Below are 144179 nucleotides of genomic sequence, written 5' to 3'. Positions count from 1 at the left end.
CTGACAAAGCTTATCAATAGTTTTATAGCTTTCACTAAATACTGACAAAGCTTATCAATAGTTTTATAGCTTTCACTAAATACTGACAAAGCTTATCAATAGTTTTATAGCTTTCACTAAATACTGACAAAGCTTATCAATAGTTTTATAGCTTTCACTAAATACTGACAAAGCTTATCAATAGTTTTATAGCTTTCACTAAATACTGACAAAGCTTATCAATAGTTTTATAGCTTTCACTAAATACTGACAAAGCTTATCAATAGTTTTATAGCTTTCACTAAATACTGACAAAACTTATCAATAGTTTTATAGCTTTCACTAAATACTGACAAAGCTTATGTATAGTTTTATAGCTTTCACTAAATACTGACAAAGCTTATCAATAGTTTTATAGCTTTCACTAAATACTGACAAAGCTTATGTATAGTTTTATAGCTTTCACTAAATACTGACAAAGCTTATCAATAGTTTTATAGCTTTCACTAAATACTGACAAAGCTTATCAATAGTTTTATAGCTTTCACTAAATACTGACAAAGCTTATCAATAGTTTTATAGCTTTCACTAAATACTGACAAAGCTTATCAATAGTTTTATAGCTTTCACTAAATACTGACAAAGCTTATCAATAGTTTTGTAGCTTTCACTAAATACTGACAAAGCTTATCAATAGTTTTATAGCTTTCACTAAATACTGACAAAGCTTATCAATAGTTTTATAGCTTTCACTAAATACTGACAAAGCTTATCAATAGTTTTATAGCTTTCACTAAATACTGACAAAGCTTATCAATAGTTTTATAGCTTTCACTAAATACTGACAAAGCTTATCAATAGTTTTATAGCTTTCACTAAATACTGACAAAGCTTATGTATAGTTTTATAGCTTTCACTAAATACTGACAAAGCTTATCAATAGTTTTATAGCTTTCACTAAATACTGACAAAGCTTATGTATAGTTTTATAGCTTTCACTAAATACTTACAAAGCTTATCAATAGTTTTATAGCTTTCACTAAATACTGACAAAGCTTATCAATAGTTTTATAGCTTTCACTAAATACTGACAAAGCTTATCAATAGTTTTATAGCTTTCACTAAATACTGACAAAGCTTATCAATAGTTTTGTAGCTTTCACTAAATACTGACAAAGCTTATCAATAGTTTTGTAGCTTTCACTAAATACTGACAAAGCTTATCAATAGTTTTAAAGTTATATACACTAAAACGTTCTACGAGTTTGAAAAAGGAAGTTTTTTTTAGTGATAAGGTTTGATATATATTTCACGTAAAACAAAAAATGCTGGGCATATCAAAACGAAATTAATTTCGTCTTCTATTTCCTGAAACATTTGCGTTCGATTCTAGGTAAATTTTTGTACCTTCCATTTTCATAGTAATGACTTTTCCTTGTGTGATAATCGCTTTACAAAATTTCTCTGTAAACCAAATGTATCAATTATTTCTTTATATAAGATACATATCGATGAAATTTCAAAAGCACTAAAACAACTTTGTATAAATGCATCGGTGAGTCGCTGTTCCACAAGGAAAGAAAAATGATTAACATTACCAACATTCATACTGCCCATAGTCCTCTGCGTCTCCGCACACAGAGTTTGTGTGAAAATGACCCCTGGCGGAAGTTTGTACCAACATTTTGCTGTTCCCAAAAATTTCCAAGACCCAAGCAATAAAATTCTTTTCTAACTGCATTCAACCAGTTTGTGCAGTTTTCCTTTTGAGTATTATATTCAAATACAATTGTTCATAACATGTTTTTGATATACAATTATTTGTATCAAGGAAGTTACATCTGCCAAATTCAAAATAAACATACATAGCTTTCTTAGAGATACTAAATCTTTAGAAGACACGAGTCCGCAACATTTTTTGTGTTTGCAATTGGGGTAAAACAATATTCTATATCTAAAAAATCTCTACGTAATTTGCACAATGCTTTACATTCCAGAATATAGTGAAATTCATCTTCAATTTGGTTACATTTGCATAATGTACAAAACCGTTCATTCTTTTTCAATATTACTCCATCTGCCCACTTCAACAGCAAGGTGATGGTTTGTAGTTCTAAATCTAACAAAGATTTTTTGTAACTTTATTGGTAATAATGTCAAATATTCCTCACATTTCAAAGAAGGTGTTGCACGTCCCATGTTAATTTCCGTAGAGGTGTTGCATGAAAGATCGATAAAATTAAGTTGTTCAAATATATGATAAAACCAATTGGAAATTATGTGTTGATTCAAACCTTTTTGAAAATAGGTTTTAAAGACGTGTGTTAACAAAAATTAGCCAAAATAATTCAAGTTTAAATCAAGCTATAAGCGATTTACATGTATATGAATTTTAGCGTTAAAATGGAGGGGTATCCCCGAATTTCAGAAAAACTGCCTCCGTGAAACAAAATAAATTTAGCATGAATATATACTTCGAGTTTTCCACACAAAAAAAATGTCGCTTTGAAATTTTGTTTCACGGAGGTATTTTTTTTTTTTTTTTTTTGGTTGTAAAATTTAAAAAATCGAAATGACTTCACTGATATTATTTTCAACTTCACCTGTACGTTAATTTTCATTAGAAATGTTTGGTCTACTGCGTGGTTCAGCGGGTAAGGTCGTAGAATTTAATATGTAAAGATGTGTTATTTTTTTAAAACGACCGGGTTCGAATCCCTAACGAACACATTTTTTTTTTCATATTACGTGTTCCATCTAGATTCAAATACACTTCTAGTTTTTATAAATGTTTCAGGTCAAATCTCTGGTTATTACAATGTGCCGAGTTTGAAATAAGCTTCCAACCTGGACATCGTTTAGTTTGTGAATGGGATTCGCTGTAAACACGCCGAATACAGCATGCAGTACCTGTGTTTTAATAGTCAAGGTTGCTTACGAGAACTTTTTCTGAGTGAAAGTTGTTGAGAAAGGCATGATATGGTGTCTTTCACGAAAACCCGTTGTGAGCTTTGCAATTAAGGCCAAATAAGGTAAATAACCGTTAAACAGTTTTAGTGCATAAGATGCTATGTATTCCAGTAGCATATTGCTATGGTGAATTAATTTTTCATGTGCATGTACATATAATTTTGTTGAACTTTATTAATGTGTATTAAACTTGCCATATTTTGTTTGTGGCCAGAGTCATGTACAGTTGCTAACTGTTGGCTGTAGAAATTGATACAGAGAATACAAGAGCTTTTAGACTGTAGTCGTATAGAATATTTAATATTTGATACACTCGTAACATGTAACCTACATGTATACATTGTTTCTGATACTCAGAAAAAAAACCCACAATTTAATGTTCATGATTTCAAAACTTATGGTTACACTCCATGTATAATATATTGACATAAAAAATATTAGGCTTGCCCTTAGTACTGGGGGATCCTACAGGTATTTTAATGGCAAATACGCAATAAGAGTATAAATACGAATGAAGGTCAGTCTACGTCACGAGTGCTAGCGCCGATCCGCGAACTCCGATTAGGGAAAATCCCCGCTTCGGTGCAACACCCTCTTTGTTTTAAAAATTCTTTTGTATTCGAACCCGCGATCTACAGTTCAGCTGTCGACGTTCTAACCTACTTAACTACTCAGCTAGGCGATGCTATTTGAAACGAATAGACAAATATTTCTCATATCTATATTTTCATTCATGTTTTAAAAGGAAGTCAGCCATTATGACGATGTAGAGTAACTCCTTAAACAATACTCAACCAACAGGGTATAGGGAGGATGTGAAACTTAAAACGAATATGCAAAATTAGCTAGAAGCTAATTAATTAAAGGATGAACTTTACAAGCATCGAGAGAATCTCTTTATTTCGAAACAGGTTAGGGCAGCTTTAAATTAGGCAACAAAAAAAGAAAAGAAAAAAACAGCATGAATAAAAACAATGTATAAAGCGGACCAGAATTTGACTTCAAACTATCATAAAGACATATTTCCTACTGAAATTACAACACAAGAGACATTCTAATTTGCATTTACCTTAATGTAAATCTATAAAAACAAATCGTGTGTACCAACTTTTGTACATGTAAATGATCATACAAAACTTCGACACAATTTAAACAAATATTTATTCCATTGTAACATCATCGATAGTCCTCTATGTACTTGTGGAAAAAGTGAAGATCGAGTCCTTAAAAAAAAAACCAACAACTATTGTCAGTTCTAATTGAATACTTTTGTCTATTAAATTCGTAGAAAGAATTATATGTTAAGATGTGATTAATTAGTGACTTTATAGTAAAACCAAACTGTCGGTAAATGATAGATGTGCGCATCTACAAAGCTTTTTCATACATGTATCATTTCTCGTAATGAACAGAATATATGTTCCGCTTTTCAGAAATTCATATCTTTATTCTTTTATTGAGCAAGTTCAACTAACATGTAAGGTGTTCGATTTTGTGCACAAATAATGGAGACGATTAACCTGCTTATAGAAAGTCAGCGTGATTAATTCTACACAATGAGTGTTGTAAAATCTTACTTACATTTCTAGTTGAATATTAGTGAACTAAGTATTATGGAAAAGTATTTTACAGATATCAATCGAATCCCCTTCATCTATCTATTCAGCAATTTACAACTAAAGTGTTCCCAATTTTTTTTTTTTTACACACGAGATCCATGTGCTCCATCTGACAATCAGCTGATGCTTGTTGATTGAGAAGTTTGTCACGGCCTTATAGGGGAAAACAAACGGAAATTCTACAGCATGCGGTGTGATTTTTCGAACTTCTTTATTACAAATTTTCTCCAAAACACACACAAACAAAATTATCTATTGTAGTTATTTAATTCAGTTCACAAGTGAAAGTTTGGGAAAGTTCCCAGTTGTTTCCACACTAAAATAAAAAAAAAAATGTACGGTCGCACTCACGAACAAAGTTCTTGCAATTATTAAGTGGAAAATGATTGTGGTGATTCACGCTACTTTCACTTCAATTACTGCGATTTGATGCTAGCACAAAGCAAATTGTCACCGTTATCAACGTTGACCAATTGATTTCATTTTGATTTTAACCATCCACGCAACTTACATAAAATTATCATAATATTATAACTAGTGGTTCTTTATCTTTTGCTGGAGGAAACTCCTCGCTTTGCGTAATGCATACAATATCAGACACCGAAATTCACGAAGTAAAGGGATAATCATTTAAAAAATATGTCATATAGACTTGATCCGATGGGCTTGGTAAGTTGGAGTATATGTTCAAACATCGTCCTTGATACCCCCAATGAAATCAACAGACCAACAAACAAATCATAAGACTAACGGCAATTTATATCAATGTGATTTACTCCACAAATTACCAATGATTTAAAAATCTAAAATAGTAAAGTTGAAACAAGAAATCACCCCATTCAAACAATTTACAATTCGTCGTGGAAAATAGATCTTTATATTTTAGATAAGTATTTTGCAAGAAAAAGTGTACTTTGCATTATATCCATTAAATGGAATTTTATACTCCGTGGGATGCCGTGAAAACGCACCGGGCCATTATCAAGTGGACAAGTCGTCTTCTACGGAGGGCATTCAGATTCAAGCCGCAATTTCAAAGGCGCCAACTATTGATTACAATAATAAACCAGTATTTCGGGATTATCTTCGCGTAAATAGCAAAACGTATTGAAAACACTTTTCAAAAACTTTTACAATCATACACATATGATTTTGATAATAAAAACAAATCCATTTTTATGATTTTTCGCCTGCAAAATTCTGCCTCTAGGGTCACCGTGTACATGTATATACAGTAACGGCCACTGTGGCGATAACATAAGATTGTGGCTATAAATAGATTGGTCCACGTTTTCAAATTTGATTTCGACATTATTTATACATACATGTATAGGTGTTGCACGTCTCATGTTAATTTTCCTAAAGGTGTTGCATGAAAGATCGATAAAATTAAGTTCTTCAAATATATGATAAAACCAATTGGAACTTATGTCTTGATTTGAACATTTGTGAAAATAAGTTTAAAATACGTGTATTGACAAACATTAGCCAAAATACTTCGAGTTTAAATCAAGCAATAAGCGATTTATATGATTTTTAGCGTTAAAATGGAGGGGTATCCCCGAATTTTAGAAAAACTGCCTCCTTGAAACGAAATAAATTTAGCATGAATATCTTCTTCGAGATAAACCGTCGCTTTTGAAATTTTGTTTCAGGGAAGCATTTTTATGGAAAATTAAAAAATGGAAACGACTTCACTGATGTCATCTTTCACTTTCACCTGTACGTTAATTTTCCACAGAAATGTATGTTTCAGTGAGTAAGGTCGTCGAATTTATTATGTATAAATTTAGATGTGTTCCTTAAAACGACCGGGTTCGAATCCCTCACGAACACATTTTTTTTCATATTATGTGTTCCATCTAAATTGTTTTCTTAATTGAAACACACTTCTAGTTTTTATAAATGTTTCAGGTTAAATCTCTGTTTATTACAACGTGCCGAGTTTGAAATAAGCTTCCAACCTGGGCACTGTTTATAGTTTGTGAATGGGATTCGCTGTAAACATGCCGAATACAACACGCAATACCTGTGTTTTAATAGTTTGATAATTGGCGGGGTTTCACTATCTTAAGATTGTCATAAGAGAGATCGTAAGAGTGTCTTATTTTCAGTTTTAACAACATTTATTCAGGTATATAGTCAGACTTTTACACAACCCTTACAACCCAACCTGACCAGGGGGTACAGGGTTATAAGAATTCCAACTCTTTCGCTCACACATTCACACGGACAGACATTCATACTAAACAAAGGCTAGAAGTAAAGAAAATAGGGAAAAAAAATGACAATGTACTCTGGCTGAGTTCATAAATATAATACTGTAATAATTAACAATCAGATATATGATGTAATACCAAGGTTGTTATAAAAAAAAAATACTACTTTAAACACACTATTGATTGAATATACATTTACCTCTCCTCTTACGAGAAAAAGAAAAATTATAACAAATGTATATAATACTAAAAAAGAAGCATTTAGGATATTTTTGTTTTAATATAGTTTACATTATACTTGAGCTAATGTTTCAAATAATTTCCATTTCTTTTCAAACTGATCTGTACAATTATGTTTACTTGCAATTTGTATTTCCACTCTGTATACATTAGTCCAAGTGGCTTTAAATTTACTCAATGACAAACAATCTCCTGTACATTTATAATGTTTCAAATGGTAATTTACAAAGTTTACCATTTTAATTTTCGAACATCCAAGGATAAAAGTTTTATTATCAGTTATAATATTAAATGAAAAGGTTTCTGTAAACCAACATTGCACATTTCGTTAAGAAATACTGACTTTTTCACAATCATACATAATGTGTTCCAATGATTCTCTCTCCTCTAAACAAAAAGTACATAAATCATTGTCTGATTTGCCCAATCATTTTCTAAAAAGTGTTTGTAGTTAAAATTCTCTGATTTACTCGATATTGTAGCCATTGTAATTCACCACCTTTTGCGTTCATAAAAACATCCTTATGAATTCCTCTCCATTCTTCACTAGATATTTCAAATTGTTTATCCCATTGTTTTTGTCCAGTTGGTTTTTCTTTGCTAGAATTCAACATTTTGTAAATTTTTCTAATATTGGTTTTATTATCTAGTAAAGGTCAAATGTGTAAGGGAATAGTTGGTTCTTGTTCTTTAATCAGATGATCAATGTTAAAATCTTTCATCATTTTTGTCTTAAGATCTGACTTATGACAATCGTAAGATACGGCAGAACCGTTTCACAAAACTATCTTAACTTCAAGAAATCTTAAGATAGATCTGAGGACGCTGTTACATGTACTTGTATACTCGTTACATTGTAAAATATCGTGTTTAATGTTACATGTAAATGAAAGATTAAAGTATTCAAAAATATAAATAGGAAGTTGAAATATTGCGATTTTAGGCATTTGTAATTATCTAATATATTTATAAAATCTGATACATTGTACTTCTTTTTTTTAAATCATGTGACCTACACTTTATTTCGTATTTCAAAAGTTACCTTCGATTTGTGTACTATTTGACTTAAGAAATTGTGATAAAAAAATAAACATTGAATGATATTTTTGTAGAAAGACTATATCAAAGTCTGATATATTTTTTATTTTCTCTCTCCCTTTGCTTTGTGGTCAGAGTTATGTACAGTTGCCAACTGTTGGTGTTAGAAAATAATACATACGAGTATAAGAGCTGTTAGACTGTAGTAGTATAGAATATTAGATAATTGAAACACTCGTAACGTGTAACCGTTTGATACTCAGAAGAAGAAAAAGACAATTTAATTTTCACGATTTCAAAAATTATATTTAGACTACGTCATGTATAATGTATTGACACATAAACAATATTAGGCTTGCCCTTAGTACTGGGGAATGCAAGGTGAAGATAACGAACAGTGACCAATCTCATAACTCCTACAAGCAATACAAAATAGATAGTTGGGCAAACACGGACCCCTGGACACACCAGAGGTGGGATCAGGTGCCTAGGAGGAGTAAGCATCCCCTGTTGACCGGTCACACCCGCCGTGAGCCCCATATCCCGATCAGGCAAACGGAGTTATCCGCAGTCAAAATCAGTGTGCCAAGAACGGCTTAACAATCGGTATGAAACACGTCAGACAGCATTTGACCCAAATGCGAGGTCGTATTGACGAACTAGATCGTTATAACGACCATAGAATCCTACAGGTATTGAAATAGCAAATACGCAATAAGAGTAAAAATAAGGACGAAGGTCCGTTCTACGTCACGAGTATGGCACCAACTTTTGTATTGGCTGCGCCTGTCAATAGGAAGCCAATGTAAAGAAATCAGCACTGGAGTTATGTGATCACTTCTCTTGGTACGAGTGATGATTCGTGCTGCCATATTCTGTATCCGCTGCAGTTCTGCCAAGTCGGTTGTGTTAATACCGAAAAGAAGAGCATTGGCGTAGTCGAACCGAGATGTCACGAGGGCACATACTAGGGTCTTGCACCCATCTTCTGTTATGAGCGACCGTATTCGTCCCATGTTACGTAGTTGATGATAGCAAGCACGAGACACAGATGAGATTTGGTTTTTAATGCAAAGTGTCTTATCAAACCATACACCTAGAATCTTCAAAAACGGTGTCTCATTGATAATAGTAGGTCAGGTATAAACCATTCCGGGTCATAGGATGACCACTATATTAGGTCAGATATAAAACACTCTGGGCCATAGGATGACCACTGTACTGGAATAAACCATTCCGAGTCATAGGATGACCACTGTACTAGAAACAGATATAAACTATTCCGGGTCATAGGATGACCACTGTATTAGGTAAGATATAAAACACTCTGGGTCATAGGATGACCACTGTACTGGAATAAACCATTCCGAGTCATAGGATGACCACTGTACTGGAAACAGATATAAACTATTCCGGGTCATAGGATGACCACTGTATTAGGTAAGATATAAAACATTCCGGGTCATAGGATGACCACTGTACTAGAAACAGATATAAACCATTCCAGGTCATAGGATGACCACTGCATTAGGTCAGATATAAAACACTCTGGGTCATAGGATGACCACTGTACTAGAAACAGATATAAACCATTCCGGGTCATAGCATGATCTATGTACTAGAAACATATATAAACCATTCCGGGTCATATCATGATCTCTATACTAGAAAGAGATATAAAACATTCCGGGTCATAGCATGATCTCTATACTACACTGAGTGGCCAAAAGTATTGCAACAAACATGGCTGACGTCATCACAATGTAAATAACAGCTGCATGGAAAAAACCAACTTTCAATGAAATAAACATTATTTATTTACCATTTTTTTCTAGTATTTTGTTGCAAAGTCTTTCTGAATAATAACTTATCGTAGTTTTGAAGATATTGAAGCATGGAAGCTACGGATATATGTTTGAGAGAGGCCATTCCAAATTTTTGTCACTGCAGCCATTAGGTCATCCCGGTTTTTAATATCATCAAACTCACGGGACAGTTTGATTTTGATACAACGCCAGACATTTTCAATGACATTAAGGTCCGGGGACTGTGCAGGCCAGTTGAATTTTGTAATACCGTTTTCTTGTTTCCAAGTATTGGTCTGTCTAGAGGAGTGAGGGTGGAATTATCGTCTTGGAAAATAAATTGCTGATTCCAAAAACTTTGACAACAACAGGCCATAAGTGATTATCCAGTAATTCAATATACTTTGCTGAGTTTAGATTTCTATCAACAGGTGCACGAACACCTATACCATAATAGGTAATACACCCCTAAAACATACAACTTACTCTCACGGGCGTTTTGCGTTGGTTCAGACGGTAAGGTTTCCTCTTCTCGGACGATTTTCTCCACAAACTTACAGAGCTATTTTGTCCAATGACTACCTGTGTTTCGTCTAAGAAAATAACTTTCTACCACTGTTCAGGTTTCCAATGTCTTTTCCTCTGCACCACAAAATTCGGCGTTGTTTGTTGACTTTAGCGATTGTAAGCGTTTTCTGAATTTTGCCCCTCCTGTATCCTTCCTGGTGTAACTTACGACGAACAGTTCTCATGGACACATTTGTACCTTCATTCCTATTAAAAGTTGATGTAATGTCTTGAAGAAATTGTCTTCTATTAGTTTTCAGAATGCGATAAAGTTTCTGATCACCCCTCTCATCTATCACTCGGGGCCTTCCACTCCGGGGATCGTTTTTAACACTTTCTTTTAGACGGAATTTTTTCAAAACTCGTCAAACAGTGCTTCAATGGATTCCCAATGATTCACTAATTTTGTTGTCATTAAATCCCTTTGAATTTAGAATTACAATCCTTTCTTTTACGTCCTTTGACAATTCTCTCTCATTCTTCGACATTGTTTTCATTCGATACCTTACCGGAAATCGTTTGCTACTTTGAATTACAAACGGTTCCCCATATAATTCGTACCCTAGTTAATTCGCATACCTGACATCACGACCCTAACTTACTTTGGTACACGTCAGCAATAAAAATATAATTTGAAGCGAGTAAAATTGTGATGACGTCAACCATGTTTGTTGCAATACTTTTGGCCACTCAGTGTAGAAACAGATATAAAACATTCCGGGTCATAAGATAACATCATATCATTTAATGCTGATTCAATATCACTTAGATCGATAAACTTTGTTCCTTTGAACTTTCCTTTTGACCTTGAGAAAAGCCAAAGTCTTTCGGCGTTAAGAGGTATAGCGCTTTTGTGGACGAAAATCTAAAGTTATATAACTGGTTTCCAATAATAGACTGTCGTGTTATTTTTAAATATAAGGCCAACGTTTTTAATGTTTCGTTAACGAAGTTAAATAACTGTTGCAGTTTAGCATTACTGACATTCATATGAGTCGTTATTTAATCAATAAACTATTTTCTATGTGGAATGATGAACTGTACAATATTTTCATAGATGCATTCATATCACACAACAACCCTTTTACATATGGCATTACTTAGCTCACTGTCATTTTCTGACATGGCTGCAGCACCTTTAATAGATTTCATCAGTTCATTTGCCTTTGGTTGATAATTCGAGTGTTTAGCTTTGCCTAAATATCATATGACAGTTGCTATATAATGTACATGAGTTTTTATATTCGCTTTTGAGAAAACAAACTGTATAACAGTTATTTTCCTCCCTTTACCCATTTTTACTTATTATATGCTGTGCATTTGTGCCCCTTTTCTTGTAGTATTTGTTTAGCTTTTCGTCAGCCACATTACAGTTTGAAAATCCTGTGTACACAGACGGGTTAGCGTAAACAAACGAAACTACAGTGATCTCAGAATAAATTCCTTTTTTCTAAGTTGTAACTTGCAAATATTGGAAGTTATGATGAAAATGACTAATATTTGTTAAAATATATGTATCACATTCATAATACCCCCCCCCCCCCAAAAAAAAACGACCCAAAAATAATAAAAGCAGGAAAAAAATATTAATAAAAAAAATTATTGGGAAAATATTGAACTTGTACTCAGAATGTATTCTACCGAGCACCTAAACCACTAGACCACCCAGGCATATATAAACCACTAGGCCACCCAGGCACAAACTCCCCGTTGAGGCCTCATTACGTCATCTACGAATATACCATTCTCTACCCAGAGTTCCGTGCGCTCCTCGCACTACACCTCTGTTAACGGCTTTTTATAGAAATCTTGTAAAAGTTTCTATAATCCAACATTTATGTTTTGGACTAAATATTTAGTCATATTATGATATGTTTTTGGTGCAATTAAATTGATGCTTACTGTAAATTGTTTAAAATCGCCGTTTTCTGATCATAGATTTGGAACTACTTCGTAATATACGTATGAATGTAGGACATACACGTGGTGGAGATTTAAATGTAAACATGGAATCAAAAGTAAGAAAGGCTGTAAAAATACGACAAAACTTGTAAAATAAGAGACAAACAGCTAAATGGTAAATAGGTACTTATTAAAGTGTCAGTGGGCTATGAAAGGAGCCTGATGTATCACCTGTTGCCCGAACTTTTAAAGGGAAAGGAAATCGAGAATGGTTGTTTATATCATGTGATTATATTGCCTCGTGATTCCAAGCGTTGACAGAGGTGTATGTGAAGCTTGCGTAACGCGCCCTCTGGTGAGATAATGCGAATAAACCTCTCCTATGTGACGCAGTACAATATACAGATTTGAATATTGTGAGTCCGCGATTATCACGCAGGCAAATAACACTAAAGAAGTAGTTCGTAGTTAAAAGTTTGAAGATATTGACATTAAGAGCAGTAATATAAAAGTATGGATTTTATTTTAAGCATAAAATGATCAAACGATCCTTAAAAAGTAGGGAGACTCTGTTCCAATTATTGTGTAAAGTAATAAACTTGATGTTTACGTTCTTGTTTAGAAAGTTGTTTACGTTTGACGTTATGTTTTTTCGTCATTCTACAGTGACGTCACACAGTATACGCGGCCTAAAAAATCGCTATCCTATAATGCCTAACTGGAAGAGTTTGGTTTGTAAGTAAACGAACTCTGGCGGAAGTTTGCACCCAGGCATATAAGTTTAGATTTCACGTTTGACAGGCTATTAAATCTCAAGGTAACTTTGTTATCCGGTGTCATTCTGGCCGGGTTTCACAACGTGCAAACGTCATATAAAATGGCGGGAGGGCGGGTTTACCGGTTGGCAGGGGGAAGGCCGGATGTCCCTGTAATAGGGTACTTATTTTGTGTAATCAACTCCTCTCACACCTCTTACTTGACATTCCGCAAACTTTGTACAGTTGTTATAGATACATTGAAGATGTGCATGTGCCCTTTTGAAAGTGATCAGACATTTTTTTTTTTTAAATTGCATGTATTTGATATCGTATCAGTTTATTGACCAAGAACCTTACAGTTCATAGGTATAAAGTATATACAACAGCAAATTACGCAATGAAATAATAATAGTAAAGGAGCAGTCAGTACCTATTTTTATTGTCTTACGTTTGACGACATGCCGGAGTCGAGTGGCGAAGCAAGCGCCTGAACCACCACGCTATCAGGACCGAGGATTTGTGACACTAGGGACAGAACTGATGATTGTTTGATTGTACAATGTATATTGTTTAACGTCCCTCTCGAGAATTCTTCACTCATATGGTGACCATTGTCGGTGAAGGGCTGCTAAATTTAGGCCTAAGCTCGGCGCTTACGGTCTTTAAGCAGGGAAGGTTTTTTTTAACCGCGCTACACCTGCTGTGGCACGGATCCTCGGATTTTGCGGTCTCGTCCGAAGGACCGCCCCATTTACGAGGCATTTAGTCGCCTCTTACGATATGCAGGGGGTATTGAGGACTTATTCTAACCGGGTCTTCACAGGAGGAATCGATGCATGGAGAAACATATTAGCCATATATTCTCCTGAAGAAGATGTCCATATACATGCAGTACAAGACGTAGTATGCATATTAATGCAATGAAACTCACGATTTATTACATATAAATCATACACAAAAACAATATCAACTCTAATACAGGGTGGCCTTTGAATAAATTATTTTTTCAGCACTTGAACCTTGTAACCACAATGTCTGCATGCCTAATGAAAAACAATAACGGCATTAATCAGAATGATTTGAACATATAGAATCTGCCTAAATTAGCTTTTTTTTTTATTCATAATGAAAATATCAAACGAGAACGGTCATTTTCATCATCTAAACATGACGTCTAATTGACTATGGCATGTTATGCATTTCAATCTAAAAGACACATTCTGTTTGCGATGAGAGTAAAACTGTTTTGAACACAAGTCAACACGTTTCAGCATTCTAGTCGGAAATCAGGGGTCATCTTGACTACTGAGAAGATGGGCAATCACAGTTCATCGTTGTAAAAGTACCACCATGGCAATGCAAGGTGACTGGAGAGTACTGCCGACGTGGAGAAGTGCACTCACGTGACAGCATAACCAAGCAGTGACTCCCATAGCTTCTTCCACATTCACCAACCGGGGACCAATCTGACCATATCCCTGGCACTGCAAAATATACCACTGAAATCATGCTATTGTAACACTGAATTCTGAAATTTAGGATATTTTTATTGAGTACGGAATTTGTGTAGATTAAGTTCTAAAATCATTATGATAATGCAAACTATTTTATCAATATCCTTTGATACTCTATTTCTAAAATAATTAATGATCACTTGAATCAATCTGTGGCAAAATAACCCATGGCAGAAACAAAATAGTACTATCTCTTTAAAGATCAGCACGTGCACGTCACAATATTTCTTTAGAGATAAACACGTGTGCACGCTACAATCTCTTTAGAGATAAACACGTGTGCACGCTGCAATCTCTTTAGAGATAAACACGTGTGCACGCTACAATCTCTTTAGAGATAAACACGTGTGCACGTTATGATCTCTTTAGAGATAAACACGTGTGCACGCTACAATCTCTTTAGAGATAAACACATGTAGACGCTACAATCTCTTTAGAGATAAACACATGTAGACGCTACAATCTCTTTAGAGATAAACACATGTGCACGTTACGATCTCTTTAGAGACAAACACGTGTACACGCTACAATCTCTTTAGAGACACGCACATGCCATGATATATCTCCATTTAGATGAACACGTGGACGCCATGGTATCCTCATTTAGATGAACACGTCCGCACCACAATGAAATTACATATATTTACAAGGATGATTTGCATATTTTCAAATTAATTTATGCTACGATAAACTTAAATCAACCAATACTAATTTTAACTCTAGGTCATTAAATCTGAAAGACTTATTGTAATGTACACAGTATTGCTTATTTATTGTTGTTCTATGATAAGTGAATACAGTAGGATATTTGCAAATGCAATAAAGCTGGAATTAATAGTACATGTACATACAAATTAAACAGTGGCATGTATTTTCATGAATGTTAAAGACTGTAAACATTGCTCAATGTGAATTTCAATTTGCTATTGTTTTCTCATTGAAAGTACCAAATAACGCAACACCAACGTGTACATGAATTAGTCTATCATAAGTATGACGTGTTAGGTATTAGTCTTGCCATACCGTCATTGTCTATTATATCGATGATTTTTGTTTGAACATGAGAAATGAGTCCGTGGGATATTTTCTTTAGCGTAAGTATGTGTCGCTCTGTGCCCTCCATCTCCGCGTCATCTTTCGGACGGGCATGCATTAAAGCTGAACCTGTTTCGTTTGGCTGGAACACAACTTTTACTGGTGCGAATTCCCAATCCATGAAGAAATCTGAAACAATCATAATACATGAACTTTTACTGGTGCGAATTATAAATCCATGAAGAAATCCATCGTAGGAAACTCACGGTCGGTCGCACTCCTTTTACCCCCCCCCCCCCCCCCCCCCCCCCCCCCCCCCCCCCCCCCCGTGGGACAAAACGCCGATATTTTGTTGGAAGTTGTGTCTCGGCTTCTATATGCAATTGGTCGCTTTACTATTCCTTATTGCGATATTCAACTAATGAAAACGCACCTTATTTCTAGTGTTGGGGAGCATTGAAAAACATACTTTCGAAGAGAATATTTTGACTACGTTAAAGTTGGACAAGTTACAAAGCTTTCAGCAAGATGCTTTATCTGCATTATTGAAGCGGAGGGTGTATTTGTGTCTATAAAAATGGGTAGGAAAAGTCTACGTACAGGTCAACATGTTCATCACTCGTAGTCTCACCACTTCTATCCATCATACGGGAACAATGTGTTTTTAACGGACTTGGCATTTCATCGGTTTAAAGACTTATAAATATGTTAAACTTACTTGTGTATTAAGTTACTGTCGTAATTTGTTCCAGTTGTGTTGTCGGCACATTTTCAGCCAGTAATTATGACCTTTACATACCTCTCTGATGTCTACGATAATAACAAAATGCCATGTGAACGGGATTGTAAGACTATATTTTAATTTAAATTTGCATCTAAATTCTAAATTGTACCATGCATGATTGATTTTATTCACGTGCTATATAGCAGTGATGATAATAAACACACCAGTGGCGGATCCAGGTTTTCCGAAAGGGTGGGGGGGGCATGTGAAAGTGAAATATTAGCCAAAAGTAATCAGCCATTTTGAGTGCCAAATCTGGAGTTTTCATCTATATATCTTTGATGGTGGGCCACAACAATACAACGACACCTTCATGGACGCCGCCATTACTGCTGACACTTTGCATTCTGGGAATATTTACGGCGATTCCCATTAGTTCTCGATAGGTCACGTAAAGATCATGGATTTTAATGAGTTACTAGTATTCGAAAATATCGGCGTTGTGTCCTATGGGAAGTAAAAGGAGTGCGACCGACCGTGAGTTTCCGACGATGGAAGAAATCTGAAACATTCACAATGTAAAACTTATACGGTACCAATTTTGATGCACCAGATGCGCATTTCGACAAATAATGTCATTAATACATCAGATACGGTTACCGTGCTGGCACATTCACATTGGTGGTAAATGACACATTCACGTTGGCGGTAAATGAAATGCTTTTGTAACACACTAAATGTCTCCAACTGTGATCAAGTTCAATATTGTGATAAAATTGACCTTCATCTTAACAATCATATCAATTTAGTCTACTATATATATGAAATGTTTCAAAGTTTTGACCAATGGTAAAGATGCGAAGACAGAGAAAGACAGTTAGCCATAGAGAGACATATAGACAAAAATGGATTTTAATAAATATAATAGTGTTTAGAATATCTGAATTCATGTGCGTATTAATCACAACTGCAGCGCATTTGAGAGGAAATGGCTCTCGTTACAATTTGTTAGAGATATCAAAGACAAAAACATTGGGAATGTAAACATATTCAGATGAATTTGCATCATATGACGTCACCGTAACACCTTGACGAAAATCAGTTTGACACAAACTGTCATTTACACGGATTTCTAGGTGTAGCATAGCTGATAATAAAATCCACAACATAGCCGATATTAGACTGAATAACTTAACTTTTAACGCAAGTTCTAAAAAGTAGCACTGCATGGTGCCATGCATCAAGGCAATTCTAGGCAAATTTAAACAAGGAGAGAGGGTCTATGCTTTTGGAGGAAACTGTATAAATGTACGAGGCGATTCATCACATCCTATCAATATTAATGTTTAGCAATATATTCAGAAAAGACTTGCGAACGGCTATTTAAATTATCAAATTACTCAGAAAAAAAAATCATTTTATTTCAGAGACACTAAAGGTACATACCACCGTCAAAATCCGGAATATAGTACTCAGTGCGGTACTTCGTTTTCTTGTGGTTAATTCTGAATTTGACAGGGCGTCCCATTTCTCCAATTCGTCGTCCTTTTCCTGATAAAAAATATATATTCAAAGTCATAAACACGGAAGAACACAAACGCCTTTCTGAAATGATAGACGAGCACATCATTGTCCACTACTGTATAGAATTACTGAAATATTTTATTTGCATCTAAAATTTTAGATAGGCTATTTGATTTTCCGTCGAATTTTCATTAATAAAATGTAGACTCATGTGTTTTTCTTTTTCCTTGAAGTGCATAAATATAACAATGATACATTTTCGAAAATTTGTGATGAAGGTTTGAAATATTGCTAATGATTTACCTATTAAACAAAAAAAGTAAAATTGATTTTTAAAAATTCAATCACTTTGGGAATACATGTCATACGTTTTGGTGTAAATCTAAGAAATGAATATTAACCATTTTCAAAATATCACTAGGTTATGAAGTTATGAAAAGCCTTCACCGTACATTTCATCACATACCACCCCACATAATAGCCCTGCAGTGAACTTCTGAAATGGACACACGCACTGTCTCTCTCTGTGTGTGTATGTGCATTTGAGTCAAGCAGACATCGTCCATAATGACGACGCGGTGAGCCTTAAACATAAAATCTTGTTTTAAGATTTTTATCATTCCTTGACCGAGAAAATCTGTTGTCATCATTTTGAAAGAGTTATGACGTCAGTGTAACTTAGGCCTAGCTAATCGTGTTGATGCAAATTTCTTACTGCAACAATAATGAACCAATCTTCCTTTCTATGTTGCTAAGAAAGGTTCACTACACCCTGATTGTCAGGTTTATTTGGGCGAGGTTCCTTCTTCAAACCGGTGTCTAGAGTACTGACGTTTGTCCTTACAAAAAACGTCATTGGAAATTTGATATTTTGCTTAGTACGTTCCTATAACAAAGGAATTGTACACATTTGGATCATGAATGAATAATTTAATTCTTCTTGTATCCTTGTCTCTGATTGGTCAAATTCCAATTGAGGGACACAGGTTATTTTTGTATAACCTGGTTTGGTCAGCTGGTTTGGTATGGGGACACACCCCCTTGACAACCAGATGTCGGAACTATTTTTTTCTCTCTCTCTAAACTTCTATGGAATAGAAAGTCAACGTGCACAATAAGATACTTCGGTTTGATACACATGTTGTTTTCTCGTTGTCAATATTAGCATCTCGGCCTACTTGTACGCAAATCACTTTTGTTAAACATCTTTCTCTGTATGTATGGTCGAATAATACTATTGATAGATTAAAACAAATATATTATATTCGAATTAATGATTTTCCAAGTAAGTATTACCCTGTTCATTTTGAAATACATTTCTCACTGGGGAAAAGAAGGGGGTGCGGTGTTTCATTCCTTGATCCGTCTTTCAACAAAGCAAGCAAAAATTCATACGTCACATTTTATCACATGACGTCAGACATATTGACATGTGGATGCTATTTGTTACTTGCTTACATATTTTCTTGTGTCGGATTTACTATTAGCGATAACATTGCATACAAGGGTAAGTTTTCATTTAGTAGAAGTTTTCACAGAGTTGAAAGCCGCAAATTATTGCATTTTCTGATATTTGAAGATTTATTTTGGGTAGGCCTAAACAATGCAATTTCCCGTATTTTCTCAATCTGTCGGAGATGAGCGACTTCAAAGTCGATCTCCATCTCTAAAGGGCAGCGAAATACTCATTACATGGATAGTCTACACATATTTTCTATCATGGTAAACTTCACTTTCGATACAATATTTTGATAAATGGCTAGGCTCCGCAGAACTAAGATTAAAGATGGCGATCTTTGGCTTCGTAGCTGGATCTAGACGCTTCGTGTCGCTGTTGCTTAGTAAATCATTGCGCGGCTTGGTTGACTTGTATTTTTCCGAGTGTATATACATTTTGATAAACGAAGGTTAGCATCTTTATCTCTTGCATTAAATTATTAGGAATGACTTTAATTCTGGGGCAAGGTATACGAGTATAAGCTGGTTTGGGTCAGTTTACGCTTTTTTATAATCCGCTTCGCGGATTATAAAGCGTAAAATGACCCAAACCAGCTTATACTCGTATAACTTGCCCCAGAATTAAAGGCATTCCTTAAATAACGTTCAATTTTGATGTCACTTATGGTATGGATAAGCGTTAAATGAAACACATAACGTTAGCACTCCTTTCTAATATTTTGACACCCTGACACAAATAACATACTTAATCTATAAACCTGTTAGAATAAGATATTTATGAAGTGTTGCAGGTGTCCCTGCATGGAACAGTATAGAATATGACTAGTGTAATTGTTGCCCTTCATGCTTATTCCAATCGATTTAGGATATTCATTAATGGCAAACTTCCATCTTTTGGTCACTTCTAACGCGTGTCCATTTTTGTGGTAAGCATTTACTGTCATGTAGAGTTGGATCACGTGGCATTTTCGTACACTTTATAATCTAGCATGCGCAAGAGGAAGGATGTATGGTAAGCTAGCTTCCTTTCTCTCCAAGGTATGCCAACTTTATAATGACCGTCCTCGCTGATTATAATTGTAGATTCCTTAACTGAAAGTGCTCTTGTTCTGGCCTTCAATTCGACATTTAGATGTATCGACGACGTTTTATTTATTAACAATAATTGTATCCATGTGTCGATTCGATATATCCCTGTGAACTCGAATAAAAGACACCATAGAGTCGTCCACTTCTGCTTTATACTTTGATATTTCATTGAAAGTAGATAATGACGGCAAATTGACAACTCAACTTTATGATAAACAGGATGATTTCAGCTTCTCCATCGTCAACTTCCTATATTTATGTAGCAATATTCTATTATCACCTGCATATAGTGTTTATATCTCTCAATAGATTCGATACGCTAGAGCTTGTTTTTCATATCGTCAGTTTTTAAATCGAGGCAAGCTACTGACAAACAAGTCGATGGTACAGGGGTTTCAACAGTCTTGTTTAAAGTCAACATTTCGCAAATTCTATGGTCGTTATAACGATCTAATTTGTCAATATATCCCATCAATGGGTCAAATGCTGTCTGACGTGTTTCATACCGATTGTTAGACCGTTCTTGGTACACTGATTTTGACTACTGATAACTCTGATCGGGATATGGGGCTCAAGACGTGTGTGACCGATCGGCAGGGGATGCTTACTTCTTCTAGGCACCTGATCCTACCTCTGGTATATCCAGGAGTCCGTGTTTGCCCAACTATCTATTTTGTTTTGCTTATAGGAGTTATGAGATCACTGTTTGTTATCTTATCTTCACCTTTCGTATATCCTCAACAGACATGCAAGCTTTACGCCTCGATATTGTATCATCCAAATCAAGTGTTTCTAACTGTTGTGAAGGATCACTTCATCGAAATTCTCAAAGTCTGTATGAGTTGAGTTCGCACTTGAGTCAATGCGCACTGATTCACGAACTATCTATCCCATTTGAGTGCGGATTGCGAATGGCTGGTAGGCATAGACGACATATATTTCGAGCGGAATGTGTGCGATGGGGTCGTCTGCGCCAATCAACAGCATGACGTCATCTGTCTCGGCTTCTGAAGACTGCCAGGTAGGGTCAGCATCCTTGCGGATGAGTGTGCAGACATTGGTAAAAAAAAACATTTGCAGCTGTATCACATGGTCACAGTTCAAAGGTTTCGGTACGTTGTGGGCGATATTTCGTGTATTACTGGCTTTCTTGTTATATCAAGGATATCTAGAAGACTTTCATGCCAGAGTCTTGTCATCGACGAGTGATGCATTCGTTTACAAAGACCTACCGTCTTTCCTTACAACAGTAACGGGAATTTTGTCCAAACAATTATTCTTAACGATATTTCGTAGCTACGCATTGTACATCTCATTGTTCAGCTGTTAAATGATTTTCATCATTTACAACTTACTTGTGCAAAAGTACAGAGTGTTTAAGATAACAATCTGAAGTTGTATGTCGTATTTGTTTTCGATGTGTGAACATGTTGTTTTCACGAACATGATGAAGACCAAACTTAAAAGAGGTGATTGTTGTTTCTTAATCTGAAAACCTTGGCAAATCAGAGAACCGCGGTTCTCTACCAGACTCTATAATAATTAAATGTGCAACATCTTACCACTTACATCCCAGAATAGTAGGTAATCTTCTAACAATGCCTGTTATGCTATCGGAGTTGTCTATATGCAAGATGAAGATAACGAACAGTGATCAATCTCATAACTCCTATAAACAATACAAAATAGATAGTTGGGCAAACACGGACCCCTGGACACACCAGAAGTGGGTTCAGCTGCCTAAGAGGAGTAAACATCCCCTGTCGACTGGTCACACCCACCGTGAGCCCTATATCCTGATCAGGTAAACGGAGTTATCCGCAGTCAAAATCAGTGTGCCAAGACCGGCTTAACAATCGGTATGAAACTTTTCTTGCCACACTCTCAACTATTTTAGCCTCTTTAGCTTCAACACTTTGTTCGAATATTTCTTGTTTTATTTCTAGATCTTGTGTGTGTTCGTTTTTTTTTATTAAGTAATTAACAGTTTCCTTAATTAATTAACAGCGATTACCCTCCCCCAATTTTTGAGTTTTGAAGTTTAGACCGTGACGATGAAACATATAACAGATTCACGAAAGTTGCTACCTACAGAACTGTCAACTTCTGTATTTCAGACTCCGTTTGGAAAATATTTCCCGTAATTCATTATATTTCTGAAAATTCTCATAACTTGTCGGCTATTTATCATATAGCTAATACACGTGTTCTACATTGTTGTATAATATCAGAAATTCTATGGTCGTTATAATGATGTAATTTGCGATTACAAGGTATCACTGCGTCGAATGCTGTCTGATGTGTTTTATACTAATTGTTGGTCCATTCTTTGGCACACTGATTTTAACTACGGATTGCTCCGTTTATCTGACCAAGAGGGGTCTTACGGCGAGTGTGACCGGTCAACAGGGGATGGTCACTTCTCTTAGGCACCTGATTTCACCTATGTTATGTCCGGGTGGCCATTGTTTGCCTCTCTCGTAATTTTGTATTTTCTACAGGATTTATTATGTTGATCACGGTTTGTTTGCTTTATGTTTTCACCACATCTTTGTTCATTTTCTCAGGAGGACCAACATTTTCGCTAGCCAAGGGTTCACGATCCGCGCTGCTTCTCTACCACCCTTGGCTGCGTTAGCACGAATTTCGTAGCTTTGAGTGGCGTCCTCTAGCGGATGGAGAAAACAATTCTATTTGGATTGCATCATGTTCAACCAATGAAAATGCGTGTTTCAACTACACTTTGTGTGTTGTTAAAAAAAAATTTGCTTCGCCTAGTGATTTAATCGATGTTATATACAAATTATTAAAATAAATAAACTTTTTCTCACAGGCAAAGCCTCATGGTACAGTCTACACACCGTCATGTTGTATGGAGACTCTATGAAAATTGTATTAAATGGAAGCATTTTGAAGACAATGAATTCGTCTTGCACGTGGTGTAACATAACATGCTATCTGATTAGATGTAGGGGACTTGGCCTACATCCAATCATATGCAGGAAAATCGTGCTAACTCAGCCAAGGGTTGTAGAGAAGCGGGACGGACCGTAAAGCCTTGACTAGCGAAGATGCAGGACCAAGTAGGCGAGTCTATTGTTTTAGATCAGTGAAGCTTGTAATTTTTTTTCACCAACGCCATATTATCCACAGATTTTGAGAATTGTAACTACATACTGTACATGTACTATCCTAAATGCATATCGAAATGATCGACAGTATGCTTCTATTTATAATGATTAACAGAAAACATCCATAATTACGTTACGAAAAGTACGACGATTCTCGGAGAGATTTACATTTTTGTAGATACAATTTACGAACAATGTACGTATGGTATAGAATTGTACCAAATTTAAAATTACACTGTTTTAGAAACTTTCATATAAATAATAGATAAAAGATCTTAACATACATGTATACTCTATAAACTTGTAATTACAATTACTCATCTAAACAATTAGCGAACAGTATTAAAATCTTTGTAATTCCTATCATTAAATAATCTACTATATCAATTGATCTTGCATATTTTTTCACGTTTTCAAACGTTGACCAGCTGAGAAAAGCAAGGGTGAAACAGTTCATCACGTGACTTACTATTACCCGATCACGTGACGAACTGTTTCCCAGTCATGTGATGTACTGTTTCCCGGTCACGTGCGAAATTATTACCCAATTAGCAGATTAGGTAATAAAAGAATAGAGAAACAGTCAAAACTATTGCCCCTAGGTAGTGGCGAAGACCCGTGTAACTTGTCCTCGGCCTACTGCCTCTAATCCAGCCATGCCTGATGCTCAGTCAAAAATAAGTTTTCTTCTGCCATTACGGTTATTTATTTAGTTTGCTGTTTTGATGGAAGTTGAAGCTGTTATTGATAGACGAATCGTGTTTGGGGTAATCAGGATAATTCTAGATATACGTACAATATTACACATGTACCCTCTTACTCTGTCCAGTGTAAGACGTGGAATTATGTACAATGTTCATTTGTACATGTATCTGTGAACTTATGAGATTTTATTTTTAAAATATTGGAGATCTGTTGTAGTTTGCATATTGCAAAATATATTCCATTTTATGATTGGTGTTATAGCTATATGTAGATTTGTACATGTAATGATTTCAGCAGAAATATTTACCATCATTATCAATGACCGTGAATCTCATTCTCAGGAGGCTTTCTCCGGTATGGGCGTGAAATGCAGTTAGAATATATTTCTTCACTCCCTCCACTTTTTCATCTTCAGGGGCGTAAACTTCAAGTCCAGAGTCTGTTTCTTCAAACTTTATGTCTTGTGTGTCTGTCAAAAAAGAACCACGTGACCTTAAAATATACATTACTATAACTGAACAAATTGTTGAGTGTGGCGGAAACCATCAATCAATCAGTTCAATTTTGTTTACAATGCACACGGAAAGAGTTCTGAGAGTGTCATTTTTACGGAAACAGTTCTGAGAATGTCATTTTTCCTGATAAATGCTGGCAATAGCTATAAATATTTATACTGTTGACTAAACAATTTTTGTATCTTCGTATTTTGATATAAAAACAGAGGTTCCCGTAACATGTTGGAAGTTGTTTTTCCGATTGCCGGAAAAGCCCGAGAATATGCGACTGTATTTTAAGAAATTTCGACAGAAATAAAAGTAGAATATAAATATTATATATCGATTCCGTTTTTTTGATTGAAATCAAATGAACTACAAAGCTTTTTTCGTGAGTGTGCGCTTTGATGGCTAACACCTGTCAAAACTTAAATAAAGGAAATTTAAAATCCAGTTCTACATGTATATGTATATACCTGTTTCCCGTTGAGAACTTATATGACGAAGTTATCACATAAACTACTCACTGCTTGGGTTAAAAGACCATTTTAAATCTGGATCCGATCTGTTTTTGGAAACACTGACTTGGACACTTCTTCCACCCTCAGTTACGTACTCAAACACTCTACTGACCCCTACAAAACCAATATAAACATTACGTATCATGGTACCATTGATAAGTGCATCTACAGTGTGCACTACCTATGGTTGTAGCAATAATGATGGTTTATTATAGTTTCAATAGTTCTAGGAAAATAAATAAAATGTGAAAACCATCACAATGTAAAGGGATTAAAATATCTGGAATGAATTGCTGTATATGAAGGTTTATAATATCTGCATTGTATTGTTGTGTGTGAAGGTTTAGAGTGTATAGGTTGTATTGTTATGTGTGAAGGTTTAAAGTGTGTAGATTGTATTGTTATGTGTGACGATTTAGAGTGTGTAAATTGTATTGTTATGTGTGAAGGTTTAGAGTGTGTAGATTGTATTGTTATGTGTGACGATTTAGAGTGTGTAGGTTGTATTGTTGTGTGTCAAGGTTTAAAGTGTGTAGGTTGTATTGTTGTGTGTGAAGGTTTAAAGTGTGTAGATTGTATTGTTGTGTGTGAAAGTTTAGAGTGTGTAGATTGTATTGTTGTGTGTGAAGATTTAGAGTGTGTAGGTTGTATTGTTGTGTGTGAAGGTTTAGAGTATCTAGGTTGTATTGTTATGTGTGACGATTTAGAGTGTGTAGGTTGTATTGTTGTGTGTGAAGGTTTAGAGTGTGTAGATTGTATTGTTATGTGTGACGATTTAGAGTGTGTAGATTGTATTGTTATGTGTGAAGGTTTAGAGTGTGTAGGTTGTATTGTTGTGTGTGAAGGTTTAGAGTATGTAGGTTGTATTGTTGTGGTTGAAGATTTAGAGTATCTAGGTTGTATTGTTATGTGTGAAGGTTTAGAGTGTGTATGATGTATTGTTGTGTGTGAAGGTTTAGAGTGTGTATATTGAATTGTTATGTGTGAAGGTTTAGAGTGTGTAGGTTGTAGTGTTATGTGTGAAAGTTTAGAGTGTGTAGATTGTATTGTTGTGTGTGAAGATTTAGAGTGTGTAGGTTGTATTGTTGTGTGTGAAGGTTTAGAGTATCTAGGTTGTATTGTTATGTGTGACGATTTAGAGTGTGTAGGTTGTATTGTTGTGTGTGAAGGTTTAGAGTGTGTAGATTGTATTGTTATGTGTGACGATTTAGAGTGTGTAGATTGTATTGTTATGTGTGAAGGTTTAGAGTGTGTAGGTTGTATTGTTGTGTGTGAAGGTTTAGAGTATGTAGGTTGTATTGTTGTGGTTGAAGATTTAGAGTATCTAGGTTGTATTGTTATGTGTGAAGGTTTAGAGTGTGTATGATGTATTGTTGTGTGTGAAGGTTTAGAGTGTGTATATTGAATTGTTGTGTGTGAAGGTTTAGAGTGTGTAGGTTGTATTGTTGTGTGTGAAGGTTTAGAGTGTGTAGGTTGTATTATTGTGTGTGAAGGTTTAGAGTGAGTAGGTTGTATTGTTGTGTGTGAAGGTTTAGAGTGTGTAGATTGTATTGTTGTGTGTGAAGGTTTAGAGTGTGTATATTGAATTCTTGTGTGTGAAGGTTTAGAGTGTGTAGGTTGTATTGTTGTGTGTGAAGGTTTAGAGTGTGTAGATTGTATTGTTGTGTGTGAAGGTTTAGAGTGTGTAGGTAGTATTGTTATGTGTGAAGGTTTAGAGTGTGTAGATTGTATTGTTCTGCGTGAAGGTTTAGAGTGAGTAGGTTGTATTGTTGTGTGTGAAGGTTTAGAGTGTGTATATTGAATTGTTATGTGTGAAGGTTTAGAGTGTGTAGATTGTATTGTTCTGCGTGAAGGTTTAGAGTGTGTAGATTGTATTGTTGTGTGTGAAGGTTTAGAGTGTGTAGGTTGTATTGTTGTGTGTGAAGGTTTAGAGTGTGTAGATTATATTGTTGTGTGTGAAGTTTTAGAGTGTGTAGGTTGTATTGTTGTGTGTGAAGGTTTAGAGTGTGTAGGTTGTATTGTTGTGTGTGAAGGTCTAGAGTGTGTATATTGAATTGTTGTGTGTGAAGGTTTAGAGTGTGTAGGTTGTATTGTTGTGTGTGAAGGTTTAGAGTGTGTAGATTGTATTGTTATGTGTGAAGGTTTAGAGTGTGTATATTGTATTGTTGTGTGTGTGAAGATTTAGAGTGTGTAGGTTGTATTGTTGTGTGTGAAGGTTTAGAGTGTGTAGATTGTATTGCTGTGTGTGAAGGTTTAGAGTGTGTATATTGTATTGTTGTGTGTGAAGGTTTAGAGTGTGTATATTGTATTGTTGTGTTTGAAGGTTTAGAGTGTGTAGATTGTATTGTTATGTGTGAAGGTTTAGACTGAGTAGATTGTATTGTTGTGTGTGAAGGTTTAGAGTGTGTAGGTTGTATTGTTGTGTGTGAAGGTTTAGAGTGTGTAGATTGTATTGTTATGTGTGAAGGTTTAGAGTGTGTAGATTGTATTGTTATGTGTGAAGGTTTAGAGTGTGTATGATGTATTGGTGTGTGTGAAGGTTTAGAGTGTGTAGGTTGTATTGTTATGTGTGAAGGTTTAGAGTGTGTAGATTGTATTGTTGTGTGTGAAGGTTTAGAGTGTGTATGATGTATTGTTGTGTGTGAAGGTTTAGAGTGTGTATGATGTATTGGTGTGTGTGAAGGTTTAGATTGTGTATGATGTATTGGTGTGTGTGAAGATTTAGAGTGTGTAGATTGTATTGTTATGTGTGAAGGTTTAGAGTGTGTATGATGTATTGTTATGTGTGAAGGTTTAGAGTGTGTAGATTGTATTGTTGTGTGTGAAGGTTTAGAGTGTGTATATTGAATTGTTGTGTGTGAAGATTTAGAGTGTGTAGGTTGAATTGTTGTGTGTGAAGGTTTAGAGTGTGTAGGTTGTATTGTTGTGTGTGAAGGTTTAGAGTGTGTATATTGAATTGTTGTGTGTGAAGATTTAGAGTGTGTAGGTTGAATTGTTGTGTGTGGAGGTTTAAAGTGTGTAGATTGTATTGTTGTGTATGAAGGTTTAGAGTGTGTAGATTGTATTGTTGTGTGTGAAGATTTAGAGTGTGTAGGTTGTATTGTTGTGTGTGAAGGTTTAGAGTTTGTAGGTTGTATTGTTGTGTGTGAAGGTTTAGAGTGTGTAGGTTGTATTGTTGTGTGTGAAGGTTTAGAGTGTGTAGGTTGTATTGTTATGTGTGAAGGTTTAGAGTGTGTAGGTTGTATTGTTGTGTGTGAAGGTTTAGAGTGTGTAGATTGTATTGTTGTGTGTGAAGGTTTAGAGTGTGTAGGTTGTATTGTTGTGTGTGAAGGTTTAGAGTGTGTAGATTGTATTGTTGTGTGTGAAGGTTTAGAGTGTGTAGGTTGTATTGTTGTGTGTGAAGGTTTAGAGTGTGTAGATTGTATTGTTGTGTGTGAAGGTTTAGAGTGTGTAGGTAGTATTGTTGTGTGTGAAGGTTTAGAGTGTGTAGATTGTATTGTTGTGTGTGAAGGTTTACAGTGTGTATATTGTATTGTTATGTGTGAAGGTTTAGAGTGTGTATGATGTATTGTTGTGTGTGAAGGTTTAGAGTGTGTATGATGTATTGTTGTGTGTGAAGGTTTAGAGTGTGTAGGTTGTATTGTTGTGTGTGAAGGTTTAGAGTGTGTAGATTGTATTGTTGTGTGTGAAGGTTTAGAGTGTGTATATTGTATTGTTATGTGTGAAGGTTTAGAGTGTGTAGATTGTATTGTTATGTGTGAAGGTTTAGAGTGTGTAGGTTGTATTGTTGTGTGTGAAGGTTTAGAGTGTGTAGGTTGTATTGTTGTGTGTGAAGGTTTAGAGTGTGTATGATGTATTGTTGTGTGTGAAGGTTTAGAGTGTGTATGATGTATTGTTGTGTGTGAAGGTTTAGAGTGTGTATGATGTATTGTTGTGTGTGAAGGTTTAGAGTGTGTAGGTTGTATTGTTGTGTGTGAAGGTTTAGAGTGTGTAGGTTGTATTGTTATGTGTGAAGGTTTAGAGTGTGTATGATGTATTGTTGTGTGTGAAGGTTTAGAGTGTGTAGATTGTATTGTTGTGTGTGAAGGTTTAGAGTGTGTAGGTTGTATTGTTATGTGTGAAGGTTTAGAGTGTGTATGATGTATTGTTATGTGTGAAGGTTTAAAGTGTGTAGATTGTATTGTTTTGTGTGAAGGTTTAAAGAGTGTAGATTGTATTGTTGTGTGTGAAGGTTTAGAGTGTGTAGGTTGTATTGTTATGTGTGAAGGTTTAGAGTGTGTAGGTTGTAATGTTGTGTGTGAAGGTTTAGAGTGTGTATGATGTATTGTTGTGTGTGAAGGTTTAGAGTGTGTATGATGTATTGTTGTGTGTGAAGGTTTAGAGTGTGTATGATGTATTGTTGTGTGTGAAGGTTTAGAGTGTGTAGGTTGTATTGTTATGTGTGAAGGTTTAGAGTGTGTATGATGTATTGTTATGTGTGAAGGTTTAGAGTGTGTAGATTGTATTGTTATGTGTGAAGGTTTAGAGTGTGTAGATTGTATTGTTATGTGTGAAGGTTTAGAGTGTATAGGTTGTATTGTTGTGTGTGAACGTTTAGAGTGTGTAGGTTGTATTGTTGTGTGTGAAGGTTTAGAGTGTGTATATTGTATTGTTGTGTGTGAAGATTTAGAGTGTGTATATTGTATTGTTGTGTGTGAAGGTTTAGAGTATGTAGGTTGTATTGTTCTGCGTGAAGGTTTAGAGTGTGTAGGTTGTATTGTTGTGTGTGAAGGTTTAGAGTGTGTAGATTGTATTGTTGTGTGTGAAGGTTTAGAGTGTGTAGATTGTATTGTTGTGTGTGAAGGTTTAGAGTGTGTATATTGTATTGTTATGTGTGAAGGTTTAGAGTGTGAATATTGTATTGTTGTGTGTGAAGGTTTAGAGTGTGTAGATTGTATTGTTATGTGTGAAGGTTTAGAGTGTGTAGATTGTATTGTTGTGTGTGAAGGTTTAGAGTGTGTAGGTTGTATTGTTGTGTGTGAAGGTTTAGAGTGTGTAGATTGTATTGTTGTGTGTGAAGGTTTAGAGTGTGTAGATTGTATTGTTATGTGTGGAAGTTTAGAGTGTGTAGGTTGTATTCTTATGTGTGGAGGTTTAGAGTGTGTAGATTGTATTGTTATGTGTGGAGGTTTAGAGTGTGTAGATTGTATTGTTGTGTGTGAAGGTTTAGAGTGTGTAGATTGTATTGTTATGTGTGGAGGTTTAGAGTGTGTAGGTTGTATTGTTGTGTGTGAAGGTTTAGAGTGTGTAGATTGTATTGTTATGTGTGGAGGTTTAGAGTGTGTAGGTTGTATTGTTATGTGTGAAGGTTTAGAGTGTGTATGATGTATTGTTATGTGTGAAGGTTTAGAGTGTGTAGATTGTATTGTTGTGTGTGAAGGTTTAGAGTGTGTAGATTGTATTGTTATGTGTGAAGGTTTAGAGTGTGTAGGTTGTATTGTTATGTGTGAAGGTTTAGAGTGTGTATGATGTATTGTTGTGTGTGAAGGTTTAGAGTGTGTAGATTGTATTGTTGTGTGTGAAGGTTTAGAGTGTGTAGGTTGTATTGTTATGTGTGAAGGTTTAGAGTGTGTATGATGTATTGTTATGTGTGAAGGTTTAGAGTGTGTAGATTGTATTGTTTTGTGTGAAGGTTTAAAGTGTGTAGATTGTATTGTTGTGTGTGAAGGTTTAGAGTGTGTATGATGTATTGTTATGTGTGAAGGTTTAGAGTGTGTATATTGAATTGTTGTTTGTGAAGGTTTAGAGTGTGTAGGTTGTATTCTTGTGTGTGAAGGTTTAAAGTGTGTAGGTTGTATTGTTATGTGTGAAGGTTTAGAGTGTGAATATTGAATTGTTGTGTGTGAAAATTTAGAGTGTGTATATTGAATTTTTATGTGTGAAGGTTTAGAGTGTGTATATTGAATTCTTATGTGTGAAGGTTTAGAGTGTGTATATTGTATTGTTATGTGTGAAGGTTTAGAGTGTGTATATTGAATTGTTGTGTGTGAAGGTTTAGAGTGTGTAGGTTGTATTCTTGTGTGTGAAGGTTTAAAGTGTGTAGGTTGTATTGTTATGTGTGAAGGTTTAGAGTGTGTATAATGTATTGTTATGTGTGAAGGTTTAGAGTGTGTAGATTGTATTGTTATGTGTGAAGGTTTAGAGTGTGTATATTGTATTGTTATGTGTGAAGGTTTAGAGTGTGTAGATTGTATTGTTATGTGTGAAGGTTTAGAGTGTGTATGTTGTATTGTTGTGTGTGAAGGTTTAGAGTGTGTATGATGTATTGTTGTGTGTGAAGGTTTAGAGTGTGTATGATGTATTGTTGTGTGTGAAGGTTTAGAGTGTGTATGATGTATTGTTGTCTGTGAAGGTTTAGAGTGTGTAGGTTGTATTGTTGTGTGTGAAGGTTTAGAGTGTGTAGATTGTATTGTTGTGTGTGAAGGTTTAGAGTGTGTATATTGTATTGTTATGTGTGAAGGTTTAGAGTGTGTAGATTGTATTGTTATGTGTGAAGGTTTAGAGTGTGTAGGTTGTATTGTTGTGTGTGAAGGTTTAGAGTGTGTATGATGTATTGTTGTGTGTGAAGGTTTAGAGTGTGTATGATGTATTGTTGTGTGTGAAGGTTTAGAGTGTGTATGATGTATTGTTGTGTGTGAAGGTTTAGAGTGTGTAGGTTGTATTGTTGTGTGTGAAGGTTTAGAGTGTGTAGGTTGTATTGTTATGTGTGAAGGTTTAGAGTGTGTATGATGTATTGTTGTGTGTGAAGGTTTAGAGTGTGTAGATTGTATTGTTGTGTGTGAAGGTTTAGAGTGTGTAGGTTGTATTGTTATGTGTGAAGGTTTAGAGTGTGTATGATGTATTGTTATGTGTGAAGGTTTAGAGTGTGTAGATTGAATTGTTATGTGTGAAGGTTTAAAGTGTGTAGATTGTATTGTTGTGTGTGAAGGTTTAGAGTGTGTAGGTTGTATTGTTGTGTGTGAAGGTTTAGAGTGTGTATATTGAATTGTTGTGTGTGAAAATTTAGAGTGTGTATATTGAATTTTTATGTGTGAAGGTTTAGAGTGTGTATATTGAATTCTTATGTGTGAAGGTTTAGAGTGTGTATATTGTATTGTTATGTGTGAAGGTTTAGAGTGTGTATATTGAATTGTTGTGTGTGAAGGTTTAGAGTGTGTAGGTTGTATTCTTGTGTGTGAAGGTTTAAAGTGTGTAGGTTATATTGTTATGTGTGAAGGTTTAGAGTGTGTATAATGTATTGTTATGTGTGAAGGTTTAGAGTGTGTAGATTGTATTGTTATGTGTGAAGGTTTAGAGTGTGTATATTGTATTGTTATGTGTGAAGGTTTAGAGTGTGTAGATTGTATTGTTATGTGTGAAGGTTTAGAGTGTGTATGTTGTATTGTTGTGTGTGAAGGTTTAGAGTGTGTATGATGTATTGTTGTGTGTGAAGGTTTAGAGTGTGTATGATGTATTGTTGTGTGTGAAGGTTTAGAGTGTGTAGGTTGTATTGTTGTGTGTGAAGGTTTAGAGTGTGTATATTGAATTGTTATGTGTGAAGGTTTAGAGTGTGTAGATTGTATTGTTCTGCGTGAAGGTTTAGAGTGTGTAGATTGTATTGTTGTGTGTGAAGGTTTACAGTGTGTAGGTTGTATTGTTGTGTGTGAAGGTTTAGAGTGTGTAGATTATATTGTTGTGTGTGAAGTTTTAGAGTGTGTAGGTTGTATTGTTGTGTGTGAAGATTTAGAGTGTGTAGGTTGTATTGTTGTGTGTGAAGGTTTAGAGTGTGTATATTGAATTGTTGTGTATGAAGGTTTAGAGTGTGTAGGTTGTATTGTTGTGTGTGAAGGTTTAGAGTGTGTAGATTGTATTGTTGTGTGTGTGAAGATTTAGAGTGTGTAGGTTGTATTGTTGTGTGTGAAGGTTTAGAGTGTGTAGATTTTGTTGTTGTGTGTGAAGGTTTAGAGTGTGTAGGTTGTATTGTTATGTGTGAAGGTTTAGAGTGTGTATATTGTATTGTTGTGTGTGAAGGTTTAGAGTGTGTATATTGTATTGTTGTGTGTGAAGGTTTAGAGTGTGTAGATTGTATTGTTATGTGTGAAGGTTTAGACTGAGTAGATTGTATTGTTGTGTGTGAAGGTTTAGAGTGTGTAGGTTGTATTGTTGTGTGTGAAGGTTTAGAGTGTGTAGATTGTAATGTTATGTGTGAAGGTTTAAAGTGTGTAGATTGTATTTTTATGTGTGAAGGTTTAGAGTGTGTATGATGTATTGGTGTGTGTGAAGGTTTAGAGTGTGTAGGTTGTATTGTTATGTGTGAAGGTTTAGAGTGTGTAGATTGTATTGTTGTGTGTGAAGGTTTAGAGTGTGTATGATGTATTGTTGTGTGTGAAGGTTTAGAGTGTGTATGATGTATTGGTGTGTGTGAAGGTTTAGAGTGTGTATGATGGATTGGTGTGTGTGAAGATTTAGAGTGTGTAGATTGTATTGTTATGTGTGAAGGTTTAGAGTGTGTATGATGTATTGTTATGTGTGAAGGTTTAGAGTGTGTAGATTGTATTGTTGTGTGTGAAGGTTTAGAGTGTGTATATTGAATTGTTGTGTGTGAAGATTTAGAGTGTGTAGGTTGAATTGTTGTGTGTGAAGGTTTAGAGTGTGTAGGTTGTATTGTTGTGTGTGAAGGTTTAGAGTGTGTATATTGAATTGTTGTGTGTGAAGATTTAGAGTGTGTAGGTTGAATTGTTGTGTGTGGAGGTTTAAAGTGTGTAGATTGTATTGTTGTGTGTGAAGGTTTAGAGTGTGTAGATTGTATTGTTGTGTGTGAAGATTTAGAGTGTGTAGGTTGTATTGTTGTGTGTGAAGGTTTAGAGTGTGTAGGTTGTATTGTTGTGTGTGAAGGTTTAGAGTGTGTAGGTTGTATTGTTGTGTGTGAAGGTTTAGAGTGTGTAGGTTGTATTGTTATGTGTGAAGATTTAGAGTGTGTAGGTTGTATTGTTGTGTGTGAAGGTTTAGAGTGTGTAGATTGTATTGTTGTGTGTGAAGGTTTAGAGTGTGTAGGTTGTATTGTTGTGTGTGAAGGTTTAGAGTGTGTAGATTGTATTGTTGTGTGTGAAGGTTTAGAGTGTGTAGGTTGTATTGTTGTGTTTGAAGGTTTAGAGTGTGTAGATTGTATTGTTGTGTGTGAAGGTTTAGAGTGTGTAGGTAGTATTGTTGTGTGTGAAGGTTTAGAGTGTGTAGATTGTATTGTTATGTGTGAAGGTTTAGAGTGTGGAGGTTGTATTGTTGTGTGTGAAGGTTTAGAGTTTGTATGATGTATTGTTGTGTGTGAAGGTTTAGAGTGTGTATGATGTATTGTTGTGTGTGAAGGTTTAGAGTGTGTATGATGTATTGTTGTGTGTGAAGGTTTAGAGTATGTAGGTTTTATTGTTGTGTGTGAAGGTTTAGAGTGTGTAGGTTGTATTGTTATGTGTGAAGGTTTAGAGTGTGTATGATGTATTGTTGTGTGTGAAGGTTTAGAGTGTGTAGATTGTATTGTTGTGTGTGAAGGTTTAGAGTGTGTAGGTTGTATTGTTATGTGTGAAGGTTTAGAGTGTGTATGATGTATTGTTATGTGTGAAGGTTTAGAGTGTGTAGATTGAATTGTTATGTGTGAAGGTTTAAAGTGTGTAGATTGTATTGTTGTGTGTGAAGGTTTAGAGTGTGTAGGTTGTATTGTTGTGTGTGAAGGTTTAGAGTGTGTAGGTTGTATTGTTGTGTGTGAAGGTCTAGAGTGTGTATATTGAATTGTTGTGTGTGAAGGTTTAGAGTGTGTAGGTTGTATTGTTGTGTGTGAAGGTTTAGAGTGTGTAGATTGTATTGTTGTGTGTGTGAAGATTTAAAGTGTGTAGGTTGTATTGTTGTGTGTGAAGGTTTAGAGTGTGTAGATTGTATTGTTGTGTGTGAAGGTTTAGAGTGTGTAGGTTGTATTGTTATGTGTGAAGGTTTAGAGTGTGTATATTGTATTGTTGTGTGTGAAGGTTTAGAGTGTGTATATTGTATTGTTGTGTGTGAAGGTTTAGAGTGTGTAGATTGTATTGTTATGTGTGAAGGTTTAGACTGAGTAGATTGTATTGTTGTGTGTGAAGGTTTAGAGTGTGTAGGTTGTATTGTTGTGTGTGAAGGTTTAGAGTGTGTAGGTTGTATTGTTGTGTGTGAAGGTTTAGAGTGTGTATGATGTATTGTTGTGTGTGAAGGTTTAGAGTGTGTATGATGTATTGTTGTGTGTGAAGGTTTAGAGTGTGTAGGTTGTATTGTTGTGTGTGAAGGTTTAGAGTGTGTAGGTTGTATTGTTATGTGTGAAGGTTTAGAGTGTGTATGATGTATTGTTGTGTGTGAAGGTTTAGAGTGTGTAGATTGTATTGTGTGTGAAGGTTTAGAGTGTGTAGGTTGTATTGTTATGTGTGAAGGTTTAGAGTGTGTATGATGTATTGTTATGTGTGAAGGTTTAGAGTGTGTAGATTGAATTGTTATGTGTGAAGGTTTAAAGTGTGTAGATTGTATTGTTGTGTGTGAAGGTTTAGAGTGTGTAGGTTGTATTGTTATGTGTGAAGGTTTAGAGTGTGTATATTGAATTGTTGTGTGTGAAGATTTAGAGTGTGTAGGTTGAATTGTTGTGTGTGGAGGTTTAAAGTGTGCAGATTGTATTGTTGTGTGTGAAGGTTTAGAGTGTGTAGATTGTATTGTTGTGTGTGAAGATTTAGAGTGTGTAGGTTGTATTGTTGTGTGTGAAGGTTTAGAGTGTGTAGGTTGTATTGTTGTGTGTGAAGGTTTAGAGTGTGTAGGTTGTATTGTTGTGTGTGAAGGTTTAGAGTGTGTAGGTTGTATTGTTATGTGTGAAGATTTAGAGTGTGTAGGTTGTATTGTTGTGTGTGAAGGTTTAGAGTGTGTAGATTGTATTGTTGTGTGTGAAGGTTTAGAGTGTGTAGGTTGTATTGTTGTGTGTGAAGGTTTAGAGTGTGTAGATTGTATTGTTGTGTGTGAAGGTTTAGAGTGTGTAGGTTGTATTGTTGTGTGTGAAGGTATAGAGTGTGTAGATTGTATTGCTGTGTGTGAAGGTTTAGAGTGTGTAGGTAGTATTGTTGTGTGTGAAGGTTTAGAGTGTGTAGATTGTATTGTTATGTGTGAAGGTTTAGAGTGTGTAGGTTGTATTGTTGTGTGTGAAGGTTTAGAGTGTGTATGATCTATTGTTGTGTGTGAAGGTTTAGAGTGTGTATGATGTATTGTTGTGTGTGAAGGTTTAGAGTGTGTATGATGTATTGTTGTGTGTGAAGGTTTAGGGTGTGTAGGTTTTATTGTTGTGTGTGAAGGTTTAGAGTGTGTAGGTTGTATTGTTATGTGTGAAGGTTTAGAGTGTGTATGATGTATTGTTGTGTGTGAAGGTTTAGAGTGTGTAGATTGTATTGTTGTGTGTGAAGGTTTAGAGTGTGTAGGTTGTATTGTTATGTGTGAAGGTTTAGAGTGTGTATGATGTATTGTTATGTGTGAAGGTTTAGAGTGTGTAGATTGAATTGTTATGTGTGAAGGTTTAAAGTGTGTAGATTGTATTGTTGTGTGTGAAGGTTTAGAGTGTGTAGGTTGTATTGTTGTGTGTGAAGGTTTAGAGTGTGTAGGTTGTATTGTTGTGTGTGAAGGTTTAGAGTGTGTAGGTTGTATTGTTATGTGTGAAGATTTAGAGTGTGTAGGTTGTATTGTTGTGTGTGAAGGTTTAGAGTGTGTAGATTGTATTGTTGTGTGTGAAGGTTTAGAGTGTGTAGGTTGTATTGTTGTGTGTGAAGGTTTAGAGTGTGTAGATTGTATTGTTGTGTGTGAAGGTTTAGAGTGTGTAGGTTGTATTGTTGTGTGTGAAGGTTTAGAGTGTGTAGATTGTATTGCTGTGTGTGAAGGTTTAGAGTGTGTAGGTAGTATTGTTGTGTGTGAAGGTTTAGAGTGTGTAGATTGTATTGTTATGTGTGAAGGTTTAGAGTGTGTAGGTTGTATTGTTGTGTGTGAAGGTTTAGAGTGTGTATGATCTATTGTTGTGTGTGAAGGTTTAGAGTGTGTATGATGTATTGTTGTGTGTGAAGGTTTAGAGTGTGTATGATGTATTGTTGTGTGTGAAGGTTTAGAGTGTGTAGGTTTTATTGTTGTGTGTGAAGGTTTAGAGTGTGTAGGTTGTATTGTTATGTGTGAAGGTTTAGAGTGTGTATGATGTATTGTTGTGTGTGAAGGTTTAGAGTGTGTAGATTGTATTGTTGTGTGTGAAGGTTTAGAGTGTGTAGGTTGTATTGTTATGTGTGAAGGTTTAGAGTGTGTATGATGTATTGTTATGTGTGAAGGTTTAGAGTGTGTAGATTGAATTGTTATGTGTGAAGGTTTAAAGTGTGTAGATTGTATTGTTGTGTGTGAAGGTTTAGAGTGTGTAGGTTGTATTGTTATGTGTGAAGGTTTAGAGTGTGTAGGTTGTATTGTTGTGTGTGAAGGTCTAGAGTGTGTATATTGAATTGTTGTGTGTGAAGGTTTAGAGTGTGTAGGTTGTATTGTTGTGTGTGAAGGTTTAGAGTGTGTAGATTGTATTGTTGTGTGTGTGAAGATTTAGAGTGTGTAGGTTGTATTGTTGTGTGTGAAGGTTTAGAGTGTGTAGATTGTATTGTTGTGTGTGAAAGTTTAGAGTGTGTAGGTTGTATTGTTATGTGTGAAGGTTTAGAGTGTGTATATTGTATTGTTGTGTGTGAAGGTTTAGAGTGTGTATATTGTATTGTTGTGTGTGAAGGTTAAGAGTGTGTAGATTGTATTGTTATGTGTGAAGGTTTAGACTGAGTAGATTGTATTGTTGTGTGTGAAGGTTTAGAGTGTGTAGGTTGTATTGTTGTGTGTGAAGGTTTAGAGTGTGTAGATTGTAATCTTATGTGTGAAGGTTTAGAGTGTGTAGATTGTATTGTTATGTGTGAAGGTTTAGAGTGTGTATGATGTATTGGTGTGTGTGAAGGTTTAGAGTGTGTAGGTTGTATTGTTATGTGTGAAGGTTTAGAGTGTGTAGATTGTATTGTTGTGTGTGAAGGTTTAGAGTGTGTATGATGTATTGTTGTGTGTGAAGGTTTAGAGTGTGTATGATGTATTGGTGTGTGTGAAGGTTTAGAGTGTGTATGATGTATTGGTGTGTGTGAAGATTTAGAGTGTGTAGATTGTATTGTTATGTGTGAAGGTTTAGAGTGTGTATGATGTATTGTTATGTGTGAAGGTTTAGAGTGTGTAGATTGTATTGTTGTGTGTGAAGGTTTAGAGTGTGTATATTGAATTGTTGTGTGTGAAGATTTAGAGTGTGTAGGTTGAATTGTTGTGTGTGAAGGTTTAGAGTGTGTAGGTTGTATTGTTGTGTGTGAAGGTTTAGAGTGTGTATATTGAATTGTTGTGTGTGAAGATTTAGAGTATGTAGGTTGAATTGTTGTGTGTGGAGGTTTAAAGTGTGTAGATTGTATTGTTCTGTGTGAAGGTTTAGAGTGTGTAGATTGTATTGTTGTGTGTGAAGATTTAGAGTGTGTAGGTTGTATTGTTGTGTGTGAAGGTTTAGAGTGTGTAGGTTGTATTGTTGTGTGTGAAGGTTTAGAGTGTGTAGGTTGTATTGTTGTGTGTGAAGGTTTAGAGTGTGTAGGTTGTATTGTTATGTGTGAAGATTTAGAGTGTGTAGGTTGTATTGTTGTGTGTGAAGGTTTAGAGTGTGTAGATTGTATTGTTGTGTGTGAAGGTTTAGAGTGTGTAGGTTGTATTGTTGTGTGTGAAGGTTTAGAGTGTGTAGATTGTATTGTTGTGTGTGAAGGTTTAGAGTGTGTAGGTTGAATTGTTGTGTGTGAAGGTTTAGAGTGTGTAGATTGTATTGTTGTGTGTGAAGGTTTAGAGTGTGTAGGTAGTATTGTTGTGTGTGACGGTTTAGAGTGTGTATATTGTATTGTTGTGTGTGAAGGTTTAGAGTGTGTAGGTTGTATTGTTGTGTGTGAAGGTTTAGAGTGTGTAGATTGTTTTGTTGTGTGTGAAGGTTTAGAGTGTGTATGATGTATTTTTATGTGTGAAGGTTTAGAGTGTGTAGATTGTATTGTTGTGTGTGAAGGTTTAGAGTGTGTAGATTGTATTGTTTTGTGTGAAGGTTTAGAGTGTGTATATTGTATTGTTGTGTGTGGAGGTTTAGAGTGTGTATATTGTATTGTTGTGTGTGAAGGTTTAGAGTGTGTATATTGTATTGTTGTGTGTGAAGGTTTAGAGTGTGTAGGTTGTATTGTTGTGTGTGAAGGTTTAGAGTGTGTAGATTGTATTGTTGTGTGTGAAGGTTTAGAGTGTGTATGATGTATTGTTATGTGTGAAGGTTTAGAGTGTGTAGATTGTATTGTTGTGTGTGAAGGTTTAGAGTGTGTAGATTGTATTGTTTTGTGTGAAGGTTTAGAGTGTGTATGATGTATTGTTGTGTGTGAAGGTTTAGAGTGTGTAGATTGTATTGTTGTGTGTGAAGGTTTAGAGTGTGTATGAGGTATTGTTGTGTGTGAAAGTTTAGAGTGTGTAGATTGTATTGTTGTGTGTGAAGGTTTAGAGTGTGTAGGTTGTATTGTTGTGTGTGAAGGTTTAGAGTGTGTATATTGAATTGTTATGTGTGAAGGTTTAGAGTGTGTAGATTGTATTGTTCTGCGTGAAGGTTTAGAGTGTGTAGATTGTATTGTTGTGTGTGAAGGTTTACAGTGTGTAGGTTGTATTGTTGTGTGTGAAGGTTTAGAGTGTGTAGATTATATTGTTGTGTGTGAAGTTTTAGAGTGTGTAGGTTGTATTGTTGTGTGTGAAGATTTAGAGTGTGTAGGTTGTATTGTTGTGTGTGAAGGTTTAGAGTGTGTATATTGAATTGTTGTGTATGAAGGTTTAGAGTGTGTAGGTTGTATTGTTGTGTGTGAAGGTTTAGAGTGTGTAGATTGTATTGTTGTGTGTGTGAAGATTTAGAGTCTGTAGGTTGTATTGTTGTGTGTGAAGGTTTAGAGTGTGTAGATTGTATTGTTGTGTGTGAAGGTTTAGAGTGTGTAGGTTGTATTGTTATGTGTGAAGGTTTAGAGTGTGTATATTGTATTGTTGTGTGTGAAGGTTTAGAGTGTGTAGGTTGAATTGTTGTGTGTGAAGGTTTAGAGTGTGTAGATTGTATTGTTGTGTGTGAAGGTTTAGAGTGTGTAGGTAGTATTGTTGTGTGTGAAGGTTTAGAGTGTGTATATTGTATTGTTGTGTGTGAAGGTTTAGAGTGTGTAGGTTGTATTGTTGTGTGTGAAGGTTTAGAGTGTGTAGATTGTATTGTTGTGTGTGAAGGTTTAGAGTGTGTATGATGTATTTTTATGTGTGAAGGTTTAGAGTGTGTAGATTGTATTGTTGTGTGTGAAGGTTTAGAGTGTGTAGATTGTATTGTTTTGTGTGAAGGTTTAGAGTGTGTATATTGTATTGTTGTGTGTGGAGGTTTAGAGTGTGTATATTGTATTGTTGTGTGTGAAGGTTTAGAGTGTGTATATTGTATTGTTGTGTGTGAAGGTTTAGAGTGTGTAGGTTGTATTGTTGTGTGTGAAGGTTTAGAGTGTGTAGATTGTATTGTTGTGTGTGAAGGTTTAGAGTGTGTATGATGTATTGTTATGTGTGAAGGTTTAGAGTGTGTAGATTGTATTGTTGTGTGTGAAGGTTTAGAGTGTGTAGATTGTATTGTTTTGTGTGAAGGTTTAGAGTGTGTATGATGTATTGTTGTGTGTGAAGGTTTAGAGTGTGTAGATTGTATTGTTGTGTGTGAAGGTTTAGAGTGTGTATGAGGTATTGTTGTGTGTGAAGGTTTAGAGTGTGTAGATTGTATTGTTGTGTGTGAAGGTTTAGAGTGTGTAGGTTGTATTGTTGTGTGTGAAGGTTTAGAGTGTGTATATTGAATTGTTATGTGTGAAGGTTTAGAGTGTGTAGATTGTATTGTTCTGCGTGAAGGTTTAGAGTGTGTAGATTGTATTGTTGTGTGTGAAGGTTTACAGTGTGTAGGTTGTATTGTTGTGTGTGAAGGTTTAGAGTGTGTAGATTATATTGTTGTGTGTGAAGTTTTAGAGTGTGTAGGTTGTATTGTTGTGTGTGAAGATTTAGAGTGTGTAGGTTGTATTGTTGTGTGTGAAGGTTTAGAGTGTGTATATTGAATTGTTGTGTATGAAGGTTTAGAGTGTGTAGGTTGTATTGTTGTGTGTGAAGGTTTAGAGTGTGTAGATTGTATTGTTGTGTGTGTGAAGATTTAGAGTCTGTAGGTTGTATTGTTGTGTGTGAAGGTTTAGAGTGTGTAGATTGTATTGTTGTGTGTGAAGGTTTAGAGTGTGTAGGTTGTATTGTTATGTGTGAAGGTTTAGAGTGTGTATATTGTATTGTTGTGTGTGATGGTTTAGAGTGTGTATATTGTATTGTTGTGTGTGAAGGTTTAGAGTGTGTAGATTGTATTGTTATGTGTGAAGGTTTAGACTGAGTAGATTGTATTGTTGTGTGTGAAGGTTTAAAGTGTGTAGGTTGTATTGTTGTGTGTGAAGGTTTAGAGTGTGTAGATTGTATTGTTATGTGTGACGATTTAGAGTGTGTAGATTGTATTGTTATGTGTGAAGGTTTAGAGTGTGTATGATGTATTGGTGTGTGTGAAGGTTTAGAGTGTGTAGGTTGTATTGTTATGTGTGAAGGTTTAGAGTGTGTAGATTGTATTGTTGTGTGTGAAGGTTTAGAGTGTGTATGATGTATTGTTATGTGTGAAGGTTTAGAGTGTGTATGATGTATTGGTGTGTGTGAAGGTTTAGAGTGTGTATGATGTATTGGTGTGTGTGAAGATTTAGAGTGTGTAGATTGTATTGTTATGTGTGAAGGTTTAGAGTGTGTATGATGTATTGTTATGTGTGAAGGTTTAGAGTGTGTAGATTGTATTGTTGTGTGTGAAGGTTTAGAGTGTGTATATTGAATTGTTGTGTGTGAAGATTTAGAGTGTGTAGGTTGAATTGTTGTGTGTGAAGGTTTAGAGTGTGTAGGTTGTATTGTTGTGTGTGAAGGTTTAGAGTGTGTATATTGAATTGTTGTGTGTGAAGATTTAGAGTGTGTAGGTTGAATTGTTGTGTGTGGAGGTATAGAGTGTGTAGATTGTATTGTTGTGTGTGAAGGTTTAGAGTGTGTAAATTGTATTGTTGTGTGTGAAGATTTAGAGTGTGTAGGTTGTATTGTTGTGTGTGAAGGTTTAGAGTGTGTAGGTTGTATTGTTGTGTGTGAAGGTTTAGAGTGTGTAGGTTGTATTGTTGTGTGTGAAGGTTTAGAGAGTGTAGGTTGTATTGTTATGTGTGAAGGTTTAGAGTGTGTAGGTTGTATTGTTGTGTGTGAAGGTTTAGAGTGTGTAGATTGTATTGTTGTGTGTGAAGGTTTAGAGTGTGTAGGATGTATTGTTGTGTGTGAAGGTTTAGAGTGTGTAGATTTTATTGTTGTGTGTGAAGGTTTAGAGTGTGTAGGTTGTATTGTTGTGTGTGAAGATTTTAGAGTGTGTAGATTGTATTGTTGTGTGTGAAGGTTTAGAGTGTGTAGGTAGTATTGTTGTGTGTGAAGGTTTAGAGTGTGTAGATTGTATTGTTGTGTGTGAAGGTTTAAAGTGTGTATATTGTATTGTTATGTGTGAAGGTTTAGAGTGTGTAGATTGTATTGTTATGTGTGAAGGTTTAGAGTGTGTTGGTTGTATTGTTGTGTGTGAAGGTTTAGAGTGTGTATGATGTATTGTTGTGTGTGATGGTTTAGAGTGTGTATGATGTATTGTTGTGTGTGAAGGTTTAGAGTGTGTATGATGTATTGTTGTGTGTGAAGATTTAGAGTGTGTAGATTGTATTGTTGTGTGTGAAGGTTTAGAGTGTGTATGATGTATTGTTGTGTGTGAAGGTTTAGAGTGTGTATGATGTATTGTTGTGTGTGAAGATTTAGAGTGTGTAGATTGTATTGTTGTGTGTGAAGGTTTAGAGTGTGTAGGTTGTATTGTTGTGTGTGAAGATTTAGAGTGTGTAAGTTGTATTGTTGTGTGTGAAGGTTTAGAGTGTGTAGATTGTATTGTTGTGTGTGAAGGTTTAGAGTGTGTATGATGTATTGTTGTGTGTGAAGGTTTAGAGTGTGTAGGTTGTATTCTTGTGTGTGAAGGTTTGGAGTGTGTATATTTAATTGTTCTGTGTGAAAGTTTAGAGTGTGTATATTGAATTTTAATGTGTGAAGGTTTAGAGTGTGTATATTGAATTGTTATGTGTGAAGGTTTAGAGTGTGTATATTGTATTGTTATGTGTGAAGGTTTAGAGTGTGTAGATTGTATTGTTGTGTGTGAAGGTTTAGAGTGTGTAGGTTGTATTCTTGTGTGTGAAGGTTTAAAGTGTGTAGGTTGTATTGTTATGTGTGAAGGTTTAGATTATGTATATTGTATTGTTATGTGTGACGATTTAGAGTGTGTAGGTTGTATTGTTATGTGTGAAGGTTTAGAGTATCTAGGTTGTATTGTTATATGTGACGATTTAGAGTGTGTAGGTTGTATTGTTATGTGTGAAGGTTTAGAGTGTGTAGATTGTATTGTTGTGTGTGAAGGTTTAGAGTGTGTAGGTTGTATTGTTGTGTGTGAAGGTTTAGAGTGTGTAGGTTGTATTGTTGTGTGTGAAGGTTTAGAGTGTGTAGATTGTATTGTTATGTGTGACGATTTAGAGTGTGTAGATTGTATTGTTATGTGTGAATGTTTAGAATGTGTAGGTTGTATTGTTGTGTGTGAAGGTTTAGAGTATGTAGGTTGTATTGTTGTGGTTGAAGATTTAGAGTATCTAGGTTGTATTGTTATGTGTGAAGGTTTAGAGTGTGTATGATGTATTGTTGTGTGTGAAGGTTTAGAGTGTGTAGGTTGTATTGTTGTGTGTGAAGGTTTAGAGTGAGTAGGTTGTATTGTTGTGTGTGAAGGTTTAGAGTGTGTAGATTGTATTGTTGTGTGTGAAGGTTTAGAGTGTGTATATTGAATTCTTGTGTGTGAAGGTTTAGAGTGTGTAGGTTGTATTGTTGTGTGTGAAGGTTTAGAGTGTGTATATTGTATTGTTGTGTGTGAAGGTTTAGAGTGTGTAGATTGTATTGTTGTGTGTGAAGATTTAGAGTATCTAGGTTGTATTGTTATGTGTGAAGGTTTAGAGTGTGTATATTGTATTGTTGTGTGTGAAGGTTTAGAGTGTGTAGGTTGTATTGTTGTGTGTGTAGGTTTAGAGTGAGTAGGTTGTATTGTTGTGTGTGAAGGTTTAGAGTGTGTAGATTGTATTGTTGTGTGTGAAGGTTTAGAGTGTGTATATTGAATTCTTGTGTGTGAAGGTTTAGAGTGTGTATATTGAATTGTTATGTGTGAAGGTTTAGAGTGTGTAGATTGTATTGTTCTGCGTGAAGGTTTAGAGTGTGTAGATTGTATTGTTGTGTGTGAAGGTTTAGAGTGTGTACGTTGTATTGTTGTGTGTGAAGGTTTAGAGTGTGTAGATTATATTGTTGTGTGTGAAGTTTTAAAGTGTGTAGGTTGTATTGTTTTGTGTGAAGGTTTAGAGTGTGTAGATTGTATTGTTATGTGTGAAGGTTTAGAGTGTGTAGATTGTATTGTTATGTGTGAAGGTTTAGAGTGGGAATGATGTATTGGTGTGTGTGAAGGTTTAGAGTGTGTAGGTTGTATTGTTATGTGTGAAGGTTTAGAGTGTGTAGATTGTATTGTTGTGTGTGAAGGTTTAGAGTGTGTATGATGTATTGTTGTGTGTGAAGGTTTAGAGTGTGTATGATGTATTGGTGTGTGTGAAGGTTTAGAGTGTGTATGATGTATTGGTGTGTGTGAAGATTTAGAGTGTGTAGATTGTATTGTTATGTGTGAAGGTTTAGAGTGTGTATGATGTATTGTTATGTGTGAAGGTTTAGAGTGTGTAGATTGTATTGTTGTGTGTGAAGGTTTAGAGTGTGTATATTGAATTGTTGTGTGTGAAGATTTAGAGTGTGTAGGTTGAATTGTTGTGTGTGAAGGTTTAGAGTGTGTAGGTTGTATTGTTGTGTGTGAAGGTTTAGAGTGTGTATATTGAATTGTTGTGTGTGAAGATTTAGAGTGTGTAGGTTGAATTGTTGTGTGTGGAGGTTTAAAGTGTGTAGATTGTATTGTTGTGTGTGAAGGTTTAGAGTGTGTAGATTGTATTCTTGTGTGTGAAGATTTAGAGTGTGTAGGTTGTATTGTTGTGTGTGAAGGTTTAGAGTGTGTAGGTTGTATTGTTGTGTGTGAAGGTTTAGAGTGTGTATGTTGTATTGTTGTGTGTGAAGGTTTAGAGTGTGTAGGTTGTATTGTTATGTGTGAAGGTTTAGAGTGTGTAGGTTGTATTGTTGTGTGTGAAGGTTTAGAGTGTGTAGATTGTATTGTTGTGTGTGAAGGTTTAGAGTGTGTAGGTTGTATTGTTGTGTGTGAAGGTTTAGAGTGTGTAGATTGTATTGTTGTGTGTGAAGGTTTAGAGTGTGTAGGTTGTATTGTTGTGTGTGAAGATTTAGAGTGTGTAGATTGTATTGTTGTGTGTGAAGGTTTAGAATGTGTAGGTAGTATTGTTGTGTGTGAAGGTTTAGAGTGTGTAGATTGTATTGTTGTGTGTGAAGGTTTAGAGTGTGTAGATTGTATTGTTATGTGTGAAGGTTTAGAGTGTGTAGATTGTATTGTTATGTGTGAAGGTTTAGAGTGTGTAGGTTGTATTGTTGTGTGTGAAGGTTTAGAGTGTGTATGATGTATTGTTGTGTGTGAAGGTTTAGAGTGTGTATGATGTATTGTTGTGTGTGAAGGTTTAGAGTGTGTAGGTTGTATTGTTATGTGTGAAGGTTTAGAGTGTGTAGGTTGTATTGTTATGTGTGAAGGTTTAGAGTGTGTATGATGTATTGTTGTGTGTGAAGGTTTAGAGTGTGTAGATTGTATTGTTGTGTGTGAAGGTTTAGAGTGTGTAGGTTGTATTGTTATGTGTGAAGGTTTAGAGTGTGTATGATGTATTCTTATGTGTGAAGGTTTAGAGTGTGTAGATTGTATTGTTTTGTGTGAAGGTTTAAAGTGTGTAGATTGTATTGTTGTGTGTGAAGGTTTAGAGTGTGTAGGTTGTATTGTTATGTGTTAAGGTTTGGAGTGTGTAGGTTGTATTGTTGTGTGTGAAGGTTTAGAGTGTGTAGATTGTATTGTTGTGTGTGAAGGTTTAGAGTGTGTATATTGTATTGTTATGTTTGAAGGTTTAGAGTGTGTAGATTGTATTGTTATGTGTGAAGGTTTAGAGTGTGTAGGTTGTATTGTTGTGTGTGAAGGTTTAGAGTGTGTATGATGTATTGTTGTGTGTGAAGGTTTAGAGTGTGTATGATGTATTGTTGTGTGTGAAGGTTTAGAGTGTGTAGGTTGTATTGTTATGTGTGAAGGTTTAGAGTGTGTAGGTTGTATTGTTATGTGTGAAGGTTTAGAGTGTGTATGATGTATTGTTGTGTGTGAAGGTTTAGAGTGTGTAGATTGTATTGTTGTGTGTGAAGGTTTAGAGTGTGTAGGTTGTATTGTTATGTGTGAAGGTTTAGAGTGTGTATGATGTATTCTTATGTGTGAAGGTTTAGAGTGTGTAGATTGTATTGTTTTGTGTGAAGGTTTAAAGTGTGTAGATTGTATTGTTGTGTGTGAAGGTTTAGAGTGTGTAGGTTGTATTGTTATGTGTGAAGGTTTGGAGTGTGTAGGTTGTATTGTTGTGTGTGAAGGTTTAGAGTGTGTATGATGTATTGTTGTGTGTGAAGGTTTAGAGTGTGTATGATGTATTGTTGTGTGTGAAGGTTTAGAGTGTGTATGATGTATTGTTGTGTGTGAAGGTTTAGAGTGTGTAGGTTGTATTGTTATGTGTGAAGGTTTAGAGTGTGTAGATTGTATTGTTATGTGTGAAGGTTTAGAGTGGGAATGATGTATTGGTGTGTGTGAAGGTTTAGAGTGTGTAGGTTGTATTGTTATGTGTGAAGGTTTAGAGTGTGTAGATTGTATAGTTGTGTGTGAAGGTTTAGAGTGTGTATGATGTATTGTTGTGTGTGAAGGTTTAGAGTGTGTATGATGTATTGGTGTGTGTGAAGGTTTAGAGTGTGTATGATGTATTGGTGTGTGTGAAGATTTAGAGTGTGTAGATTGTATTGTTATGTGTGAAGGTTTAGAGTGTGTATGATGTATTGTTATGTGTGAAGGTTTAGAGTGTGTAGATTGTATTGTTGTGTGTGAAGGTTTAGAGTGTGTATATTGAATTGTTGTGTGTGAAGATTTAGAGTGTGTAGGTTGAATTGTTGTGTGTGAAGGTTTAGAGTGTGTAGGTTGTATTGTTGTGTGTGAAGGTTTAGAGTGTGTATATTGAATTGTTGTGTGTGAAGATTTAGAGTGTGTAGGTTGAATTGTTGTGTGTGGAGGTTTAAAGTGTGTAGATTGTATTGTTGTGTGTGAAGGTTTAGAGTGTGTAGATTGTATTGTTGTGTGTGAAGATTTAGAGTGTGTAGGTTGTATTGTTGTGTGTGAAGGTTTAGAGTGTGTAGGTTGTATTGTTGTGTGTGAAGGTTTAGAGTGTGTAGGTTGTATTGTTGTGTGTGAAGGTTTAGAGTGTGTAGGTTGTATTGTTATGTGTGAAGGTTTAGAGTGTGTAGGTTGTATTGTTGTGTGTGAAGGTTTAGAGTGTGTAGATTGTATTGTTGTGTGTGAAGGTTTAGAGTGTGTAGGTTGTATTGTTGTGTGTGAAGGTTTAGAGTGTGTAGATTGTATTGTTGTGTGTGAAGGTTTATAGTGTGTAGGTTGTATTGTTGTGTGTGAAGATTTAGAGTGTGTAGATTGTATTGTTGTGTGTGAAGGTTTAGAGTGTGTAGGTAGTATTGTTGTGTGTGAAGGTTTAGAGTGTGTAGATTGTATTGTTGTGTGTGAAGGTTTAGAGTGTGTATATTGTATTGTTATGTGTGAAGGTTTAGAGTGTGTAGATTGTATTGTTATGTGTGAAGGTTTAGAGTGTGTAGGTTGTATTGTTGTGTGTGAAGGTTTAGAGTGTGTATGATGTATTGTTGTGTGTGAAGGTTTAGAGTGTGTATGATGTATTGTTGTGTGTGAAGGTTTAGAGTGTGTAGGTTGTATTGTTATGTGTGAAGGTTTAGAGTGTGTAGGTTGTATTGTTATGTGTGAAGGTTTAGAGTGTGTATGATGTATTGTTGTGTGTGAAGGTTTAGAGTGTGTAGATTGTATTGTTGTGTGTGAAGGTTTAGAGTGTGTAGGTTGTATTGTTATGTGTGAAGGTTTAGAGTGTGTATGATGTATTCTTATGTGTGAAGGTTTAGAGTGTGTAGATTGTATTGTTTTGTGTGAAGGTTTAAAGTGTGTAGATTGTATTGTTATGTGTGAAGGTTTGGAGTGTGTAGGTTGTATTGTTGTGTGTGAAGGTTTAGAGTGTGTATGATGTATTGTTGTGTGTGAAGGTTTAGAGTGTGTATGATGTATTGTTGTGTGTGAAGGTTTAGAGTGTGTATGATGTATTGTTGTGTGTGAAGGTTTAGAGTGTGTAGGTTGTATTGTTATGTGTGAAGGTTTAGAGTGTGTATGATGTATTGTTATGTGTGAAGGTTTAGAGTGTGTAGATTGTATTGTTATGTGTGAAGGTTTAGAGTGTGTAGATTGTATTGTTATGTGTGAAGGTTTAGAGTGTATAGGTTGTATTGTTGTGTGTGAAGGTTTAGAGTGTGTAGGTTGTATTGTTGTGTGTGAAGGTTTAGAGTGTGTAGATTGTATTGTTGTGTGTGAAGATTTAGAGTGTGTAGATTGTATTGTTGTGTGTGAAGGTTTAGAGTGTGAATATTGTATTGTTATGTGTGAAGGTTTAGAGTGTGAATATTGTATTGTTGTGTGTGAAGGTTTAGAGTGTGTAGATTGTATTGTTATGTGTGAAGGTTTAGAGTGTGTAGATTGTATTGTTGTGTGTGAAGGTTTAGAGTGTGTAGGTTGTATTGTTGTGTGTGAAGGTTTAGAGTGTGTAGATTGTATTGTTGTGTGTGAAAGTTTAGAGTGTGTATATTGTATTGTTATGTGTGGAGGTTTAGAGTGTGTAGGTTGTATTGTTATGTGTGGAGGTTTAGAGTGTGTAGATTGTATTGTTATATGTGGAGGTTTAGAGTGTGTAGATTGTATTGTTGTGTGTGAAGGTTTAGAGTGTGTAGATTGTATTGTTATGTGTGGAGGTTTAGAGTGTGTATGTTGTATTGTTGTGTGTGAAGGTTTAGAGTGTGTAGATTGTATTGTTATGTGTGGAGGTTTAGAGTGTGTAGGTTGTATTGTTATGTGTGAAGGTTTAGAGTGTGTATGATGTATTGTTATGTGTGAAGGTTTAGAGTGTGTAGATTGTATTGTTGTGTGTGAAGGTTTAGAGTGTATATATTGTATTGTTGTGTGTGGAGGTTTAGAGTGTGTATATTGTATTGTTGTGTGTGAAGGTTTAGAGTGTGTATATTGCATTGTTGTGTGTGAAGGTTTAGAGTGTGTAGGTTGTATTGTTGTGTGTGAAGGTTTAGAGTGTGTAGATTGTATTGTTGTGTGTGAAGGTTTAGAGTGTGTATGATGTATTGTTATGTGTGAAGGTTTAGAGTGTGTAGATTGTATTGTTGTGTGTGAAGGTTGAGAGTGTGTAGATTGTATTGTTTTGTGTGAAGGTTTAGAGTGTGTATGATGTATTGTTGTGTGTGAAGGTTTAGAGTGTGTAGATTGTATTGTTGTGTGTGAAGGTTTAGAGTGTGTATGATGTATTGTTGTGTGTGAAGGTTTAGAGTGTGTATATTGAATTCTTGTGTGTGAAGGTTTAGAGTATGTAGGTTGTATTGTTGTGTGTGAAGGTTTAGAGTGTGTATATTGTATTGTTGTGTGTGAAGGTTTAGAGTGTGTATATTGAATTGTTATGTGTGAAGGTTTAGAGTGTGTAGATTGTAATGTTCTGCGTGAAGGTTTAGAGTGAGTAGGTTGTATTGTTGTGTGTGAAGGTTTAGAGTGTGTATATTGAATTGTTTTGTGTGAAGGTTTAGAGTGTGTAGATTGTATTGTTCTGCGTGAAGGTTTAGAGTGTGTAGATTGTATTGTTGTGTGTGAAGGTTTAGAGTGTGTACGTTGTATTGTTGTGTGTGAAGGTTTAGAGTGAGTAGATTATATTGTTGTGTGTGAAGTTTTAAAGTGTGTAGGTTGTATTGTTGTGTGTGAAGGTTTAGAGTGTGTAGGTTGTATTGTTGTGTGTGAAGGTCTAGAGTGTGTATATTGAATTGTTGTGTGTGAAGGTTTAGAGTGTGTAGGTTGTATTGTTGTGTGTGAAGGTTTAGAGTGTGTAGATTGTATTGTTGTGTGTGTGAAGATTTAGAGTGTGTAGGTTGTATTGTTGTGTGTGAAGGTTTAGAGTGTGTAGATTGTATTGTTGTGTGTGAAGGTTTAGAGTGTGTAGGTTGTATGGTTATGTGTGAAGGTTTAGAGTGTGTATATTGTATTGTTGTGTGTGAAGGTTTAGAGTGTGTAGATTGTATTGTTGTGTGTGAAGGTTTAGAGTGTGTAGATTGTATTGTTATGTGTGAAGGTTTAGACTGAGTAGATTGTATTGTTGTGTGTGAAGGTTTAGAGTGTGTAGGTTGTATTGTTGTGTGTGAAGGTTTAGAGTGTGTAGATTGTATTGTTATGTGTGAAGGTTTAGAGTGTGTAGATTGTATTGTTATGTGTGAAGGTTTAGAGTGGGAATGATGTATTGGTGTGTGTGAAGGTTTAGAGTGTGTAGGTTGTATTGTTATGTGTGAAGGTTTAGAGTGTGTAGATTGTATTGTTGTGTGTGAAGGTTTAGAGTATGTATGATGTATTGTTGTGTGTGAAGGTTTAGAGTGTGTATGATGTATTGGTGTGTGTGAAGGTTTAGAGTGTGTATGATGTATTGGTGTGTGTGAAGATTTAGAGTGTGTAGATTTTATTGTTATGTGTGAAGGTTTAGAGTGTGTATGATGTATTGTTATGTGTGAAGGTTTAGAGTGTGTATATTGAATTGTTGTGTGTGAAGATTTAGAGTGTGTAGGTTGAATTGTTGTGTGTGAAGGTTTAGAGTGTGTAGGTTGTATTGTTGTGTGTGAAGGTTTGGAGTGTGTATATTGAATTGTTGTGTGTGAAGATTTAGAGTGTGTAGGTTGAATTGTTGTGTGTGGAGGTTTAAAGTGTGTAGGTTGTATTGTTGTGTGTGAAGGTTTAGAGTGTGTAGGTTGTATTGTTGTGTGTGAAGGTTTAGAGTGTGTAGGTTGTATTGTTATGTGTGAAGGTTTAGAGTGTGTAGGTTGTATTGTTGTTTGTGAAGGTTTAGAGTGTGTAGATTGTATTGTTGTGTGTGAAGGTTTAGAGTGTGTAGGTTGTATTGTTGTGTGTGAAGGTTTAGAGTGTGTGGATTGTATTGTTGTGTGTGAAGGTTTAGAGTGTGTAGGTTGTATTGTTGTGTGTGAAGATTTAGAGTGTGTAGATTGTATTGTTGTATGTGAAGGTTTAGAGTGTGTAGGTAGTATTGTTGTGTGTGAAGGTTTAGAGTGTGTAGATTGTATTGTTGTGTGTGAAGGTTTAGAGTGTGTATATTGTATTGTTATGTGTGAAGGTTTAGAGTGTGTAGATTGTATTGTTATGTGTGAAGGTTTAGAGTGTGTAGGTTGTATTGTTGTGTGTGAAGGTTTAGAGTGTGTATGATGTATTGTTGTGTGTGAAGGTTTAGAGTGTGTATGATGTATTGTTGTGTGTGAAGGTTTAGAGTGTGTAGGTTGTATTGTTATGTGTGAAGGTTTAGAGTGTGTAGGTTGTATTGTTATGTGTGAAGGTTTAGAGTGTGTATGATGTATTGTTGTGTGTGAAGGTTTAGAGTGTGTAGATTGTATTGTTGTGTGTGAAGGTTTAGAGTGTGTAGGTTGTATTGTTATGTGTGAAGGTTTAGAGTGTGTATGATGTATTCTTATGTGTGAAGGTTTAGAGTGTGTAGATTGTATTGTTTTGTGTGAAGGTTTAAAGTGTGTAGATTGTATTGTTGTGTGTGAAGGTTTAGAGTGTGTAGGTTGTATTGTTATGTGTGAAGGTTTGGAGTGTGTAGGTTGTATTGTTGTGTGTGAAGGTTTAGAGTGTGTATGATGTATTGTTGTGTGTGAAGGTTTAGAGTGTGTATGATGTATTGTTGTGTGTGAAGGTTTAGAGTGTGTATGATGTATTGTTGTGTGTGAAGGTTTAGAGTGTGTAGGTTGTATTGTTATGTGTGAAGGTTTAGAGTGTGTATGATGTATTGTTATGTGTGAAGGTTTAGAGTGTGTAGATTGTATTGTTATGTGTGAAGGTTTAGAGTGTGTAGATTGTATTGTTATGTGTGAAGGTTTAGAGTGTATAGGTTGTATTGTTGTGTGTGAAGGTTTAGAGTGTGTAGGTTGTATTGTTGTGTGTGAAGGTTTAGAGTGTGTATATTGTATTGTTATGTGTGAAGATTTAGAGTGTGTATATTGTATTGTTGTGTGTGAATTTTTAGAGTATGTAGGTTGTATTGTTCTGCGTGAAGGTTTAGAGTGTGTAGGTTGTATTGTTGTGTGTGAAGGTTTAGAGTGTGTAGATTGTATTGTTGTGTGTGAAGATTTAGAGTGTGTAGATTGTATTGTTGTGTGTGAAGGTTTAGAGTGTGAATATTGTATTGTTATGTGTGAAGGTTTAGAGTGTGAATATTGTATTGTTGTGTGTGAAGGTTTAGAGTGTGTAGATTGTATTGTTATGTGTGAAGGTTTAGAGTGTGTAGATTGTATTGTTGTGTGTGAAGGTTTAGAGTGTGTAGGTTGTATTGTTGTGTGTGAAGGTTTAGAGTGTGTAGATTGTATTGTTGTGTGTGAAGGTTTAGAGTGTGTATATTGTATTGTTATGTGTGGAGGTTTAGAGTGTGTAGGTTGTATTGTTATGTGTGGAGGTTTAGAGTGTGTAGATTGTATTGTTATATGTGGAGGTTTAGAGTGTGTAGATTGTATTGTTGTGTGTGAAGGTTTAGAGTGTGTAGATTGTATTGTTATGTGTGGAGGTTTAGAGTGTGTATGTTGTATTGTTGTGTGTGAAGGTTTAGAGTGTGTAGATTGTATTGTTATGTGTGGAGGTTTAGAGTGTGTAGGTTGTATTGTTATGTGTGAAGGTTTAGAGTGTGTATGATGTATTGTTATGTGTGAAGGTTTAGAGTGTGTAGATTGTATTGTTGTGTGTGAAGGTTTAGAGTGTATATATTGTATTGTTGTGTGTGGAGGTTTAGAGTGTGTATATTGTATTGTTGTGTGTGAAGGTTTAGAGTGTGTATATTGTATTGTTGTGTGTGAAGGTTTAGAGTGTGTAGGTTGTATTGTTGTGTGTGAAGGTTTAGAGTGTGTAGATTGTATTGTTGTGTGTGAAGGTTTAGAGTGTGTATGATGTATTGTTATGTGTGAAGGTTTAGAGTGTGTAGATTGTATTGTTGTGTGTGAAGGTTGAGAGTGTGTAGATTGTATTGTTTTGTGTGAAGGTTTAGAGTGTGTATGATGTATTGTTGTGTGTGAAGGTTTAGAGTGTGTAGATTGTATTGTTGTGTGTGAAGGTTTAGAGTGTGTATGATGTATTGTTGTGTGTGAAGTTTTAGAGTGTGTAGATTGTATTGTTTTGTGTGAAGGTTTAGAGTGTGTAGGTTGTATTGTTGTGTGTGAAGGTTTAGAGTGTGTATATTGTATTGTTATGTGTGAAGGTTTAGAGTGTGTAGGTTGTATTGTTATGTGTGAAGGTTTAGAGTTTTTTTTATTGTATTGTTGTGTGTGAAGGTTTAGAGTGTGTATATTGTATTGTTGTGTGTGAAGGTTTAAAGTGTGTAGGTTGTATTGTTGTGTGTGAAGATTTAGAGTGTGTAGGTTGTATTGTTGTGTGTGAAGGTTTAGATTGTGTATATTGTATTGTTGTGTGTGAAGATTTAGAGTGTGTAGGTTGTATTGTTATGTGTGAAGGTTTAGAGTGTGTAGATTATATTTTGGTGTGTGAAGGTTTTATAGTGTGTAGGTTGTATTGTTGTGTGTGATGGTTTAGAGTATGTAGGTTGTATTGTTGTGTGTGAAGGTTTAGAGTGTGTATGATGTATTGTTGTGTGTGAAGATTTAGAGTGTGTAGGTTGTATTGTTGTGTTTGAAGATTTAGAGTGTGTAGGTTGTATTGTTGTGTGTGAAGGTTTAGAGTATGTAGGTTGTATTGTTATGTGTGAAGATTTAGAGTGTGTAGATTGTATTGTTGTGTGTGAAGGTTTAGAGTGTGTATATTGTATTGTTGTGTGTGGAGGTTTAGAGTGTGTATATTGTATTGTTGTGTGTGGAGGTTTAGAGTGTGTAGATTGTATTGTTATGTGTGAAGGTTTAGAGTGTGTAGATTGTATTGTTATGTGTGAAGGTTTAGAGTGTGTATATTGTATTGTTGTGTGTGGAGGTTTAGAGTGTGTAGATTGTATTGTTATGTGTGAAGGTTTAGAGTGTGAATGATGTATTGTTATGTGTGAAGGTTTAGAGTGTGTAAGTTATATTGTTGTGTGTGAAGGTTTAGAGTGTGTAAGTTGTATTGTTATGTGTGAAGGTTTAGAGTGTGTAGATTGTATTGTTATGTGTGAAGGTTTAGAGTGTGTAGATTGTATTGTTATGTGTGAAGGTTTAGAGTGTGTATATTGTATTGTTGTGTGTGGAGGTTTAGAGTGTGTAGATTGTATTGTTATGTGTGAAGGTTTAGAGTGTGTATGATGTATTGTTGTGTGTGGAGGTTTTGAGTGTGTAGGATGTATTGTTGTGTGTGGAGATTTAGAGTGTGTAGGTTGTATTGTTATGTGTGAAGGTTTAGAGTGTGTAGATTGTATTGTTGTGTGTGTGAAGGTTTAGAGTGTGTAGGTTGTATTGTTGTGTGTGAAGGTTTAGAGTGTGTATATTGTATTGTTGTGTGTGAAGGTTTAGAGTGTGTATATTGTATTGTTATGTGTGAAGGTTTAGAGTGTGTATATTGTATTGTTGTGTGTGAAGGTTTAGAGTGTGTAGATTGTATTGTTGTGTGTGAAGGTTTAGAGTGTGTATATTGTATTGTTATGTGTGAAGATTTAGAGTGTGTATATTGTATTGTTGTGTGTGAAGGTTTAGAGTGTGTAGATTGTATTGTTGTGTGTGAAGGTTTAGAGTGTGTATATTGTATTGTTATGTGTGAAGGTTTAGAGTGTGTAGGTAGTATTGTTGTGTGTGAAGGTTTAGAGTGTGTAGATTGTATTGTTGTGTGTGAAGATTTAGAGTGTGTAGATTGTATTGTTGTGTGTGAAGGTTTAGAGTGTGTATGATGTATTGTTGTGTGTGAAGGTTTAGAGTGTGTAGGTTGTATTGTTGTGTGTAAACGTTTAGAGTGCCTGGATAAAATAACAATGCATGAACATGTTAGAATATCTAGAGTGAAGAGTAATACTTTTAGAATAAATATAAGTATTATCTGAATAGAATGACAGTGTCACGATGTTCATTATTATATTAATTCCGTTTGAAAATGACTTTTAGTATTTACATAATGTTTAAAATGAGGTAATGCTTCTATCTTTTTGTTAAAATATCCGACCGTTACCAAAACTGATGATCAACTGATACAACGGTTCAATTTGTTTCGAAATACTTTATCTACAATTTCATAAATGACTTAATATCATTATTTACTTAATATGCACCACAACACTACACCACAGGAAACAAACAACACTGAAGAAATATGAATCATGAACGAAAATGTCGAAATTCCAACGTTGAATTAATGTCGATTGAACGATGACAAAAAAAAATCAAGGTTTATCTTATTCAAAGGTGGTGGGTTTAAAATGGTTAGTGCGTATTTTTCTTCTACTTGGCAAGACTATTCCACAGGTTATTAGTCCCCTATCGGTTTGTACATTTGATGGCAACTGTAGCTTTCTTCTCCATCTGTTCGTCTGTCTGTCCCAATTGGTTTTCCAAACATTAAAGATTTTCCCGTTATGCCTGTGTTTCGTAACGTTTGATCGATAATTTTTATAAAAATTCAAGTTGTGTATGTTACGGTTTTTTTTTTTTATTCATCAGGACCGGGACTGTGTTCCGCTGGAAATGCGGTAAAAGTAGGACATCTAACTAGAGCCAATCGACGAGCTTCGGTGGCTGATTTTGTAAAAAATAATAATAATAATAATAAATAAATGAATAAAAAAAAAATAAAAAAATTAAAATAATAATAATAAAATTCGCTTTAACTTATTTGTGCAACTTTTCATGAAACAAATTCAGATTATAATAACTTATAATGTGTTTGGTACTAAGGTATTCTCTAACGACATTCTGGAAAAAAATTCAAATCAGGCAGGTATTTTTGCATAAGAAATGAGTCGTCTTTTGCATTTATATTTACAAATTTGTATGTACAAGAAACGCCCAAGTGACGCATCATTTTCGTAACTTCTTTTTCTGAAGAGTCCAAAATGTTTTATAGTTCCGATATCCCGAGTTGTGAATTAGTAATTCGTTACTACGCATCAATTATAGGTGATAAAATATAAATTGGAACCCGTTCATTAACTATAATTTACTTTGTATATGAAGTTGAAGAACAAACCTTACATTTACGTCAGATTATTAACACTAATATAGAAAAAAAAATTGAAATATCAAACCTAGGAGAAATACGTCAGTAAAGTGTGTGCATGCAGTGTTTGTCTCCAATATTCTATACTACAGGCTGTAGTAGAGTTTCATTTCAAACCACAGTGCAACACTTAAAAAACCCAATTTAAATGCAAACATATCAGGTAAGGAGACTCTACAGATAAACGCGATTATGATATTTTCATAAACGTACAGTGTATCAATATGCGCTCAGACTCTCCTTACGACAGTACCGTCAACCTGTCAAAAATCCTTATAAGGAATCGGCACGTGCATTTAGGCACACTCATTCTATATTCAGTTGCACGTTAATTGATTTAGTTTCTCCTTTTGTAAACCGTTTCCAGTTTGTTTGGGTTTTTTTAATATTCAACTTAATCTTATTGAAATTTATATATCTAATAGTATACATCTACAACATTATTTGATTTTCTAGGAATTTATATTCTAGATCTATCTCGTATATTACAACGCGTCACAGTAGAGCAAAATCAAGGACTGGGATGCACAGTGTATTATTTAATTCAGAATGGTAGGTCGGTCTGTAAAATATGTACACAGTCAGACCTTTCATTCAGGGTAGATTCAATGTTGTTATCAAACTTTCAACATTGAAACGGCAATGTTGAATCGTGGTTTATCAACGTCTAAACATTACGTCAACATTTAATCATGTTATGTGCATGCTGGGATAGAAATGTATACTCACTGAGGCCAAATACATCTCCAGCGGCTACAAAGAAATGAAACAGTAAAACGTGGAGACCTATACATAAACTTGATTGATTGAATATTGTTTAACGTCCCTCTCGAGAATTTTTCACGCATATGGAGACGTCACCATTGGCGGTGAAAAGCTGCAGAATTTAGACCTACATGTTTGTTCGGCGCTTACGGTCTTTGAGCAAGGAGGGATCTTTATTGTACCACGCCTGCTGTGACACGGGACCTCAATTTTTGCGGTCTTATCAGAAGGATCACCCCATTTAGTCGCCTCTTACGACAAGGTAGGGGTACTGAGGACCTAGTCTAACCCGGATCTCCACGGGATTCGTAAACATAGGCCCCGTAGTGCTTGCTCCTTCGCCGAACGCTCGACATTTAGAAGGGAGATTTTCTGGTCTCTTGGACGAAAGGTGAAGATAACGAACAGTGATCAATCTCATAACTCCTACAAGCAATACAAAATAGATAGTTGGGCAAACACGAACCCCTGGACACACCAGAGGTGACCTCAAAAACGGTGTTCCCATGCCACAGCAGGCATTGGCACGTTAAAGAACCCTCACTCCTACAGCCGTAAGCGCTAATCATAGGTCTAAATATGCGGTTCACTTTTATACATGTATCTATGACACAACGTAAATACATGTAATCAGAAGTGATTTGACTAATTTTTGTGAAATTGCACATGTAGAGCATTTTAAGTTTCATAACAATGCAAGGGAAATGAAGTTTAGAAAAACATCGTTGGATAGAGACGGCGCTAGCCTTTTAATATTCATTTTCCATTTAGCTTTATACTTTTATAAGATATACCAATAGTGATCTTTCATAATTTTGTGGATAAACAGAAATAAATGGTTGAGATACGTTACTTGAGAAGAGGAATATGCCAATCCACAGGAGCGATCTTGTAGTCATTGTTTCCTGAAATCAAATGTATCATGATGCAATATACAAGTAAATTGAGACAAAGTCATACTTTCATATATTCCGTATGTCGTGTCCTACTTTTTTGAGGGGGGGTGTGTGCATGCTTTAGAACAGAAATTACAAATATGATCTGTGGCCACCTTGCAATTGTCTTTTTCGGTGTCCTGGATGTTCCGATTGGGGGCTGTGTCAGTGCGAGTCCTAGGTGTCATGCTGTCTATGCTTCCTCGTACAGGCACGTAGCATCGTCTTTCAACAACATAAAAAAGGGGAGGGGGAGGCGAAGATGTCTTGTCTAAAATTATTGACAAGGAAATAAAAATGGCGGAGGTTGCCCAAAGATCAAGTCCTTATTCGTGGAAGGGGAAGATTGTTCATCAACTAAAACTGCCTCAACCCCCCGGCCCGACTACGATTAATTAGATAGTGTGTGTATATATGGGGGCAATTAGATTTTGGAACGCAGAACTGTTATAATAACCAGTGAGGGTATTTTTCTAAAAGGGCTTATTTTGGACTTTAGGGTTATGCACGACGTTGATGACATGTATTAGAAATATTTTCAACAAACAAAAAAATAATTAAATCAACTCACGTAGCTTATTCGGAGGGAGGGGGGGGGGGGGTCCTGAACTCAAGCACCTGTGGCTCCAACAAAAAAATATTCACGTCTTTTTTCTCGTACTTGAGCTGAGTGTTGTAAAGTGTGTGACGTCATTCACATAGATGACGCGGTATGTTAGATCAGGCATGGTTTATTCTTGTACAGAACAGACTATACCGATTTTTGCCAGAAGATATTAAGCAGGGGCGGATCCAGGAAATGCGGTTACGGGGGGCGCCACTTTATAAGGTAGTGGGTCCAGGACGAAGCCCTGGTGGGGGTCCAGGGGGCAAAGCCCCCGGAAGCTCCTGGATTTTACAGATTTTATGGAGATTGAAATATTTCTCCTATTTAGTCATTTATACTATTTTCTATCATTTTGATAAGGTGAAATTAATAAAATGACCCAAATTTTAAGGGTTTTTTGGAAAAAATTAAGTTCTCCCAATAAAGTAATTCAAGAAATCAAAAGATTTTGTCATTTATTTCTCTGAAAGTGGAAGAAATTATTGCTTCTTTTATCGTTTAGTACATTTTCCGAAACAAGATGCCGCGATTTACCTTAAATTAAAATAAAATAGGGGGTGGGGAGTGGGGGGCGCAGCTCTAAATCCGCCACTGTTAAGTTTCCTTTATGCATTGATTTTTTGTCTTTCTGTAAAACATTATCCATCCCACTTGTAACACACGTCGCACTCATTCTCATATAAAACAGCAAAACCATGTCGCCAGTATTTATAGTTGAATCGTGAACATAATATAGCAAATACCGCATTCATTTGGCGAGAAAATTTCTGAAGAAGATATAAAAACAAATTTAAAAAATCAAAAGAACTACATTTCAGCATGAATATATTAAGAACGGGAGTCCAAAGTACAAAAGCACTACAAAAACCCCTTGTCGTCATTTGAGTGTTTCATGTTCAAGTCCAGGTTATAAAAATAAACGCCACATATTCGGGTCAAACAGTGTGTGTTTACGTAAGATTGGAATGGATAGTTGAATTTGTAAAGAAATTTGGTACGTTATAAGTAACTCCAATTAAATTAATAAAGGACTGATGAACTATGTCGCCAAATCACATGTAATCAACGAGTCCAATGTACTTCTGAAAAATTCAATATACTTTATGCTTCAGAAAGAGGCAGAATATATTCTTATCAGTTATATATTATCTACTTTATTTGATATCATAAACATTTCTATCAAGCTATTAACAATAAAAAAGTTACTAAACCGAGAATCCACAAAAGTCAGTATGCTGGGTTAAGAAAGTAATCATACGGGACGGGCCTACAGGGCATACTACTTGGAAGTGATACAATTTACTTGAGTTTGTTTTTTCTTTAGATCGTTTAGAAGTTAAAAAATCAAAATTCACTTTGATATAAACAAAAAATATGGAAATTTAACAGTTTTATGTTGAGAAAAGTAATATACGGGACGTAATCTACGAGTCCTAATTTTAGTATAGCTATTTCATCAAGAATATCTATTTTTAAAAATTACATCGAGATCGGGAGCTTTTAAATTTTTAAAAATATGCGTGTTTATTACGTCATACGGCCAAGAAGTGTACAAAAAAGTTGAAAGGCGGGACGATGTTGTATCCAAAGCCAAAGGATAATTTTTGACTGTATTATATTATCATATTTATTTATTTGTGTATCTAAACAGAAAATTGTCTTATTATGCAATAGTGTGATTTATTCATATTGTATGGAACACTATTTGTCGGTCGAATAGGCATGCAGATGTAAACAAAATGGCATTGTCATTATGTCACGTGAATTACGGCTCTATACCTCGTAAATTACCTTAATGTTTATGGTTTCCATTTTTAGATTAGTTTTTATTTAGGATTGTGTACGGTCTAATCATGTTTTATTTTAATTTATGATATAACAAATTAATGACTGGATAATAAAAAGCTTTGATTATATGAGACGATTATTTCCTGTCAATATCGTACTTAGAGGTATACGGACATCTTTAACAACAAAACCTATTCTACACAAGATACTTTATTTTCTGCATGTAATTAAATGATTTCACGTTTTAATAGATCTATTTGACTTATTGATATACAGACGTTTACCAAATCTGGTTTACTTCCTGCAAAAAGATCTCCAATAAAGAAAGTAAATCTATCAGTTTTTTGTCCCGTAAATTACAGAAAATTATCTTTCTTTATTAAAAGTAGATTTGTAAAATTTGTACTCTTCAATGTCTATATATAGTATAAGAATGATTATTACTTGCAAAAATACATAATATTCTATTTGATTTACTATCTAAAAGTTCAAAAATAAAATATTTTGATGATTTAATCAGACATCAACTCGTAAATTACAGATGGCGAAATCAAAGGCATACACCTTTACTGAGTGTTTCAGAGATATGCTATACATTTTATCATTTAAAATTCGGGAAGCAAAAGCATTGAAGTGTGTATGAAAAGAATTCTTTGTAAGTAAACTATTTCATTATCTATTCTAGAAATTTGTGCAAAGTTTAGACAAAACATATTTCTTTTGAAATAATTTTCATGATTACAAAAAATTAGATATTAATACATGTGTCATTGAATGTTCGTTTATGTTGATTTAATTGCATAGTTTAAAATGTCTTTTGATTTGATTAAAACATTTTCACATTTTATATTGGGTTTTCTTCCTATATCATGCTAAATACAATACAAAATGGCCTCGTAAATTACTTCTGGCATTTTATAGTACTCCATTCTAGAAACCATAACTTTTTTTCTGTTCGTCCTGAGCTGCAGATCGTTTTAGTAAGAATCTACGATATAATCAGCAACACATACAGATAATAGAAATTAACATTCTACAAAGTTTATTTTTCAAAGTTTCAATTTGCTGTTTTATATGAGAATCCTGCTGGTCACTGAAGCGATGAGAGTAAATTTAGGTCTGCGCTGCGCAGCGCAGACCTAAATTTGAAAAAGCAAAACCCTACGAAAGAGAGCTATGAAAATCAGCAGCGGCAATAGAAGGAAAAAACAGTGTTTTTCCATACGAAGAATTACCGGCATATCAGATCTAGATGCAGGGGCGGATCAAGAAAATTGTCAAGTTAATTATGCATTTTCTTCCCCAAAAGGAGAGGGTTGAATCTTGAACCCCCAAAAACGGCAACAACAAAAAAAAAAAAAAAAATAAGAGATCTTTTTTTATATCAAAAAACTTTAAACCAAATAAAACGGGGGTTTTAACCCATGACCTCCGTCTAGATCCGCCTATGTGATAAAAAAAAATATACAGTCCATTACAACCCTCAAAATATCACATCTCCGAAATACATGTAACATCCTTCGAAAAATTTAAAAGTACTCAGTCTACATCCTTTCTACCGACAATTGGTACACCCAAGCACGGCACAAAACATCTTAATTATTTGCAAGCTGTTAACGTGATAATTGGTTTTTTGTCGATTATATGTTCATGAAATGGCTAAGAGGTGTTTTCAAACCCGAGCGCGCACACATACATGTAATGGCGAAGGTAAATATGCATCGCAAGATTTGAATTTCATCGCTTTCAAACTCGAAAACTACACAAAATATTTCATTTAAAAAAGCATTTACAGTAGTTTTAGGCATGAAAAGAATTAATTTGGTTGAAAAAATGAAAAAGTTTAGAAACATGCGTTGTGTCCTTTAAGGCAATATTGCCAAATTCCACTTTTATCTCCTCAGAAAACGTGAAGGGGAGTTAAGAGAGAATTTTTCAAGAATATCTTCAAAACACATAAAATTACCATTACCGTCAAACAAGTCATCTATATTAGTAGTTGCAGAACTGTAGCTCTCCGAAAAAAATTATGTTGACAGAGTCCCCGGTCTGTCAACATATTCTTTTTCGGAGAGCTACAGTTCTGCAGCTACTATATTAGTAAACCACTTTTCATACAAAGATTTTGAAAAAAAATGCCTATTTTGGGTTGCGATTGTATTGTTTTACCATAAAGGTTCCACTAAAATATATCCTGGGTTGGAGTTACGTGAATTTAGAAAGTCTGAAAATATATTTAGGACTTCTTTCCGAAAGCTAATTATCGGTATTTTGTGCTTTAATTTTAGAGTATTCTGGTCCAACGTGGGACAGCTGGACACTATTTCAGTGAACAGTGGAATCTAACCAGAGTCTGTATGAAATAATCCTCTTAACCATGTTTTAGAAAGTATAGTTAATATATTATACATTTGGACCAACAGAGTATAAGTATTGAAGTATTGTCTACACAGACTTTAAAACATTCAGAACAGTTTCGTTTAAAAGCTGCAAGGTTAACTTCCATTTAAGAAAGTTTTTCCTCAGATTTTGACCACAACTGCGTCGGATGTTATATAAAACTGTGTACATGTAGATAATGGTTCAATACTCATTTTCATTTATCTAAAATAATATACATTAGTATAACATTTATTACTTGAACCTATCTACTTGAAAAATTTCTTGCAAAAATGAAAATAAAACAGAAACATTAAAACTATACCCATTTCATTTTGAAAAAAGAAAAGAAAAAAGCACAAAGATCTCATGAAGTCGTTTAACATAAAAAGTAAATCATATACTAATAGTACAATACCTCCACTGACAGGAACGTGAGCCAATCAATGATAACCCTGGTAGCTAAGGATCTGCTCAGAAGTGGATATTGAATAAAAATTCTTCATATTTATATTGTAGTGATTGCTATCTCTGGTGAGGGTAGGCGGCAAATACGTCAACGCAGCCCATCAAATGTCATTGGTTTAACACCCTCTACTAATATATATCGTTATTTGTTTGCCATAATTTTGCTTTGGGGTTCTCTTGATGCTTTTTTATTTTTATCTCAGAGCGAAGCATAGTTTTCGTTATTTTGTCTTCTTTGGGGGAATTCAGACTTTAAGACATTTAGCTTTGCAGGTATTTGATGTAGAATTATGATGTAGTATTAGCTGACCCCCCCCCCCCCCCCATATTCTGTTGAAGATTTCTTTCGTCAATTGGTATTACTATCATATCCAATTTCGCCACACAACTGACTTGAACTTCGTAATATATGTAGCTCATATAACAAGTTTGGGGAAGAAGTATTTTTAAGTCAGCTATGGCGCAAAGCGTGATATGCAAATATTTGCTAGGTACCAGTGACCCTCGGGATCTTTGTGTTCACAGGCTGAACGGAGTAGCTCTATCTCGTTCAACCTGTATAAATGAAAGGGCAGAGACAAAGTTCTGTTCATCTACTCTTTTACTAAAGAAACATTTCATCATTATAATTATTGATTACAATCCATATTACACAGTATACAATAATAATTACAAACATTATTATTAAAGTTCATAACAAAAATTAACCAAGCCATCTGAAGAATTAAAAAGTTATTTCAGAAATGCGCAATTATACTTAATATCTTACCTGTACAAATGAAAGGGCAGAGACAAAGTTCTGTTCAGCTACTGAAGAACTCTGCCTCTGTTCCTCGCATTTATACTACCGTACATCCTTCAACATTCCTGACCATATTTGTTATATCTTAAAAATCAGCACAACTGACATTGGCTTTTAACCCTTCGGTAGCAGGATAAAAAAAATCACACTGATTGCAGGAAGGGACCTTTGAAGCCCGATAGTAGAAATTTTGATCATAATACTCCAAAAGATATTGAAAGACTGTTTTTATTTTATGTGTATCTAGCCTGAACCCTTTCCGACTTCTTATGATAAATTTGTGCAATATATTTCTTTCTGTCAAGAAAATATCGAACATAAATGTCATATTGGTATTTTGACAATTTTCACAAAATAGAATTTTTCTCATTATCGTCGACTGAAATCGAAATAAAATTTATTATCCTATTTGTTACACACTGAACTCATTTTCCAGTTCATCATACATAACTTAATAAAATTATCATCCATCGTAACATTGTCTAATCTCTTGCTGTTCACGATATTTCTAAAAAAACGCACAAATTGCAATACCGGGTCTTCGAGGCCTAGGCCCTTGCAAACCATGGTCCACGCAAGGTATGCTGCTATCCTGCCGATGTCGAGCATGTTCATGAATACAACAACATGCCATCTCTTGGTTCTCCTTTTCGTTGTATACGAATGGGCCATTTGATCCATAGAATTAACACCCCTGTTTGTCATGTTGTAATATTTGATTATTTCTGGCTTATTCTTTGGTAAAAGGCGAAGATAACGAACAGTGATCAATCTCATAAGCAATACAAAATAGATAGTTGGGCAAACACGGACCCCTGGACACACCAGAGGTGGGATCAGGTGCCTAGGAGAAGTAAGCATCCTCTCTCGGCCGGTCACACCCTCCTTGTGCCCTATATCTTGATCAGGTAAACGGCGTCACCCTTATAGTCCATGAGCTCAGACCCTCAAATGGGGGCCATCGGTACCAGTAGAGCTAACTAATTCAACTATGGATTTTTTATAGCTTCAATACCTCTAGACTTGGAAAATCTATCATAACATCTGGTGACATTCAGCTTATGATGTGTTAACACATGGTATTTAATGTCATTCGTATTTCGTTAGAATACGAGCGTAGAAAATATAGACCGACATTTGTGATAAAATAACTGATTCAGACTAGGGAAATCTTTTCAGATATTGTATCAGTGGATTTACTTCCAGTTAAAAACCCTCAAAAGTTCAACTTGATCTTTATTACCAAGTATTATACTGACTACTGTATTGCCTTCCTTATTCACAAAGATACTAGTATCTTGTTTAGAAGATTTTTTTCTTCTTTTATAAACTCATATCAACATTGACCCAGAAGTGAGTCATTAAACGATCATTGTGATGCAAACATATAAAACAAATACCGTTATATTAACACGCTGATCTTCATTCACAATTATTAAAAATGTTTATCATAGCTTATCATCCTCTGTGCACGCCACACCTGCTTATTCCAGCTTGAATGCTACATGTTCAAATGCACATAATCAAGAACATTTAAGCCTCACCCCAATTCTCACTCCATCTGCACCTCCAGTACAAACAGTTTAATCCTCTTCTTTATTTTCATCATTATCATCCCTATCTAGAAAATTTGGCAGAGCTGTGTCATCGCTAGGTGGCAGATTGTCACAGTCTTTCACTTTCAACATATCTGTACTTTTTTACCCATTCTCGAGGCAGACACAGCTTTTGATCCCACAAGTTTTGGGACATGTGCACGTCAACAACTCTAGAATGGCGTCAGGTGCTGGCTGGACGCTCATCTAGTCTATCACTAGAATACCCTCACCATCCCGATTTTCAATTTCCCACCCACTCTTGGCTGGGTCAGGAGACTGTGGGTCACTTGCAAGACAGCGTCGCCATAATCCAGCTTGGCAGGTGTCTTTCTGGGCGTGTTTCTGCAGGAAGTCCTGTCAGGGGGCAGCTAGTGAGATTCAATATCTCCGCTTTTCGCAGAGAACAACTGGTATCTGAGCTCCAGATGTTCGCTGCTTTGGAGCGTACAGCTAACAAGTGAGTTTTCTAATTTCTTGAATAGTTCATGGGACAGTTTCGAGTCCTTGCCAAGGTCATAGAAAACCTTCTGCACCTCTTCATTTGACTTCAACATATTCAGTAGCGCAATTTTTCCCTTTCCTGGGTATCTCTTGACGAGCAGCACAAAAAGAAGATCCTGGAGAGGATGCAACTTTGCCAATGTATATCCACTGGGTGTGGATGCCTGCTCCACTCTTCTGGTACATTGGTGCTTTGATAGCACTACAAAATGCGAAGTTCGATACAAACACATCTGTGCCATTTGAGTTGGTCATCAGATCACAGCTTCATATCCACCTTCAGCAGCATGAGTAACACGAAGCAGACGGTCATCATCTTCCTCTTGGGCGCATTCCAGCTCAGGCACTTCACGACATCTGACAGCTAAGAATTGGTAGCATTTCTCTTCATAGGTAACAAAGAGGACTTCTATGAAGACAACCAAGCTTCTCCAAATACTTTTCGCTTCTCCACTCCTGGACCAAAAACTTGATCAGGCTCACCTTGTCACCCTCTTGTGCGAGGAATTTACGCCACTGCTTGATCCTCTGACCAGGTGCAATGTTCTGTTCCTGTAGTCCTGCAATCCCATCCCTGTTGGCCCTTTCATTGTACCTGATAGACTGGTATCAGTCAAAAACGATATTCAATCTGGTGTTCATTGATGCCTCACTGATGTCCATCGATAAGATACAATCGGGAGCTTCATCAAATGTGGGATGCTAGCCATCAAACTTAGCTCAATGGACTAGGGCCATTCCATCGATTATCGTTACTGATTGAATAGGGAGCGAGTCAGCTAGTGGCCCATTTTTCTTGATGCTTGTGGCCAAAACAGCTTTGTTGGTTTTACAAAGACTTCCATCAGGTGCAGCCAGTGACCGGGGTAGTGGTCCCAGAGGAAAGCACATCATATCCTTCATGTTAGATCTCTTTTCTGTCCAATCAGGATCATTCTTCCAAACAACCACCTGTAACCTTTCAGAATGACTGATCTGCCACCAGTAAATTCTGTCTGTCTCTTTTAGTAACTGATCCAAACATCTTTAGAGAACTTTTTCATAGGATCATGAAATTTCTTTACTGGTGAATCTGTCTCCAGTGCTTCTGCCCTGAATGTGTTGTAGGTAGTAAGCCTTTTGTGTGTGCATTCTTGAGATTTTAGGAGTTATGAGATTGATCACTGTTAGTTATCTTCACCTTTCATCCACAACTACCTCCTTCGGTGCAGCAGTTCCTGTTGAAACACTAAGTAAAGGTTGCTCTCAAAGGAATTGATCCAACTATAAAGTGTTTCTTCCACTAAGGAGACTGCCTCTTCGTTTTGGTCTCGCTTCGATTTCTGGAGATCAGGATGATCAATTGTGCTGAATCATGTTCCTGAGTCTGATCAGAAAGCCACTCCTGTATTCGGCTGTGAGTTGATACCTGATGAGTTGTTTGGTCAACAAGTATGTAGGTCAAAGTGATTGCCTTCTTTGAAAGCCTCGTAGATGTCTGGATGAGTGGCAGGAGGATTTGTCATTCGAGCATAGTATGCAGGGATGTATCTTGCGTAATTCAGTCTGTCATACACAAAGCACCAAGGTATTTTCAGTCGGATGGCTTGAAGATGCAGATGTCCCTCGCGAGAGGCTAAAAGGAGGCCCAACAAGATGTCCTGGATGATGTCAACACATGCCATCCAGAAGGCGGAGAGCTCTCCGTTGTCATGACGCAAATAGCTCAGAAAGTCATTCCATAAATAAAAGACATTAGTCAGCACGGGCTATTCCAGCAGTAAATCAAACACAGCTTGCTCAGCTTGTCCGACATTATCATTGAAGCTCCCAACAAGGTCTTCTAGGTCTTTAACAGCTTCCAGCATTTCAGAGTAGTTGTTTATTTACCCACCGGAGGAAGCACTGCCAAAGCTCCCGAGGCAAATCAGTGCTTCTTTTGTATGATCTGCCTTCAAATGCACCAGTCACAGACCCTTGTGCCAGGATTCCTGATTTCATGTAGAGATCACCAAGACCTGAAAGCGTCTCCCCACAATATATCGTATATTTTATATACATTCAGATATCAATATTCAAACACATTTTAATATGCAAATATTCTACTCCATGATCATTTTTGCTTAATTGCTTAAAGCTGCATGGGATATTGTCCAGGTGTAACAAAGTGAGATAATCGTCATCTCATCTGATTCAGAAAGGAGCTTATTTCACATTAGTGTTAGATAATTCTAACAGAAAGACGTACATGTATTTTGGCATTTTTAAGCAAAGTTTGGTTGAATTTGGTAATATCATCACATTTCTATTGATGATCAAACTGCACTTTCCTCAAATTGTACGACCAGCGTTGCGCGTTAAAAAGTAATATGATAACACATAGAAAGCTGTGTATCCTGAAGTGTTATCATACTTAATTTTAATCTAGGAGTAGGAAGCTTTTGAAAAATATGCATCAGAACTAGTTAGCTCAGGTGGTACCGATGAACCCCCTTGGCTCATAGCCTATTAGTCAAAATCAGTGTACCACGAAAGGTGTAACAATCGGTATGAAACAATACAGACAGCATTTGATCCAATGATAGGTTGTATTGCCAAACTAGATCGTTATAACGACCATATAATTTGCGAAATGCTTACTTTAAACGCGACTGTTGAAGCCCCTGTACCATCAACTTGTTTGTCAGTAGATTGCCTCGATTGAAAAACTGACCATACGCAGAACAAGCTCTTGCCTATCGAATCAGTTCAGAGATATCAACACCATATGCAGGTGATAATGGAATATTGCTACATACGTTTTGCAGGTAGATACTGAGAAACCCGCATCGGCCTTTGAAAGGCATAAACTGCATATATCTCTATATTGTCTGTTGGTCTCCATACATATTCAGGTTTTTTTTTACCATCTTTCTTTTGTATGTTCAACTACAGTATCCATCATGCGCATAGTAGTGAAAAGTCTTAACATTTCTGAATTGCTGCTGATATGATTGGTATCAATCACTTTTTGAACTGGCCCTCTGATCACATTACGCTGAGGAGTTTTGGTGTGTGCATATGGTTGTCCACTTTTAACTGTACCATCGTCTTCAGTAAAGTGTGGATCGATTTAACATATTAAAGTCAGATCCATTATTTGGGACAAAATCAAGATCGGATTCACTACTCTCGCTGTAATGATCAGAATCTCCTTCAAGTTCATCATTTGAAATATCACCAAACGCCTCAAAAATGTTTTTCTGCATCCTTCTCGTGTAAAATGACTAGATAAATTTCAATCAGGCCATTTTATAACTTCATGAAAATAACTTAACTTATTTTTAAGGGTCAAGGCCTTCAAGGCCCGACATTGCAATCAGAGGATGTTTAGAAATAAGTGTGTATATTTCCAGTTGTAAATATTGTTTTGGCAAAATGACATTATCATTACCTTTCTGGTGTATATTTAGGAGAATACATAAAGGGCCAAGTCATAATTGTTCCGAATAAAAACGTTTAAGCGATTTTGCAGCTAGTCGGGCCTCTGAGGCCTTATGATGCTACCGAATGGTTAATTCAAACTCAAAGCCAACACAACTATTTCCTTGAAAAATCTATAATTTAGCGTTGCGTAATCAACTTCACTTCTATGTTTTTGCATAATCTTTAATTTCTTGTTTCTCGTAAATAATATATACAAATGCTTGACCTCTGGTGACTTATTTGTTATACTCCGATTGGCTATATATAATTATAATATACGTTTCCTCTAGCCAAAATAACTTTCACCCTCATGATCTTGTAAACAAGCTATAAACATACATACTAATAATCCCCGTCACCTCACCTCACGGTGAAAAGTTAAGACATTTTTGTTCTGCATCTTGCTGTTGTTTTTGTTTCACATTATTTTGCCAATTCATTGCTCCATTCATTACTCTTCTCCCCTATTTCAGAATTCTATCATCTATTTTATACATTGCAAATTTTGTTATGATATTAGCAACAAATGACAATTTTAAATCTCAGTCACTCTTATGTTTTTGTTCAGATATTAGATGGCAGCAAACAACGAGCTACGATAAGCAGAGAGTTTGGGTAATAGAAGCTTATAAACACAAATATCGTTGTATGTAGGTTCACAAGGTGCGCTAAAGCGCACTTTTAAAATGTTCATTTTTAGGCCTGTTTCATAAACCGAAGGTACATGTTTAATCACGTATTATTTCAAAACACATTCTTGAATTATGTCCTTATCATCATCCACAACTGTCAGATCTTGTAAGTTTTATACGATTTCCAATTACCTTTGCTAATTACATGTTCAATAGATAATCCATACTTATTTGCGTTTGTAATGTGTACCTTGTACCTCTTGTTGAAACATCTATACGCTACATTACCAGATTATATATGGCGCATTGTGAAACTGCTTTGTGAAACTCACAAACAAGTGTTTCTGTCTCCTCTTATACTTTTGTTTTCTTTTCCCTTCCAAATATGCCCTTCCCGTGGGGATCCGGGCTAGAATAGGTCCTCAGTACCCTCTTGCTTGTCGTAAATGGGGCGGTCCTTCGGACGAGACCGCCAAAACCGAGGTCCTGTGTCACAGCAGGTGTGGCACGATAAAGATCTCTCCCTGCTGAAGGGCCATAAGCGCCGAGCATAGGTCGAAATTTTGCAGCCCTTCACCGGCAGTGGTAACGTCTCCATATGAGTGAAATATTCTTGAGAGGGACGTTAAACAATATTCAATCAATCCAAATATACCCTTGTACAAGAAAAATGTCTGACTTGGAGTGTTTCTGATATATTTTGTAAATTTGAGAATAATTGGACTTTCCCCTCACTGTCCTTGACTTTGTTACACCTTTGACGGTAAACACAGTCAATATTCGTTATCTCGAATTCGGTGGGACCAAGAAAAAACTTTGAGATATCTAAGGGTTCGAGATATTGAGGGTAACGTAGATAAAGAAAAGGTTCTTTGGGACTTTCAACTCACTTCGAAATATCTATTGTATTCGTGATATCGGAGTTCGACTATACTATTTCATTTTCAGTAATGTTCAAAATCAAGCTTGTGAATTTCGGATGATTTGCTTGCTGATGCAAGGGTCATTAACGGAAGTTTGTTCAGTGATGATTGCTCGTTATTTCCCAAGGTTAAGATGTATAAAAACACTGTTAACATCTTGTATTTTGTGTCCTTGGTGGGTTTTTGTTAAAGATCCCTATCATTTAATGCCAGGTAAGGTAAAGTTTTCCTAATCTATTACCTCCACTTTCTACATGGAATACAGAAATTTATGACTCGTAACTATTTTAAAATTGTTCTGTATACATGTAACTTCTTGAATACATTCAGCCAAAAAAATCAGATACACGTTTCCAAAGTGGTGTGAAATGGAATACTGGAATACTGGTATCTCGTTTTGAGTGATATCAGCTACTCTATCGTCTCGGCAGCTGTGGTAAGCTGTCTGAGTTCTTTGTCGCCACCCCGCAACCAAGAGCTCGGTAGTTTGTTCCCTAACTCCTGTTGCTTGTTTTCGTCTGCGGAAACCTTACTTTCTGGTGCCTGCACAGGGCTTTTTAGGGGTGGCTACAGCACTGGGCAGTCTGTTGAAGGAGTCAGAAGCAAGGGGTAATATGGCTGAGTTTGTCATGTTGGGGTTAGTATGACAATTTCTGATTTATCCTTCAGAACTTTGGACAGACATTTTTTTATCAAGCAAATTGGGGGAAATTCAGAACTTATCTTGTTATTTCAGGGTATCTTGAATGCATCTGTCCCCAACAAGACAGATCCGGCCGCCAACTCGCGAACAACAAGACAGATCCGGCCGCCAACTCGCGAACAACAAGACAGATCCGGCCGCCAACTCGCGAACAACAAGACAGATCCGGCCGCCAACTCGCGAACAACAAGACAGATCCGGCCACCAACTCGCGAACAACAAGATAGATCCGACCGCCAACACGTGAATTTTTCTAGTTGTGCATTTTTTCTAGTTGTGCATTTGTTCCGTCTGCAACCAGATTTATTCTGAGAAGCCCCCATTTCTGATTTACATGTTTGAATATTTCCTTGTTCAGCATTCAGTTGCTGGGATCCTTTATCAGGAGGCGTTCTAAATCTGTCTGAACATCCTGCATTACCGGTAGATGTTCTATAGTAATCATGAGACAATGATTCCAAATGCTCTGTTACCTATAAAACCAATGATGATCTGCCTCTCCCCCTCATTTTGTTGTTGTCTGACCCCCCCCCCCCCCACCTCACCTTGTTGAGATCGGCTACCACTGTTGTATTGTCTGATATCCCCACCCCTCATTTTGTTGAGATAGGCTACCACTGTTGTATTGTCTGACCCCCCCCCTCATTTTGTTGAGATAGGCTACCATTGTTGTATTGTCTTACCCCCCCCCCCTCATTTTGTTGAGATAGGCTACCACTGTTGTATTGTCTGACCCCCCCCCCCCTCGTTTTGTTGAGATAGGCTTCCACTGTTGTATTGTCTGATCCCCCTCGTTTTGTTGAGATAGGCTACCACTGTTGTATTGTCTGACCCCCCCCTCATTTTGTTGAGATAGGCTACCACTGTTGTATTGTCTGACCCCCCCCCCCCTCGTTTTGTTGAGATAGGCTACCACTGTTGTATTGTCTGACCCCCCCCCCTCGTTTTGTTGAGATAGGCTTCCACTGTTGTATTGTCTGATCCCCCTCGTTTTGTTGAGATAGGCTTCCACTGTTGTATTGTCTGATCCCCCTCGTTTTGTTGAGATAGGTTACCACTGTTGTATTGTCTGACACCTCCTTCTCTTGTTGAGATAGGCTACCACCAGGGGCGGATCCAGGAATTGCAGTTACGGGGGCGCCACTTTATGAGGCAGGGAGTTCAAGGGCCTCCCTGGTGGGGGCCCAGGGGGCGAAGCCCCCGGAAGCTCCTGGATTTTACAGATTTTAGAGGGCTTGAAATGTCTCCTATTTAGTCATTTGTACTATTTTCTGTCATTTCTAATAAGGTGAAATTAATAATATGACGCAAATTTTAAGGGGTTTTGGAAAAAAAGCAAGTCCTCCCGATGAATTTATCCAAGAAATCAAAATATTTTGTCATTTATTTCTCCGGGAGTAGAAGAAATCATTGCTTCTTTTATCATTCAGTGCATTTTTCTAAACAAGATACCACAATACCTCAAATTTGAAAATTTTAGGGGGGGGGGGGAGGGGCGCCGCCGGCTGCGCCCCCCCCTTAAATCCGCCACTGACCACTGTTGTATTGTCCTGAACACCCCCTCCCCCATTTTGTTGGGATAGGCTACCACTGTTGTTTTGTCTGTCCTTTATGTGAATGTTCTACGAAAGCCTATTAGTACCAAATAAAAAAATAAATTTACATTCCCCTATCTCGTAAAATTTACGAGAAAAAATCTCGTAATTACGAGATAATGGAATGTGAATTTAATCTTTTACATGATACTAATAGGCTTTCATAGTATCTATACATTAATTTTTCGAGATATAATAATTAAGTAGCAAGAATTTAAATATAGGCCCCTAGTACAGCATATTCCGTGATGTTCATCTGTTACACTCAGTCAAAACATTTGATGTCACAGTGCGACAGGCATATGCTTGAAAAGATTTATTTCATGCCACTTAATGTGCCCCCGTCAAACCCCGAATGCAGAAAGTCCCGGAAATTGACAGCTTTCGGGTTTCGGCAGTACTACATTGTGATTTAAGCGTTCGAGAAACCCAGATTGACAGAGACAACTCGGAGCGTGATTGGCAACACGTAAAAATGTCAGAGGATTTCACAGTTCTGCGAGATTTGCAATCACATTTGCGAACTGCTCAGGTGCCATTTGAACAGCTCTCAACTTTAGCACAACAAGGAGATGATATGGTAAGATCTAACACGTAAAAGTTTCACATGCGTTTATCATGTGAATATTTTCGTAGTGTTTTATTAATAAGGCTAATTTGAAATATGGCCTACACATACATGTATCGATTTTGTTTTCTGTCAGAAATTTGCAAATTTAGATATTCAATTTTCTACGTTGTTGAAAGAAATTACTAGACAAAATGAGAAGCATCTCCTTAATTGATCAATTGTTGAATATGATCACAAATACTGGCCAATTCCCTTATTTTTGACACGCACGCACGCATACACACACAACATCCCTATGTGTGATATTCAGATAATGGAAAAGGGTTTCATATTTTCTACAGACCATATCTATCAACATTTTGGACAAATCTGTAATAATTAAAGAGGCATTGATCGACTTTCATAAATTATACCTTAGACACTATTCTCTTTAGAGAAATCGAGAGGCATAGCCTTCATCAACTTCTCTTCGCAAGCATTCATGTTTTGATTCTGGAAAATGTGTAAATGCCGGAGTCGGTGATGGTTTATGCTTCGACCTACCTTTCGATTCAGATGTGCCTGGATTTACGCAATAAACAAGTTGTTTTCAAACATTTAACAGTAATGCACAAAACCGTCACAAGGAAATCAAAACTTTCTTGCTTTTAATCCATTTTCAACATGCCCCTGTCCCGGGTTTAAATCACAACTCTGATTACGTCAGTCTGCTTTTCTCTTAACTAGTCCCCTATTGTGACGGCTCCCAAGACCAGTTAATGTAAAATCGGGACAGGGGACATGTTGAAAATGGATTAAAAGCAAGTAAGTGTTGATTTCCTTGTGACAGTTTTGTGCATTACTGTTAAATGTTTGAAAACAAGTTGTTTATTGGGTAAATCCAGGCAAATCTGAGTCGAAACGTCGGTCGAAGCATAAATTGTCACTGACCCCAGCATTTACACGTTTTCCAGAATCAAAACATGAATGCTTGCGAAGAGAAGTCGATGAAGGCTATGCCTCTCGACTTCTCTAAAGAGAATACTTAGACACCTATGTATCTCATTGATCTTTCATTTTTCATATTCTAAAGTTGGGAAACAACTGATTGGTAAGAGACTCGTGTTGGGAGGAATGAAGTCGTGCAATGATTATGTCTCTATGTAAATGAGAAGTCTTAGCTTTTATATATTAATCATCGTACAAGTTTGAATTAATTGCCAATTCATTAAAATGTTTGTGGATAATTAATTTTCTAATCATTCGAAACAGGAGTGTGACGCTACTGTAAAGCAAACAACATGAGCTAGACTGTGAACCCCAATTATCCAATTCGCTTTACTCTCAGACACTTCCCATTACTAAGCTTTGGTGAATCTTAAACATGCACAGATAATTCTCCAGTCCTTTATTCCAGTGTAGTTGGAAATGAAGTCAAAATATAAGAACTTATTGAGAGAAAGAAAAAAAGTCAAAGTGAAGATAACATTATAAGAATGATTAAAAATAGATCTGAAGCTCACTACAGGTTTATATGAAATATTGAGTCAACCCTGTGTCGAGTTTTTTCCTCACAAAGAGTTGTACATCATTGTGTATTTTTATTAAAAACATTTTTAGGAGTTTGAAATTAAGAATGGGTTTCGCCAAAATTTTGTATCAAACAGATATATCAAGATATTTTTTCACAACATCGTGAATATATATATTGCAATATTTTAGGACACTCTGTTTTTCCTTAATTCTCTGTTATTTAGATTACTGCTCTGGTGTTAAAGGGACTGGTTCACGTTTTTCGAAAGAAATGTTTTCCATTTTTTATGTTAAAAATTAAAAATATATCTCATTTAATGATGACAACCAAAATTTGGACCATATCTGAATGCGAGGATAAAATCAATATTGTAGCTTTGAATCTGTGTTATGTAAACAAAGATTCGAGTCTTTTTATGTAAACAAACAAACCAGTGAAATGTTAATTTTGTAATTTAAAGCATCTTTATTTTGTACAATATCACAAATTAAAATTTTTAAATGACACACTTTACCTAAAGTATATTTGATCGAGGTGTGATATATAGAATAAACTTGGATCAATATCCATTTATTTTGAAAACCCCGTAAACAGTAGCACACCTCAATCTTTGTTTTCAAAACAAATAATAAACTCTCTAAAATGAGCTTCTGTCATGATGAATAAACTTAATTTTTTTGTGAAACCTTCTAAACATATTAGACTGTAGGTTACTAGATTTTGATAATTTAAAGTGAAAAACAAAATTTGGAGGAAAATCATGAATCAGTCCCATTAAAGAGGGGGAAAAAAATCCGTTTATTGTAAATATTTAAATGATGATTTATTCTGTATAAGTAACATGTAATAAAACAAATTACAAAAAAAATCAGATCAAATGATAATCAAATAACTCACAACCTGTGACTAGAAAAATAGAAATATAACTTTTTTACCATGTTCGGACTTGATCTTGTTATTTTTGTTACTTCCTGTAACATCTAGTTGATTTTGAACCTTACGCATAAATGTAATTTTTCCGGATTTACATTGTCCAAAAATACCGTTTATTTTTTCTCTACTGTATCATGATACGTAGCGTGGGACAAATTATCACATTATCCCAGTAAAATCACACACCCCTATTTGAAATGGATATTTCAGACAACTAATCAAGTTCAAAATTAGATTATTGAGAAATTGATTTACCCTAACCTGTGAGATTAAACTTGAATTAATAAGTTTAAAATGATTTCAGTAATTTTCGTTATTTTCTATCTCTAGCATTGGACTCTTCCTTTGGCTGACTATCAGGTTGGTTGTGGGCAATCCCTCGTGGTGTCACTGCATGCACTTGTCAATATCACCCTCCAGTATTACAGATGTTGTGATTTTAAAAGAAGTGTTTCAAAATTTTCCTATCAAAAATATTCTGTTATTATAAATTAAAATATAATTTGCCAATTGTTTGTTATGAAGACTGTGAGATTTAAACTCCAAAGAAAATTTCCCGAATTTCTAAATTTTTTATACTACCCTGTGATGTTTTTGCATAAATTATCAGAAACAGAGATATGTGACTTCATAGCAACAGGGTGTGCCAAAACCACTTTAGTCATATAAGGCAGTTTGAAAATTGGACAGGGGCCTGTTGAAGTTACATGGTATTAAGATTTGAATTCATTGATTCATTTCTCATATAAATTTAACTGAGGCAGATGAGAAAGTTTAAAAGAACATACTTTAAATAAAAAAAGAGGAAATAAACATTTTTGAATTCCAATCCGTAGATGTTTTAGTTGTATAGAATTAGGGCTATAAGTACCGCCAACATCACAGTTTAACTATATGATGTATTCCAATACTAGCCTTTTTAGCTCTTCTGAGCCAAAGGCCATATGTCTGGCGTGTGGTGTGCGTCAACTTTTTGTAAAAAGGGTTATATCTCAAGAACCCCTTGGCCAATATTTGTCAAATTTGTCACAGGGTATCCTTGGCCCAAGGGCTTTTATTTGTACTAAAACTAGGGTTGTGACCCTTTAACAAGGGGAGATAATTAGGAACATGCAAACAAAAGTAGTGGTTGCTAGAAAATCTTCTTCTCAAGAACCACTAGGCAAATTATCACCAAACTTATGCATAAGGATGAGGATAGGCTGTAGATAAAAAAAAATGTTCAAGGCATCATCCTGGGGTAATGGGTGTGGTCTCAAGGTCACTTCAAAGTTGACCTTAAATTTTGTTTTGTTAAAACTTTGATATTTTGCTTAGTATAAGGACTAGTATCATCAAATTTTGTAAGTTGATGCATCTTAGGACCCAATATCATGTTGTCTCAAAGGTAGGTCATGTTGACCTACTTTTTGAATTTCGCAGGTAATTATTAAATGGATTTTGATGCATATCTTGGACACTATTGAGCCTATGATCATCGAAAGTTGTCAGTTGATGGATCATGGGACCCTGAAGTGCGTCATGTGAAAAGTATGTCACCATGACCTACTTTCTGAATTTTTTGGCTAATCATTTATGAATACATTTTATTTTGTTATTTCAGAATACCGAGAGGTTTAGAATCATCAAACCTTCTAAGTTGATGCAGCTAGAGGCCTCTAAATATATTTATAAAAAAAAGTGGGTCACAGTGACCTACTTTTCGAATTTTGCAGACATTCAAATTTCACATTTTCAATTTTAGATGCATATTTTGTACAATATGAAAGCTAGGATCATCAAACTTTGTCAATTGATGCATCTTGAGTCTTCATAGTTTGTTGACCAAAAAGTAGGTCACTGTGACCTACTTTTGGAATTTGACGTTTATATCTGAATATTTCAGATACTATTTGACTTTAATTATCAAACTTTGTCAGTTGATGCATGTTGAGTCTACAGAGTGTGTTGACTAAAAAGTAGGTCACCATGACATATTTTGGATTTTGACAGCTATATTTGAATATTTCAGATACTATTTTGACTTCCAATCATCAAACTTTGTCAGGTGATGCATCTTGAGTCTTCATAGTTTTTTGACCAAAAAGTAGGTCACTGTGACCTACTTTTGGAATTCGATGGCTATATTTTAATATTTCAGATACTATTTTGACTTCCAATCATCAAACTTTGTCAGTTGATGGGTCTTGAGTCTTCAGAGTGTGTTGACCAAAAAGTAGGTTACTGTGACCTACTTTTGGAATTTGACGTTTATATCTGAATATTTCAGATACTATTTGACTTCAATTATCAAACTTTGTCAGTTGATGCATCTTGAGTCTTTGGAGTTTGTCGACCAAAAAGTAGGTCACTGTGGCCTTCTTTCAAAATTTGCCCGATATATTTGAATACTATTTGACTTGTCAGTTAATGCATTTTGAGTCTTCAGTGAGTCGACCAAAAGTAGGTCACCATGACCTACTTTTCGACAGTTACATTTAAATTTTCAGGTACTATTTGACTTAACATTATCAAACTTTGTTAATTGATGAATCTTGGTTAGTGAGAATTTTTGCCTGTTCTACTATGTATCAGAAGAGCGATGCTAGGCCCATGGGCCTCTTGTTATATGGATAGGCTAGTGATGAAAATTGATTGATTGACACACACTGGAATATGGAATTTTTGTTTGGAAAAAAGGTAGTTTTCAATGGAATATACAGTAAAACGTGCTTATAACAAGCATGCTTGTAATGAATTCAAGACATGCTGATTGTGAAAAGATCTTTATTTCTCTACGTGAGGCAAATAATGAAAATTGTGTTGGATTCGATGAAGTTTGGTTATAATGAACTGTTTTTTGCTGGCCTTGGAGGTTTGCTTTAGCTGTGTTTTACTGTATAATGAAGATTGGTTATAATTATGAACTGTTTTTTGCTGGCCCTGGAGGTTTGCTAAAGCTGTGTTTTACTGTATAATAAAGTTTGGATATAATTATGAACTGTTTTTTGCTGGCCCTGGAGGTTTGCTATATAAGTGTGTTTTACTGGATAATGAAGTTTGGTTATAATTATGAACTGTTTTTCCTGGCCCTGGAGGTTTGTTATAGCTGTGTTTTACTGTATAATGAAGTTTGGATATACATGTAATTATGAACTGTTTTTTGCTGGCCCTGGAGGTTTGCTATATAAGTGTGTTTTACTGGATAATGAAGTTTGGTTATAATTATGAACTGTTTTTGCTGGCCCTGGAGGTTTTCTATAAGTGTGTTTTACTGTATAACGAAGTTTGGTTATAATGAACTGTTTTTTACTGGCCCTGGAGGTTCACTATAACTATGTTTTACTGTATAATGAAGTTTGGTTGTAATAATGAACTGTTTTTTGCTGTCTGGAGGTTTATAGCTATAAGTGTGTTTCACTGTATTTGCAGGCTTTTATTCTTATATTGCTGAAATACGTGTTAAAACTCTTCATCATTAGACCATGCACTCACACTAGTTGACACCCACGAGGCATTTCACAATATCAAGCATAAAATAATCTAACAGCATACATGTAGTTTTAAAACATTATACATTTTATAGCAGACTTAAACCAGATCAGGAACTGAATGTGCTTCACAAAACTTTTTATGATCTGACACAGTATTTAGAAATACCATATATCTGGCAATTTTGGCAATATCTGTAGGTAGTTTGAGATCTTAGCACTTTATCTATTTCCACCTTTAATTTTCATCATTTATATGAACAACAATGTTGGTGCTTTTTACTTCACCTGAGCTGAAAGCTAGTCTGATCACTTTTTGTCTGCTATCGATCTGTCTATATAATACATTACAAATTGAAAATACAAATGGTACATCATACGTACATCATGCAGAAAGTGATGACCAACCAAATTTCAGTGCAATATCTGTATCCATATGGAGAAAATATCCAGGAAACTCTTTGTCGTACTTTTAGCCCTAAAGTAAGTCATGGTGCACCTAATAAGCTGAAATGCAATCTGAATTTGTATTTTTCTAAAAGGAAGCTTATGACTAACTTTGAGGGGCAATATCTGTATCTGCAATGCAAAAAAAAAAAAAAAAGTCCGGAAAATTGTTGTTTTACCTACTTTTTTTTTTAGCCTTATATTCCCTATAAGGCTAAAAAAAAAAAAGAAAAAAAAGTAGGTAAAACAATTTTCTGGATTTTTTTTTTTTTTTGCATTACAGATACAGATATTGTCCCTCAAAGTTAGTCATAGCTTCCACTTAGGTGGAAACTTTCATTTTAGGTGGAGGGGGGGGGGCATAGATTATTTTTGTCCTGTTTGTCTGAAACTTGAACCTAATTCTTGCTCAGAACTTTTGAATGGTGAGCAATACATTTTTCATATTTCATGTATGCATTCTTTACTTACTTATAAGTCTATACCTACTACCCGTTTAGGGACATAGGCTGCCAACAAGATTTCTCCAGGCCCCTCTATCCTGTGCAATTTGTTCCAGTTCTTTCCATGTTTTTCCTATTGTTTTGGTGTCGGCCTCCAGGTCTCTCCACAAAGTGTTTCTTGGCCTACTCCTTTTGTGCTTTCCTTGGAGGTTCCAGGATAGTGCTTGCCTTGTGATATTGATATTTGGCCTGCATAGAGTGTGCCCTATCTACCTCCATCCTAACTTTTGAATATCTCACTTTTGACTGGGACTTTATTTGTTCTCTGCCACAATTTGGTGTTGCTGATTTTGTCTGGCTTGGAGGATTTGTCTCAGACAAGTGTTGATGAATGTCTAGATCCTGTTTGTTGTTAATATTGTAACAGTTGTCTGCCGTGTTTCTGACCCACACAAGAAAATTATGTTTCCCTCCTTTCTGACCCTATTCTAACCCAGATTTTCACGGGATAAGAAAATTTAAAAATCTCCTGAACTATTTAAGGTAGGTCTTTCATATTTTGTAGATATATAGATTCTTTATGGCCAGACCATTCATGTGATACCATGGTGTTTGTCCTTGAGGTTTGACCCACTTTAAAAAAATCTTACTGTACCTATAGGTATATATTCAATATCCCCTGCACTATTTAAGGTAGAACTATTATATTGTGTTTATAAATTTCTTATGGCAAGACCTTTTGTTTCAAACCATGATCTATATGACCATGACCTTTTCCCAGAACAGTAAGATCATGTTAGTCATATTGGTGTTGAGGCATCCCCATGTTGTGTGAATTGATGTTTAGTTATGTCAGGACCCTTTGAAATTTTTTATCAGAGTAAAGATTGAAAAACTTTCAAAACCCAAAACAGCTAAACAACAGTAAAGGGTCAAGTTGACTCAGGTGAGCAATGTGGACCATGGGCCTTCTGTTTTTAAATTCATTTTTTAAAAATCCTATTAATCCTTTAAAGAATGCAAAATTGAAAGTATAAGGGCAAAGACAAACCCTAGAAAACCCTTAGATACACTACAGGTGGGACCAAAGATCTGAAAGGAATAAGAATTCCCTGTTGACTTCAGGTCACAGTGCCCACAATGAGCCCTGCATCTTCATGAGATAAACTGAGTATTCTATAGTCAAAATCAGTAAGTAAAGAGCAGTACGTAAAATAGATAGATTTTTCTCATAAGGTCGGTGGTCTCTTCCCAGATACATTGTATCTGGGTTCTCTCTTCCACCAATAAAAACTGGGCGCCACCATATTACTGAAAAATTGTTGAGTGTGGTGAAAAACAACAAAAAAACAAACAAACAATCAAACATGAAAATTAATAAGTGATTTGATACATAGTATAATTCAACTTCCATAAGCAAAAGAGTGAAGTACAGTATTTAAATATATCACTTGAACACCTCATTCCTTCATGATAACCACATACTGTGTGTCTTTATTAGGGCTGAAACGATTCACAGAAATATCGATACTGTTCAATGTAACGCTCAATTCAATGTTCGATTCATTGCCTCAATTTTTGGTTTGTTACGTTTATTACAAACGGGTTCAGTAAAATACATCGATCAGGCTCGGCCTGCATGTACTTATTATTTTTACCTGCATGAGGGACAAAATAGTGTCAAATAACGTTCAGACTGTTGTAAGCCTGAGGCTGACAAAAATAATATTGAACTTTTATCAGTTTAAACTACAGAGCCAACATGCATATTACAATTTTGCAGTTTAGAAACATTTTGCTTTTAAAATTATGAATTTTGAATCTTGGTAATTAAATAATTCTTCAATGTTATTATTGGTTTCATCTGTAAATTGTATCATATTGAAAATATTGAATCTAAATTGGCATAAGTATTGCAATATGTATCGTATCGTGAAGAGGGCATATCGTTTCAGCCCTATATCTGAGTATCAGATTCATGTTTCACTTTGATGTGTGCTTTCCTTTGCTTTTTGTTGTATGATGTGTTCAAATTACAAGGTGACTCAGATGTCCATATAGTCAGTCAAGTGGAATCTAAAGATATATTTTTTTTTTACCTATACTCTGGTTTATTTTGAAAGTTAGATAGAATCTGTTTGCATGAGTGAACATACAACTTTTTCTCAAATTCTGATTACATGACATTGTATTGTAGATTCAAGTTTGTTCAAGTGAAAACCATGGGTAGCCAGTAATCATAGGATGGGATGGGGCCACAGAAGGGGGTCAAAATATACAAGAATTTTTTTTTTATTTTTAAATTTTTTTAACCACTGAGGCAGGATGAGGCCACAATAGGGGATCAAACTTTTATTTGGGAAAATACAAGATGTGCTTTCCTTGTGACATGTCCTTTTCTTTGGTATGACAGTTTTAAACCTTGTGACCTACTTTGATGAAATCTATTTGATATCTCCTGATTATTTAAGGTAGGGCTTTCATAATCTGCATAAAGATTTCTGATGGTAATTAAGACCAGACATTCATACACAATCTTTGACCTTGTGATCTTAACCTTTAAGCTTGACCTACTTTAAAGAAAACTTCACCTATTCAATATCTCCTGAACTATTTAAGGTAGGGCTAGCTTCCATAATTTGCAAAAAGATTCCTAATAGATGAGGCCATATTAATATATCATACTTGATCTTTGACCTGGTGTTCTTGACCTTGAAGTTGCCGTGGTGACCTAGAGGTTAGAGCATTATCCCCACATGCGGAAGACCGGGGTTCGAATCCCGGCCACGACAGATCTAAGTTGTTAAAACAGGTAGTGACAGTTCCATCGCTAAATGCTCGGCATCAGGTATGAATGCCACGGGTCCTTGGAGATGACCTTAAAAACGGATGTCCCTTGTCACAGTAGGTGTGGCACACTAAAGAACCCTCACTGCTCAATTGGCCGTAAGCACCGAGCAAAGGCCTAAATTTGAAACCCTTCACCGGGCTCTCACATGTCATATGTACATTTCTTGTGACAATTCTTTGTGATAAATGCTTCATTTGTATCAAAGTTTTTAACCTTGTACCCTTGACCTTGGGAGTTTGATCTACTTTTAAGAAAATGTAAGCTATTTTATTTGATCTACTTTAAAGAAAATCTAAGCTATTAAATATCTCTTGTACTATATAAATTAAGTAAGATTCTTTATGATAAGACTTCCATTTGATACGGTAACCAATGGTGGTTTAATTTTTACCATGAAGTTTGACCAACTTTTAAAACAAGTGATCATTCAATATCTCCTGAACTATTTAAGTAGAACTTTCATATTTTGTATATACATGTATATTTCTTGTTGCAAATCCTCTCATTTCATATCATGATCTTTGACCTCGTGACCTTGGAGTTGACCTACTTTTCAGAAAAGATATCCTATTGAGTATCTTTTGAATTATATTAGGAAGGACTGACATATGTTGAAGATAGATTCTTTATAACAAAATCTTGTAGTACCATGATGTTTGACCTTAACTTTAGAGAATATGACCTACTTTTGAAAAATCTTACCTTTTGATATTTCCTGAACTATTTAAGGTAGAACTTTTATATTTGGAATATCAATTTCTTAATATGGCAAGACCTTTCATTTCATACCATGATATATGACCTTGACCTTCTCCCAGAACATTAAAAATTAATAAAATTATAAATTAAAAAGTTTTAACAGTTTAACAACAGTAGGGCCAAGTCAACTCAGGTGAGCGATGTGGACCATGGGTCTCTTGTTTACTATATGTTTTCCTTTTAAAGCTTGTAGAGAAATTCCTGACAGAAAACATTAAAATTCATGGGTCTGGTTTTGAAGTTCTGCAGAGTCAACTCTACATTTGTAAGTATTGGTTAAACTACTACAGGGTGACATCAGATTTTTATAAAGCATCCAGCAATAATCAAGGTACTGAAAGAGATTATATATATATAATTTGATTCTCAGCAATAAAAATGAAAGAAAAGAATAAGAATAATTAAAATGATTATGTATAATTTGATATCCCTAAAACTGTAAATATAGAAAGGTAATTTGCTTTTTGAGAAAAAGAACCTCAAACAAGGTTTGACATAATTTCTGAGCACTAGACCAATCAGACCACTTCAAATGAATTTTACTAGACCTGACCTTACATCCACTAGCCCTGACCAACTTTCCAGAAAAAAACATATTTTCTCCATATCTAAATACTTAACTCACATGACAAAACTTATATTTGAACTAAAACATATTTGATTGTCTCATTATTCAGTTCTTTTAGAATAAAACAACCTCGATCACTTTTAAAATTTCTATTTCATAAGCCTGCTTTGTTTCTGTCTAATTCCTCTTCCTTCTTTCTAGTAGGACAAGAAGTTGTATTAAATTTGAATAAAGACTTTCCCGCACATGTTAACACCGAAAAAATTGCTGTTTGCAACGTAATTTATTAATTTGATAAAAACTTTCTTACATTTAATTCAAACAAACTGTTTTTAGCTCACCTGAGCTTTTCTGATCACATTTTGTCCGGCGTCCGTCTGTCTGTCTGTCCGTCTGTCTGTAAACTTTTCACATTTTCATCTTCTTCTCATGAACCACTGGGCCAATTTCAACCAAACATGGCCAAAGGCATCCTTGGGTGAAGGGCTTTCAAGTTTGTTCAAATGAAGGGCCATGTCCCTTTCAAAGGGGAGATAATCACAAAAATGGAAAAATAGGGTGGGGTCATTTAAAAATCTTCTTCTCAAGAACCACTGGGCCAGAAGAGCTGAAATTTTCCTGAAAGCTTCCTGACATATTGCAGATTCAAGTTTGTTCAAATCATGGCCCCCGGGGGTAGGATGGGGCTACAAGGGGGGGGGATCAAAATTTTACATACAAATATATAGGGAAAAACTTTAAAAATCTTCTTCTCAAGAACCACTAAGCCAGAAAAGCTGAGATTTACATGAAAGCTTCCAGACATAATGCAGATTCAAGTTTGTTCAAATCATGGGCCCTTGGGGTTGGATGGGGCCACAAAAGGGGATCAAAGTTTTACATACAAATATAGAGGAAAAATCTTTAAAAATCTTCTCAAGAACCACTGAGCCAGAAAAGCTGATTTTTACATGAAAACTTTCTGACATAATGCAGATTCAAGTTTGTTCAAATCGTGGTCCCCGGGGATAGGATGGGGCCACAGGGGGGAATCAAAGTTTTACATACAAATATAGAGGAAAAATCTTTTAAAATCTTCTTCTCAAGAACCACTGAGCCAGAAAAGCTGAGATTTACATGACCACTGAGCAAGAAAAGCTGATTTTTACATGAAAACTTTCTGACATAGTGCAGATTCAAGTTTGTTCAAATCATGGCCCCCGGGGATAGGATGGGGCCACAAGGAGGATCAAAGTTTTACATACAAATATATAGTTAAAATCTTTTTCTCAATAACCACTGAGTCAGAAAAGCTGATATTTACAAGAAAACTTTCTGACATAGTACAGATTCAAGTTTGTTCAAATCATGGCCCCCGGGGGGTAGGATGGGGCCACAAGTGGGGGGGGGGGGGGGGTCAAAGTTTTACATACAAATATAGGAAAAAGCTTTAAAAATCTTCTTCTCAAGAACCATTGGGCCAAAGAAGTTGACATTTACATGAAAGCTTTCTGACATAGTGTAGATTCAAGTTTGCAAAGGGTAGTTTGGGCCATAATAGGGACTAAGGTTTTACATGCAAATATATATGGAAAGTCTTCAGATATGGGCCAAGGTGACTTAGGTGAGCGATGTGGCCCATGGGCCTCTTGTTTGAAATTAAAATGAATTCAATTTATACCTATTCATCCAAAACAAAACTTTACACTCTTTCACATTTTTAAATAACAACGAGTAGATGTCACTTAATTTCCAACCTCAATTTATTTATTACAACTAATAATAGAGATTATGTCATCATATTAGTGTTATGATAAATGCCAAAATCCTTATCATATGTCATATGAACCCTTAAAATTGGCCCTCAAAACAAACCTTGGGCTGATATGGGGCCACTCATTACAATAATGTGATAAGGATTTCAGCATGTAATATCACAGAGAGAGAGAGGGGGGGGGGGAGAGAGAGAGAGAGAGACTACTCATCTTGAGGAAATCTTTATATCAGAAATTTGTTAATATATATTGTCTTGATCAGTGACAGTTAGATCCTCTATTGTGGCCCCACCCTAACCTCCAGGGCCATGATTTGAATAAACTGAAATCTGCCTATACATGTACCTAAGAATGGTTGCATATTAATATGATTAATCATGCATGGCCCTGCTGGTCTTGAGAAGACCATTTTTAAAGATTTTCTCCATAAAACTTTGTTTCGTATTTGTTTCAGAATCACCTGCATGATATATGAAACAATATTAAATCTGGAGCAAGCGTTTTGGAGTTATTGGCAAAATTTATTCATTTATAAGTAGGACCCTACCCCTTGGGGCCACAAATTGAACAAACTGCACTTTCTGAGGAATTGCATATTAATGACTCATGAATTAAGGCCTTGCTGTTCTTGAGGAAAAGATTTTGAAAGCTTTTCTCTTCTATATTGCCATGTATTATGTTTTATATTTTCTGGTGTAATGGTTCTGAGAAAAAGACTTAAATGATACCACCATATTTTCACTATATCTTAATTATCTCCACCTTGAAAAGGATGAGTCCTTCATTTGAAAAAAATTGAATCCCCTTTACCCAAGGATTGATACTTTATTGCAAGTTTGGTTGAAAATGGCCCTTAATTTGGTTCTGAGAAGTAAGAAATGTAAACTTTACAGACAGACAAACGGATTTTGTACAACATGGGACCAGAAAACTTTTAGCTCAGGTGAGGTAGAAAGGGGGAGGGGATTGCAATTCAAGATAATATCTTTCTATCAAAAAGTGGATGGGGTCGAGTAGCAAACCTATGAGGTTACACAGTTTATTATTCCCTCGCAATTCATTGTGATTGGAGAGTTAGTAACGGGGATGTAATTGTGATTGGAGAGTTAGTAACGGGGATGTTCGTGACTCACTTGTGTAATACCGAGCTTGTAGACACTTTTAGATTTTCTCGCTTGATTGAATACTTCACAAGTCTTAAGATTTCGTATCAAGAGAGGAAGAATAACTGGCAATGAGTGAAATATTCTCGAGAGTGACGTTAAACAATATCTAATCAATTAATCAACTAATGATTTTAGGTCAAAAGGTCAAGGTACAATGTAACTAAACATGACTCCATAGAAAAAGTTTGTAGACACCCTACAGGCCACATTTTTCGCTCGATTGATGACACATGTTATCCCTTACAGAAAAAAGGTACATTTTGGCTACCTGTTTTGGGTACACTTTGAGGTACGTTTTTGGATACATTACAGGTACAATTTCAAATTATTTGGGTACACTTTGGGTACATTACGGGTACACTTTGGGTACACCTAAAAGTACCCGGAATGTACCCAAAAGGTACCTGGACTGTACCTAAAGGGTACCCGAAAGTCTACCCTTTTTGGAACCAGACTTTAAAAATATTTTTAGCTGCATGCGGGTACTTTTTCGGGTACATTGTTCTTTCCCATGCAACTGTCTAACTTAAATTTTCAAGGGTACCTTTTGGGTACCTTATTATTTCCAACTTTCCAAGTATTAAATTTTAGGGTACCTTCTGGGTACAATATTTTTGGGTACGCTTCGGGTACATTTTCTTTCCCATACAACTTTTTAAGGTTTTAATTTGTGGGGGTACCTTTTGGGTACATTATTATTTCAACTTTGAAAGTTTCTATTTTGGGGGCACCTTTTAGGTACAATTTTGTCAACATTGTTGTTCCCATTTTGGGGTACCTTTTGGATACATTTCTTTGATAATTTTCAGGGTATATTATGGGTACATTATTGATACAATCCAGGTACATTTTAGGTACTTTTCAGGTACAATCCGGGTACCATTTCAGGCACATTATAAGTACAATTCTGTTAATATTTTAGGTACTATTTGGTTACATTATTGGTAAAGTCTGGTTACCAATTTAGACAGTTTTCAGGTACAAACTGGGTACATTTTAGGTACTTTAAGGGTACAATTTTAGGTACAAACCCGGTGCCATATTTGGTACGTTTTGGGTACAAACTGGGTATATTCCGGGTACAGCATAAGTACCATTGTGTGTCATTTAAGACACTTTTCGGGTACCATTTAGGGCATTTTCCAGACTTTGCTTGCCTCTCCTAAGGTATGCTTGACTAACACTTCAAATGTACTAGAGTTCTGTTAGTTTTCATGAATATTACCAACATTGTGTCCTGAAAAAATGAAGAATCTTAATATATGAGAAATTGTATTTAATTCATACTATAAAAAATTATGACAAAGCTTCTCTTCTTCGTAATCCTATTTCTCCTGCAAATAAATATAAAACTAAATCACAATACAAATTTAATTTACTGCACTCTTCTTTGTCTTTAATTCAGTTGACTTGACACACTAGATTATCTTTATTTTACACCAGTTTCGTCTCTTATATATAGGTAAGCTACTGACAAACAAGTTGATGGTACAGGGATTTCAACAGTCTCGATTGAAGTCAGCATTTCGCAAATTCTATGGTCGTTATAACGATCTAGTTCGTCAATACAACCTCGCATTGGGTCAAATGCTGTCTGACGTGTTTCATACCGATTGTTAAGCCGTTCTTGGCACACTGATTTGACTGCGGATAACTCCGTTTACCTGATCAGGATATGGGACTCACGGCGGGTGTGACCGGTCAACAGGGGATGCTTACTCCTCCTTGGCACCTGATCCCACATCTGGTGTGTCCAGGGGTCCGTGTTTGCCCAACTATCTATTTTGTATTGCTTGTGGGAGTTATGAGATTGATCACTGTTCGTTATCTTCACCTTGCTTTTAACTTTCTAAATTAAATAAACTTATATTATATTCTCTTAGATATTGTTCCTTTATTATTAATTCAATTAAAATCTACCAAATACATGTAAATAAGTGCATAAATGAAGAAATTAAAAAAAACATTTTCATCATAAATGATTAACTCATGCAATACAATACCAAGATTGCAATGAAAATATTTTAACTTATCTAACTTTGCATTAAATGGTTGTGCTAGATAATCATTCTTAACAGCAACATCTTTTTATAGTCTGAACAGCAACAAGACATGAATGTGAACCATGGATGCCCCCTAAACTTAAAGCTTTTCAAGACAAGTAGGTCAAAATTCATGTCAAGGTCAGAAGATCAAATTTGGTACCATCAGAAAGCCTTACTAGTAGGTCAAAAGGTCATTAATGAGGTACTTATATATATACAGTTTGTATATATATATTAAGAAAATATGTTCTTGTAACAGAAAATGACAAATATAAAATCCCTACCCATTTTAGTTGAAAAGGTATAACTAAGTTAAAGTTAGATCAATATGCCACTTATATTTTATTACAGATCATAGGATACAAAATATTTCAACAGCAATATTACCTGCGCATTTAAAAAAGTTTCACAAAAATGTGCTGTTGATTCTCTGGATAAGTTTTTGCTCACTTTCCTTTGGGAGAACATTGATGACGTACATTCTAAAAAAAATAATAATGCAATTATTTTGTGGGCATGTTATATATCTATTTAAAATTAATAGAAACAGTTAGTTTGATCTATTCAAGTTAAATCAGTGATTTGAAACTGATAGTATAATTAAATTCATCCCAATTTGACTTGCTGTCAGACAAAGAGCAAGGTACATTAAGACCGAAATTTCGCCATAAAATTAGGATAAATTTAAAATGTGGTTTCACTTTGTTTAATCATTATGATTATGCACTAGGGCATTGTCCCTGATGATACATGTGGAAATTAGTGACGTAACATGTTCTGTGACGTCATTTTCCTTATCTCCGATTGACATGATTTACCGAAATCGCCGAAATTAGCTGTTTTTTGTATGCCTTTGAAACCATTTTTAAGATAGAGCACATGCAACAACCACAAAGATATTTTGTGTACAAATTAATCATGATGAAAGTCAGCAATGAGCAAAATTTCGACTTGGTTGGTAAATGAGCAGACTATTAAATTTAACGTTTAACCATTTCCCGCGTTCATCTGTAATACAAATTTCAACGTTAATGGTGTTTATATACAAGTTTAATGAATAAATAATATGCATATGTACAGCATATTAAATTTTATAAGACTCTACGTAGTTTGCATTGAAGAAGATAATGTGTAATCAGAGAATTGGAATTTTCGACACAGATATTTCCGATTCCAATTTTACTCGTTTTATGTTTGATATAGATACGCAATGATATCAACGCAATTAATGTAACACATGGTAAAGTTCAATCACATATTCTTTTTTATCATAGATGGTTTATGATATGAATTATTCTTCTTAATTGGTGTGCATATACTGTGGTGGCTACAATGCGTATCTAAATAGATGTCTAAATTTTCCTTGCCAGTCATAATATTCTAACGTACATGTAGGCTAATTATAACTTATTGTGTATGTTGCATGTGTAATTTCAAATACTATTCTAATATTGTATTAAGCGTTATGTCAGACACATCCAATGATTGTCCATCTGAATTAAAAACCCACTCATGATACATAATACGTATGTTATTAAGTAAGAATTTTATTATGGCTTTAGCCTGGCTTTAAAAAAAAAATTGCACGTCTGCAACCGAATGCAATCTTTGTTTATAAAATAAAATGTTTAATAATATCGAAAATGAAAGCACGATAGATTAATCGGTACCTTTATACCAGAGCATAATAGTGCGAGAGTTCGAATGCGAAATTCGGTTATATTTTCCCCGTAAAAATTAAATTAGTAGCAAGTCAAACATACAGAATTTAGAATTTTATATTTCGCATTGAAAAAACGTTTTAGCGTCACTTTCGTGATTTAAAAAAAAATTGCCGCCGCCGACAGCTTATATTGCTTTAAATATATATATATGGAAAATCCATTCATTACAATATATTGTTCATTATTTACATGCTGCAGTACCTGTATTTTTATGACATGCATGTTTCCTATGAAAACAACTTTATCGATCTGTCGTTTATATTACGAAGTTGTCGAACTCATTTAGGAGAGGTTACTCCATGATATATATTGTAATGGAATATTCGCATCTACCCTGCTATAAGAGTGAATGTTGGTAGTTGATAGATGAACGATGTAGTATTTAGATATTTAAATCATTACTCATTTGTAAGCTAAAAGATAAAGTATACGCTTGTATTGTGTGTTCAAAGAGGACAAAACCCGGTGAACCCCGATCATTACATGTATATATATATATATATATATATATATATATATATATATAATAGATAAAAAAAACCCCACCATTTCTTAAGAAACATTTTTAGTAGAAACGAACGACTCTGACTGCATTTGCAATCAATGTCAACAGATCTACAACTCTAATCATTTCATGCTTAAATTTTCGCAAGCATTCAGTACTACCATAAGGGGGGATAAATCAAAATTCGCATGTAAAATTTATGGAAAAACTACAAAAGAATGTGTGGGCCAAATTCCCCTGTTGCTACGGCGCTGTAATAATTATTTGTTTATAAAATGGCCTTGCATTTGTCGATAACTGACGCACGTGTTCTGTGATATAGTTGTATTTAAGAATACAAGATAGCTAGTCATTGGGTACTATTTTCATCATTAAATCGTGGAACTGGTGTTGAAGTATTAGAACGCGATTTTCACACATAAGGAGAACTTTCTTTTCCTGCATTTACACTTTAACCATCCCACTCACCGTCGGTCACTTAGCATTTAGTGGCATGTGCACAAAACATAGGCGCCTGGGTCAAGGATATTGCACTACAAATAAAGCTTTTTTAAAACGCTTGCCGTCTATAGCAGCAACTCTATAGAGCGAAGTTGAATTATGTCCCTTGTCTTCATTATTGAATTGAGCTAAAATAAATAATCTCACGGACATCATGCCTACAAAGCTGTGTCCTGACTCCCATTGTAAAAGTTTGTATTTATGAAGGGTATATGTACTGGAAATCAAAATCACTGTTCCCTGTATTAGCACTGATTAAAGCCTCTATATCAAATGAAAATGAGATTTTCAGTGTGTATATCAGAATATTTATTTTTTAACAAAGTTATGAAACAAAACAAACTAAAAAGATTTAAATTGCTTAAATTTGCATAAAAAATATTCTTGCATATTGTACAGATAAAGACCTGAGAATATTGTAATAGTTTTGCCAAAAATTATATCATAAAATACATAGAGTTTGATGGAAAAGATTAATAATTGTTATTCAAAATTGTAAGGGAAAAAAATATTCTAAAGGAATAGGATAGTTTTAGAACAGATGTGTTGAAAAAAACAAAATCTTTAAGTTTACCTGATACAGACAGTCTAAACTTACAGCAGGGGTAATTTTAAGCAACACAATATGTAATGAAATGTTACTATCCTATCACTTCTTAAGTTCTCAAATGCCTCTGATAATACAAACAAAAATGGTTGCATTGGAATCACTGATTGTCAATTAAAATTATCCCAAAACACAAGCAATCAAAACAAAAAACGGCGATGTTTTCTGTTTGTATGCGAAAATGAAAACATTGTTGTAAATGAAGTTACCATAGAAATGCTTTGTATTAGTTGCTTTTAAAAAAGTAATGTGTCAATTTCATGAATTGCATTTTTCTTTTGTTCGTTTTGTCGATTTTTTAAGATTGAAAATCTTGAAAAATTGTTAAGTCGTACGAAAATTAGAACACCAGAAAATTATCCCCCTTGCCTTGAAGAGCATTTCAACCAATGAAATAATTGAAAATTTTCACTTCATGCACTTTCTACCAATGAAAAAAGAGAGGAAGTGCAAAGTCCGAAGACTGTAAAACACTTCAACTCTGTATACGGTAATAACCTATATGTAAACAATGGAGGAAATTCGAACCACGAATAAATATTTCTCTCTGATGTATGGTGTCTCATTATACCCCCCGCAACAAGTTGTGGGGGGGGGGGGGGGGGAGTATACTGGAATCAGGTTGTCCGTCTGTCTGTCCGTCCGTCCATCTGTAGACGCAATGGTTTCCGGACTCTAAAGTATTATCCTTTCCACCTACCGTCACCATATCATATATATGGACTACCCATGGGATGAAGATGTTCCCTATCGATTTTGGGATCAAAAGGTCAAAGGTCAAGCACACTGGACATCGAAGTAGCAATATGGTTTCCGGGCTCTAAAGCGTTATCCTTTCCACCTACAGTCACCATATCATATATATGGACTACCCATGGAATGAAGATGTTCCCTATCGATTTTGGGGTCAAAAGGTCAAAGGTCAAGTGCACTGGACATCGAAGTAGCAATATGGTTTCCGGGCTCTAAAGTGTTATCCTTTCCACCTACAGTCACCATATCATACATATGGACTACCCATGGGATGAAGATGTTCCCTATCGATTTTGGGGTCAAAAGGTCAAAGGTCACGCGCACTGGACATCGAAGTAGCAATATGGTTTCCCGGCTCTAAAGCGTTATCCTTTCCACCTACAGTCACCATATCATACATATGGACTACCCATGGGATGAAGATGTTCCCTATCGATTTTGGGGTCAAAAGGTCAAAGGTCACGCGCACTGGACATCAAAGTAGCAATATGGTTCGGTTTGTCATGCCATTTGTTTTTTACACTCAGAAAAGGGGTAGTTTATACCTATTACCAACACCCTTTGGGAGATTGGGGTAAGGGGGGGGGGGGGTATTCTTAGTGAGCATTGCTCACAGTACCTCTTGTTTTACATTTTTTCATGTTCCAGGAGGCTTAAATACACGTGTCATTATCACAGAACACTAATTTATCCACGGTTTATAAAATGTCTTATCCCACTGATTCATAATAACAAGGCTTGCAACTCAATCTACCCCTTTCCGTACCCCATGACAGATATTTGTCGATTAAAAGTTATTTACACTGCTTACCAGCCAGTTTCAGGGCCCCATTCACTCCCAGTAATTCTTCTTTAATAATTAAAATCCTCTAATAGCAGCTGTCTATCCGTTGTATATTTTTAATAATTTTTTTCTGTCCAGAGTCATCTCATTCAAATCTCTAATCACGGAAGTGCGTAAACAGTACAAAACTCGAAACTCGTTCATCTATTTAGTCGTATTACGGTTTTATATGTATTTATTTGCTAAAAACCTGTTACAATGGTTATTATACTATTCACTTTGAGCAGACTGAATGTTTAAATTACGAATTGCACGTTAGAATCTTCTATTATTGGCATTCAAAATAAAACACGAATAACTGTTGAAGCATGTAATGAAAAAATAAATGGCGGCGCCCATATGGATCACAAAAATTTCAGTGAACGTATATAGAGATTATCTCTTTTTCTTTTGCTGATTTTGACTTTTTTCTTTTACATACGTGTTATCTTTAGAGCCTTGCTTGGCTCGGTAATATGTATACGGTGTGACCATTGGACCGAGCAAAGCATGTAATGGTCATTGGAGTGTCCCAAGTGGTAATCATAATTCCTTAAAGTACGGTAGATTATGATTCATTTGAAAATATATATTTTTAATGAAATTTTCCTTGCGCTAAAGACCCAGTAACATCTCAATATCAAAGGGGTTTATATGGGGACAACAGTTTGACAGGATCCGCCTATTCATTGAACGCGGGAAATAAAACGCAAGGCGACGTAAACTGTGCATTGTGACGTCACATTTAGCCTCAACTCTTTTGTCTTTTTCAAAGCAAACAATTATAAACAACAATAATACATTCCGTATGCAATGAAAAAGGCTGTTATAAAACTAAACAAAATTATAAATTCCAAATGGTAAAAAGGTATATTCTTATTCAAAGAAACTCATGAACTCGTTCATCTATTTAGTCGTATTACGATTTTATATATAATTATTTGCTAAAACCTGTTACAATGATAATTATACTATTCACTTTGAACAAACTGAGTGTTTAAATGACGAATTGTACGTCAGAATCTTCTATTATTGGCATTCAAAATAAAACACGAATAACTGTTGAAGCAGGTAATGAAAAAATAAATGGCGGCGGCCATATGGATCACGAAAATTTCAGTGAACGTATATAGAGATTATCTCTTTTTCTTTTGCTGATTTTGACTTTTTTCTTTTACATACGTGTTACCTTTAGAGCCTTGCTTCGCGGGCGGGCCTTTGGCCCGTCCGAGCTTCGCTCGGTATTATGAATCAGTGGGATAAGACATTTTTTAAAACGTGGATAAATTAGTGTTCTGTGATAATGACACGTGTATTTAAGCTTCCTGGAACATGAAAAAATGTATAAAGAGACACCATAGATCAGAGAGAAATAATTATTCGTGGTTCGAATTTCCTCCATTGTTTACATATAGGTTATAGTGCAACATCCTTGACCCAAGCGCCTATGGCATAAAACACCGCTTAATGACTATATCCGAATCATGTGCGGATCTAGAGTGAAGGTCCGGACACCTCCTCCCATCTGGAATTAAAGTTGCATGTAATTTGTGCGCAAAGTAATGAGGACTAAACCAGAGCACAATATTATCATTTGGAACGATTGTTTGATATCCTTTTCCCAATATACATAATTACCGTTGATTAATGTAAACATTCTAACCAAGCAATATTCTTGGCTTTTTTCAATTTAAATTGCACTAGAAATCTTCGTGGAAATAATGTAAGTTCTCAACAAAGCACAGGAATTTGAATACAGCGCGGTAATGATATATTAATTTTAGCAAAGCATGAAATTTTGTAGCATTAAAGTATGAACACTCGATATTTTCTTTGTTTAAACTTCAAATAATTCAAATAGCCGACGTTATATAGAAATAAAGTAAAAGTATTGAACAATAATTGTTCAATGTGTTGTAATCGTACACTACCATTATTTGGAGACGGTAGTGAAATGAAGAATTCAAACATAATTCTCTGAAATTTCGCTGCATTTAGATATATGAAGTACGTCAATCGCGTGTCATTTACTACAAAAGAAAATCACATATTCCCAGATCCATGGGAATCGTGCAGCATGCAGAAAGTACCCTGAATAGGTGTCTGACAAAATCAAGTGATGAAGTCCTTGTACACAACGATGGCTTCGAAAAACATGTGCCGGTCATGGTCACGGTCTGATGATATCGTGGCACTTTTGCACGATGATGAATATCTAATATGAATGTAAGATCGAATGAAACTTAATTGGCTGTTTTATAATCATTTAATTATTTACATATTGTTAAGTATAATATTTTCTACAATTTTACGTTCTGTAGTAATTTTCTTGAGATCGATTAGGTGAACAACGTGAACAAGCATACGATATGTCTCCGAGTAAATCATTATTTAACCGCCGAGTTTCACCTGAAAAAAAAAACTATTTGGTAAACAATGCGCACCCCTTTTTCACACCAAAAATCCTTGAAAAAAAGTGCATATCATATTCGACAAAATACGGTACTATGTTACACATCGATATTCAAGCATAAATATGATGGTTTGATGAGATAATCAGAAAAAAGAGGCTAGATTTGGTCATAAAATTTTCACTTATTTGTCTCAAATGAACAATTTGCATCTAGATTTTTTTCCCGGACCCCCACCCTCTTTAAGAGGGGACAAACCCCTCTCGCACTCTTCCCCTCGTCGCATCGCGACTCGGCCGCCTACTTTCAGCAGCTGGACTAGTCACAAATCAGCAGGACTAGTAAATTATAGATTCTAGTAGTCCTTTTCACTAGTATAGTGGAAAAAAACTTAGTGTCAAAAACTGATTAGATCTGACACCTTTCATTATTTTGACAATTGCTGGAAAATATAAATATCTTTGACTGACGGCATTATATATGCTGATGCACTGTCATAGTGATTGACTTTGGTACTGTTAATAGACAGTCTCTGCTTCATTCATCATTAGAAACTGGCCGAAAAGGAATTGTTGAATGAATTATAAGATAGGGAAACCAAAGTTGTTTTCATATCTCCGACTAAATCGTCATGTATCAAAAGGTAGAAGGGGGGGGGGGGGGGGGGGTTTCAAAAATATACGATCTTCTCCAATTTAAAAAAAAGTTCGTTTTATAATATTTCTTTTCACATATATTCTGAATGAATTTCATGTTCTTTTTACTACATGTACAGTCCAATGTAGCATTGGTTAGTGCGTGTTCCTTTGCTGAAAACATTTAGTCGCTCGAAAAAAAGAAGAAGAAAGAACAAAGTATACATATACACACAAGAATAACTTAAAGGGTTTTTATCACGATTTTTATTGCTTGTAAAGTTATATGAAAATGTGGTGTTTTAAACCGTGTTAGTATTATTTTTTCGATATAAAGCGTGCTTTAGTGATTATTTTGTATCGAAAGTGCAAAAAGCCAGATATGCATATTCTCGTTAGAGATTTTCGCGCCATTAGTATGTGACGTCATACGTGTCAATCGTGGTGAAGCGAGAAAGAACAAGTTGTGAACAGCACATACAGCAGACTATTGATACAAACTGGAGATTCAACAGTTACAAGTCCCATTATATTGTGTTGTGCAGTATCTATAGCTGTAATAATCAGCACAAAAAAGAAGAGTTTCTTTACTCTTACCAACGAGGCAAGTCGGAGACATTTTGTGAGCTTAGAAATACTTCAAACCAAAGGAAAACCATCTTCAATGACGAACTTACAAATTGCATTCTAACCCATTTAATTCATGATATCGACATTTCTGTTTACAAAATAATAGGCTCGTTGTCCTTCCGACTGGACATAATCAGAGACTGCCTTCAGTTCGAGAACTCTTATAGCTTACCAGGTATTGAGGCAATCAAAGTCGCCGCGGATCTGGCAACCACAGAAATGTCAGTGTAGCATATGTAATATATATATGCACCTTTGATTTCATATGCAACGATACATTGGTTTGCCCCCCCCCCCCCCCATGCTTGAAGTTTTGAGTATTGACACCATGTACGAAATGACTACACGGTCTACCCCTACCCCCCACCCTCCCCCTGATTAAAGTAGTAAGAAAAAAAAAAGTAGAAAAAATAATAATCGACAAAAATGTTGAACTACAGCGACTTTATTTTTTAAAAATAACGGTGCGTGCCAACTTAGTAAAAAAAAAAATTGCAACAATACAAGGTGAAGATAACGAACAGTGATAAATCTCATAACCAATGAGAGCCCCCCCCCCCCCCCCCCTATATTTTTTAAAGTAATGAGAGGGACGATTATAATGTAAAGGTTACGACTATTGGCCCCACCCCCCTCTCTCTCTCCCTTAAGAAGTCGATATATTTTCATCAGATTGGTAATTTTAAAATCCGGTTCCCCCCCCCCCTTTTTTTTTTTGAAAAATAAAATTATGAATTAAATAGATATCGGTAAATTTTCCTTCGACAAGTTGTAGGTTAATGTATCAATTTAATTAAAGGCAGATCTTTAACTTCTCCAGTGTAACGGTTAGAGAAGAACTGATTTTAATTAGATCAATGCATGTTACACTCTACATATCAGCCTACAGACCTCTAATGTTTTAAAAATATTATGATCTACGAGAGAACACAGTCAAAATGTTTGCAAACGAAATGTGTCATTCAGATGTTTACCAAAACGTTCCACCCTTTCTGTTAGCGGGATCTCCGTCCGAGTCCGTCAATGTCGATTTTGTAGTAGGCTAATATAAATGTTTGCTGAGGGAATTTCTTTAAGATTTGGCACAGCGGCAGGTTCAAACATGCATGACTGAATCTTAAATACTAACGGAATGTCATCCATGTCGGAACATTAACTATCCATTCTGGATAATTTATTACTTTCAATAGAATCTATTCTCACACACATAATCGTCCTTCTTTTTTCAATCGCAATGATATATCCTTGTATGATTTTTACTCTAAATTAAAATATGAAAACCTCCATGTGAAATTCTGTATATTTATTCTAGGTCTTCATAGAAAAAGCTCAAACTTTGCAACACTATCCGAACTTAGCAGGTTTCCACTACATTTTGATGTAGTGAAAAATATAATGAAATATGTAAACAGATTGGAAAATCTGGGTACTTCTTTTCCTCTACTAAATGCTGCATACATGCAAAGTAAGCATAATGCTTGTACATTAAAATCGCAGTCATGATATGGTGTCGTACAAAAGTTATTTGGAATTGTTGGAATTAGAAACAATCATATTGCAATCAATAACCTATCATTTTTAATAAAAAATGTAAGGAATTGTTATACCATCATTATTTGAAAGAGTGGGGATATGTCAGAAGTTTACAATATGGAAAACTTGAAACTTATGTTAAATTTAAAACTAATTTTGTTTTTGAAAACTACTTAACAATCTTACCACCTGCACAACGTAAAGCACTTGCAAGATTACGTACATCAGCCCACAATTTACCAGTAGAAGGAGGTCGTTATTCAGGAATACCTAGACATTTAAGATTTTGTACAAAGTGTTCTTCTTGTAAAATTGGTGATGAAATTCATCTAATTTTTTAATGTTCAACTTATAACTCACTCAGGCAGAACATGTACAGAATTATAAATTAACAATGTGAACATTTTTCCAGTCTTGACAACATGAATAGATTAATATGGTTACTCAATTGTGAAAATACTGATATACTTGTAGCCGTTTGCGATTTGATTAAATAAACAATATAAAATGAAGCATGTGAAAGTTCAAACCAATATGTTTATACATAATTATGCACTCATTGTAAACATGACATGTTGACTTAGTACCAATGCACCGTCCCGTGGTATCTTTTGCATTACAGTGGAGTATCAATCATATGTACTTATACTACCTTTACTATTATTACATGTAGTGTTGTTATGTACATGTATATATTTTTTTATTTTATTTTTTCTATGTGTATTTCTGACTGTTTTGCATTAGGATACACGGTGGTACTTACATGTAATACAAATAAGTATTATCATGTTCAAAATGTCTCATGTATGAACATTGCTCATACTAATAGTGCATATTTTGCTCTTTTCTTTTTATCATCATTTTTTTTTTAAAATAAACATTGCACATTGAAATGTTAACAATCATGTATGTTGTATGGCCGAGAGGGCCCTAATTTGGAAATAAATCATATTCTATTCATAGCTGCTGCAACACATTGACACGTATGACGTATCACGTGACTAGACAGTTCATTAGTGACGATTTAAGAAGCGGAAGCTTTGAATATATGCAGATAAAATGCATGTTTGTATCAATTATTGGGAGTAATGAAACAATATAACAGCAGAAACGTGCTTTATTAAGGTTACTCCTTCTGATTTTAATTACATTAAAAATCGTCGTAAAAACTCTTTAAGGTAACCACGCGCTATGTACATATGTGATATTCATTTAATTTAGATTAAAACAATGCAAATTGGATGCAAATGTAAATACAATGTTAAAATTGAATGAATATATATGGGTTGCTCTACAATTCTTAGATACGATTACACTAATCGGCCTTCTAATCACAGCATCCGCCGCATCGAATAATCTACAGTTGATTAAAACTTTCGCGGAAAAAAATCAATTAAACTTTTCAAATAAAAATCATAGTGCACATTTGTTCAATAAAACTTTGAGCATATGGCGACATAAATTGGATTATTTTCATATTGAGTTCATGACATAGCTTTCTTGTTCATGACGTCGCATAAAGTAACGTCAAAATGGCACAACGTTATCGTAAACTATACTGTACTTACATATGTATTATACATAAGTAAAGATTTTTACGAAGACATCATAATCATTTTATGGAAGTATACACCATATGAAAGAATTTTGACGAATATCATTTAATTTGAACGCGGGGCCATGATATATCAGGGCCATGAATTACCATCCACAACACACATATAGGCCTATCAGTCTCATTGGACTTACCTAAAATGTGCATGAACTGAAGTGTCATTCAGAGTAAACTTATTTTGGAACTATATAAACATTGATCCAGGTCTGTATAGTGTAATTCTCAGAATGACATACTGAAACCAGCCTGGTCAGTGGTCACACCATATAAATTCTGTATCTATCATGAATTATATTCTGAAAGAGAAATGAAATTGTAAATAATCAAAGGATACCAAAGACCTTCTTATAACCAAATTACAGGACCATAAATAAATATTTCTAATCACTGGTCACTTGTGCTATCAACTTAAATTTTTACTTGTCAATTGATAAATCTTACCTTCGGACCAATCTGATTAAAATCAGCTCCTCGATCCGCTCCTCGTATTGCGACAATATAAAATTAAAGGAGCAGATCAAGCTGATTTTAACCTTAATGCCGACGGTACTAAATTATTTCAGTTTGACCTGCTTTGTACATAATAAGAGTGGTTAAACTATGAGGTGTTACAAATGAAATAGCATTGCTGTGTCTAGCGAGTAGATATCTAGTTGATGCAAATCCCGGGTTATCAATAAGTGCCGGGTAGAAAATGAAAATCGTCTCAGTGTCCGACAATAGACGCATTTAGACTAGCGAATTTCATTGTCCTACTTTACAAAAGTTTCATAATTCAAGATACCTCTGACTGTTAAATTACCCTTGCTTTCCTTATATGTCATGATCTGCAGTGAAGATCGACACAAATCAAATGTGAAAGGGATAAGAATCTGAGGAATTTCGGATTATCAGTGATCATGACTGACATGAAGTCAAAGAATCTACAAAATACACTAGTGTGTAAATCACTTACTTAATGGTTGGGAGTCTCTTCAGGATAACACCACGAACTCACTCGAGTCCCTGTTGAAGGCTATTTTTTGTCTGTTCATAATGTTTACGGTAGGTCCCAACATCATAAAAATGGCGTCTGGATGCCGACTATGCGCGGGAACTCGGGAGTGCAGTGTGCACACCCGATGCTTTTTATCAGGAACCCGATCTCAATTATTTACCGTTGTTAAAGCCAAGTACTGTGAAGAAACGCTCTGAATTGATTGTTAATTAATTAATAAGTTAACTAGTTTATAAAAATAATATGATCTTCAATAATTTCCTTCTGCAGGGACATCTTTTGACATGCAGTGTATATGAATATTTAAAAAAAAAAAGCAACAAAACACCATGCAAAACAAAAACAAACAAAAAAATCAAACACAGATAGATCTATATTATTATGATCGATATATACAGATTGTTTACCAATATATATATATATATATATATATATATATATATATATATAGCACTGAAGAACCAACAACATTCAGTATCCAAAAATGTCGGATCTATATTAAATAGATGCAATGGTCAGGGAAAATAATTATATAAAGCACTAGAATGACCAACGACATGAACAATTGGAATTGTCAAATTTTCGGGACAACCTGTCCCTTCGTCAGGACGTGAAAGGATTACATTATGGAGAAAACACAAATATAATTAACAATAAGCACTAAATCTACACTACAAAACTAGCTAAACACTATTCCAGCGGATTACATGTTGCAGGCTTTGTTATTAACTCAAAAAAGAATAACAATCAGGGTGTCTGGTCACCGTGGTATCAGTCGGTAAAGTGTGAAATTAATTAATGGACGAACTAACTTGGCTGATCAAAAGGTGAAACAATTAATTCGTACATCGTGGTATTCTCCCCTAGGTCAAACTATTGAAAATCTAAATTTCAGATAATAGTACATGAAATTGGCGTAATGTCTAAGCTATTGGTTACTTGTAAAAAACTAAAAATGGAACTTGTTGATGATGAGTGTCAACGACGTTGGCAGTGCTGGTACTGCTATGCATCCAGTTGGTGAAGCAAGGCGATGTATCGTTGGTAATATGAGGCGGTACGCAGATATCTTAAGAGAAATAAAGTTATGAGAAATAAACCGTTGTCGTTTATCAGAGGGAGAATAACATTGTTATATCAGGTATAGGTTTAACCAATGTTCATTCTGGCAAAGTCAATCATTTTGTTCATGCCGTTAGGACGGAATGACTTTAGTCTGTGCATCCAGAATTTTTCTTTTTTCTTTCTATCTGTGGAGCTCCAGGTTTGGTTGTGACCAATAACCACGACAATCATGTCTTCCCATTTGTGGCCATCTAGGTTGAAATGTTCTCCAACAGGCTCAGTGATTCTTTTGGTTTTGATGGTCGACCGGTGGTTATTAATACGTTTGCGAAGATCTCCTGTTTCGCCAACGTATTGCATCTGCGTTGGTGAAACAGGAGATCTCCACAAACGTATTAATAACCACCGGTCGACCATCAAAACCAAAAGAATCACTGAGCCTGTTGGAGAACATTTCAACCTAGATGGCCACAAATGGGAAGACATGATTGTCGTGGTTATTGATCACAACCATTATATATATATATATATATATATATATATATATATATATATAATTGAAAATTAAATTCAGTGACTGTCACATAATTTGTTCTTATGAAATTGCTGCAGACTAACAATCATGTAGCATTATCAAGTTCAAAAGACTATCTTACTACTAGGTCTCTACGATTATTTGTTTTTAATTGTTGTTTTTTTTTAAAATGGAAAAAAAAAAAATTTCCGTTTAGAGGTTTAGGGATGGATCCCTTCATGTAATCCTTCAGATTTTCTATAATACTATAGCTACCTTAATGGCAGAACAAAAAATAAACTTTGTATAGATAAATTAAAATTCATTAACATCAACAGGATTTGCACTATTTCATATATATTTTTTTAAACAAAAAATGTCTACAGCATACATACATCAATAAAAAACAACATGCCAGATTGAAGTTGGGTACATAATGCTGGTACAATTGACTATAAAAACCTTCTTATTTCAAAATCAGTTATGAAATTGTTTATTTTCATATTATTTGTATCTGTTGTGAAATTACAAGGTTTATTTAAATGGGTACATTTCGGGTACATTTTCAATAGTCACATTTAAAGTTGGTACATTACAGGTACAATTTAACTTTTATTAATTTACCCAGGTTACATTTCCGGTATACATTTCAACATTAATATTTTTGTTGGGTACATTTCAACTTAGTAACTTTAAAGTGGGTACATAACGAATAGATTTTAACTTCCTTAATTGATAACCTGGGTACAATTCGGGTACATTTGAACATTAATATTTTTCTGTTGGGTACATTTCAGGTACATTTTAACTTTTCAATTTTTAATCTGGGTACATTTTGGTTACTTTTTACAATAGTCGGGTACGTTCCGGGTACCGTTGAATAATGGCTTAGGTTTTTTGCGGGTACTTTTGGGGTATATTTTTCCAGGAAAAAGTTGCTTCGGGTACCTTACAGATACATTTTGGGTACCTTTCGGGTACATCTCAATTCTGTAAGGGATTACTTCACATGCATCTTTGTTACCAAGAGAGGAAGAACCCTATTGATTTTGGGGGCGGTAAAAAGTCAAAGGTCACCACAGGATTTCATAGAAAAGGTTTGTAGACACTCACTGTGAAGGGATATGCCTTGCCTTGTTGTCTTTCTATTGATCGATTTTTGCTAAAAAGATTTCAATTACATAAACGTTTATTACCCTCATACAAATGTAAACCAACCCCCCCCCCCCCCCCCCCCCCCCCCTAAATAGACAAGATCATGCAGCCATGGAGAAAAATTACAGAACTATAATCCACTGCACAGGACGCTTTACATTATACACACTGTATTTGATTTTAGAACACAGGATGCTTGCAGTACATTATACACACTGTATCGGAGTTTAGAACACAGGATGTTTGCAGTACATTATACACACTGTATCTGATTTTAGAACACAGGATGCTTGCAGTACATTATACACACTGTATCGGAGTTTAGAACACAGGATGCTTGCAGTACATTATACACACTGTATCGGAGTTTAGAACACAGGATGCTTGCAGTACATTATACACACTATCAGATTTTAGAACACAGGATGTTTGCAGTACATTATACACACTGTATCGGATTTTAGAACACAGGATGCTTGCAGTACATTATACACACTGTATCTGATTTTAGAACACAGGATGCTTGCAGTACACTATACACACTGTATCTGATTTTAGAACACAGGATGCTTACAGTACATTATACACACTGTATCTGATTTTAGAACACAGGATGCTTGCAGTACATTATACACACTGTATCTGATTTTAGAACACAGGATGCTTGCAGTACATTATACACACTGTATCTGATTTTAGAACACAGGATGCTTGCAGTACATTATACACACTGTATCTGATTTTAGAACACAGGATGTTTGCAGTACATTTATTATACACACTGTATCTGATTTTAGAACACAGGATGCTTGCAGTACATTATACACACTGTATCGGAGTTTAGAACACAGGATGCTTGCAGTACATTATACACACTGTATCTGATTTTAGAACACAGGATGTTTGCAGTACATTATACACACTGTATCTGATTTTAGAACACAGGATGCTTGCAGTACATTATACACACTATCGGATTTTAATTTTTCAGCATGCTTCTGGGGGCTGAGGGATGTAGTTCAACAACTGTTATCAAGAGGAGTTGGTAAGTCATTAGTTTGTAACATTTATTTAGAGTAATGAATTTTATTCTAATTATACCCACTGAACGAAGTTCTGGGGGTATATAGGAATCACTCTGTCTCTCCGTCCGTCCGTCTGTGCAGATTCGTGTACGGGCCATAACTTCTTTGTTCTTTGACTTAGACATACCATATTAGGCACACAGGTAGATCACCATGAGACGATGTGTCGAGTACCTTCATGACCTCTATATGACCTTGACCCTTGACCTCAAGGTCAAAATTAAAGGGTTTTTTAACAATGAATTCGTGCCCGGTCCATAACTTCTTTGTTCTTTGACATGGGCATACCACATTTGACACATGAGGGTATCACCATGAAACAATGTGTCATGTACCTTCATGACCTCAATATGACCTTGACCTCAAGGTCAAAATTTAAGGTTTTTACAATGGATTCGTGTCAGGGCCATGACTTCTTTGTTCTTTTGACATAGGCATATCATATTTGACACATGGATGTATCACCATGCATGAGACGATGTGTCGAGTACCTTCATGACCTCTATATGACTTTGAACTTTGACCTCAGGGTCAAAATTGATTGTAGGGTTTTAACATAGTCATACCATAAGACATGGGTTTATCACTATGAGACTATGTGTCATGTACATTCATGACCTCTTTATGACCTTGACCTTTGATATCAAGGTCAAAATTATAGGTTTATGCCATGGATTTGTGTTCGGACTATATCTTCCATTTTCTTCTACAAAGGCATACCATATTTTGACACTCAAGAAAGAGGTAATTTATACCTATTAACAACACCCTTTGGAAGATTGGGGTAAGCGGGGGTATTCTTAGTGAGCATTGCTCACAGTACATCTTGTTTGTATTAACATGCATGTTCTTGTGCCATTAACATGTTATGCTTCACTGATGTGGAATTGCAATTCACAGTTTGTTAGTTGTATCCCGTATAATGATAGGGACAGTAAATTATTTGCTAATTTTTTTAAAGAATTAAAATGAGTCCAAATGACTCATACAAGTCATTTTCTGTAAATAGTAGGAATGTGTTGCATTTATTTCCAAGATTAAAGCAATTATAATCTTCAAAATTTTGCTTCCTGGACAAAAATTCAATCTGCTACATTTATATAAGATGTGGTTCCTAGCGTAATCATTTCAAAGTTGATAAATATAATTTTAATGATATTAAAAAGGAGTAAACTGATTTTGGGTGCCAAAAATATATAGCCAAAATAAGCTTTACTCTCGATCTCTTTTAAGGCCCATGGGTTTGTTGATAATTTGAAGTTCATTATTTGTTTAGATGCTAACTTCCAAAATAAAGGAACCTTGTGGACTCCGCTTCATGCAGCTACATTTCAGGAACATGGACCAGTAAGTATTGTTGATGGCATGTCTTTTGTTTCTGTTCAACAGACAATGACCCCTGTCTCTCTCTATCTGTCTGTCTGTCTTTGTCTCTGTCTGTCTGTCTATCTGTCTCTCTCCATTCTCTCTCTCTCTCTCTCTCTCTCTCTCTCTCTCTCTCTCTCTCTCTCTCTCTCTCTCTCTCTCTCTCTCTCTCTTGTGTGTCTGGCATTTATTCTGTTTCTGTTCAGGCAATGACCAATATGCTAAATTTGTATCTCTCTCTGTGTTTGTCTCTGTCTCATTCGTATCTCTCTCTCTCTCTCTCTCTCTCTCTCTCTCTCTCTCTGTGTGTGTGTGTGTGTGTGTCTCTGTCCCACTCTGTTTTTGTCTTTGTCTCTCTCTGTGTGTGTTTGTCTCCATCTGTCTTTCTTCTCTCTCTCTCCGTATGACTGTCTCTGTCTATCTGTCTGTCTCTCTCACTAGCACACCTCAATTTTTTTAATGGCCCCTTGGGGTAGGATGGGGCAACAATAGGGGATCAAAGTTTTGCTTGCGAATATATATAGGTAAAATCTTTAAAGATCTCAAGAACGACTGGGCCAGGAAAGTAGAAATTTACATGAAAGTTTCCTTACATAGTGCCATTTGAAGTTTGTGAAAATCATGACCCCCGGGCTTGGCCACAATAGGAGATCAAAAGTTTAGATACAAATATATATGGAAAATCTTTAAAAATCTTCTCAAGATCCATTGGGCTAAGAAAGTACAAATTTACATGAAAACTTCCTGATGAAAGGTGAAGATAAGGAACAGCGATCAATCTCATAACTCCTATAAGCAATGCAAAATTGAGAGTTGGACGAACACGGACCCCTGGATACATCAGAGGTGGGATCAGGTGTCTAGGAGGAATATAGGCATCCCTTGTTGACTGATCACATCCACCGTGAGCCCTATATCTTGAACAGGTAAACAGAATTATCTGTAGTCAAAATCAGTTCGCTAAGAACAGCCTAACAACCAGTTTGAAACATGTCAGACAGCATTTGACCCAATGATAAGTTGTATTGGCAAACTAGGTTGCTATAACAACCATAGAATTTGCGAAATACTGACTTTAAATGAGACTGTTGAAACCCCTGCACCCCTGATATAGTACAGATTAAAGTTTGTTAAAATCATGGCCTCCGGGGATAGGATGGGGCCACAACAGGGGTTCAAATATCTATTAAAATCTTCTTCCGAAGAATCACTGTGCCCGAAAAGTTTACATTTATAAGAAAGCTTTCTGACATACATGTAGTGCAGATTCAAGTTTATTTCTCAAGAACTGTTAGGCCAAAGAATATTACATTAAAAATGAAAGCTTTCTAACATAGTCCAGATTCAAGTTTGTAAAATCATGGCCTTCAGGGGTAGTTTGGGGGCAGAATAGGGATCAATTTACATGCGGAAATATATGAAAAATCTTTAGATTTTTAGAGAGATTTTAGATTTTTCACCTTGAGCCAAGGTGACTCAGGTGTGCAATGTGGCCCATGGGCTTCCTGTTTATATCAGCATACATGTATTCCAAAATTATGCTGATTCTTGATCAGAGTTTATCTTTTAAGGTTCATTATCATGTGTTTTATTTCTTTCAACTTAAGAAATAAGATTTCAGAAACTTAAAAAAAATTGTTTTTCAGAAAGCTAAAAGTCTACCGATTTTGATAATGACTTATACAGGTACCTCTATCAATATGTGGCCATCATAGGTTTTTTGGAAAATCTTTAACTTATTAAAATCTTGTCTTTAACCAAAACGTAACCTTTGAATGTGGAGTGATATATTACATCTTTCATGTATGCATTCACTGTCGTAACAAAGATTTTGACCTACTTTTAAGAAAGGTTAGCCTAGGCAATACCTCTTGAACTGTTTAAGATGGGGCTTTCATATTTTGTATATACATGTATGCAGTGTGCGAAACTAACTTTAAAGTCCTATAGACTTTTGGTCCATAGTCATTTCATTTCCTATAGACCACAACAAATTCCTATAAACCAAAATTTAACATGCAATATTCATTAATTGTTATTTAGAAAATAAATAATAGACACAAATTTGATTTTGGTAATTCGTTCATGATAGTTTAATTATATTCTTTTTCAATTTCATGCACAAGCTTTTCAATTAGAATTCCGTTTTATTTTTCATTTTGTTCCAGCTCAGTTTCAGTCTGATTCCTCATCTGAGTCACATTTTCTCATAATTTTCTGCGACTTTAGACTTGCTGGAACTTGTTGTACTGACTACTTTCCTTTTGATTCCAGGGCGTGCACCTTCCACATATTTTAACCGTTCAAAAAAGAACATTCCGAATTTGCACAGAAATGGCGTACATTGAAGTAAATACCCCCCACCCCTGTTGAAAATGGAATAATCTCATTCGAATGATTTGTAATTATTACATTGTGGAACATTTTATTACAGCTAAGGGGTGAACAGAAACATCAGCGTAATACATATAAACTGGTCCTGCTTCTCATATGTTTAATAAGCGGCAGGAACCAGTTTTTTACTCAGAATTCCTATAAACAAGTCGGTCTATAGCTATTTTGATCGTTATAGACTGATTCGATTTTCTATAGACATTGTCTCATGGTTAATTTTGCACACTGTGTATGTATAATTCCTTATGGCAATATCTTACAATTCACCGGTCACAGTATCTCAGTGAGTGAGCGCTTGCTTTGCAATTGATAGGTCATGATTTCATACTCTGCTTTTGCCATGGCTGTGTCAAACCTACGACATTAACATAGGATATAATGATTGCTCCTTTTCCAAATGCTTGGCATTTAGAAGACATTAGTGAACACAAGTCTTTTAGATATGACCTTAAAAATTAGTTCATGTGTTACAGCGTTGGCATGATAAAGAACCCTCATGACTAACAGTTGTAAGCACTAAGCATGGGTCTGAATTTGTGGTACTTCACCTACAACTGGTGACGTCTCAATATGAGTGAAATATTCTTCACGAGGCGTAAAAAAAAAAAAAACGACAAACCTTACAATTCATACCAAATGAGCATTGATCTTTGGGGCTATACTAAGGTTGGGGCCACAATATGGGGTTAAAATTGTTTATGGGAGTAATTTTTTTTTATGATAAACAACTGACCAACAGCAGGGCTGAGGTGACTCGGGTGAGCAATGTGGCCCATGGGCCTCTTGTTCATAATGTCCCTGAGGTATTAGGAGCCTAAATGTATGAGATGAAGTTATAATTAGGATTGGTTGTATTAGAGTTAAATCCTCTGAGGAAAATGTTCGCATGAATTGTAGGTGGTCATGGTGCTCTTAGAAAATGGAGCCAGTCCGGAGAAGCCGGATTCCGAGGGCAGGTAAGGACCAGATTTGCGAAAACTAGGACAGTTTAGATACATATGATATATGTTCTGAATATGTATAACATTCTTTTATGCTCCGGTTATTAGAGATTCGAGGGGATATAGTTTTTTAATTGTCTGTCTGTTAGTAAGTTTGTCTGCAAAAACTTTTAACTTCGGCCATAACTTTTGAATGGATGGCAATGGGGCTTTTATAATTCATGTGTGTATTGTGAAAACTTCAAAAGACATTTTTCTTTTCATACTAAGATTTTTGACCTTGTGACCTTGACTTGGGGGTTTGAACTACTTTAAAAAAAATGAAACCATAACTTTTGAATGGATAGTGATAGGGCTTTCATATTTCACATGTGTATTTTGACAAGGCATTTCTTTGGGTAGCATTATTTGTTTACATCATATCCTTAACCTTGGGGTTTGACCTAATTTTGAAAAGTTCAACGAGGGAGACAAATTGTTTTTCAGGACTCCAGCACCCCTTGGGGCCCTAGGGGTGGGGCAAAAACTGCCCAAATTGACGATTTTTCAAAAATCATCTTCTCAAGAATCACACATGTGTAAGAAAAACTAAATGCATGGTGATGTAGAGCAGAAAGGACTCTACCAAAATTGTAAATTCCATGATCACCAGGGTAGGGGTTCTGACCCCCAGAGTGGAGCCAAACATGGTATATAGTGTTTATATTCAAAACATTTAAATACCATCTTCTTTAGAGCTATTGGTACTAAATTGATAGTAAATAAATATTCAGAAATAACAGGTAGTTCTTTGATAAAATTGTGAATTTGATGATTCCAGGGGTAAGGGTTTGGTATCAGGGTGGGGCCAAAATGGTCAGTTATTGAATGTGTTAACAATAGACATTTTTAACTTTATCTTGATAACTATCATTCCAATTCTTTTCAAATTCGGTATGAAACATATTTGGAACAAGGGGGACATAAATTGTTAATTTCAGGATTACTACACCCCACCCCTTGGGCCTTAAGGGTGGGACAAAAACTGCCCAATTTTAAAAAATCTTCTTCTTAAGAATCACAAACGTGTAAGAAAAACTAAATGCATGGTGATGTAGAGCAGGAAGGCCTCTACCAAAATTGTAAATTTCATGATCACCGGGGTAGGGGTTTTAACGCCAGGGTGGGACCAAACTTGGTATATAGTGTTTATGTGTAAAACACTTATATAACATCTTCTTTAGTGCTATGGATACTAAATTGAAAGTAAATAATATTTAGCAATAACAAGTAGTCCTTTACCAAAATTGTAAATTTGATGATCCCAGGGGTAGGGGTTTTGTTATCAGGGTGAGGCCAAAATAGTCAGTTGATAAATATCATTTTAATTCTTTTCAAAGATATGAAGCATTTTTTTAACAAGGGGGACGTAAATTTAAGGATTCCTGCACCCCTGGGGCCTTAGGGGCTGGGCAAAAGCTGCCCAAAATTGACCAATTTTCAAAAATCTTCTTCTCAAGAACCGCACATGTTTAAGAAAAACTGAATGCATAGTTATGTACAGCAGAAAGGCCTCTACCACAATTGTAAATTTCATGATCCCCGGGGTAGGGATTCTGAACCCAGGGCCGGGCCAAACTTAGTATATAGTGTCTTCGTGTAAAACACTTAAATAACATCTTCTATAGTGTTATTGATACTAAATTGAAACTAAATGGATATTTAGAAAGAGTAGGTAGTCTTTACCAAACTTGTAAACTAAGACAATCCCCAGGGGAGAGGTTCTGTCTCTAGGGTGGGGCCAAACTTAGTATATAGTATTGATGTGTAAGTTTGCTGATACTGTATAAAATCTAAATGCATACTTAGGAATAACAGAAAAGGATGTACAAAAAATGGTGAATTTCACAACCCAGGGTTTTGTCTTTAGGATGGGTCCAAATTAGTCATATCTTTTGATGTTTTAATGTTAATACACCTATTATATTTTATTATACTTTCATGTAAAATATTCGAATCTGATTGGTCGAGAAGCATTTGAAAAAACATATTGTTACCCTCTTAGAACAGAAAGCACGCGTTCCAGGATGATAGTATCTAGCAACGGGTAACAGTACTTGACAACGGGTGATATTATAAAACATTATCACATGCGTGAAATGTATGCGCGTACGGTTCGCCGTAGTTGTTAGAAGACGTAGTTTGAGCATTTGTAATGAACACGAATACCCGCATCGATATACGAAATATCGCATGACAGTGATTGATCAAATGTCAACAGACAACACACGCAAGTCTTTTTGCTTCGTTGTTTATGTAACATTCAGTATAATAAAACAACTATTGCATGTAGTTGAGGGTAACATTAAAAAAAATCACCCCTCGAGAAACCATGGTCATATTTCGTATTTCATATGGATTCCTTGTGACAAAAAAGAGACCTTTCTTTGAACATCCTGAACATCAATGTAAACAAACTGAGTGCATGTAGAGTTATGTAGAACATGAAGGCCCGCTCTAGTGGAGAGAATGCTTCAGGAGTGATTACAGGTATATGGATGCATATACATGTATTATGCTCTTAATGTAATACTTATATGTATATAGAAAAACGCTTCCCACTCTGCAAAATATCAGTTAGAAAGAGTCAACTTCCCATATTTATGTAGCAATATTCCATTATCACTTGCATATGGTGTTTATATCTCTCAATTGATTCAATACGCAAAAACTTGACTTGCTTATGGTCGGTTTTTAAATCGAGGCAGGCTACTGACAAACAAGTTGACGGTACAGGGGTTCCAACAGTCTATTTTAAAGCCAGCATTTCACAAATTATATAGTCGGTATAACGATCTAGTTTGCCATTACAACCTATCATTGGGTCAAATGCTGTCTGACGTGTTTCATACCGATTGTTAGGATGTTCTTGGCACACTGATTTTGACTATGAATACATGAAACTCTGTTTACCTGATCAAGATAGGGCCTAAGGCGGGTATGACTTGTCGACAGGGGTGCGTACTCCTTCTACGTATCTGATCCCACCTTTGATATATCCAGGGGTCCGTGTTAGCCCAATTCTCTATTTTGTATCACAGGTGCTTGTGGACAGGACTTCCGGTACCCCCCTTCTTTTAATTTTAAATTTTCAATTCCTTGGGTATTCCGGACGTATTTTTGGTAAAATATATAACTTCAGAGTTGATATATTTCAATGGAATACACAAATCTCGCATAGAAACCGTTTTTTAAAAATGTCATATCACCAATTATAATATATGAACAAGGTGTGCAACTCAGTCAGCGACATGTTGAAAAAATCTACACCTCGCTGAGAAATCCTATCGAAAAAACATCAGTAATGCACATACCAACTGAAAAGAACGGGCATTCTAAATCTACTGATGATTCGTGGATTAAATGTATCGCTATTTGGTGCGCAATAATTACTTCACATCGCTCAATTTCATCGTTTTAACCTCGCCACTTCTCATTTCTGACTATAACGAACGGAAGTTGTGATGCTGGAATATTTCTGTCGCAGCCAACTATTTTTAGAACGAGAAAACCCGAGACGAGGTCTTCCGAATACCATTAGCTACACGAAAAGGGAAGAGAATACCGATCATAGTAATCAAGTACAGCCAAAGAGGGTCATACATGTAATTTCATTTAACTGGTCAAGACGGTTGTGGAAAGACTATCACATCCACAAATATAATTAAAAACCTCATAGTGTTGGGTAGGTAATTTATCATGGAAATCAGAAAGAACCATGAAAGCACAATATATTGACAATGTTCCACATTTCAGTTATAAGGCCAACTATATAGCATTGGCTAACATTCGTTTTTTAAAAAGAAACAAAATAGTTTATCAAGCCCCTTACATATGATCAGATCCAAATTCGATTAAAAATATAAAAAAGTAATCGATAAAGGAATGTCAAAACTTTATGTTATAACATGCCAAAAAATTCCTAGCAAAATCTCCGGTATAGAAAAACCGTTATAAATCAGTGACCGCAATTAAGAGATAAGCGACGGCTACTATTAATCAGCATGTAATATGGTCCTATTGAAGCCAACGAATTCAGACCGGACGAGATTTCTTGGCATGACTTAAATGCAAGGTGAAGATAACGAACAGTGATAAATCTCATAACTCCTACAAGCAATACAAATTAGATAGTTGGGCAAACACGGACCCCTGGACACACCAGAGGTGGGATCAGGTGCCTAGGAGGAGTAAGCATCCCCTGTTGACCGGTCACACCCGCCGTGAGCCCCATATCCTGATCAGGTAAACGGAGTTATCCGCAGTCAAAATCAGTGTGCAAAGAACGGCTTAACAATCGGTATGAAACACGTCAGACAGCATTTGACCCAATGCGAGGTTGTATTGACGAACTAGATCGTTATAACGACCATAGAATTTGCGAAATGCTGACTTCAATCGAGACTGTTGAAATCCCTGTACCATCAACTTGTTTGTCAGTAGCTTACCTCGATTTAAAAACTGACTATACCCAGAACAAGCTCTTGCATATCGAATCAGTTGAGATATATAAACACCATATGCAGGTGATAATGGAATATTGCTACATAAATGTGGGAAGTTGACGATGGAGAAGCTGAAATATAAGATTAAACAAATATCAACAACCAGCACTTGTGCATGCATCGCACACATATTTTGTGTATAGTTCACATCATGATTAAAAAAAACCTACCCGCTTCCACCCTTACCCGGCCCACTCCCAATATCATTTTAGATAATTATAATCAAACATCGATCTGTTCAGTATGAACTAATCACAGGGGTTCAGACCCCCACCCTTCTCCGAAGAACATACATGATATGATTTTTTGGTTGAAATCTCTCTACTGCATATCAGCAATGTCTTGCAAACACAATAAAGTCAACTCATGTAGGTTATTCGGGGGGGGGGGGGGGGGGGGCTGAAAACGAGTACTTCTAAATATACATTGTGTCAACACCATTATGATCCAAATCATATCGTATAGGGTTAAGAGTTTACAATGATATATTTGGATATATTAAAAGTAGTATGGTTCCAATAATGTGTAAGTTTTCCACAACCGATTTGAAATACTATGATCGGTATTCTCTTCCCTTTTCGTGTAGCTAATGGTATTCGGAAGACCTCGTCTCGGGTTTTCTCGTTCTAAAAATAGTTGGCTGCGACAGAAATATTCCAGCATCACAACTTCCGTTCGTTATAGTCAGAAATGAGAAGTGGCGAGGTTAAAACGATGAAATTGAGCGATGTGAAGTAATTATTGCGCACCAAATAGCGATACATTTAATCCACGAATCATCAGTAGATTTAGAATGCCCGTTCTTTTCAGTTGATATGTGCATTATTGGTGTTTTTTCGATAGGATTTCTCAGCGAGGTGTAGATTTTTTCAACATGTCGCTGACTGAGTTGCACACCTTGTTCATATATTATGATTGGTGATATGACATTTTTAAAAACGGTTTCTATGCGAGATTTGTGTATTCCATTGAAATATATAAACTCTGAAGTTACATATTTTATCAAAAATACGTCCGGAATACCCAAGGAATTGAACATTTAAAAATACAAGAAGGGGGGTACCGGAAGTCCTGTCCACAAGCACCTGTGGAAATATTAAGGTGATTCCACCCTCGGGGTTGCAAAAAAGCGGTAAAACCCTCGGCAAAGCCTCGGGTTTCACAGCTTTTTTGCAACCCTCGGGTGGAATCACCTTATATTTCCTGGCTACTCATAAGAGAGTCTTATAATCATTCTTTATAGGAGTATTTGGTGTCGTGTAATGAATGTATCATTTTGTTTAAAAGGCATGTGAGAACTGTGGAGAAAGTGTATGAGAACCGTATACAAAGTGTGTGAAAACCCTGTACAAAGTTAAGTGTATCATTTCACGTAGATACAATGCATCTAACTGCAATAATGCAACCATCTCCATTGTTTTATTCTGACATTTACGCCCCCCCCCCTCCTCCACCCCGCCCCCTCCCAAAATGTTATCTGATCTGAAAAATTAATATGTATTATAAGTTAAGGATGGCAACTTGAAATTTTTAAAATGGTCACTAAAACTATTTCAAATTTCTGAATAAAACTTTAATGTATACCCCTGCCAAAATTTCTTCCAGGGGGTTCTAAAAATGCTCTCATTAACAACATTTAGTAAGGAAGAAGTATTAGTTGAGGATGGTACATTAAATGGTAAACTCGAAATTATCAAAATGTTAAAAAAAAAATTAAAAATGGTCTCTGAAAATGCGTCATTTTTTTCAATTTTGTGAGATATCTCATCAAAAAGCAATTGAGATATAGTTGATTGATTGTATCTTGTTTAACGTCTCTCTTGAGGATTTTGCACCCATATGGAGACGTCACCAAGACCGGTGAAGGGCTGCAAATTTAGGCCTTTGCTCGGCGCTTATGGCCATTGAGCAATGAGGGTTCTTTAGCGTGCCACACCTGCATTATTTACTATGACACGGGACATCCGTGTGAGGGTTCTTTAGCGTGCCACACCTACTGTGACACGGGTCATCAGTTTTTAAGATCATCCCCGAGGACCCGTGACATTCACACCTGATGCTGAGGGTTTGGCGATGGAACTGTCACTACCTGTTTTAACGACTTATGTTTGTCGCGGGCGGGATTCGAACCCCGGCCTTCCGCATGTTGGGCAAACGCTCTAACTTCTCGGCCACCGCGGTGGTCCCTGGGAGGATGGGGAATAAAATGGTAAACTTGAAATGAGAAAATCATTGTTACTTTCCTGATGCCTTTCAAATATACATCAGATTTCTGAATTAAACTTTAAATTGAATCCCTGGCCACTGGCATTTTTTTTTTCTTTCTTTTTTTTTTTTATCTCAGGGGAATTAAACTTTTAGGGTTTTGCAAGAGGAATTTAAGTCTGAAAACAATATTCAGTGTCAGAAAATGGACTTCAAACATATTGTTTTCTTTTTAGGGTAGGTTTCAAGTGGTGTTTGTTTAAGGCAGCCCACTACACTAAAGCTTATACTCTGTATCACACCACGTCACAAGATGGCGATTTAAATGTTTTGTGAAATTATTTGTATCGATCGATTTGTTTGTCTATCATCGTAGCTCATTGGTTAAACCATTGGGCTTGGTGAACCGCAGATCTCGAGTTGAAATCCCCCAGAATATTTTGTTCATATGTGTTGAAATAATTTTTTTGAAAATCAAGTTTTTATCCAAATTTATATTTTTTGCCTTTTTTGGCATATATACGTATTGCATATCATTATATATTTTATAATTAAATCAATTCGAAGACTTCCGTAACAGCATCGTTTTACAATTATCACTGATTCTCTAAAAGGAGTGAGATTGTGGAGAAAAGATTATATAATACTCAAACCACAAGTCAAATATTAATCTAAAGATCTCCAGTCATTATCAGGGTGTCAAGTGCCTATTTATTCCTATAATTTCCTATAAACTTGAAGGTTTTTATATTTTCCCATAAGTCATTAAAATCCCTATAAAACGCTATATATCCAAAAAAGTGACAGTCCTATTTTCAAAAAGGATATTAAAAAAAAGAAGGAAAAAAACGAAAATCCAGTATCTGATGCTAGATTGATATTTGATTAGATTGTTATGAAGAGAATAACTATGATGATTGTATAAGAACTGTCTATTGGCTGGAAAACTGTCCACATCTGAAAGGATTTTGTCTTTGTTTATGTTTAGTATTATTTCTTCTCCAGTAAGATACTAATTGCTTGCTAGAATTTTATGCAGAAACAATGAACTTTCATACAAATTCTTTGATAAAACCCCGATTTATTCGTATAAATCTGCTGTAAAAATCCCCTATATTCGCCTTATAAACTGCAAAAAAATTCCTATAATCCTATATTTTCTAGACCAAAAGTGGCTTGACACCTTGCATTATCAACTTTGAAGATTATGTTACACCCTCAACACTTTCACCACCTGCATATCGCCAATATGACAAAACATGGTTTTTAATGAATGGATTGAAAATATCGGTGATTACAACTAGGTGTGGAATTTATTTCCAAAAATAACATATAGGAGTGATTTGTGTATATCGAATAAATATACATGTATATTAAAAAGTGTGACGTCTTTTGATATTATTTTCTTTTTACTATCGTCATACATTGGATGAAAAAATCGATATCAGCAATATTTTACTTTTCCTTTTCAATTTCAATACCTAGCCGACTAGCTCAGTAGGTTTGAATACCGACTGCTGAACTGTAGGTCGCAGGTTCGAGTCCAGCAGGGGTTTTAAATTTTTTCCAAATTACTTTCTACTAAATCTGCATTTTTTGACAAAATTAAGTAAATTTGAAAATTTTCAACTTCAAAATATTGTTGTACATATCCTCCACTTTTCATCCACATCAAATTTCTCTGGTGTAGCATACGTCCTTAACTATTATCACCAAAACGTGAATGTCAGTTTGTTGTGTTACAAGTGAGATACAGCACTCACAAAACAGGGTTAGTGTAAAACAGGGTTAATGTAAAACAGGGTCAATGTAAAACAGGGTTACTGTAAAACAGGGTTACTGTAAAACAGGGTCAATGTAAAACAGGGTTAATGTAAAACAGGGTTAATGTAAACAAGGTTTGTGCCATGTTTTTGTTTCTATATAAATTTCTTAATAGAAAAAAGCATGTTTAAAACAAAATGAGATGTACGTGCCAAACACTAGAAACTGCAAGTTTGATCAGAGATATATGTAACAGAGATTAGCAACCACTCCAAGTCTCGTATTACCTCACGGTCCGCTATTTTCTTTTAAAATGCACACTGATTATTTATATTATCAGATATCAGGTTAAAATCTCGCAAATCAAGAACACATTCAAGATACAATATTTTCAGAAGATATTAAATCACTTCTAAGTAAAACGAAAGTGAAGTTTCAGAAGGCGACACATAACTCAAACTAGACAAAATATAGATTCTTTATGGCAATTAAGCCATTGTACACAGTGATGTTTGATCTTTTGACCTTGAAGTTTGACTTACTTTTTAAATCTCTGACCCGTTCAATATCTCCTGAACTATCTTTCATATTTTGTATATGGATTTGTTATGGCATGACTTGTGACCTTGAAATTTGACCTACTTTTAATAAAACATAACCTGTTAAATATCTTCAGAACTATTCAAGGTAGGGCTTTCATAGTTTGTATAGATTCTTTTTGAAAAGACCTTGTGATGCAATCGTACTTGATTTTGTGACTTTGACATACTTTCTTAAAAACCTGACCTAATCAATATTTCCTGAACTATTTATGGTAAAGCCTTTATATTTTGTATATAAATTCTCTATGACAAGACCTTGCTATACTTTGGTGTTTGATCGTGTGACATGGACATGGAAGTTCATAAAAATATGACCTATTCAATATCTATATAGTATATAGGTTTGTTATGGCAAGGTATTTCATATCCTACCATGATCTATGACCTTGTGACCTTGATTTTATCCAGAACAGTAAGATCATGTTTTGTTAGTCATATTGGTGTTGATGCATCTCTCCTGCACTTCAAATCTCCATATTTTTTCCGTATTCAAAATATTGAAAAAATACAGACGGGGGTACATTGTATTGGGACTTAAATTCCAAGATAAGTTTTCAAAATGTGGAAATGAGGGAATATCGAAATCTTAAACAGAAATAGGGAAATCTGTTAACAGAAATGCAGAAATACGGATATCTACGCAGAAATACAGAAATCTGTAAATAAAAAATACGGATATCTATAACAAAACTACCAACAAAAAAAACCAAAAATAAAAAAAAGAACACAACACTCCCCAATAAACTTCATTCAAATTCCTTATAGCAAATATTTATTACATCAAAATGAAACTTTAAGAGTAATTTAAAGCTCTATAAACAAATAGAGTGACACTTTTAACACTCAAAATTAATAAAACCAAACATCTGCCAAAACACTTCTTTGAATCATTCACTTGTTAAATATTTGGTCATAAAATCACTGCAAGTTTCATCCACAACTGTTGCAATCCCACCATCACTTCCATCCATTTTAGCTCACCTGAGCTGAAAGCTCCAGTGAGCTATTTTAATCACCTGTTGTCCGTCATTTGTTCTTCTGTCTGTCAGTCCGTCTGTAAACTTTTTACATTTTCGACTTCTTCTCCAGAACCACTGACCCTATGGGGATCAGGGTTAGAATAGATCCTCAGTACTCCTTGCTTGTCGTAAGAGGCGACTAAATAGGACAATCCTTTGGGTGAGACCACAAAAACTCCAGGAGTTTTGCCTCTTTATTTGAAAATTATTGTTATATGGAGGGTACATAATTTGTCCTGCTAGCTCCTCCCACAATTTTTAATTGAAGATCATCTTGTTATACAGAGTGTTTGTATGGATATTGAAGATGTGCATTTGGGAATGATTTTTATTTTCTTCAATTTCTGAGAATATTACAGGTTGATTTTAATCCATTTTCAGAAAATGATACAAAGAGAGTATATGAAAGGTGAAGAAAACGAACAGTAATCAATCTAATAACTTCTATAAGCAATACAAAATAGAGTGTTGGGCAAACACGGACCGTGGACACACCAGAGGTGGGAACAGGTGCTTAGGAGGAGTAAGCATCTCTTGTCTTGTCAGGATATAGAGTTACAATTGTATCCGTACTCAAAATCAGTGTGCCAAGAACGCATAATTTGTTCAGTGAACTTTTCCCACAGTTTTCAAATAAGAACTTTCTTATTTTACAGAGTGTTTATATGAGTATTGAAGGTGTGTATTTGTCAAGGATTTTAATTTTCTTCACTATTTGAGAAAATTGCAGACTATTGAACGTAGTCAGTTTTGAGAAATTATTACATTGAGAGTACGTGATTTGTCTATTTTTCCTTCCACACTTTTCAAGTGAGGACTTCGTTATATTACGCAGTATTTGTATGGGTATAAAAAATGTACATGTGGTAAGGATTTTTATTTTCTTCAATTTTTGAGAAAAATACTGGTTGTTGAACTTAGTCAGTTTTGAGGAAATATTGCATAGAGAGTACATGATCTGTCTTTTATTTTTCCTTCGACATTTTTTCAAGTGAGGACCTTCTTATTTTACAGAGTATTTGTTTGGGTATGGAAGATGTGCATGTGGCAAGGATTTTGATTTAATTCAATTTTAAAGAAAATAACAGGTTGTTGAACGTAGTCCATTTTGAGGAAATATTATATTAAACGAAGGACATGGTTTGTCCTTATAACTCCTCTCACAGTTTAGAAGCTAAGGTATTTGTGAATAACTTGAAGATGTATGGTGCAAGGAGTTTGATTCTTAACAAATTTTAATTTTCTTTGACATTTTGAATGTTTACAGGTTGTTGAACTTGGTCGAACTTGGGGAAATATTTTACACAAAGAACTCTTGGGTTGTCTATCTACCTCCTGTCACAGTTTTAAGCTAAGGCACATTCATATTATGCAAAGAAAGTATGTCACAGCCTGAATATGGCTGATACTACCTGAAACAAAGTTCTACAAATTATGGCTGAATTAAGAAAATCACCCTATGTAAGCATTTTCACTAGTCTCGTTCAACCAGACACTCGGCTATCTCCGCAAATCTCCGACGAGCAGAGAGTCTGGTAAAGACACGCGATAATAACTGTTACCGCTGGGGAGCGCTAATTTAGTTTCGGTTTGGTTCTCTCTGACATAAACAGTCAGTTCCGAGATTTGATGCTAATTAGTTGATTCTTCATTAGTGATACTAATGGGAAAATCATTACTACATGTACAATAGAAAGAAATTTCGGTCTTTGTCAGCTGGAAATTGTACTTTTACTTTTGCCTCCTAAAGTAATTTTGATAAAACGGTTTTACCATTTCCCGTGGGTAGAACAGCAAATAAATCCTTTCCTTTTACAAAAGTTTTTATAAACACTCTAGTTGTAAATCCTTAAGCTTAAACGGCAAATTCAATCTATTACAAATTTCTTCGGTAGTCGTAATTTTGAAGGTGTGTTGAATCAACCAATCAAATTAAATACGGAAATTTTGGTAAGCTTCGTTCTGACGTTGCAAACGTTATCGAGTGTCTTTACTTGACTCTCTGCTCGTCGGAGATTTACGGAGAAAGCAGGGCGTCTGGTTGCACGAGACTACATTTTCACGGACATATTATATACCATTTGCGGTACTCTTGTTCCAAATTTTCTCTGCATTTGAAATACGACAATAATACGGTAACATATAGAAATTTGGAGATCTGAGGTGCGGGCTGTGTTGTGTGAATTCATTTTCAGTTATGTTGTGATCCTTTGGGGCTTAATTTAGGGCCACAATATGGGGGTAAAAAAATTCATGGAAATAAAGATTGATGAAAAAAGTCATTTAAAAAAAACCAAAAAAAAAAAGCTGAACAATGGCTGGGCCTAGATTTTGCATCTCTTCACTGGCAATGGTGACATCTCCATATGAGTGAAAACTTCTCGAGCGGGATATACATTAAACTATATACCATCAACCCTTCCTCTCCCCATGATATTAAAATTTTATAGGTAAATTAAATGCAGCAGTTTTGATTGGTGCAAAACTATGTACATATGCATAGGTATCAAAAGGATGAAGTGTATTAGGAACAATCAATAATGTTTACCATTGAGATTGCTTCTCTCTTAATCCAGCAATTTTATTGTTGTATGTACACTTCTAATTCATTGACAAAAAGTCACCATATTGCAGTGTTGTTCGGATATCTGATCATCTATGATTATGATCAATAATAAGAAATCGATCAATTATTTTATTCTTATTGATAATCAACCATTTCTTTTCCATAATATACAGTATGTTAACCATCATGTGTGTATTCTGGAGATTTTCCAGTTCCGATGAGACCGTATAAACTGAGGTCCCGTGTCACAGCAGGTGTGGCACGATAAAGATCCCTCCCTGCTCTATGGCCATTAGCGCCGAGCACAGGCCTAAATTTTGCAGCCCTTCACCGGCAGTGGTGACGTCTCCATATGAGTGAACGATTCTCGAGAGGGACGTTAAACAATATTTAATCAATCAATCAACCCAATTCCAGTATGAATTTTCTCTTGATCATCCATAGTTTGGAAATATTTTGAGTTATAAAAACTAAGAGGTGGGACACAATGAAAACAAATTATTGACATCACTAACTATGCAGAAAATCTTACCAAAACAAATTAAGCATGATGTACTGAATGAAAGGTGAAAATAAAGAACAGTGTGATCAATCTCACAACTCCTATAGAGGAATACAAAATGAAGAGCCCAATTCCTTGATCAGGTAAACGGAGTAACCCGTAGTTAAAATCAGTGTGTCAAGAGCGGTCTAACAATTGGTATGAAACACGTTAGACAAAATTTGATACAATAGTATGTTGTATTGATAAACTAAATCATCATAACGACCTTGGAGTTTACAAAATGCTGATTTTGAATGAGACTGTTAAAACCCCTGTAAAATCAACTTGTAAGTGGCCTGCCTCGATTTGAAAACTGATCATACGCAGAACATGCTATTGCATATTGAATCAGTTGGGGAATATAAACACCATATGCAGGTGATAATGAAATATTGCTAGTACATGAATATGGGAAGTTGACGATGGAGAAACTCGCAGAAATCATCCCGTTTTTCATAAAGTTGAGTTGTTAGTGTGCCGTTAATATTCTTTTTCAATAAAATATCTAAGTACGAAGTAGATGTGGAGGACTCTATGGTGTCTTTAATCTTGAGTTCACAGGGATATATGAAATTGACATATGAATGAAAATGATTATTGTCAATAGATAATGATGAAATTAAGTTTCAGACAATGAAACTAGTTTTTAGATTTAGTCCAGTCACTGACAGGAAGCCTGAATTATTTGTTCATTAATTTGTGATTCTTTGTTTTATTGATACAAGTCTGAAAATTTCTTTTGTTTCAGTAATTGTCTTTGATGTGATTTTTCATTTATTCAGACACAATATAAAAGAATATTTATAAGTTAATTGGAATAAGTTAACTTATTTGCTTCTAATACATATATATCAGAAACAGATATGATCGATAATCGCATTGAAAGTCTTTTTAGATTATTCCGATTAATCGGTTATTATTTTTCATCCGATTCTCAGCACTATCAATTTGATAATTTAGTTTAATTTAATTGAAATCGGAATCGATGATTTAATTTTGTAATTTAATTTGTGTAATTACATATACATGTATATTGAGATTGACATATATAGAAAAGGGCAATCTGAAGTTTGGTCATACATGTATTATATTCCTTAAAAGGGTGTTTTTTATCAAAAGCCTGGATAATTCAATACCTATTAACCTATGTATAACTTCTATATATTTTTATGCAAATCTATGTGTTGTTCTCTACAATTATATTAACTAGAGTCCGCTAATCTAAGTATCTTAAATTAACTAATAGTGTTTGACTAATTCTTACAGACGTCAGTGCAATATACAATATTGTAGACATAAACACCTCTTTTGTTAGGTCACCCGAGTTACTCACGTGACCTATTGCTATTGGTCAGTCTCCGTCATTGCTGATTGTCGGTTAACAACTGAACATTTTTTAATTAACATGTTCTTGACAACTATCCTTCCATATTTTTTTTGTTCCAAATTTGGTATGAAGCATCAATTTGGGACAAGGGGAACATCAATTGTAAATTCAGGACTGACCTGCACCCCCAGGGCCTTATGGGTGGAGTAAAAAATGCCAAAAATTGACTCTTTTTAAAAAAAAACAAAAAAAAACAAACTCCACAATATGCAAGAAGAAGTGAATTCATATAGTTACTGTTGACTGTTGAACAAAATTGTAAATTTCACGATCCCCAGGGTAAATGTTCTGAGAAAAGCTAATTAAGGACCGAACTTAGCATATAGTGTTGACATTTTATAGTGGATGCTTACTCCTCCTAGGCACCTGATCCCACCTCTGGTGTGTCCAGGGGTCCGTGTTTGCCCAACTATCTATTTTGTATTGCTTGTAGGAGTTATGAGATTGATCATTGTTCGTTATCTTCACCTTGCATACATTTAAATTTCATCTCTAATGTTATTTACCTATACTAAATTGAAACTAAATGGATATTGAGAAGGATCAGGTAGCCATTTACCAAAATTATAAATTTCATTATCCCTGGGGTAGACTAGTGGTTTTAGTCCCAGTGAGGGATCACAATTTTTTAGTGATTGTCGTTATCTGGTCAGCGCCCATCGTCATCCTTTGTGCAAATAACAAGTGAACATTTTTAATCTCTTGATAACTACCATACCAATTATTTTCAAATTTGGTATGAGGCATCTTGTAGACAATGGGGTAATGCAGAAATATATTAATTTCAGGACTCCTGAAACTTTGGGCCCATAGGGTCAGGGGAAAAATTGATGAAGTTTCTTCTCTACAACCACATATCTGTAAGGAAAGCTAAATGCATAGTCATGTGGAGCAGGAGGGCCTTTACCAAAATTCAAATTTCATTATCCCCAGGGCGGGACCAAACTTGCTATATAATGTTTTGTGTAAAACACTTAAAATAACATCCTCTTTAGTGCTATTGATGCTAAATTAAAACTAAATGGATAGTTAAGTCAATTTAACACTCGTGTGAATTTCATGATCCCAGGGGTGCGGTTCGGACTCTACGTCGGGACCAAACTTGGTATAATAGTGTTTTTGTGGAAAACATTTAAATAACATCTTCTTTAGTGCAAGTGATACTAAATTGTAACTAAATGGATATTTAGAAAGAACAGGTAGTCCTTTGCCAAAATTGTTAATTTGATGATCCCAGGGGTAGGGGTTTTGGTATCAGGGTGGGGCCAAAATAGTGATTAAATATTTTAACAATGGACATTTTGAACTTCTTGATAACTACTCTTCCAATTCTCTTCAAGTTCTTTTAGTTTGCTGATACATTACATAAACTAAATGCAGGAAAGAGTGTAACAAAATCATGAATTTCGCAACGCCAGTATTTCGACTCAAGGACAACCGGTCCAAATTAGTCATATTTTGTTATAAATAATGCATATATATTATGTAAAAAAAAAAAAAAAAAAAAAAAAGAACTCATCAGTATATGCACTTTTGGGGACATTGAAGTTTTAAGAACACATCTTGTTTGATGCTGTTGCTAAATATTAGAATTTAGATTATATATTCAGAACAGGAATTTCTTTTCTAGATTCTGTAGCCCTTGGGACTAGTGATACTTTTAACTAATACCCAGGTGACTGATAAGGCCTGTGTGCCTCTGGTTCTGTGAAGACCCCAAAATCAATGTGGTTTTTTCTCTCTTGATAATCAAGCTAAATGTGAAGTATAAACATTATCAAATCTGTTACAATAGTATACATGTACATATATACAGTGTTACAGAATTTCTGATCTAGATTTCATCTTTTGTATGAAATGTGAAGATAATGAACAGTGATCAATCTCATAACTCTATAAGCAATGCAAAATAGAGAGTTGGGCAAACATGGACCCCTGGATATACCAGGTGGGATCAGGTGCCCAGGAGGAGTAAGCATATCCTGTCAACCAATCACACCCGCCGTGAGCCCTATATCTTGATCAGATAAATGGAATAATCTGTAGTCAAAATCAGTGTGTTAATGACGGCCTAACAATTGGTATGAAACACGTCAGACAGCAGTTGACCCAATGATAGGTTGTATTGGCAAACTAGATCATTATGATGACCATCGAATTTGCGAAATATACAACAAACAGCATAACAGGTCTAGCCGTGCAGCTTGGAAATGAATGGATTTTTAATGAATAGAAGAATTTGGAATACATTTATTAGCTTCAGTGTTGGAAGGTTGCAATAATGCAATATTTAATGAGGTTTGTAATATTTCTTTTACTAGGACACCAAAGGACTTTGCATCCGCTTCTGATAAGATCTGGCCTCACTTTGCTGCCTTGGGATTTGAAAGGACTCCAAGAAAGGAATTAATAGAAAAAAGTGTTATCAAAAAGGTAAAACCAACTTATTACCGTGTTTCCCTAACAGTTCTGAAAAAATGCAGGTTCAAATTTCGAATAAACAACCAGGTTGCTTTATTTTGATACACAAAAATGATTTTTTTTTAAAACTAAAGATATTTACGAGGACGAGTTAATAAGTAACCAGCCTAACTTATTTTCGGTGGAGATCCACCTCTTCTTTTTCGATGTAATTGCTCTCAAGTGTGATGCACGTAAACCAACGGTGTTCAAGTGTCATCAGCCCAGAACTGAAAAAGTCAGAGTCCTTTCCATTGACCTACTCCTCAACTGCCATCACGACTTCTTCGTCAGACCGGAAATGACATCCACGGATATCCTTTTTCAAGTTTGGGAATATGAAGAAGTCGCTAGGAGCTAGGTCAGGCGAATAGGCAGGATGTGGTATTAATCCATACTCGTTTCGCTCTACAGCATCCAATGCAACTTTGCAAGTGTGGACTCTCGCGTTGTTTTGTTGCAGCAAAACACCTTTAAAGAGTTTACATGTACCTAGGCGTTTTTCACGGATGGTGGTTCTCAGCTGGTCTAGCAAGTTTGCATAGTACATTCCAGTTATTGTACTTCTCTTGGGTAAAAAGTCCACATAATAACGCCTTTTGCATCCCAAAATACTGTGGCCATCACCTGCCCAGCAGATGGTTGCGTCTTTAACTTCTTTTTCCTCGGGAACCCCGGCCCTATCCACTGACGACTCTGAGCTTTATTCTCTGACTCATAATAATGAACCCAAGTCTCATCTATAGTCACGAGACGCAAAAGAAAATCATATTTTGACCTAAAACGCTTCAACAAGGTGCTACATACTTGCTTTGGTTGCCATTTGCTCATCGCTAAGGGATTTGGGGACCCAACGGGCTATTAGCTTGCGTATACCTAAGCGATCATGTAAGTTTGTTGAAACGCTACCATGTGAAAAGCTTAATGCCTGAGCTATTTTTTCCACCTCAATTTACATATCAGAGCATACCATATCCCGAACTTTCTTATACATTTCTTCGTCGGTGGCATCCAGTGGACGTCCAAACCTGGCTTCATCTACTAAAGACGTTCTACCGCGTTTGATTTCCCCTACCCAGGATTTAACCCGAGCATAACATGGTGCAGAAGACCCATAAACAACGCCGTGTATATCCTTGCCTGTTTTACCTTTTAAATACAGGTACCTAAATATGTAAGGGCGAGTTAATAAGTAACCAGCCTATCCCATTTCTGATTGACCGAGACGGTCATGATTTTCATGCCTGGTTTCAATACATGTTTTATCCCTGGTTACAAAATTACATTCATATCGAGTCATTATTTAATAAGACACAGACTTTCAAGCAGGCCCTTATTTTCCTTGTTTTTCTACAACAGCCCTTATTTTCCTTATTTGAGCTTTAGAATTCAATCCTAAAAAAAAAACTCTAATTTTTGGTTGAAATTCCTACATTTTCAAATTTTGAAAGTTTAAATAGATTTGACATAAAGTAAGTGTTGAAATTTATTAAATTTGGTCTTAGTATACTTTCAGAAAATGAATATGTTGATTAAATGTACATCTCAGAAGACATCTTGATGGTTGTCAGTAATATTCAGCATTGATTGTGAGCCATGGGAGTCCACCTGAATTATATCATGGTTTGTGCTGAATGCCGAATATGGCTGTTGATGACCACTGGTATGATCTTCTGAGTGGGTAATTAGTTTTTGTATTATTGCTCTTACAAATGGTGAGTAAAACATTTTTTCTTTCCCATTGATTTGTAAATTTAACCCTAATTTTTGTCTAAAAATCCCTTTAAAATCCTTTAAAAAAAAAAAAGGCCCTTATATTTTGATAATTTTACCCTTAAAATGGCCCTTTTTTGTTGCAAAATACCACTTGAAAGCCTGAAGACATTGAATGTCAAACATCGCTAGTGATGCAAAGGCATGCTTTTCATCTAAAGTTGAGTACTGTGTTATAATTCGGTACTTGTATCTAAAAGGTAAAACAGGCAAGGAAAGACACGGCAATTAATTATTCACCTATCCTGGGTATCTGTGGTTTTAGGCGTGAAGTGATTTCCAGTTTCACACCACTCTGCGTTGGCACGAAGTAAAGATTAGATTACTTTTGCACAAATTTTACATGCTTACTTTCCAAGTGTGTAGTTTTAATTTCTTGCGTTTCAAATGAAATTGCAGTCTTCAAGGACACATGACAATGGGAAGAATATATATATACATGTTGAATTTGTGATTTTCATGCGTTACAGTCAATACATTTGACGTCGCAATGCACACCTGACAGCGGACTAAAGAATTACTAGTTCTATCGCCACCGTGCATAACTAGGTTTTGAAGTTAATTTCAATCCATTATGGTTTGAACTTATTTTATATAATATACACTATTATACAGAGGATTTATAGGCATAGGGTCTATCTTTTATCTCAAAAATGACATCAATATTTGGCAAGAAGAACTCCAAAAACAAATTTGTAGTATTAATTATGAGTTATTTATAGCTGCAGCGCTTTAAAACAGAAGTCATTTTTACGTTTTAGCCCTTTATAAAAATTTTGTCTGGAGGACAATGTATTAAACTGGTACCCCGCTGATTGGTGGCTACAGATGCGAAGTCAACAGGGTACCAGTTTAGGCAAATGAGAACAGGGAATTATTCTGTAATTACTATCGTATTCAATGTGTTTGTAAACATTCTGAAGAACTTTTTGTGATTTTCTAATTATGATCTTAAATTTCGCCACTTTTCGGAACATGCAAAATTTCACCAATATCTTAGACCCTATGTCTTTAACAATTTACGAGATTTTCATCTGAGAATAATTGATAACAATTCAGGCACGTTGAATCAGGGGTGGGTGGGGGACCCAGCTGTCCCCCAATTCATTTTTACCTCACTTGAGCTGAAACAAGTGGGTTATTCTGATCGCCTTTTGTCTGTCGTCCGTCCATCTGTCCATAAACTTTTCATCTTCTCCAGAACCACAGGGCCAATTTCAATCAAATTTAGTACAAATCATCCACGAGTGAAGGGGATTCAAGTTTGTTCAAATGAATGGCCATCCTCCTTCAAAGAGAATATTATCACAAAAATACAAAAAATAGGGTGGGGTCATTCAAAAATCATCTCAAGAACCACCGGGCCAGAAAAGTTGAAATTTACATGAAGGCTTCCTGAAACAGTATAGATTCAAGTTTACCAAAATCATGGCTTCCGGGGTAGAGTTGGGCCACAAGCATGGACCCAGGGGTAGGGTAGGACCACAGTAAGGGGTTAACGTTTTACATGCAATTTACATGTACATAGGGAAAATCTTTAAAAAATATTCTCAAGAACTACTGGGCCAGAAAAGTTCAAATTTACATGAAAGCTTCCTGACATAGAGACTATCTAACTTTGTGCAATTCATTGTCCCCTGGCGTAGGGTTGGGCCACATTAGGGGATCAGTGTGTTATATGTTGATATATATAGGAAAAATCTTCCTAAATAACATCCCTGGAACTATTTAGGCAAGGACTTTCATATTTTGTATATACACATTGTACATTTTGTGACTATAACCTGGGAGTTTGACTTACTTTTAATGAAAATGTGACCCATTCAAAATGTTCTGAACTATTTAAGGTAAATCTTTCATATTTTCTATATATATTTCGAATGGCAAGATCTATCATATCGTGACCTTGAACTCGGGAGTTTGACCTACTTTTAAAAAATAACTTAATAAATATATCTGGAACTGTTTTAGGTAGGTCTTTCATATTTTGTATATATATTCTTTATAGCAAGATCTTGTGATGCAATGGTGTTTGATCTTTTGACCTTGGATTTGACTTACTTTTTTAATTCAATATCTTTTGAACTATTTTAAGTAGAACTTCCATATTATGTGTCACCTCTTTCAGGGGGAGACATATTATTTTTGTACTTTCTGGCATAATACCTTGTGAATGCTTCTCCTCATATATGGCTTATTGGATAGACTTGAAACTTTGTTCAAAGCTTCATTGACCCTTATAGATGTACATAATGTCAGGACAGGAGGATCCAGTTATTTTCCTAAAAGTTATAGTGGAATAAAGAGGGGTGGAGGATGTAAAATAGTTTGTGAACACTTCACCTCCTATATGGCTTATTGGATAGATTTGAAACTTTGTATAATGCTTTATTGCCATTTGTAGATGTGCTTATTGTTGGGACAGGGGGATCCAATATTTTCCTAAAAGTTATAGTGCATCTAAGTGGGGTGGATGATATAAAATACCTTGTGAACACTTCTCCTATATGGCTTATTAGATAGATTTGAAACTTCGTATAATGCTTCACTGCCATTTGTAGATGTACGTATTGTTGGGACAGGAGGATTTGTTGTCCTTAAGGTTTTAGTGGATCTGAAGGGTGGAGGGTGTAAAATAGTTTATGACCACTTCTACTATGTGGCTTATCGGAGTTCATATTGTTTATGTTCCCGCTCATGCTTTCTCCTCCATACCATGTAGTACATTAAAGGGAGGAGGTTTTATTTGGAGCACTACCAATTTGGGGAGCTGGGGAGACATTTGTTTTTCATTAAAACAATCTGTAGTTTGTATATAGATTGTCTATGCCAATACCTTCTTACATTTTGGCGTCTGACCTTGTGACCTTGACCTGGAAGTTTTACATACTTTTATAGATATCTCCTAAAATATTTAACCAATTCCTGGGATAAATTCCTAAGTAAACTAAAGAAAGAAAGAAGAAGTACGGTATATAACTTGATTAAATAGACTATTGCTAATTTTTGTTACATGTATAATCTGCTTTCGAGGCACGACACCATCGTGGCCTTTCAGGCCTTTGATTTAGATTTTGAAAATACATATCAAGGGTGTGAACTGCATCGCTTCACTCATGCTTCATATGAAGTGTGTTAGCATTTCATGTAAAGTATGCTGGCTTGAAGCATTTGCAGTTTATACTCTCATGTATTTTCAAAAAAGAAATTCATTTTTATGCCCCCCTTTGAAAACTGTGCATGATGTAAATATATCTTTTGTAGGAATTTTAATCACTGATAAAATAAGAAAATTGGTAAAGTATTGATGGTGAAAAGGTTTCTATTTTCCATAGGTATTAGATAATCAGTCATTTATAGTAATAAAAAAGATGTTAAGGGCAATAACTCCTATGCTGGTACTGCCTCTACTGTATGTCTATCATACAATGAGTTCCCTAATGTCCACAAATAATTCATACAGATTTATATATTAGCAGTTTTTCTAAACTGTTGACATAAACAATTTGACCTTTTAACAAGCCATTGTTCTTATTTTACCAAATCTATATTTATTATTCTGTTTTACGACAATGTTTTTCCAGTACTTTGGGACTAGGGCCCTTACAGTTGGGAAAATTACCGACAAAACAAGAAAATTGGAAAAATTAATTTTTAATAAAAAGAATTCATATTTATGAATCATACATTTAGAATGAAGTGCCTTTATGGTATATACTTACTGTATGAAAGGTGAAGATAACGAACAGTGATCAATCTCATAACTCCTAAAAGCAATACAAAATGGAGAGTTGAGCAAATACGAACCCTGGATATACCAGAGGTGGGAGCAGGTGCCTAGAAGGAGTAAGCATCCCCTGTTGACCGGTCACACCCGCCGTGAGCCCTATATCTTAATCAGATAAACGGAACTATCCGTAGTCAACAACCATGCTTCATATCTAACAAATACCAGTACTGCGACAGTGTCCACTCCACTAATTAAAGTACTGAAAGTACTGATGGGGTTGGTTTTATGTAGATTTGCACCAGATGATGCTGGGATCCAGAATTATTCCAAATGATAAAACAGTAGAGAAGTACACTCAAAAGTCATAAACTTACACATAACGTATGCTGTGTCTTTATATCAGCACAAAAACACACGATAGAATTTTCATATGTTAATTTTCAAATAAGAAACTCCTTGAAAAAATTATTTTCAAAACTTATGTTTTCTCCTCGCTAATGGATATTTGGCCTCAAAATGCTCTTTTTTAATACTTTTTCTCTATTTTGAATTTAAAACTTTCTTTCAGAGTCCATGGACTACTTGAACCGTCATATAGGAAAGTTTTTTTCATTTTTCATGCCAAAATTGAATTTTTCTCCCTTTCAAATGTATCATATTTTCCGATAAAATATTTGTCACAAGTGTTCTACATGAGACTACAAATGGTTTGATTGCTCATATTTTACACAGATTTCTGCTAATAAAGCATCTTATAAATAGAATTAGGCATAGCAAGAAAAAGCTAGTCCCGAGAGTTTTTTTTATTTTTATTGGATATTGATTTCATAGGCATAAAGGTACTACTTCATGACATTAGTTCAAAGAAATCAGATACCTGCTTCTGTACGAAAATAATGATTTTACATAGTTTTTGCTGAGACAATTAAGCACTTAACAATATTGAGCAATTCAACTGAAAAAATAATGGGTTCAACTTTATGTATAAATAATGGAGATAGGATGAATCAACAGAAAAGTGCGTATAGAATGTTAGTGTAATTAATTCTAGTAATGTAAAAGTCTAATTAATTAAATTGAATATTAATTATTCAGATATTATGGAAATATATTTAACCATTATGAATCTAAAAAGCAATAAAATCACTTAATCTACCTATTTAGCAAAGAAAAACTAAATTGACATGTATCGATTGTTTTTTTTTTTTGTTTTTTTTTTTTTTTTGTTTCATGCGAGGTATACACGTGCTCTATATGTCAATCAGATGACGTATGCTGCTTTTAAAAGAACTTGGTCGCGGCCCACGGGAAAATGTGTATTATAATGCGTATTTAAAAACCCTGGAATTCTATGGTGTGTGGTTTGATTTTTAAACTTATGACAAATTAATTGTCTTGAAAACAACAAAATATTTGTTTGGTTTATTGTCATCGATATATATATGATTTAATTTACAACGGAAAATTTGAAAACGTTTAAAGTGCATGACTGATTTTTTCCATACTAAAATTGAAATGAATTTACTGTCGAGCTCAGAAGTTTTATCATTAAAGTGGACAATGAATGCAGCCACTCAAACATTGAATGTGGCAATTCATGATATATTTGGTTTGCTTCAATTTGATACTACATGTAACACAAATCAGTTGAGCTACTGTCGCTGTCGATCGTTTGATTTTCGGATTTTGGACAAGTGTGTATACTTGTATATGTATCTGTGAATTTTCAACTGCCCAGAAACCGCAATTTCAAAGACCAACTTTTTTCTAGGCCCAGTACCCTAAAGCGTGATCTTTCAGTCCACTGACCAACGGTAGAAAAGTCAATTTTACAGAAATTATGCTTTTAAACGTGTAATTCGTAAATGGTTTACGAACTATTTGCTGTTAGCGCTAAACGTTACATCTGTTTGTAATAAAAAAATCCTAAGGTCCACACCACTTTGAGGCCGAGTGACTGCATAGAGGAGTTGATAAAATCAACTCCTAAAAACCACGAGCTTTCATCACCGGAAGTAAAGTGTACACAATATAACATTGTGTTTAGATAAGTCATGCTTGGGAATTTTTCAGGCAGATTTTGGGAAAATTTAAGGGAGTTTCGAATTGGGAATGGGGCTGATTATCAGCCCCCCCCCCCCCCCCCAAAAAAAAAAAAACCAAACTACACGAAAATGTGTGATTTTCTGATGTTGAGCTATACTTCTGTTTTTATACGCCCGTCTTAAGACGGGACGTATTATGGTATGGCGTTCATGTCCGTCCGTCTGTCTGTCTGTCTGTCCGTCCGTCTGTTAACTTTTTCGTGTCCGACCCGTAACTTAAATACTACAAGGTCTAGAATCATCAAACTTTGTATGTAGATACATCTTGGGTAGAAGGTGTGTCGCACATTAAAACCAGGTCACTGTGACTTCATTAAGAAGATATCCGTCTGTCCGTCCGTCTGTTAGCTTTTTCGTGTCCGACCCGTAACTTAAATACTACAAGGCCTAGAATCATCAAACTTTGTATGTAGATACATCTTGGATAGAAGGTGTGTCGCACATTAAAACCAGGTCACTGTGACTTTTCATTAAGAATATATGGCCATATATGGCAAAAACTTGTCCGGCTCATAACTTGAAAACTATTAGACCTAGAATCACCAAAATTGGTCAACTAATGCATCTTAGGTAGAAGGTGTGTCGCATCCTACTTTAAGGTCACTGTGACATTTAATTAAGTTGATATAAAAAAAAATGTTTTAATGGGTACAATCTATACTGTTAACAATATGTGACGGGCGTATCATGTGCCGTGGCGGTGCACTTTATTGTACGTTTGACATCTTAAAATAGGTGGCAACTTACATAATTTTCCTTGGTTATCAATTAAATAAAACTATATTGAGAGGAAATTGATATGGTTTTTTTCACTTTCAACCATTAATATTGATAAGTCACATGAGGGTGGAACCACCATAATTACTGATTTTATGTGATTAAGGTAAAAAAAAATGTATAAGATAAACATGACTGTAATTATTGATTTTATGTGTTTTAGGTACAAGATATACAGGGCAGCCATCGCAAAAGGAGCATTAGAATGGTAAATTGTAATTCATCAATTCATCAGTTTTCCTTGGGTTCAATGTTGGTTGTTTTCCGGGTAATTTATTTACAAGGGAAATTGAAGGACAGGATAGAGGAACACAAGACCTAGTCCCGATATATGAAAAATTGACCCCACAAAACTGAATCCTTCTAACAGTATACATATATCAAGTTTATTTCGTTATACATGTACAGGTATTGTCATATTCAAACAATTTTATTCATTATATTGTAACATTCAGACAATTTTATCATTCTAATATTTTATTGTAATATTCAAACAGTTGTTTGCTTCAGATTCTCTATATAATGATATGATTTAGTAATCACACATTTTTAGCTCACCTGGGCTGAAAGCCCAGGAGAGTTTTTGTGATCACCTGTTGTTCATCATCTGTCCATTAATCTGTCTATAAACTTTTTACATTTTTGACTTCTCCAGAACCATTAGGCCAATTGTAACCAAACTTGGTCAAAAAGCATCCTGGCTTTCAAATTTGTTCAAATGAAGGGCCATGCCTTCTTCAAAAAGGAGATAATTGCAAAAGTGCAAAAATAGGGTGGGTCATTTAAAAATCATCTCAAGAACTTCAAGCCAGAAGAGTTGAAATTCATATGAAAGTTTCCTGATACAGTGCAGATTCAAGTTTGTCAAAATCATGACCCCAAGGGTTAGGGTGGTGTCATAATAGGGAATAAAAGATTTACATGCAAACATATAGGCAAAATCTTCTTCTCAAGAACCACTTGGGCAGGAAAGTATAGATTTACATGAAAGCTTCTTGACATAGTGCAGATTCATGTTTGTTAAAACCATGGCCCCTGGGGGTGGGGTCACAATTGGGGATCAAGGATTTACATGGGAATAAATCTTTAAAAATCTTCTTCTCAAGAACCACTGAGCCAGAAAAGTTTACATTTACATGACAGCTTACTGACATAGTGCAGATTCAAGTTTTTAAAAAGCATGGCTCCTGGGGGTAGGGTGAGACCACAATAGGAGATCAAAGTTTTACATACAAATATATAGTGGAAATCTTTAAAAATCTTCAACGCAAGAGCCACTGGTCAAGAAATGTTTACATTTACATGACTGCTTCCTAAGATAGTTAAATATCTTATTAAAAGTAGACATTAACGGCAAACTAACAAGTCAACTTTCGGCATCAGAATTGAAGTACAGGGGGTCTTTCCGATGTGACCCTAAAATCGGAGGTCCAGTTTCACGGTAGGCATTGGCACTATAAAAAGCCAGATGGCCTTGAGTCCCATGCATAGGTTACAATTTGTGAAAATTCACCTAAAGCTGGTGACGTCTCTGACTAAAAAATCTCGAATAGGACCCCCCCCCCCCAAAAAAAAACAAGCAAAGAAAACATGGAAGGATGACAGTCCATGAGTGAGAGGTATTCAGAGTATGAGTATTCATGACCGGCGAAGATTCACCAGGGTAAAAAAAAATTCTAATTAGACAGCATTCACGACAGAATGTGGGATATTTCTGTCCTCCACTCCCAGGAGATCGAACACAACGATTTCCTCAAATGAATAACTGCGTCCTCTTTACAAACAATATTTCTTACCAAAATCATGTTGAAAAAAGAGAGCAAAATTAGGTTACCATTGAACTGCGTTCTTTGCAGCACAGGAAACAATGTTTACAATGGAAACAAAAATATTTCGTCTCTAGTCATCACTGTCATATTTGTGTCTATTTTTTTATAATTTACTTAATAATTACGCAAACACAAATGGCATATTTTAGTATTATTTGTGTGCAGCACCACAAAGAAAAGCTACGATTGCATATAACTATTTGCAAGTTACAAATTAAAGCATGTTGATGCATTGCAGCGCTGTTACCCATGGACCTGTTAATCATTTGTTTGTTGTTCAACAGGCCTCGGATAGCCGGCCAGAATCAGCATATGCATACAACAGTGACCCCTTTATCCATGCTGCTGTGACGGGGGATGTCCTCGCTGATCAGGATGAGGAGAAAAGGAATTCCGCTGAGACGCCTCAGTTTTCCATGTGGCGGTAATGAAAGCCATAACTCGTAGGATATAACTTCTTTGTCGTGAGTTTGTAGCTAATGTCGTTTAATCCTTCGTCTATGTTTGTGTAGGAGTGTTTTCTCAGAGTGCGTCAATGTGGTTCATGTTTGGAGAGTAGGTGATTAAGTTTCGATATGATATGGAGTGGTAAAGTTTAAGCTTACGTATTCTTGGTGAAAAGTATTGAAATAGATGAATACTTGACGGAAATATGTGTCGCAGAAAAGTATATGGTTACGAAAGAAAGCGTTAATTCAGGAATATATGGAAACAAATATATCCACTTTACACTTTGTAGTTTTATCAAACATCTCATCACAATGTTGACGATCGGGGCAGGTTTAGCACTACCGAGTGTCTATGATCAAATATCAGGACAACGCTTTGTTTTATCGTCACCTTTATATGACCAATAATTACGTGTTTTCTGTACAAGTGTATGCATACGCTGTATATTTGAAGAAGAATCTTAAATTACTATCGATGCTGGACTGAGTTAGAATGTTTGATGAATTTTGCAATTTTGTATGCCACTTCCAAATTTCAATCTGTAAATGATAATTTTGGTAGATATTGCTCTGTAGTACATGTACCGTTAAAAGTCGGACTTGTGACCAATGGAAAACCATGTACATTCGTATGATGATGAAAACTTAGTTGTCAGATTTCCCCCTGTTTTCGCAAATTACATGTACAAATGATCTCATGTGAGCAGGATAAAAATGCAATTGTACTTAGTTCTCAGTATGAGTGTATTGTTGCCGGCTGTTATCATAATGTACTTAGGTCTCAATAAGGGTGTGTTATTGCAAGCTTTTATCATAATATACTTTAACAGTGCCATTATGATTAGTCTTTAGATCTTTTATATATTAGCACTTAGTGATGTTACAATCTCTTGATTCATGGTATCACGCGTAATAATTTTACTATTCCTATAGAGGGTAGGGAGGTTGTCGTTATAAAAATCACTTTTTGACCTATTTCGTCTGCAGACACCGAAAAACAACACCCCTACGAAGCATTCTCTCTCTCTCTCTCTCTCTCTCTCTCTCTCTCTCTCTCTCTCTCTCTCTCTCTCTCTCTCTCAATCAATCAATCAATCAAAGATTACCCCCAAATTCAGGTGTTTTACATGCATGTAAACACCACGAGTGCACCTCAAGAGGTAGCCTCGTCTGTATCGTACACGTACAGCTGTAGCTATATCAAATTGTTCCTTTGCATACAACTGATTAGTTCTACCATTTACACAAAGTTTCCTGGATCTGCCCCTGATTTACACAAAGTTTCCTGGATCTGCCCCTGATTTACACAAAGTTTCCTGGATCTGCCCCTGATTTACACAAAGTTTCCTGGATCTGTCCCTGATTTACACAAAGTTTCCTGGATCTGCCCCTGATTTACACAAAGTTTCCTGGATCTGTCCCTGATTTACACAAAGTTTCCTGGATCTGCCCCTGATTTACACAAAGTTTCCTGGATCTGCCCCTGATTTACACAAAATTTCCTGGATCTACCCTTGATTTACACAAAGTTTCCTGGATCTGCCCCTGATTTACACAAAGTTTCCTGGATCTGCCCCTGATTTACACAAAGTTTCCTGGATCTGCCCCTGATTTACACAAAATTTCCTGGATCTGCCCCTGATTTACACAAAATTTTCTGATCAGGGTTACAAAAATGAAGAGAAAAGTTCATGGGGGAAATGAGAAAAATCGAGCACGGAAAAATATTTTTTTTAAAGTATACGCACATATCTATAGAAACGGGGCAATACAAGGGAGAAGCATTAGGTAACATAATATGTACTCTGTGTTATTTGAAATGTGTAGAAGATGAGTGTCACTTTTTACTACAGTGTACTGCATACTCAAATCTCAAAACAGAATTGTATACTAGTGTTAGTTGTAAACCCACATTATCTTTGTCAAGTTTCCGAATTTCTCTAGACAAACTCCCAAATTTATCCATTCAACGTATATTTACAGTCATTGATGTATATAAATGTGTATTATTTCTAATCATTTCTTTATCACTGTGACGTATAGGTCTGATGGGCCGAGTGTTTTCAATTCGCATATGATTATACGAAAGGTTGTATGGTAACATATGTCACTATAAAACTTGAATATTAATAGTTGTTCATGCACCCTTGTATATATAATGATATTGTATTTCATACCTTTAAAGTGTTCACTGAAAAGTTAATTAAGTATTCATGAATTTAATGAGAGTGTGTCTGTGTTGATCCATGCTCATTTCTTGAGAAATGGTCATTGACTTAATTTATCTAATTTATTGTAACTAGTGAGTATTGTTAGTTGACTGTTTGTTCGATACTGTTTGTTCATGTCATCTAACACTTGTTAATAAACTTTCCAACAGACTATGAGATTTTTTTTTTCCATTGAATTGCAATATTTTGCCACTCTGTACTTTATGGCTCCGTTTGAAAACATTCTTGGAGAAAAATGGAAAGGCTGATACTAGGAAATGATTGATTGATTGAATCTTGCTTAACGTGTCGCTCGAGAATTTTTCATTCATATGGAGACGTCACCAAGATCGGTGAAGGGCTTCAAATTTAGGCCTATGCTCGGCGCTTATGGTCATTGAGCAGTGAGGGTTCTCTAGCCTGCCACACCTACTATGACATGGGCCATCCGCTTTTAAGGTCATCTCCGAGGACCCGTGACATTCACACCTGATGCCGAGCGTTTGGCGATGGAACTGTCACTACCTGTTTTAACGACTTAGGTCTGTCGCGGCCGGGATATGAAGATTTGATTTTAATCGAAAAGGTGAAAGGGGCTGCTCACACCAGGTCCGCGTTCAAGAGATCGTAGCGGCTAGCCTAGGGCTAGGTATGTTGGCTGATTTGTGCTATTTTGTAATGTGTTGTTTTGAGGCGAAAAGTAACTAATATAATTTTGTCGACTTTTCGTTATTTCGGCACGAAAAGTGGCTAAATATCGTTTTGTTGTCTTTTCGCCTCGAAATAACAAAAAGACGATAAAGTGTAAAATGGCACAAATCAGCCACCATACCTAGCCACTTAGCTAACCATTAAGATCTTGAACGCAGCCCAGACCTACCTTTTGTACAGAATGAGTTGCAAGAGACACTGAATGAAAGGTGAAGATAACGAACAGTGATCAATCTCACAACTCCTATAAGGAATACAAAATAGAGAGTTAGGTAAACGCGGACCCCGGATATACCAGAAGTGAGATCAGGTGCCTAGGAGGAGTAAGCGTCCCGTCTTCTCTTGTTCAATTAATAAAACAATATCAGGGCACGGATTTCAAATAAATAATGGAGGTAATTAACTTCTTTACACGCACTTTAATATCTTTGAACACTCCATCTTGTCGATGAGAGTCATAATTCTAGAAAACATTTACCATCACACAAACAATCCAACCTTAAGTACCTCTTTTCGTAGACAACGAGACGATCACTGGATCAGGACTATAGATACTGCATTTCCATATGGATGCAATGATAATGATCCATAAGGAAATAACATGAATGTGATGCGACTCTTTCCAAATAATCAAAGACGGAAACGCAGTCATGGACATTGTTCATATAAAAGACCAAGTATAATTGATGTCACGTTTGATTCACCTTTACCATACGTCAACAGAGAATGATGTCCACATCATATTAACACAAAACCTTCACTCTGTTCCATTGAGAGTTTTACATACGTTACGAAGGCATAGGTAGTCTATACTTGGATTTTCCAACACTTGATTATAGACTAAACTCTATGATTATGGATGTTGCCAATCACAGGCTCTTTAAACCACCGCGGGTCATGGATGATATTCCTTCCGAATCATGCCGCCAGTCAAATTATCTTCATAACAGGGGTATCATAACATGTATGTGTACAAATAAATAGTCTTTGAAAGAAATTTTAGAAACTTAAGGAATTTAACTTTCCACTAAAAATCTGCTGAAGTAAAGGTTTGGTCCTCTGTGTCCGTTATCTAAACAAATTGTGTAAAAATATAAGGAGAAAATCCTTACAATGTCTTAAAAGAAATAAATAAATAAATTGCATAGTATGCGTCCATCGTTTTCCTTATGACCTGTGACACGGCGACCCTACATGTAAGTGCACGAAATAATCCTAACAGGAGCATGGTCACGATTTTTGCTCGATCAGTTGAAATTCACAGCTTTTTGTCAAAGAAATAAAATATCTTTTATCAATTAGTGGATGACAAACATTTCAACACTTCGTATGTATGTCAAGTCTCGCTTCGAATATCATGTCTGTCAACACCACGATGTACATGGAAATCCTGTGGAAAGTTGAGAACACGAACAGTGGTGATGAGAAATAAATAGAACGGTTTACTCCAAAGTGTGATGATCATATCAAATTTTGCCAATAATCCCCGAAACGCTTGCCCCAGAGTTACTGCTTGCACGTTTAATATTGCTTCATATGTGAGATG

At 35.5% G+C, this 144179-nt stretch overlaps 1 protein-coding gene across 2 annotated transcripts; it reads left to right on the top strand.

Moving 5' to 3' along the window:
• Positions 1 to 74621: 74621 nt before the first annotated feature.
• LOC125666767 (ankyrin repeat domain-containing protein 54-like) lies at positions 74622 to 142094 on the top strand. 2 transcript variants are annotated; one of them, XM_048900049.2, is made up of 9 exons: positions 74622 to 74765; positions 77533 to 77562; positions 85359 to 85437; positions 107165 to 107218; positions 108535 to 108605; positions 111915 to 111973; positions 128911 to 129022; positions 137598 to 137642; positions 139548 to 142094. In XM_048900049.2, the coding sequence occupies exons 1-9, from the start codon at positions 74661 to 74663 to the stop codon at positions 139689 to 139691; spliced, it is 699 nt and encodes a 232-aa protein (XP_048756006.2). In that variant the 5' UTR covers positions 74622 to 74660; the 3' UTR covers positions 139692 to 142094. The 2 variants fall into 2 exon arrangements, with proteins under 2 accessions (XP_048756006.2, XP_048756007.2); XM_048900050.2 differs by lacking the exon at positions 77533 to 77562 and having other exon boundaries at positions 74623 to 74765.
• Positions 142095 to 144179: the final 2085 nt, after the last annotated feature.

Source organism: Ostrea edulis, chromosome 10 (assembly GCF_947568905.1).
Source record: "Ostrea edulis chromosome 10, xbOstEdul1.1, whole genome shotgun sequence".
Classification (NCBI taxonomy): domain Eukaryota; kingdom Metazoa; phylum Mollusca; class Bivalvia; order Ostreida; family Ostreidae; genus Ostrea; species Ostrea edulis.
The sequence above is the reverse complement of the archived record's forward strand: the minus strand, read 5'-3'. Positions and strand labels throughout refer to the sequence as shown.

Bases quoted from the DNA above. Each gene is read 5' to 3' on its own strand.
- LOC125666767 (XM_048900049.2), top strand. From the start codon at position 74,661: ATGTCAGAGGATTTCACAGTTCTGCGAGATTTGCAATCACATTTGCGA. The intron at 108,606-111,914 runs GTAAGTATTGTT...CATGAATTGTAG, and splicing joins CATTTCAGGAACATGGACCA to GTGGTCATGGTGCTCTTAGA. The intron at 129,023-137,597 runs GTAAAACCAACT...TATGTGTTTTAG, and splicing joins AAAAAAGTGTTATCAAAAAG to GTACAAGATATACAGGGCAG.